We start from the raw sequence: 144,179 nt of genomic DNA, 5'->3' as shown, positions 1-144,179 counted from the left end.
TGTTGTAGGATGTGCTGGAGAAAGGGACCTTCATTTCAGCCTCGTGATATTATTGCTCAGGTACACCCTTGAGCAACCAGTTGCAACTGAAAAAATGAATCTTTTGAAGAGGCTTTGGTAATGAAGTTTTTACAGTGAATTCAGTAACCTTAACATTTAAGTTGCAGTACAGTCATTAAAGATCTAATTACTTATCTTCTGATTTCAAAAACAGACTCGTAAAACACTCTGACTATAATGTCATTCTATGGGTGATTCTAGTGAGTAAGTAGGCTATAATATGATACTGGGCAAAAAGTGTGTGGACTAATAGTTCACTGCTTTGGAAATGTCATAGTATCTTCAGTGAATGCAAGAGAACATTAAAAAGCTGGAGCCTCATCAATTTATGAAGGATTATAAATTATGATAACAGATGAGGGGGACTTGATAACCAAGGAAATCTTTCAGTTCCAAGTCCTAATGAAGGTCATGACACAGGGAAAATCTTTCAAAAGCCAAAGTAATTGAAGTATTTATCTTCTGAAAACAACTTAGAAACTTCAGCATAACTTTTTGCAATTTATGAATGGCAAGACAGAAACTTTATTTTGCTGGGATTAAGGAAGTAATGGTAGGCATCATCCCAGGAGCAAGTCAGAAAAGTATTATGCCTTAGAGGGACAACTTACTTTCCTGTTCCTCTCCTTATTTTAAGACTGCAATATTAGCAGTCTGTTTTCCTTTTCAAAACTGTGTCACCTCTACACCAAAGTGCATTTTAAGGTGGGAACTAGTCTATTTACTGGTGCCGTAGTAGATGCATTTTGGAATTGATTCCCTCCGTGCCAAGAATCTTTGAGGGTGGAATAGAATAGATGAGAAGTTGCTGTCTCCATGGTTATTTTTCTTTTTGGCCAGGTAGGGAGAGGCACAGTCCTACTTTTAGCTGTGTGAGATGCAAGATGATCTGCTGGCCTCCAAGGGTCGTGCTTAGCTTGGAATTGGCTAAATGCAGAATTGAAGGTTTAATTTTGGAGAAATAAAACAGTAGAGCAATCTTTGAGAAACCAGATGACTTTCAGTTCCAGAGGAAAGGATGTGAAAAGTTTACTCTAGAAAAATAATGATTTTTTAATTAATTTATTTGCAAAAAGAGATTAATCTCTGGAAATGTTTTCCCTAGTGGTCATATTCAGTATACCTAATGAATTTTTGTCCCATTCTGCAAGTGTTTCATATAGTATTTCTTTACATCTCTTTTATCAGTTTGTGTCCCTTACCAGAGGTACAGTGGCTGCTAGGGCAGAGAATATTGTTCTTACATTAGTCAGTTCAGAATTAGGTGAGACCTGGAATCTGGTGTTTCTGGTGATATTTTGAACATGTTTGCTGCTAGTAAGTTTGAGTTATTCTAAGATTATTGCTGAAGAACTAACACAGCATTAATTACTGTCTCTAAATCTTCAGAAACTGGCTTGTTGACTCTAAATATGCAGTTATGGTAATAAAAATCAGGGAATAATTCTAGGAGCAGCAGAGCTGATGGAGTCTCTGTTCAGGGTGGACGCTGCACAGCCTTCCCAGGCTCTGTTCCCAGTTTGCAGTGACATGGGCTTACTCCCTTCTGTTTTACTCTTCCTGGAGCTGCGGCTGAGCTGACTTGCTTGTGAACTGAGCAGTAAGTGCTGTGTAAGTGTGCCAGGGATGTGGGACATGGGATAGGACCTCGTTCCTGTGGGAGCCGTGAACTGTTCTGCTCCTTCACCGCATCTTTTGGAGCAATGCTTTTAGTAAAAAACCTATCAGGGATTCTCTAGGTAACTGTTTTGTCCTAGAAGGATACAGCTGAAACGAAGATGAATTGCTAATCTTTGGGTATTAAAATTCATAGCCTAGAAAGCTTTGTTGCATCTTAAACTTTAAGACAATGCAACTGCATTCTGTTTTCCTTTTATTGGTGTAAATCTACCTTCATTTCACTGAAAGTCAGCCTAGCATGCAGCTGGAAAGAAAAATTCAGGCTATTTAATGAGATGCAGTTGAAGAAATCCAGTGAGACAAACTAAGATGAATGAACATGTGGGAAGCAACTACAGTCAAAGTGAATCATATCTTGCATTTTAAGAAATACAAACTAGTAGGAGGGTAGGAATAAAGGGCTTGCAGCGAGTAAGCCAATTGCCTAGAGCTGGGTATCTAACAATAGTTAATTTGGGAGATGAAGTTATTGTCCCATTGCATTGCTTTCCTAAAAGAAATGAGGTAAAACTGGTCTGGCACTTTTGAAAGGCAATACAGCAGCTGAATCAGTATTGTGAATGAGCCTGTTCAGAACTTGTGGCTTTTCCTGGAACCCTTCCTGAGTGTGGAGGGGGAAACAAAACAAAAAAACCCTCAACCAAATGATAAAAAACCACCTCAAACAAACAAAAAGCAAAACTAAACCAAAACCAAAAAAATATGGAGCAGAGTTACTTATTCTCTTTTATGAATACTTTGGTTTTTCCTATTATTATGGATTTTTTTTTAGTGTTTGCATGATTATCTTACAAATATGTACTCCAGAAAAACATCTGAACTGTTATTGGGCAGTGTCTTATATCTGTATCTTCTAAAATGCAAAGTGGGGAGGTCATGTAGGTGCAGTTTTTAGATGTATGTGTTCTTCTTTTTGTATTGCCTAGCATGTTACGAATAGTAAGACAACGTGCTCTGTCATCATGTTTCATTTACCATGTCACTATTAGCTTCCACAGAAGTTCTTAAATATTCTGAAACAATATGGGCTTTGAATCTAATTGAGACAAGCCTGGTGCTGGATACTTTTGGAGGACAAAGATCCCATTCCCCTTCTCCTATCAAGTTAGAGAATTTGTGTTGGGTGATACTTTTTTACATCTTACATTTTAAACCTGTATGGTATATTATCTTAGTTGAGCCTCTTAACAAAATTCTCTGTAGCAGCATACAAAAGCCGTAAGCATCTCATGATGTAGAATAATTGTCTTTAAATTGTCTATAGGGGATTTGTTGGAACAACTGATCTCTGCAAGTGGGATTCCCACTTACGTTCATCAGGAGTGAGAAGATGCCACCATCTTCCCTCCCCTTAGCATGCTTGCAGCCTGAGCAGAGAATGCAAAGATAGGGTCTTATTTGTGGAAGTGGCCAGGTGGCAGCCTCTGTGCCTCTAAATTGCTGCCCAGGTGGAGTAGCCCAATCTGTGATCTTCCAATCACATCCTTTTGAAAGGAGATCAGTGTGTGTACATTTTCCATCTTCTAGACTGCTTAAGTCCTAAGAGGTTTTCAGAGACCTTTTTTGTGTGAGTCAGGAGAGCAGTGGTTAGGTAAATGCACATCTCGTGTGGTTAAATATTTTAGTTGTCACAAGTTGACTCTACATCCTTTCCTGACTCCTGCACAACTAGCATGAGGGTGTTCACAGAAAAGGAATCTATCCCCGGGGATGTGCTGTGTTTGTCTGTGGAGTACAGGTAGTTATTTTCTTGCTCATACACTTATGTTTATACTCAAAGTACTCTTTAAGCTGCTTGTACTCCTAAGTGGGACTGTTTTTCATCTATCACCATTCTATTTCCATTCTCTTATCACCATTTATCTTTGTGATGCATAGCATGGATAGATGACAAAAAGGTTGAAAGTGTATCTTGGGTTTCTAGAAAGAAGAAATTATTTTTTCATTTTGATAAAAATACCACTGACTTACTATGCTTATACTAGTATCTGTGTATATTTCAATTTTTATTTTGGTTTCTTGCTTATTAGCTTCGGTGAGAATCACTCACAGCTCATCCCATCTGTATCTGGTATTCAAGGACTTATGCACTTTTCATTAAACTGCATACATGATTTTGACTGGTGGATGATAGAAAATGAAAGGTGAAAATGGAATGGCTACAGAGTTTTTAGAACTGAATAATTCCCCAACCAAGTTATGCAGTTACTTCAAGTGAAAAATTAACAACCTACTGTGCTTGGCATTTTAATAATGTATAGTAAGCTGGTCCCATGTCTGGGGGTTTTGTTTCTTTATTTGCTTTTTATTCTATGGGGGATTTGTTTTATTTTATTTTTTTTAATGTTTTGGCACATAAAGAATCAAGGACATTTATGGCATAAGGCTTATTTAATGCATATGTAATTGTTCAATTTTTTTTTTTTAACAGAAAGATGTCTGCATCTCAAACTCTAGTTTTTATGTTCAAGGTGTAGATATCGAGGACTTGATATACTTTAGGTATGGCACTTATGGGATTTGACCATAAATTTAGAAATTCATGTTCAGTAAGTCTGCTTCCATATTAAGTATGCAGCAGCTCAACTGCTGACAGCAACGTGTATTGGCTTGGATGTGTATTGCTGTGTATGTGCAGGGTGATGGTAGGCATTTTAACACTCAGGTACAGTACAGAAGAGGCTGATTAGTGTTTTAAGCACTGTAAATCATATAACTCTATCTTTTGTTTTCCATTTTTGTTTTTCTTTACTTCTTCCCATCACTTTTTGCCTGTTTAAAAAAAAAAGTTGGTTTTGTTTTCTTCATTAATCCTGTTTGCTGAGTCTGGGTGGGAAGTTTCTGTCAGAGGATGTGACAATGATACTTCTTTATTGTTGAGGCAGAAGGGAAGGGGAAAGGACACGGTTCACTGCACTAGGGAGTTGTTTGAGTTGTTGTGGTGTGCAGAGTGGGAAAGACTGTATTCCTTTTAAAGTCCTGAGCTTGAGGCAGTAATACTAAGCTTTGTTCTACCTCTTCAGTCTCCCTGCTATGTATAAAAGTAGTTTCCAGTGTGCGAGAGGGCACTGTCTGAGCTAACCCTGGCAAAGGTTTCTATTCCCATCCTGACTGAGAAGGAGAGGAGAATGTGGAAGTAGTTTTTTTGGGCTTCTAGTAAAAATAAAAGCAGGTCTCAATCCGCAGCTATAGCTAGGGAGTCTGCTGGGGTTGTTTCCTGTGGATTTTGATGAGTCATTTGAACACATAGGATGTTCTTGCAAGTTGTATTTACCCAAATACTGCAACACCTCGAAAACAAACAAAACCTCAGCATCAGCTCTTAACTCTGATTTGTATGAAGTTATTTGGCTCTTTGACAAAGTGCTGTGCAGATCTAGGATTTTTGTACTGTGCTGGTTTTGGACTCAGGTAGAGTTAGTTTTCTTCACAGTGACGAATATGAGGCTGTGTTCTGGATTTGTGCAGAACACACTAATGATAATAGAGATGTTTTAGTTAGTGCTGAGCAGGACTTACACAGAGCCAGGGCCTTTTCTGCCTTTTGTACTGCCACGTTGGTAAGGAGACATAATCTAGCAACCTGCAGAATCGTAGACTTGGTTTGTGAATGGTACCACATCTGATACATGAAGGACTCCTGTGGAGATGAGTGCTTTGTGTTGCTGCTACTTGAATTGTTCTGTAGAAAACAGTTTGGATTCAGTGGTAGTGATGCTGAGCCAAACCTAATGAAATTCAGCCACTGTGGGCTGCTGTTGCTTTCTGGTTCATCTACTCACTGTTGGCTTGAAAACAAAACACAGAGTTTGTGTTTAGAATTAATTGTGGTTTATGTAGCAGGACTGACCTTCCTAGTGCTCTCAGTTATAAGCTTGAAAGATACAAGTTGTGAGAGAAAATTCAACCTAAGTGGATTTAAAGGTTAGTGTTTGGATACCTCTATTAATTGCTTAGTGTTTCTTATCTAGAATTGTCAAGGCTTATCTCAGCCACTTTAGTTGGGTGCTCAATTGTCATAGAATCATTTTGAGTATTAGTGCACATTTTAAATAATTCCAACAACTAAGCAGATATCCCCCTGGCTCCATTACAAATATGCCTTAAGGTGCAGAATACTTGAAGGTGACTTCCTATTTCCAGCTTGCACTTCATCAGCAAGGTGATTTGTAACATGTAAATGTAATTGATAGCTCTGCCTGGAATCTGGAGGCTTTGCATAATTCTATTCCTTACTGCTAATTAGTCCACTAGTCAGTTGCTTCTCATATGATCCTTTATATTTTGACAGTCCTAAGAGCAGTATTCATCTTTCACAGACATTTCTCTAAAACCAGCAGACATTCTGTTAAACTCAGAGTCTCAAGTGGGATACTGAGTGAAGGCTCCAAACAGAGGTTCACAACCGAAATATTTTAGGGAGGTGACCTGACCTCTGTCAGCACTAAACTTTTTGGTGTTCTTCACCACACCTGTGCCCTCGAGCACCAATATTTGAGGTGCCCTCACTGGTCTGGCTATTGGGTTCCATGAGGCTGCTTTCTAAAACTGCTTTCAAAGCAAGGTGCCGTTCTCTATACTTTCCAGACATTCTGTGGAGGATCAAGTCAGTTCTTGATAAGTCTTAGTTAAATTGCTTAAGAAAAGCAGACTCTTGTTATTTAAGCAGTATTCTCTCTGGAGAACCGCATGTTCCAAACACTTCGTTATTTTGAAAATTCTGTTTCTGAAGATTAAATTCTACATGAGTCTCTGTTACAGTAATCTATTGGTTTGAGATTGGATTTGCTTGTTGCTAGTGCCATGAAAATGTATTTAAGTAGGACTTTGTGGCATTTCAGTGCAAATGAATAATAAGAGATGGGTGTATGCCAGACTTATTTTCATAAAAATGTAGTAGAAGAAATTATTTAAAGCTTTCTCTTGCATTGACATACTGAAAATTAAGCCTATGAAGCACTAAAAAAATCAGAGAGAACAGGAGTTGGTTGGAGCTGGGTTGGATTAATTTTGTGCCTGGATCTTTGTGCTGTGCTTCTTAGGTGGTGGTTTTTTTTTTTTTTTTTTTTTTTTTTTGTTATTTTGAATTCAAAGAGAAATGTGAACAAAACGTGATTTGTGTCCAACAAAAGAAGGGGCTATAGCTGATAAAAATTATTAAGAAATTCATCTGGTTGCAAGAGTTGACCTGAAGTCTCCCTTTGTTTTCTCCACCTGTCATTGATTCTGCCACTGCATATGATGAGGATATGCATACATATTCGTAGTGCAGGAAGTGCTTGAGGTTTCCAACAGCGTTAACTCAGGATGAGGATAGTGGCTTACACAAACCACTCAGATCCCTGCCATCATCTACTGCTTGGAGGAAGTGGCAGACCATCATCCAAAGTACTGCACCTCTCTCCTCACTATAAATCTGTCAACTGTTGAAGATCAACCATGTTCTGAGGGTGTGTCATAGTTATTTCTATTTTCTATGCACTAGCTCTTGGAACCCAACAATGTAGAATAATATTTTGGCAATATAAGATGCAAATTAAACAAATTTATTGACTATCCCAAAAATGTAGTTTGGGAAGTAACTCAAATCTCAGTTTGTTCTGGTCACAGTGGGTCAGCCTTATATCCCGTAAGTGAGATTATTGTTTGTGTTGCTTTGCACAGGGGTGCAGATGTGAACATGTTTTTAGATGACGATTTTCAAGGTGTGTTATTCTGCTACAGGCTGGAACCTTCCTCTATACCTCTTTGGGGTTTTTTTTGGTGTGTTTTTTTTGTTGTTGTTGTTTTGGTTTTTTTTTTTGTTTTGTTTTTGTTTTTTTGTATTTTGTTTTTTTTTCTAAATACTGGTGCTGGTTTTTTTGTTTTTTTTTTTTTTTTTTTTTCCTGGCAGTAAATATGGCTGTCTAACATTCAGTTTTTCAGCACATACTCTGCTCTTAATGAATGTGATCATTTACACAGTGTCACTGTAGTATTGGCATGCTAAATAATTTAGAGAGCTGTGGCAGGTAGATAGCTCTGTGGTGTCTATGTTACTATGGCAATACATTTGCTTAATGTAAATATTAGTCATTCTGACCGTATGAATCTCAGAGCTTCTGACATTATTAGCTGTGTCTGGGAGGTGGGAGTCTGTGTATCTGAAAGAAAAGTTGTTCTAGCAATATTAATAGTTTAAAGATTACTTTCTTTTTCATAATTCCTTCTGCTTTGTGACCGAGCTACATAATCTATTGATTAGAATGAACAGAGCAGAACATTTCTCTCATTTTTTTATCATGGTTGTAATGCAGCTCCATTATAAAGAAATAGATAACTGTATTCTGATCCTCTAAAAATTCAGCTGACTGAAATGATAGGAAATAGGATCTTGAGGGCCATCAACTTATGCTCCTGAACACAGTCAAGGCAGTTTAGATGCACAAGAAATAAAATCAAACTTGGAAGAAAAATTTCTGGGGTATTAGATTCAGTTCCCTGACTTGAAGAGGAAGCTAAGCCTAAGGGACTTTTCCATCCCCTCTATGGGTACCAGCAGGTAGAGAATTACTTTAGAAACACCTAATTTGTCAGAAAATTAATGCATGAACAATATGTTAATGAAGTTTGTTTCTGAAATAGTTTTTTAGATTTTTTTTTAGTCCATTTTTATGGACCATTTCCAGGGAAAATGAACTACCTTCTGCAAAATCTTCTCTTTATTGCCAACTTATTCATGATTGTATGAACTATTCTTTGTTATGATCTGCTAGCACCTTTGAGGCAACAAATAGAAGCAGCAGAAGAATTAGATCACAGTTGATAGTGTATATAAAAGTTTGGTCACTTCAAGCAATGAATACTGAATGTACTCCACTAGTATTTGTAACATTTTATGTACTTTTTGAAACCTCAGTGTGTTAAACTGCTAAGCTTAAGATCAGTTTTAAAAAGATGATTTGTCTGGAATGTTCTGCCTTTTCCCTGTATTGAGAATTGTCCCCACCCTTCGTGCCAAACATCTGTAATGCAGAAAAGGAAAGCATGGTATGCAGTGAACGATGTCTTTAATTATTTGTAGGGTAGATTATACTGGAGATTTCTGTGTGCTGCAGTCTGACATCAGTGCTCAGCATCTATCTCTGTTTGGCCCATTATCTGTCAAAGAAGGAAATAATTCAAAAAACAGTAGTAGCAAGCAAAGACTTCTGGTTTCTTTGAATTTCACAGAAGAGATTTTGCTGGACTTGTATAAGTGTTCCTTACCTTTTCTCTCTCTGAGATGATAAAACTTTTGCTGTCAGTGCTTGCACGTAAGGCAAAGCTCCTTACTGGACAAGAATACAAACTAGAGTTGTTGCCTTTCCATGGCACTGATGCTCACAGATGCTAGTCTGGAACTCAAGTTAACCTAGGAAAATTAATTATTTACCACATCTTTTCCCGACAAGCCTGCCTGTGGGAATACTGTGCTGTTGGCTGTCTCCTCTTTAAAAATACAGTATGCTTTAGGTGTCTCTGTTGATTTTAGATGCAGAGAAGTATCGAAACATTTAGATTCAGAATGCCTACCTAGTATTAGCATAGTTGAAATAGCAATTGGAGGGGCTTCTCTGTTTATGCTTTTAGTAAACAAACCATACTCATAAAATGGCTTGGGAAAAGCCACATCCAGCGTAATGTATTACAGGAAAAAGACTGCAGAGGCACTTTCTACTCTGTGGGAAGAACCTGTGTAGAGAGACTTGCTCCTGTGGAATCAGGCTGGCAGAGTTTTCCCTTAGGGAAAGAGACTTGATGCCTCTGCTGTTCCGAAGTCACAAGTATCCATTTTCAAGACAGATTTCTGTGAGGGGTACTTTGAGCTCTCAACAGTCTTTTCTAGGTTTGGCTGCTGGAACTGCTGTGCGCCACAGGAACGTGGCAGAGTGGGAGGGAGGGGATAAGGGTGTGTGTTCCCTTGGCATAACTCATACCGAAGGGGTCTGGTGGAGGCTTAGCTATCTTGGTGAGCTTGTGGCACTAGAATCTACCACTGAAGTAGACTGCTCTCTTTTTTTTTTCCCCCATCTGCAGCACAGGTTTGGGGATGCCAGGCAGTGATGCCATGGCCTCCTACAAGCAGGGGTGCAGTGGAATGCTCCACAGAAAGCTGAGTACCAAATCTTCTCTTTCTGACCTCCACAGCATTTCTTTGCTTCTACTGCTGAAACATGGCATGCCCGTATTTTAAAGCTGGGCTGAAGAAAGTGGAATGGGTTGTGTTACAAGCCGAATGTTTAATTCGGGTGATAAATTGAAAGGAACAAAAGTGTGTTCAAAAAAGCAGTTGCATTTAATGTTTCACACATGATTTGCTCTGCTAGTTTCTTTTACTGTCACAGTGCAAATGCCTTTTCACTTTTCCCCACAGAAGAAAAAAATCTAATTGTTCTGCAGTGCCTTTTTTTATGTGTGTAATGAATGTCTGCTTTTGAGCATTACCTTACAAATAAAAAGTGGAGATTTTATCTGTAGTGTTTTTATGCTTTGTGTTGTCATTCTTTATATTCTCCTTTGAAAAGATAATGATGGCAGTTGTGCAGTCCTGTGTATGACTCTCCTAGAGGAGCGAGAACTAGCACCACTCTTGTGTCGGGATGGAGAGATCCCAGAGGAGCTGTGTTTCTCAAGCTTGTGCTGTGACTGTAAGTTGTTTTTGGACTGGCACATATGAGTCCTCACACTGGGTACTGTTGATCCATGGATAGCTGGCACTTAGTTATCCCATCTCGCCTTCTTTTCACTGCTGTCACAGGACAAATACATTGCGGAGATTAAAATGGAAATAATATTATGGCCCTTGTCCTCTTACGTTATCCTTAAAAATGATTTTTGTCTGTTTAAGTGCTTACATAGATGCGGCATAAAAATATATAGGCTAGTTTAAGGTCTAAAGTATATTTCCAGTATCCTTTTCAGTAAATGGAGGTGCTTTTATAGTTGTAGTTTTGACAGAAGATGGTGAAAAAGGTGATAAAAACCCAACAGCTATGGTTTCCAGGGTTTTGTTGTTAATTTTGTTAGTATCTCGGTGCTTTCTTTTTCTGTTAAGGATTAGAAAGTATATGTCAAGTGTAACTTAATATATTGTAGATACAAAAATATTTGTCACGTAGTCCTTATTGTTACTGCAGTAAGAGAGACACTGTTGAAATCATAGTAACATGCGATGTTTACCTGCCTGTTGCATTGTTAGAACATGGCTTTGGGTTCTCAGAAGGATCAGGAAAAAGGCACAGAAGGCTTGCGCTCCCTCACAGCATGAGCTCAACAGGTGCTTATTTCCAGGTGCAGAAGACTTAACTTCAGAGCTACAGTAATACTAAAGGATGTGATTCTAACATCCTGCTTGGTTATTACAGTTTAATGCCACTCAGCATTATAATTAGCTTTACTAGACATTAATAAGTGGGTTTAATATTCAAACCATGGTGTTGGAGTTAAGTGTGCCAATGAACCTTATCAGTGGAGCAAAATGTAAATTTTAACTCATTTATCTCATTAGTCGTTAATAAGGCTGTGCTTCGCAAATCATGGCTGCATCATCTGCTGATTATACCCTCTGATCTTCTAAGCAAAATAGCAATCTAATAATAGCCCTACGTTGCTTGAAATTCTTCCACTGGTGTTCTGAAACACTACATGTATTTATTTTTTTTCATTTAGGGAGCCTTGATTGTGTCTTACCTCTTCTGCACAATGCCAAAATATAGAAATGAAGGTAAGATGAGAATTCATTGCCCGTAGGCTCTGGGTTTAGAAGTGTTTTGCCAAATAGGAGTTTGTGATGCAGGCTGTAAGTCTAAGTATGTAGTCTGTGAGTCTAAGAGTGTGGTGCATAGGGATTCTGAGAGTTTTTGGGACAGGTAAATGGCCAGACAATCAACTGAACAATGTTGACTTGCTCCCTTAATAATAATCAGCGCTCTCCAAAAGTCTGTGGCCCTTGTATTAAGGGAGAAACTGAGCTGAGTGATTTGCCTCAGGCCCGTGTACAAAGGAAGAGAATTGGAGGAGAAAGTAAAGTCTAGTGGCTTGAACTCTTGTATGCAAGCAGTTACCGTTGCAGCTTGTGATGATGATCACTGTGTGCCCTGCATGTTATTCAGACCAAGTAAGAGGAAATTGAACGCATTTGAATTCTTCTAGCAAGTCCAGTTTTGATGTTTTTTCCCAGCAAGTTGCTCATACAGTGTTGTCTAAGTCTAAAGAAATTTGTTCACTTCTTCTAGAAATTTTTAAGCTTTGAAGGTTTCCCAGTAAATGTTGGTAAGATTCACTGACTGGGAGTGAACAGGGTTGATTCTGGTGTCTGAGGCAACAAAACTCAGTCATTCCACTTGAAAGCTAATTTGATTCAGGTTTGCTTCCATGTGGTCTTTTATTTTGAAAAATTTATTCATTCTCAGGTTGAATTTTTTAATGTTTGCATCTCTTTCTAGAGCAACATTAAAGCAGTATTTCAGATACATATGGTCTGTCATGAGAGAATCTGTTTAAATGGTTGCTAGAGGTGCAAGGGGAATCTCTTGTCTTACCATACTGTGTTAAATTGATACTCAAATCCGTTTGTAGTTGCTGAGGAATGTGAGATGGGACAGCTGCTAGCAGTGTATTTTAATAGCAATAGCTACTGCCTGCACAGATGCACAGAGCCTGTTGACTACTTTTGGGGGTAGATGGACTATGCTAGTAGTCATCCATCACAGTACTGTGTTGTATTTTCTGCATTGATCTTAGTGATGGTCAAGTCTGTTGGTAGATACATTGTCACAGAGAAAAGTCAGTTTTTTCCCTATTTAGAGAAAACCGTGGATTTGGCTCCCAGTCCTGCTGAGTTTGATGATGGAGAGGCATTCCATCTGTACATGTGGAATCCAGTGGTTTTCATTTTAAAGTGTTGGCAACTTTGGGGACTGATTCTTTCCGGTTAGGCTGTTTGTTGTGGTATCCATAATTGCAGCTGTATGTGCCTTTGGTACTGGCACTCCTGAAGAGAGGCTTTCATAGTATCATAGAATGGCTTGGGTTGGAAGGAACCTGAAAGATTATCCAGTTTCAGTCCTGCCACCATGGGCAGGGACACCTTTCACTAGATGAGGTTGCTTGGGACCTCATCTAACTTGGCCTTGAATACTTCGGGGATTGGGCATCCACAACTTCTCTGGGCAACCTGTTCCACTGTCTCACTACCCTTTGAGTAAAGAACTTCTTCCTATTGCCTAATCCAAACCCCTCCTCTTGTAGTTCAAAAACATTTCCCCTTGTCCTACCACTGTCTGTAAAAAATTGCTCTCCCTCCTTTTTGTAAGCCCCCTTAAAGTACTGGAAGGCAGCAGTGAGATCTCCCTGGAGCCTTCTCCATGCTGAACAACCCTAGCGCTCTCAGCCTGTCTTTGTAGGAGAGGTGCTCCAGCCTTCAGGTCATCTTTGTGGCCCTCCTCTGGATCTGCCCTAACAGGTCTGCATCTTTCTTGTGCTGAGGATTGTGGACCTGGGTGCAGTATTCGAGGTGCGGTCTCACAAGGGCAGGGTTTTCTTCTGTCCTTCATTAGTTTGTCATTAGTCATATATATTTGGTTTTGTGCTGACTTACTAAAAACTCAGTTTATTTTCAGGCAGTTTTTTCAGCACAGACACTTGGTTGTATGCAAATGCTTCATAAAGTCACTGAAGGGCTTCCTGAGACATTCCGTGACGCTCAGGACTGAGGGTGATGTAAAAGTAAAAGAGTAAAAGTCTGCTTGAGAACAGCAGGGATGTCTGAACTGCCTAACAGTTCTGAAACAGCAGGGAAGGACTTTATGATTGCAGTGGCTGTGGCATGAATTACTGTGCAAGTGTAATGTTATCTGTGGGGCAAGGTGAAGATAAAACAGAGAATGGAGATGGCAGTATATGTGGTGACAGTAGAAATACTGTAAGTTTTGTTTTAACAGAGGGATAGCTGGTGAACAATATAACAGTTCTGCATATTCTGGAGTACTTTCATAACTGATGCATCAAAACAAAAAATTGGTTTGACATACGCTTTCTACAATTCAGAGGCTGGAAAAAGAATCAAATTTTTCAATTCAGTGTCAAGAATCATGTCCTCAGGAATAAAGTAGGAGGTCTCACTTCCAAACATGCTGTGGTTATAGCTGACAGCTGTTCAAGGCCTGTGCATACACAGACTTTCTCATGCTTCTTGGAACTGCTTGTGTCTTCAGCTTGCACTTCTCCTGTGGAGATCTCTGAGGACTGGTGTCAGATCTGACTGTGGGATAGTGTAGCTTCTGCAGCTCTGACAGCCTTACGTGGGAGGACAGAAGTGGAGGTGAGAAGCAGCAGGTTTCCCCAAGATATACACAGACACTCCCCACTTTCAGAACTGTGCAGGCAGGAATGAACAACCTGTTGATGCGTGGAAGCTGTGCTTTCCCACGCCAGGGGAAGCCTCTGTAGGTGTTACAAAATTCGGTGGGAGAGGCTGTGGTTTGACTTTTGGTTATCTGTGCTGAGAGGCATTCCTGCCGGGGCTGACATCCAACTCTTATTTACTAGGCTTTCCGTATTGGTCATTCCAAGTTTATTACTATTTAAAAAGTTTAAATAGTAATTTGATTTTATTTTACTTGAATCTGATATTTGCTCCACCTTTTATATTTGTGAGGCTCTGTGTTGTGCAGAACACTCCCTTTGTAAGATGAATAGTCTTCATTTGCAATTTGTTAGGTTATTTGCCTTCTTTTACTCTCCAGGGTGTGAGGGGTGCTAGTTTATCTGCATTCCTTTCTGGACTAGAAAGACACATGTATTTCTGTTCATGTTTTCTCAAAGGTTCAAAGGCAAGACTGAAAAAAATTATACAGAATTGTTATCAAAGTGTCAGATTATCTCAACCTTTTTTTTTTTTTAAATTGTTCCTTTGATTGTTTATCAGTTTTTGTTTTTGCATGGTGGCAATATGTCCGAGACAGGTGTTGTATAGACTATATATGTTTCATTTTTGGCCAATGCATTCATATATTTCATTATCCAGGGAAAGGCATTCACAGGAATGGGAGATGCCATAATGATACTCAGTTTTCAGTTGCAGAAGACTAGGTGGTGTAAGAGTTTAAAATATTTTCATAGTAGACTAGCCTTATGTTACGAGATCAGAGATGAAGAAGTAATTTGCACTCTGCATAATGGACAACTTAACACTGTTTACATGGCACAAATAATTTTATTCCTAGGAAAGCTGGAGAAGCTTCAAGGGAAAGACACCTACCACCTGTATAAAATGCAATGTAACTAAATAGAAATGGAAATATAAACAACATGTAGATTTTTCTTTGATCTGGCTTTTTATGCGCTAAACATCATAAAAATGCCAACAATCAATTGTTTATTACCATATGTAATATGGTAATATTACATATGTAATTTATTACCATATGTATTAAAAGCAAAAAATTTAATTTACATATAGAAGACTCTAGTCTGCCGAAGTCCACCCAACATGCAAATCTGTACTAATATTATTAAAATCTGTACTGCAGGGGGTGAGGTTGTTTTTTCATTGAACTGTGCTCACAGATGTGTTATTTTATTGGGGTTCTTGACTTGGTTGTAGGAATTAATATAACATGTATCTTCAACTTCTGTTTGTCTGCTCTGGGTTGGAATAGAAAGGGAGAGGGAGAGCAGTGCAGTGTCCTATGAGACAAATACCTGGGATTTTGTGCTTTGGGGATGGGGAGCTGGAGGAGTAGGGTAGGATTTTGTAAGGAGTGTTCATTTTGCCATTTCCCCCCTGCTTTTTATTCTTCCACCCATTTGTTCTTCAGTGTACAGTAAGATATAATGATTTTTGTGTCTCATTTTAAACACTTCAGTGGTTTTGCCCAAATTTGACAATTGAAAATCATAAGAAGAATTTTGCAAGTACTTTCCTCTTTGTCAAACTTGAGCATAATTTAGGACAAAGGAAGTTCACTAGCTTCTGGAGCTTTCTCCGAGCTAAATTGGAAATGTGTGATGCAAACAATATTGGTTCACAGTGTTCTGTTGTTCCTATCCTTCTTTTAATTCTTTTAAAGTAGGGAAGAAAGCTGACAAAAATACATTTATATTTAAAAGTATCAATCCACTAAATAGAACATTTTGCCACAAGGCCCTACCTAGTATGAGGCGATAGATGTACACAGGGCAAGATAAGAAAATAACCTTTCAGATTTTAGTAGCTCATTAAATTGAGTAGGTTTGAGGAGTAATTTGTGATAGGCATCTGCCATCCTACAGTGCACTGAGACGGTTATCCTGAAGCTCTGTAACAATATGCTTTTGCTCAGTCCATTTGTTCATTAGTTCATCATGTCACTAACATGCTATAATTTCAGAGTGTAGGAAATAATGTTGACTTGGTGGATAAGTAGCTTGGGGTGATAATTCTCCCTAAAATGAGTAGTTTCAGTAACTGTGTACAGAAGATAAATGACAGATTCGAGTTATCTAGTCAATTATTATAGTCCATCTACTATAATGAACATATTGAGAGGTATAAAAGGGTTTTACTGTGTGATAGCTACTTAAATTTAGATAGAGTTATAAACTGATTTTTTCTAGGAAAAAGAGAACTTTGTATTGTGACTGAAGTTTTGGAAGGAGAAATAAATATCCTTATAGATTAAGTATTATGTTAGCAACTATGCAGTAACCATTCTATACATAACAGTTTTGATTCTGTGGAATATTTTGTCCTTTTCTGGTACTTTTAGTTTTAAAGAGAAAAATAAAGAAAAGTATCATGTGCATGTGAACAAGAGAGCAATTCCATCTGCAGAATGGAAGCTCTTAGTGAAAACTTGGCAACAATCCTCATGGGAAGCTTGTTGTTAGGTTTGTTTCTTTATTGATCAAATAATCGTGATAGTCTTAATGGTGTTTTACTGCTGATTCTTGTGTTTGAACTATATCTAGAACCTGCAGAATAAACTCAGTGTGGAAATTAAAAAAAAAGTTTATGGCTTCTTTATCATGAAACATGGAATATTTCATATATATATGAAATATTAGAATATGTGTGTATTTGCATTTTATTGTGATTAGTGTTGAAAGCACACACATCTGTAGTGTCACTTTGTAGGCTTGAGAACATTATTCTTGGACTTCTTGTGCTTATTATAATGAGTAATTTGACATGTTGTACAAATCACTTGAAAAATTGTCTTACAAATTATTATAAAACATATAGCTTAATCTTGTTTTCTGTAATCTACATATGATATTTACAGGTATATTGATAACATTTTTCTAGACCATCTTTCTCTTGGGAAGGTAGTATTTCCTGTTCTGTATGCTAGTGTTCTGAAAATAGTTTTAAATCTTCAGGTTATAGAGTCTTCTATTGCTTTGCTGGTCTCATTCATCTTCCTGTCAGGAAGGCTTTCTAGAAAGGCAACTTAATAATTTCCTATGAATTTATTCTATACTTTTAGCTTCAGAAACAGTTTTACCTTTCTCAAAAACAATCTAAACAAGAAAAAATGTTCCATCACTCCAACATCACAACTTCAGGAAACATGTGGTTTTTCTAAATTATGAGCATGTTGGGGCCAGGTTTGTGTGTCACAAAGGTGTCAGAATTATCTTGGAAAGCAAAATTGATGCACAGAATGCATGGATCATTTTGATTTCTTTCTTCCACTAGCATTATCAGAACACAAAGTAGGTTTTGTCAAATGTCTGCTTTCTGATGTGTTGTTCCCTCCCACTCCTGGATAGTGATGAATTTGGAAATAAACCCTCTACAGATCCTCGGTAAAGATGAGGACTTTGGCAACAACTGTTTTTTAGCAATAATTCACTTCAATTATGACAAAAAATTACTAGTCTAGGCATAGCATGTGATATTTGTAATTCACCTATAAATGAAGTAATGAAAGGTAGATTCTTTCACTCAGTGACATGTGCTGTGCCCTTTGGGATTGTTTTGTTTCTCTTTGAAACGTGGTGTGAAAACACACTTGCAGTACGAAATTTTAAACTGAGGTTTATTGTGGTTGTTATGTCTGTCTCACACAGTACACCACCAAATGCTTTGATCTGTGGGCCCTGGACATTTTTGTGACTTGGTTTTCTATGGAAGCAGTCTTTTCTGCGATCATCAATTTTGGTGGTGATGTGGAAATGAACAGCAAAGCAAAGCCTTTAAACTGATTTCAGTTCAATGACATCTGCATTCTTTAGTATGTAGGTAGAAAAGAACTTTTCTAAACTGCTATTTTTAAGGCATTTTTTTAAAGTTTAGTTTTAATATCCCTTTTGCACCACCTGTCTGCTACTAGCAGACTAGGCACCTCAGTCATACTGTGCCAGAATGCTATTGGGAATAGAGAGGTATCTATCTTGGATTTTAAGAACCCTAGCTGCTATTTTATTATTAAGTTTTTAACCAATGTTATCTGTGTTTTGAGCTACTAATTGTTACTGAATTGTTGGCTTTCTGTACTAGGTTAAAAGTGAGGACATCAAATACAACAGAGAAACCGGTTTATTATATTCCTTATCTCTCATAAAAAGGATCAAGTCATACAATTAGAATAACAACCATATTTTTCTGTCTATCTTCAGAATTGTGACCTAGGGATATGATTATGTAGTTCATTCCTCCTGGGACAATGTGTGTGTTAGATGAAGATACCCTGTGGTGTAACAGGTAAATCGAGCCTTTCCTGAGCACGTCAAGGTCTCTGTGAAGTTTTCTATGTTGTTTAATTCCTGTTTTCTTGAACAATCAGTGCCATTTCTCTACTTTGGTAATGTGACCTTTGATGAACTGTATTTGCTGGGTAGCTGTTTACCGTCCGAGATACACTGTGTGTAATTTTAGCCTAACCCATCAATGCATTTTGGACCATACTACCTAACTGGCATCTCTGTTCTTTCATTTTGGCTGACCCATGCAGCAGGAGTCTCTGAGGGCTTGGGATGTGGCTTAGCCTGTGTCCCAGTGGATAGGCTGCCACCAGGAGTTGATGCTGTTACTTGCCCTTGAAGCAAGCCTGTTTATGCCAGTGTAGCACTGCTGGGCTGGGGCTGTCAGCTGGGCCCTGGGGTGTCACTGCTGCTTGCTTGCTGTGGGGGAATTGCCTGTTCATGTGTCTGAAAAACCATGTAGTTACTTAGTGCTGGAACCCGGACCTCCTAATGTTATCATACCATAGGATTATACAGATCACATGAAGAGCTTAGTGGTAGCCCAACTGAGCTAATGTGAATCTACAATAAATATGTGAGTAGTGTGGCTCCCCAGACATTTGATAAAAGATGAATTGTGGTTTTTAACTGAAGCAGGCTGACTGTAGATGGGACAGGAAGATTTTTTTCTCATTATAAAATATGTGTGTGTAGTTGCTCTCATGAGAGGGATCGTTAGGCAGTCTCTGTGGGGACAAGGCACAAGACATTCTTACTTTCATGTTAGCAGGTTGGATTAAATTGTGCTTGATGAGAACAGATTGATACTTTGATTAACTACATTGCTTTACAATTTGTGGTGACTTGTTCTCTGTTAGGCTTTTAAGCAGATAGCTTTATCAGTGTAAAACATATCTTGTCCCACCTACACATGGAAGGCTTAGCATCTTTGCAAATACTGGGTAGAAAAGCTGGATTGAGGAAAGCTGCCTAAATGTGAAATGCTTGCTTGAGGTGGACAAAAGATGGGACAAATTGGGACTGCAGCACTGAAACATCAAAGGACAAGTGAAGAAGGAAGATAATTGTTCATGTAGTTTAAATGGTTCCTCTAGTAATCTTCTTCAGTTTTCTTGCTAGTAGATCTTCTGAAGGATAGTAGGACTTAATGAAAATGAGGATTCCTTGATGCAGTGACTTTTAACCACTGACAGTTTCTCAGTTGCCCAGAACAGTCCACCTGCTCTCCAGTAAAGAACCTGTAAGCCTTCTGCACCCTTGTGGTGATTGTATAGGATCATTAAGGCTGGGGACGTGGCTGTTCTTCACAGGCTTTGCTTTTGCAGCAAAACTTTGCCACAGCAGGATGAATCCTTTTTTTTGAAAGGATTGATGTCTTCCTTTGAAACAGTATTGTTAATAAGATTTAAACCCTCTCCCTGATCATAGTCCCTAAAGAAAATCCAACAAATTCATGCAGAAGGCTTTCTTTTCAATCAGAAGTAAACAAATCCTGAACAAGGTCCCTTTTAAGTTGAAACTAAGTTGAGGCATGCTAAAATTTGCCACTCATTTTTCTCCTACCTTCCCTCATTCACTTATCAGAGACTTGCATAGCTAAGAGCAAGACCATATAATTTTCCTCTGCTTCTTTGAAGTGGTGTAATTTCAAGCCCCTTTATGCTACACTGATCCATGAAAAGGTTTTGGTATAAGCTGTTTCTTTCACGGCCATCGAGGTTTCTCTGTTGCCTCTTGTGTACCTGAACTGACAGGGTGGAAAGCTTTGGGTGTGTAGTATCTGACAACAGAGGTTCATTTGTGTTTGCGAATTGTTGAGCATGGCATCTTAATGTCTCAACAGAAGACAACCTTGATAAATTGCACAGCCTTGCAGCATGTTTTATGCCTTCTTTACTGTATTACTGTATTAGGCTGTGTATCTTTTGTCTTTGTTATACATTGCCTGGGAAATCCCAATCCTGCCAACTTCTGTTCTGGTTTAGTTTTTTTTTTTAATTCAAAAGTGAAACTTTTGAGAAGAGACACTCCAGTGTGAGAAGGCTCCACAAGGGATTCTCTGCTAGGCTGTTCTTCCAGTGTACTTCACAGTAAAATAAATACTTCTTTTGATTGGGGTGTTCAGTCCTGTAAAAAGAGCTGATGGTTTCTAGGCTTCTGAAGGAAAACTGAATGCAGATATCCTCCCGTGAGTCCAATGACGGGGTCTCATCTCATCTAAAGCTGCCCCGTGCAGTTCTGGACTGCTGCTTTTCTTCACCGGGAAATAGGCCGAGTTGCACTAAGGCTTTCTGAAATAGCTCTAGAAGGCATATGTAAGTGGACTTGACCTTCTGATAGGGTTAAGCAACTGATAGATAAGATACAAAAGATTTACCTGCTAAGAAGGTTCTGTTACTGTATGGCAAAGTATTAAACTGAGTAGTGACTTTTGGAAGTAGAATTTTGAATAGACTGCATGAGAGGTATATTCACACTTGTCAGGTTATCAAATGGTGGAGTAATAACTTCATCAGGATTTAGCAAAGACAAAAGGCTAAATTACTGTAAAATTTTAATAATGAACTGATTAAAATAATGGTTACTTTTGTTCTTAGTGGCCCCTGAGTTCACTTCTACTTTTTCCTCCATGAATTTGTGTTTTATTAATTAATTTACTTTGTCACCTTTGGACTCATTATGGTCGGGTTATTTGTCTTGTTTAATTGGAGTGAGATTTAATTCACAGGGAATGATGTGATGTTACAGTTACTGTTCCACATGCAATAAAATCAAGAAAACCTAATCCAGTAACAAAATCTGCTTACAATGAATGTAGTCTGTCTGCTACTGCTGTAACTACAGCATGCTGTTAGATTGAAATGTATCTTACAAGATAGTCTCTCTTCCAATTCAGTTACCTTTTTTAAATAGGGATGCTGTTTTTAGGATCTACTCTGTGACCACTTAAGTTGTCAAAAGCTTTTTGAAACACTATTACAGAGTTTGAAGTCTTTGAAGCCTACACAGTCTATTAGTGTTTTGTATTAGTAAGGAAATCCCAGCATCCCAAGACGCTTTTGAAATTGGAAATATTTGCTTCCTTAGGGGAATTGATTTGAACTTAGAAATATTGTTGCACATTGCAGTCTGCAATGCTGTCTTGTTACTTTCAGATTAGAGATGATTAAAAAGCCATAGTTGGGCTGCTGTGAGGATAATGTCTGCATTCTTCAACTGCTCTCAGATTTCTGATCCAATAGCTGGGCCAGAGGCAAGTGAACTAAGCCCTTGTCAACGTTTGCTGCAGGCAAGTTGTTTTCCACTAGTAATTTAAATTTGCCATTTTTATTCTTCATTTGATTCTCTGTATAGTCTGTTTATGATGACTTTTCTGAAGTAGGAGTAAACATTCAGAGTGAAACATTAGAGATGTTGTTGTTTGTCACCACAGGACAAATTATCTTTTTAGTGATTATTTCTTATTAAAGAGGTAAGCAGCTTTAATGTTGGTATTGTATGTATGTGCAGTATTCTGCTAGGTGCAGGTTTTAGTTATAGGACATAAATTCTGGAGATGAATTTGCTGTTTTACAGTTTGTTGGTCGCATACTCCTTAAGATCTTTACCAAGCAACAGGGTAGTGTTTGTGTCTGTAATAACAAACACAATCGGTGGACCAGGCAGGATTCATGAAACATCAGCTTGAAGGGACCTTCCTAAAAGGTTTCTGTGATCGGTAGCATAGACATTTCTAGAGTTGGCAACACTGAAAACCCTTGCTCTTCTGATCTAACTCTGACAAAGATGCAATTTGAATCAAAATGTTTTTGGTGACTTGTGTATCTGAGAATTCACTGTGTTGCTATTTGAGTGTGCCCAAATTGGGACTTGGAAATAACAAGAAGCTCTTAAGTATCTTGGATAAATAGGACCTTAGGGGTTGTTACGCTGAAGATGAGGGGGCACCTACTTGTCTTGAAGGCGTCTTTCACCGGGACTGTGTCTGTTCTTTGTATGTGGCGGCTGGACTTAGAATATCCTTGTGTGGGAAAAGATGTCCATTCTCCAAGCGCAGGCTGTAGCAGTCATCTGCCTAGGCAGTAAGCTATTAACAAGGGCAGGACTTGAATGTTCAGTGCCACAGTGATGGCTATAAATTCTTATGTAAACATCAACTAAATAGCACTGTTGTGGAAAGTGAGCTTTCCTACTGGACACAGAAACATAACAGTGGCTCTGTCACTGGACCTCTTGGCATCTTGGTGTATTTTGAATGGGTGGCAAGGTATGTACCATTTCTATTCACTTGAGGTCTTTTCCTAGCTGCAGAGAAGCAGGCAGTATTTCAGGAATCTGAACTCCAGTATGGAACTTCCACCCCCAAGCAGTCTGTTTAGGGAGCGAAAAGATAGGGTAGGGCCTGTCTGGCGGTGAGGGAAAGAATCCTGTCTTGATGTTTGTGGAGTAGCATCTGAGGCTGGGATAGGAAAGATGCACGAAGAAAAGAAGAAAAAAGATGAAGAAGACAGAAAATTGCAAAGGCTACGAAAGACAGAGAATTAAAACAGATTAGAGGAGAAGGGAGGGTAGTGGGTTAAATAGCTTTGGGTTGCCTGTGTGTGGTAACATCCTAGAACTTTGCATGCATCTGGAGAGTCTTACATCACTGATTTCTATCAGAATTTGTGAAGAAAGCCATAGTCTCCCTTATTGTTGTTTATTATCTTAAGTACTGGAGGCTGATCTGAAGTTTCTGATTCTATGCTGCTAACAGAATTTGTCATATGATAGGTATATGTGTATTATCAGTTTCTTTTATTTAAATTCTCAAACAATGTGCAAAGGCTACATTGAAACAACCTCTAAGTTGTCAAGTGAAGGAACTCATAAATTCCAGAATGGAGCTTGCCTCTGCTTTGTTAATTAAGTTCTCTTGTTGCACCTTCTGATACCATCTTTAATTACATGATCATATTAGTTTTTCCAAAGCTGCTTGCTTCGTGCGCAGGGCAGATCTGCTAAAATGGTGAATTAGGGCTGTAAAGTGAAGGACACATTTGCCCAGAGGAGTCTGCTGGACTTTTACTGACATGGAAAGATTTCTGTTCGAAGGAGAGTGCTGGCAAAGAGGAAACTGGCAGGAAGTGGGCAGGTGATCTGAAGTATACCTCAGTTAAATATTCCTTGGATTATTAGCTATGGTATTAGATAAAGTGCTTAGAGCAGGCTTTTTCTAAATAGTGTGTAAGCATGCATCATGTTTTCCCAGTGTTTCTCGGTAGAAATGCTGAGCACGCAGAGCTGCAAGCACGTTGCCAGGAGTTGTGCATTATAGTGGTATCTGCTTAAGTCAGTAATGATAAAAGCACCCAGATCCCGGGTCTCTCAAGTTGGGTTCTCAAATCTACTTGCTACTTTGATTATTTTGGTGTGTGGGTTGTGGGTTTTTGTTTTTGTTTTGTTTTGCTTTGTTTTTTCTGCGCAGGAACATTAGTAATGTAGAAATAGTACAATTCACTTTCACAGGACTTTTTAAGAAGTAGCAGTGTACTGGTAGTTGCCTTCAAGTAAATGAGGACATGAAACAAGCTGTTGGGAGGAAGAATGCTTGGAAGTGTAAGGTCTGTATAAGCATGGAGGAGATAGACAGGGGAGAAGTGTAGTTGGAGCAGGGGGACAAGGAGTATAGACTTCGATGATATTTTGTAAGTGATTCCCTCTATTTCCAGCATTGGCTGATTGTTGTGAGCTAATTCTTACTGGTTGTGCACAGTCCTCTCCAGTGGATCTGATTCCAGGTAGCTCATAATCTGGAGAGTAGTTTGTATGGAGTGCGTGCTTCATTCTGGAAGTGGTGTTACCCAAACAGATAAAGTGTATAGGATTTATGCTGTTATGCTGGCTTCTCCACACATGGGATGTGTTACCTGCAAAAAGGATGGGGTAGATTGTGTTAATTGTATTGTGTGAGAGTGCTTAGCAAATGCACAGGAAATGCATTGTAAGTGCTTAAAGAAGCAGGATTAGGATGGAGGGGAGAGGCTGATCATGCAATTGAATCTTGAACTTATGAATATATGTATGTATATACACAGGGGAGTGCATAACGAGTTTTTGCTCTTTGCTTGCCTCAGAAATCTTAAAAAGTGGTACGCTGTATGTTTTTGAACTCTTTTAAAATGGTGTAGTGGTTTGGTCCAAAATACTCATTACTGTTTATCTGCTGTGAGATAAGAATTAGGAGAAATGCAAAGCAGGCACCAAACTTGAAAGAATATAAAGAAGTTTATTAACAGACCTAAAAGAGGAAAAAAAATTATACCACCTTCAGAACTCTCCTCCTCCCCCCACCTTCCTCCCTTCTCCCACTGACAATGTAAAAAGACAACCCTTAAGATGTTCAGTCTGTTTACCACTTCCATAATAACCTTGTTCAGTCCATTTAGAAAGAGAAGTCTCTTCTTGCTCATGCTATGAAAACATTATCACAACGAGACAGCCGCCCACTTCCAAATAACTTTGTTCAGTCCATTTAGGAAGAGGAGTCTCTCTGCTCACATGTGAGTCCCTTCCCCCGACTTGCAGCTTTTCCCGCAACTGCTTTTGAGGGTCCACTCTTGAAGGTTTTTGGGGTACAATTTTAAGGTTGAGCCATTCAGAAACAAAAACAGAGGCCCTTCTCCTTCCCTGGGAGCAAAGGGTCTTCATCATCTTCATCGTTAGGACTATCTCTGGGAACATCTCTAGGGACTGAGGTTTTCTCCTTTCCCGTTTGGAGCAAAAGTCCTCATCTGGTTCATCTCTCCCTGTCCAAACTTCTCATGAAATTACGGCTGCGTCAGCATCTGCCTATCTCAGCGCAGGTGCTTTTGCTTACGAGTTGAACACTCCACCCCCCATATCTTCATGGAATTACAACAGGATACTCTGATATATCATAGCTTCACAACAGAATTTCAGCTTTAAGCATCTCCTCTCTCTCTCTTCCCTCAGCTTTTCAGCTCTTCACAGCAGTAAAAGGGTTAATCTCACCTCGGCCTTGCAGCTTTGCAGCTGGAATGTTGAATTTTTCTTATCGAAGTGGAGAGGGGGGAGAGCCGAGCCGCTCCGGCTGCCCACGGCAAGGCAGTGGGGGGGGTTCCACGGCTGGAACAGGTCCATGGCTCCAGGATGGCCGTGGCCCGGCCCGGCCTGGCCCAAGCAGGGCCTGGCTGGGCCCGCTGGCCCCCACACGGGGCCCGCAGCCACCTGTGCCAGCGCCGGAAACGAGAGAGAGCTTGGAGGGGGAGTTTGCCTATTCTTAAATGTGGATCACAGAGGTGGTCACAACTTTAAGTGGCTTAGAGAATTGTCCATATTCAAACTGGCCAGCTGATAGGTTCTATCAGTTCCCAGAGGAAGCTGTAAGCACCCCTTAGCAAGGACGTCCCTTCCGGGACTATGCTTGCTAACCTATGACAAATGGCAAAAGTTGCTGCTACTTTTGAGACAGGCTGGATGTTTTCTGTGGTCGAAGTTTCAAGAATATAGACAGAGCACACATACAGGGAGCAGAAATGTCCACTACAGAGAAAAGACTTTCATATTTTAAGATATGCATAGAGAAATCCCTTCTATACTGGCAAAGAATTGCTGATGGGATTTGGCAGCTTATGGTACAAAAAAATTCTGTTTGTTGTTGGGCGCTTTTGGTTGGGCTTTTTTTGCTATGGTCCCAAACTGAAATAAATGCCTAGTTGGTTTGCAAAAAGGAGAATAAAAATGTAAACTTTATAAAAAGAAAAAAAAAAAAGGGGGGGGGGGGGAGAGCTGTGTGGCTTAGGTACTGGTGCGTGAGGGAATATGTTGTCCTAAACCTATCAAAAATCTGTGAGATATCAATCTCTGTTTCATTTTAACTTTCCCCTGCAGGTCTGCAACTACTTTGATACTCAGATATCTAGGATATTAAATAATGGATGAAAAGAATGTTTCAATGTTTGATCCCATTCTCATAGTCTTTATTATGACATCTCAATTTATTTGTCTTTGGATACACAAAGGTTTTATCTTTTATGTTGTTTGGTTTTGCTTACTTTGACATGGATACAGATGCACCCTTCTACGTGAATATGGTGCTCTACAAATGTTTCCAACTGTTTATGATATGGTTTCTGGCAGAACACTTCTAAGTACTTGTAATTATATCTATTATTGGAAGATACTTTTTTAAAAAAATAGAGAAATAACCTGTACTTTTTTTTTTTTACCTATACAGTCTATGCAGCATTAGTTACTAAGCAACTCTGAAGAGACATGGTCAGATGGCAAAAATGTCATCACGAGAAACTAAAAATGCAGTGACATGCACAAAATGTTTATTGCATAAGCTTCTGCTGTGCTTGTTTAAGTAGCACCTTATTCTTATTTCAGTCACTGATCTCAAAAGTTTGAGCATTATAAGCCATTATCATGAGCAAAAGTCTGAGAAGATGGTCCTATGTAACATGCTTTAACAAATTCTGTACTCAAACTGAATTAAAAGAAGAAAAGTTTGTGTTTTCTATAAAGATGTTCTTTTTTGTTAGACACTATATTTTGATGTGCACTGGTATATGTGTGGGGTTTTTTTGTTTTGTTTTCTTTTTAACAGGTTTCTGTGGGCGCCAGAGCTCAGGACACAGTATCAATCTCATCATGATTCTTCAACATCTGTAGCTCACCAGAGGATTTGAAAAAGAAATTCAGCATGGCCTAATTGGCTTGACCTTTGGAAATTTTATAATGTCCTCTGGAACAAGTATCAGCAGAAATAGGCAGGCTCCCAGCCTGCAGGGTGTTGACCCAGAAACATGCATGATAGTGTTTAGAACACACTGGGCACAGGTAATGTTAATTAGTTTTATTGATTGAAGTAAGCTGCGTTAATACAAATTTGCTTCGTTCTTTCTTTTGGGATAATCCTCAGTTGCTCAGGAACAAATGTCTTTCATGCAGAATGTAGTAGATGACACTGAACTATTTTTAAAATGCAAAGATAATTGACCTTTCAAGGTAAGGTTAGCCTTTACTAATAGCACTTTGAACTCCATATTTGCATCTAAATGGGAAGTGGTAGGACATGGTAATATCTTACTGAAGGCCTAGATCTTCTTACTGGCTCTGCTGTTGATTTGTTGTGACTTGCACCCTGTTGCAAACCTCTGTGCTTCCTTTCCTTGTGCTGGGTAAGTCCTGCCTGTCCTTTGTAAAGTAAATTAGATGCACAGTGCAAAACTATATGCACTCTTGTTTATTTTGGATAGATGTAGATTATACACTTCAGCATATTCTAAAAACTGTTTGCATGTCATCAGCATTGTAATTGCTTTTAGGCAAAGGTGTTTTACTCTGAGCACCATAGTATAAGGTCTTACTTGCTGCAGTAATATGAATAACAATTTAGATAAAATTTATTTCTATGCTGCTGTTTTTGTTGTTCTCTGGCTATCCCAAGAAACCAGCCAGACAAGTGGTGGTGTTTCTGAGATGTTTCCAGAGTCAGGGGAGCTGTTGTTCAAGTGTCACCTTTTCTCACCTAACTAGTGATGCTGTCATGTTAGGAGAGCCACTGTTCCTTTACGTTTTTGTGGCAATTATCTTCCACAAAAAGTCTAAAGACAATGGGTTTTTTGCAGACAATCAGCTTTATTGTTTGCATGCCCAACAGAATGTAATTCAGGGTTAGAAGTGCTGGGATGACTATCACTACTTTATTGAAAGTTGTAAGAGTATGTGGGTATCAGTGGCCATTTGGTGTCATATAAAAGGTGCCAAGCAAAGAACAGCACTGTGGGCTGCTACTACACTTACAGCTGCAAATCATCCCATGATATTGATACTCCTGGGCACAGTTACTCTGGCTGGAGAGATTTTAATTTCAATCCTCTGTGACAAACTTGTTTCAAACGTCATTGAAATTCAATTTCTGAACACTTAAGGAAACCTGGTTTATCCCTATTTCAGAGAACCCTTGGTTTTCAGGAATAGGGTAAATAACAAATTTAGGTGCTTATTACAAAAAAGTGAACAAAAGCATTAAAATTTTGCCTTGTACATGCCAAATGTGAAACTTTCAGGTTTTGTCTGTCAAACTTTCTGAGTTTGAAAACATAAGACGTAATGCTTTTTGTGTTAAAGAATTTTGATTAATTTTTTTCCTTGTAGTGATAAGTGCATGCTTTTTGTGATGCATTCAAGTGCATTAAAACTAATCTGCCTTTGTTTCTCTTTAGGTTCTGAAAATCTTAGAGAAGCATGATCCTTTGAAAAACACTCAGGCAAAGTATGGGGCAATCTCACCTGATGAGGCCAGCACTGTCCAGAATTATGTGGAGCACATGCTTTTCTTATTAATTGAGGAGCAAGCAAAGGATGCCTCAATGGGGCCTATTCTGGAGTTCGTGGTCTCAGAGAACATCATGGAGAAGCTTTTCCTTTGGAGCCTACGGCGAGAGTTCACCGATGAGACAAAAATTGAGCAGCTCAAAATGTATGAAATGCTCGTAACGCAGTCTCATCAGCCTTTGCTGCATCACAAGCCCATTTTGAAGCCTTTGATGATGTTGCTGAGTTCCTGCTCAGGAACAACCACTCCAACAGTGGAAACAGAGTTGGTTGTCCTCTTGAACCAGCTCTGCTCTATAATAGCCAAAGATCCCTCCATTTTAGAACTGTTTTTCCACACTAGTGAGGACCAAGGAGCTGCCAATTTCCTCATATTTTCCCTGCTGATCCCCTTCATCCATCGAGAAGGAACAGTAGGCCAGCAGGCCCGGGATGCACTGCTTTTCATAATGTCTCTGTCTGCAGAAAACAACCTTGTTGCAAACCACATAGCAGAAAACACCTATTTTTGCCCAGTAAGTTGTGCTATTTTGCAAGGTCTTAAGTGCCAAACTAACTGTCTTTCCTGCATTCTTTCATCCTTTTCTGTCATTTTTGGTAAAGAAGTGTTGTAACACATTTGTTTCTGCTAACAGCTACTTCACAAATGGTGATGCTGTTTGAAGCATCCCTAATGCCAGACACGGTCTTGCTTCTTGTTTCCATACCAGTGTCTTGTGCTTTTGGGCCAGTGATTTTGCAGTCACACAGTGAATTGGATCAGGAAACTGATGGAAGTTATTGCAGAACTTAGTGGGAGGGAAATCTGTTCTGTGTCACTGTGAGGCCCCTTTGAGATGCTGGGGCTGAAGGGAGTGAGAAAGGGGATTGAGGTGTCCTGAGGTGCTTGTTTCTGGTGGCAGCACAAGCTTAAGCTGGCTGTGCTTCCCACACCGACATCAGTTCAACAGTTCAAAAACAAGTTCGAGAATAGTGAGAGTGTTACAGAAGTGTAATAATTTTTGCAACATAAAAGGGAGATTTTCTCATTAAAAAATTGGATGTTTCTATGGCTGACTCAGGGTAGCCGCCATCTTGCTATGTTGTTCTATGTTATAAAACTTGGTAACACTGTTGCATTGTTACACCTGGCAAATTGATCTTGCTACATGAATAGAAAACCTTTACTTACCTTGCTCTTAAGTAAGTAATCTGATTTAGCTAGCAAAGCCGTCCAACTGCAGTTTTAAAGCTAAAGCAGACTGGAATAACAACACCTGCTTCTTCAGGTCTTACCACAGTCTGAGATCTGCAATGGATGTGTTCAAACCCAAATATCATTCTGTACAAAAGTTGCTCTTTTGGGTCAGTTTTTGGATGGATTCTTTTATATTCTGCATGGCTTGCAGTTTAATTTAAAAATGGCAGAAAAATGAAGTGAAGGACAGTCTTACATAGCTACTAAAGCAGAGAGCTGTGGAAGAGAGAACTCTAGAATCCCTGCCACTGCTTGACAGCTGCTCCAGCCTTAGGTTTCCATTTATTCTGAGATTGCTTTGAGCAGTAGGGCAGGCTAGGTGAGACCTACAAATTCCAAAACAAAACTTATAAATGGTTTCTTTTGTCAGTTGTAAATATTGCAGCAATTTGAGACTCCAGTTGACCTTGTTTAATAGATACTGCCAGAGAATATGATATTGATTCTCAAACTGTCCCCAAGACAGATACCATTACTGGATCCATGCTATAACTTCCGTAATTACATTTTCCAATTCATTAAAAAATTAAAAAAAGAACCAGCTTTATTACACTGAAGATTAAAGCCAGCTTTCAACAGCAGGGAGCCGTGATTGACAATCATTCCAATTAGGAAGGCTTGTTGTCAAAATGTGCTAAAATCAGACTTTTCTGAACAGTAATGAGGTTGGCCCTAAGTCTATAATAAGACTTTAATGTAATGTCATAGATTTAGCTTATTAGCACGATATCATTTTTTTGAATTTAAGTTGTGATGAGCTGAAAACCAGATTTTGTTCTGATGGAGGATTTTGTAGGTGTCAGTGACATTGCTGTATATCACTGAAATCAGTGCAAATGTTGCCTCAGGTACTCTGCAAAACAGTTAATGCAGTCCTGTGTTGATAGCAGAGACATTTGGGTGGCACTGTGTTGATGTTATCTCTATTTCTGGGGGCAGGTTGGCATGTAGGGTTTTCTTTACCATGCCTTGTTGCATGCTATAAGCATCCCCTGGGATGGGGTCTGGCCATAAATTTCTGCTGCCTTATGTACCCAGATCAGTGTTAGATCTGTGCCAAAGTGAACCTGAAGGTTTTCATGGTACTGTTATTTGACATTGGTTAAGAGCTTTTTAAAACCTGGATTGTCCGTAGATCCACGCTATTCAAAACTGTAGGTGCAAAAACTATAAAGAAGGAAGGAGACAGGTTGCAGTGGGATACATCACTAACAAATGTTTTTAACATGGAATGTGTGAGCAAACTGTTGGGTAAAGTTTTCTGATTTTACACCAAATAATTATCATGTTTTGACCTGGAAGTTTTTTGGACATGACTGAAGATATTATCTATTCAGTATTATAATAATAAAAAAAAACGTTTCCAAAGAATTTTGAGCAGGATAACCACTGAAAGTCCCTCACAAAACTTTGTAAATACTTGCAGCTTAGGAAAGCAACTATTAAAGCAGGAGGAGGGACGGCTCTGCAGTGCTCTTGAAAAGTCGAGGCTGTATATAGAAAAACTATGGATGTGGGAGGAAAGAGAATTATTAAAAGGAAATAATTGTCCAGGTAGCAACTGACTATGCGTTAACAACACATTATGATCACATAATGTGCCTGGGATTACAAATCGTGTAGTCAGTGTCTTCTGTGAGTCAAGACAAAGTGAATAGATCAAGGAAACTGGTTTGTAGAGAGACTCATGACTCAATGGAAAGAAAGAAACTGCTGGAGATGATTGTAAAAGTAGGGCATGTAGGGCTGAGATGACAAATGTTGGAAGTATTTTAAAAGGACACTGCTTTGCATAAAACAAAAAATAAAACAGTCGTGCACATCTTTCATGATGTGAATGCATTCATTTCCTTCCCTTCCAGATTATTTTTTTTCATTAATGTTTCATTACCAGCAGAACAGAGTTTTAATCAGTAATTTCAAATGGTAACCCTATTTATACCATATACTTCTGTGAACATTTAAAAATATTTTTTATCTAAAGAGATGAAATTGCTTCCAGTGGTTTCTCTCTCAGTGCTTAAGAAACATAATTTTATAGAGCCATTTGTGTTGTACTTCATAGCAAAAATAAGTGTTTCCTAAACCTTACAGGTTTTAGCAGCTACATCTATCACTTTTTACTTCAGTAAGTCTGAAAAACGAAAGAATTCACGACACTGACGGATTGTGCATTCACTGCTCCATTTAGTGGAGATCAGTATGTCTTGTTCAAGGTCAGCTTCTTGCACTTAAGGGCTAATACCCATATGAAAGAGAAACGTGGATGGGACACAGCTTTGAGAATCAGATTGTGTACTGAGAAGGTGCATTTGTGTTTATGAATAGCAATTAAATTTTAAGCCAACAATGGAAGATCAAGTGTGCATTAATTAAAAGTTCATGAGACAAACGAATCTCAGATTCTCTCATCGTCTGAAGCCTGGGTTTGTGAGAGTAAATGCTTGTGTGGGTTAGGTCTAGGTAGTTCTAGAAGAGCTTTTTTCTGAGCTCTTCTACTGTGAGAAAGAAAAACGCCGAAAGAGATTCTGGTTACAGAAGAATGGGATTGTAAAAATAATGCTTTGCTCAATAGTTCTAGCTTCTTAATGTATGTCCAGCTTTGTCCTTTATCTATCTGCGTATATAGAACTGTGTATATGTCACTGTACTAAAGCAGTGAGTTTCCACAGTATTCTTCCCTCTCCTTTAATATTTGACTTCCTTACCTGTGACAGAATAAATCCATCTTCAAAATTATGGGAATTAGGAATAAAAAGTATTCAGAAAGACGCCCTTTGTCTGACTGTATGGATTAACAGTTACAATTGCTTGTGCATGTGTATGATCAAAACCTGATCACCTTGTGTGAGCCCTTGGTCTTTGATCTGGACATTGTCAGCTGTTTGTTTTCTAGTGTTTTCTACTACACAAGAGCTGTATTTCATCTGAGCTTAGACAGTCTAGCTCTGTAGATGCGAAGTAGCCGTTTGTAAGAGGAAATATTCTTAGAAGAGTCTGTTGAATGAAAATTAAAAAGATTTCCATCAGGCCAAATTGTAATGTTCCCGTTAAAATGAGAATCATCTTAAAAAATTATCGTGAAGTTGTATGAAATCATCTCAGAAGGATGAGTCCTGAGTAATATTTAGAAAGATTCCAGCTTCAAATAACTTTAATAATTAACAGCTGCATGTGAAAATACCATACTCCAGATGCATTCAGCAAAATCTAAGAACTTTTCTGGAAGTTTGCTTTTTAAATTGTAACTAAAAATGCTCTCTTGTTGTTAAGTGATACATTCTATGTAAATCACCTGTAAGGCTTACTATTACTGGAAACATTGTTTAAATAATAACCAATTTCAGACTTTTTAATTTTTTTCGCTTCCCTCTTCCAAATAAATAAGAAAGGAAAAAGAAATTCTGAACAGTTAAATTTAAGTGGATTCAGCTGACTTGAAGCGCCTGGCAGTCGAAGTCAACATGTATCTGTGATCTAAGTGGGGCTGAACTTCATTTTTGTTGATGGGGCACTTTCCCCCTCCATTTCTGATGTTTCATGTTTCCGAGTCAAATGACTTCATACATGTGTGAGCAGTAACGTTTGAATCACCAACAAAAGACAAGCTGTAGATATGTAGTACCGGTGGCTGTTTTTAAAAGGGACTGAAGGAAAGTGCAAAGTAAGCTTAGAAAAATTTAAAAAGAAATTATAACTTTGGATTAAAATAAAAAGAAGACAACCTGATTTTCTCCATCACTTTCTCCTAAATACCAGATCTTGAAAGAAACATATTATATGGAAGGCTCTTTAAAATATTTGTCTTTCTGCCACAGGACTTTTTTGAAAGGAAATTAAATTAATCTTAACACTCTATTATGTTACTAAAACTAATAGGAGAAACCATTTATGGTATGGCCATTCAAGCAGATGGACAGGTGGAAAGCTAACTTACTTCCTCTTCTGTTTCTGAAATGCAGGTGCTGGCAACAGGACTAAGTGGCCTCTATTCATCTTTGCCTACAAAGCTGGAAGAAAAAGGAGAAGAGTGGCACTGTCTGATGAAAGACGACTGGCTTTTGTCACCAGCCCTTGTACAATTCATGAATTCCCTTGAATTTTGCAATGCTGTGATACAGGTAATTGAACTGAGTTAGCCTATTCGTTAGAAGTAGTGGTGAATTATATCTCCTGAAGAAGTTTGTTAGTTACAGAGTTTATTTACTTTTAATAATGGCATGAACTATTAGACTAAAACAACCTGCTTGTAAAATGAATGCCTTGTGCTGTCTCTCCTGGTTATAAGGATTAACTAATATACTTGTGGTTTTCGGGTGCCACATGTTTCAAATGAGAGCTTCATATTATCTTATGTAATGGGGAGACTTTTCTGTTAAAAGAAGAAATGTTTATTGCATTTTAATACTGCTGTTGATCCTAGAAGTAAATTGAATGCCTTTACATGTGGGAAAATGTAGGGTTTATATCTGTGTTTGTTCAAGCTCTCATAATGGTGTGCAAAAGAAAATAGTGAAAACAGTCCGTTTTTCCTGTTGGTGAATACAACATAAAGAAAGCCTTCCAAGCAGAATTATTTAGGTCTTCTCCTAGAAATATAAATTCATTTTAGATTGGCCTGTTTTGAATCTATTTTGTCCTTCCAGGATTTTTTTTTCAGTGCTTTGCTCCCTTACTGTTTTTTCCAATTTAAATGTTAAATGAAATTTTTGTCTTTACATATTGTTTTTAAGGCTTGAATATTCTATAGAACCCAAATCCAGTATTTCATTAAAACATGATAAAAATTCTGCAGATACTGGGGATTTGTGTTATTTGAAGAAATGTGCTGGGTAGAATTGAAAATTTAGTCACATTTTCTGTTAAATAAAAGATATGTTTCAATTCAATGTGTGCAAAGTACAGTAAAGGAACTGATTGACTATTAAAGCATTGAACAAGCAAAAATAATAGTAGCTGTCATTGTTCAAATGCACTATACAAGATTTTTAGCATGCATGTTTAAACATGAAGAGGAGACAATATTCATTTTGGTGTCTAACCAGTTATTCTACAGATCTGCAGGAGATCATAATTGATACCTTTATTTAAAAAAAAAAAATATAAAGGGCACTGCAGAAAAATTAAAGAATGAATTATTCTAAAACCCCTGTTCGAATAGATGCAGAATGGTTGAGGATTTCAGCTGAAATGCAGAATGAGCAGTTTCTGACTGCTGCTTGATTGTGTCTGTATAGTCTTCAGCTGACTTGAAAGCTCAGTTATTGTAGGAGTTTTTGCTCTGTGCGTGGACTGGTCTGTGTTGACCCAAAAACTTTGGCCAGAGATTAAAAAGGAACTGTGTAGCCAAGACTTCTTGCCATTTACTACTTTTTCCCTGGACCACAGCATAGGAAGGGCCACCCTTTTTCTTCCTCTTACCAAATTAAGGGTTACAAGTTAGAGGAAGTCTGGTAAGAATTGCAGGTGGGAAACTCTATTTGAGGCCACGAGTAGGCTATGACACTCCAGTCTCAGTGAACTTCAAACATAATATATTGGCTTTGAAAGCTTCTGAATGGAATTCTATTTTGCTTTTATATACATGTTTTCATTGCAAAGACAAAATGAATGCTTCATTATAAAAGTAAATTTTTTGGCTTCTAGTAGCAGTTTGGGGGTTTTTGTTTGGTTGGTTGGTTTTTTTTAAAGCTCTCAACCATCCCATTGAGTGAATTATGCAGGTTTTGTTGTAATTTCTGTTTGTTTTACAGTGGCTGGGAGAAGGGCATGTGAACAGTATGTTCTTACCGCATAGCTAGAGTGCTTTGGTTTACCTACTCTTGAAATAAAGGAAAGTGGCTGCTCTGCTTTTCTTTAATGTAGGAGGACAAGTTAACAATGGCAAATCCACCTTCAAGTGACCCTGACAAGGTTGCGGGAGCTAAGTGTAGACTTTCAGCTCTTGCTTTGATACATGGCTATACACACTTCTCTGTCCATCCATTCATCTTTGTCAGCATGCAGGAAGATTGAAAAGCCGTGTCTCTAAGTTTGGCAGACTTACTGTAATTAAACATGGTGTGTGTATTTCTCTGTAGAAGGAACAGTCGTTAAGAACCTGAATCATATCAAATGCTGGTGAGAAGGACAAACGAATGTGTCTTATTAAATGGGAAAGGGTTTTGGTAGTGAGTAATAGCATTCTGTGCCCTGTCTTGTTTTAAATCTCACTGGAACTGTTCTGTGTCTTTCTCTCCTCCACCCTCTTAGGTGGCACATCCCTTGATACGTAACCAGCTTGTGAATTACATTTACAATGGATTTTTGGTGCCAGTAATGGCTCCTGCGCTCCATAAGGTCAGTGACGTATGCAAGCATGGCACAAAATAATAACGGGCAAAAGTATTATGGGAGATCTCTGTGTAAGGATACTATCAAATGTACTGTCAGACTTCCATGCAATTCAGTAAGTTTCTAGACTAACTTTCCATTTTTTCATTCTATATACTTTCTTAAGCAACATACAGGTATTTCTGAAAACATTTAAAATTCTTAAGTGTAATGAAGAACCAAAATATTTGTGTTGTTCCAGACTCACATATCGTCCACAAAGCAGTGATGTTTTAGACATTTTATCATGGCAGACATGTTTCCATGAGCATTTTTTTCCTAAATGAATATTTTTCTAAAGGAAGATGCCCACAAGGAAAATATTTAGTCAAGAAATATTATGCTAGTCTTAGCAAAGGTGTTATTGTTTTGTAGTTCCTTGCCATATTTGGTAGAGCTATTTTCCTAAAGTAGAGTTTGGTATCAGTTTTATAATATATTAGTGTGCAATTTATGTTATTTTGAATAAAAAAATTCAATTTTTCTTTGAAGTTTAGGGTGTATCCTTTGAAAAATATGTCACCAATGTTAGTGAATTATTTATTTACTTTTTTTTTTTGGTTAGGCTACAAGAAACTACATTTCCAGCTGTTGCAGAATATGTCACTTATGTCAGTTTCCCATCCCTGAAACAAGGCCAGGTTGGATGGGACTTTGAGCCATTGGGAGGGGAGTTGGAAATAGACGGTCTTTAAGGTCCCTTCCAACCAGGTCATTGTATGGTTCTGTGATTCTATGAATTAAAAGCCTTCATTACCCTGTGAAAGAACACCTCTTTTGAGGAGAAAATGTAGGAACTGCTGAGGGTAAAAATTCACAAAGAACTTCCAGAAGAGAACTAATAAATTCTGTTTGTAAGATCTCCTAATTTTCACTAAGCCTACCAAGCAGAAAACATTGCAGCTGTTCCATTTTCTGGGAGGACAGGGAAACACCATACCCTGCTTCCTTGTTCACAACTTGTTTTGGTAGCACACAAAATTGTTCATGGTAAGTAGTCACCAAGAAAGTCATAAGCAATGTAAAGTCTTTTTTAATGATTTGGCAGACCTCAAACACTTGGGAATTGGGTGAGAGTTGAAGTAAAATTTGGCTGTGATCCAGATCAAGGCTGTAGTCTGTCCTGAGGTAGTTCACCTCCTTACCTGGCAGTAATTTTTTCTATTTCTGTATCTGGACTTAATCCCTTACCAAGACTGGGAATTAGAAGTGAAAAGCCTAACCGGTTTTAGGTCAAGGTTATGGACAAGGGAGATATTAGAATGGATTCTAGTCTTAGTGAGTACTATTTTATCGCTGAAGTATTCAAGACTAATCTTAGATTGTTTTGAATACTACCATGCCTCTGAAAGCCATTCTAATTGGTCAGTAAATCTGCTAACCTGATATTGGGTTGATTACTTCCCTGTTGGTGTTACTTAATTTAAAAATTGCTGTTCTGATTCCTCTTTTCCTTTGATGAAAATTCTGTTTATGTACTCTGAAATTGGGTGACATCATATTTCTCTTGAAAATGGGGATGTTAGCTGCTACCATAGGTGACTTTCAAAGCCTAGATCATTCTCAAACCCTCATATTCTGTTTGGTGCCTTGTTCTTCCAGTAATAAACTTTTCCTTGATTAGCATTAAAATTGGCTTCTTCTTCATTAAAAATTAACTTCTTGTGTATAAACTTCAAATGCTTTTACTGGAGAAGATGGATTGCACCATCTAGTGGATCTGATACAAGGCTCTCACATCTGTGAGACCAAAACTCCATAGCAAAAGGAATTACGTAAGTTGAGGCACATTTGTCCTCTTCAGTCTTTCTGTCCTGTGCTTCATGTTAATTTAACAAAAAATAAATATTTTACCTTCTTGCTTTTGGGACAGATGTCTGTGCACTCTGATAATTATGCTGCAACAGCTCTTTTATACATTAAAATAATTTCTAGTTGCCATTGAAAACATTAATGCTATGTGGAGGAGTGGGCTTTGAAAACTGTATCTCCCATTTGAGGACTTAATGTTGTAATTAGCCTTGAGGTTAATAAAAAATTGGAAAGGGCCAAAATGAGAGGCCAGACATATAATGCTTTTAAAACAGAAGTTCTTTCATTTAACACAATACTAAATGGATTTTGATTTTTTCTTTTAAACTCACTTAAGTAGGTTTGGTGTCATAAAGTCTGCTTGTGGCTGAAGATTTTAGTTTTAATTCAGTCATTGAGTTTGGATTATTCTGATTCATTCTGGCTTGAGTTCAAATACAGTGTGTAATGGAGTATGGTATAAATACCTAATTAGGAAGACAGATCAGTGAAAGGTTAAGGGGTGGTAAGAAGAGATGATGATGATTACTGGTACATCTTCCTAAGGTGTTTCTATACATCTTATTTCTAGAATTTAACTGGTGTGGAACAGCTGCTTCTGATAATTCTTGGTGATAGGGTGGGAAACAAGGGAAGGAAGGAAAGAAGAAAGTGAGTAAGGATGGAAGTCAGTCTAGACCTTGTGGGGCATACAAGTCTTAACATCCCATATTCAATCTGGCACTCATGCTTCAATCTTAATGTAAAAATTGGAAGGGAGATGAGCTTCTGGCTCTGCTCTTGAATGGCTTGGGTAGGCAGACTACTACAAACCTGGTCTTTCTGTACTAAATTCTAGTTTTTCTTCAAGAAGTATGTTCTGAGGAAAAATACTGCTTTGCAGTAAGACACAGACTCACATTAATTGTTTTTGCAAAGACAGTTCCATTCAAGAATGGGATTGGACTAGGTATCTCCAAAAGTTCCTTCCAACCCTAGCTATTCTGTGATTCTGTGATTGAATACTGTGACATTTTTAATCTATTTTGTCACCAGCTCCCCATCCCCATTCAGCAGTGAGCATGCATTTTTCATGATCTTTCTTCTACTGTTGAAGCTCTTCTTTAGCTCCAACTGGACTTTGGCTTTCCTAATCCCTTCTCTGCATACTCAGGCACTTTTTCCATATTCCTCTTGGGTCACCTTCCCGTGCTCCTGTCTCTTCATGTTTTGGACTTTTTAGGAGCTCCTAATTCATCCACACAGACCTCTTATCTCCTTTCCTTGATTTCCTTTTCTTTTCCCAACTTAAAACATCTGACTATCAAACAAGACTTTTGGTAAAAGTAGCATAAAAATTTCAGTAAGTAAAATTTCATTAAAAATAGTTCAGAGTTTCAGTATGTGGTTCAAAACTTTGAGATATGCTTATGTGTGATCTTGAAATGTTTGTAACATTTATGGAACCATGTAGTAAGCTCTGCCTTTTAAAAATTTTTGCAGATTGTCTCCCTATAAATACTTGCTATGTACACAGTTCACTGTGTGAATGAAACAGTACAGGACTGTTGGGGATGGGGATGTGTTTCTATGAAAAAGTCAGGGGGTGGGGAGACCAATATATTTTTCTTGATGTGATATTTTTTGGTTTTATCTTGGGAAACTAGTATGGAGTTGATAATAAGAGTTCTGTAGTTCAGGTTTTTTTCAGTTAAGGAAGTTTCAAATGGATTGGGCAAGCTAACTAGCTTGAAATAACCTGTTTTTCACAGTGAGCTCTGCGAAGGTTATTTATGTAGCAGATTAACTGTGATGTGCTTAAATCACCCAAACATTCTGAAGCTTATGACTCCCTAACTTCATTTCTCAAAGATAAGTATCCTAAATATAGCATGTTCTTGTAGCCTAATTTATACCTTGTCTGTCCTAGTCTTGTCACTTTGTGTGGGTTATCCCACCTACACACATAATGAGCGATTGACAAGTATGTTCCTATCTCCAAAGCTGCACGTTGCTGAATGGGTAGTCAGCACCCAGATTTGTATTATGTAGCTGGGGATATGCATTAACTAGCTGTGCTGGAGAGCCCTGCCTTGTCCTTTGTTTGTCTGGATGTTACTGTACTTTTTACAGAAGAGTTACCTCCCTTACTTCTGGCATACAAGTTGCTTGAGACATCAAAAAAAGTGATTCAGTGAAATTGTTTATGGAGGGGGGAGGAAGGCATGTCTTTGTGCAAGGTCACAAATTCATTTGAAAACAGAGGGTGTAAAATGGTTTGTCTGTAAAGATACAGAACTAAAGAAAATGTTAATTTGGTAGGTTTTCTCCATTATTAAAATTTTTGCCCTGTCTTTTATTCTTTCTGGTGTGTTTGGCTTTTAGGAAAATTAAGACTATCTGACAGAAACTGTTCTTAAATTAAGACTGATCACTTTTGATGGCACATCAGTTACAACTTGAAATTATGCATCTCTGTATAGTCTTCCCTGTATTTTGATACTTAGGAAGAAAATATTTGTGAGAAGGTATAACTCTGTTCAGAGAATGGTACCATTAAATTCTGTGACATATTTCCTTGGCTATTTCCTGCTGCACTTTCAAAACTAACATTGAGCTCTATCAATAAAATACGAGGTCTTCTGGGGCCAGGTTATACACGGGTCTAAATAATCGAATAAAGCTAATTTTCTCCTCAGTTGAAATCTAACTGAAATCCCAGAGTGAATCCAGAATAACCCTATTGAAGTAATTTTTACTGATTCTGCTAGAGGCTCTATTGCCTTATTTTGGTCTTTATATATTTGTTAGTAGACAGTGTTTATTTACCTTATTCTTTTAGGTGGCTACAGCAATTCTGTAGAAATAGAAGTGAAATCCTTTTCAGAAGGTCTTGAATATGTATATATTTTGCAGTCAAGCCCATGTACTAGATAATTAGGAGCCACACTTTGGTATTTGTAAATACTATGTTTTCTTTGATACAATTCAGATTGGTTATATACGTCCTTCCACTGTCAAGGCACATGATTTCATTTTAGTTTGGCATTCAGAGAATTTGGTTGACAAAGGCAGCTATTCAGAACATCTTGAATGTTTATGTAATTTGTGGCACTTCAATTTATTAAAGAAAGCACTAAAATTTGACAAATTATATGATAAAAGCAAATTTTTAATGTCAGCATTTACTGCTCTACTACATGGCATTTAATTGCTAACTATGATCTAATTATTTTTATACTTGGAAGGCTTGTTTCAGTCTGAATGGGCTTGGTTTAGTCTGAATAATGGAAAATTATACCATCTTTTTAGTGTAAAACATTGCTGTTGGCCAAGTGAACAGAATTGCTCAGTAGAGGTGCTGGCATGTCCTGTCAAATAAGCTTTGTCAAATGGACTTCAAGTCAACTGCACACATAACCCATCCAAACAAAAGCCTCTGACATAGTGTGCTACTGTGATAATGCAATAACATTTGCTTGATGATTACACAGCTCAGCTAGGGGGAAATGACCTGTAAATTATACTGTACAGATTAGAAGGAGCATCTTTATAAATATCCTACAAGACTGTCAGTTCCCATTTAGGATAATGCCATCCTTCACCTTACTGAAAAGTGTTTGGACAGCTGCTGTAAAAACGTGTAAACCAAGTGTCACTGCACAACTTTGAATAGTCTTGTGCTTTGCAGAAGCCCATTAATAGCTACAAAATTTAATTTTACCAGCTGTGGTGTGGATATATGTAAAATGCCTTTCACCTCTTGCTTCAGACATAAAGTTCAATTGAATTTTAACCTGGTATAAACTGAGGCAGTTTGTAAACATAAGCTGAAGGAAGCTGGAACAGCTTGGCTTTTCTGGTTCCCCAAGTGGGCAAATGTCCTCTGTCCCTGGTCCTGCTTGTCCCTCTCTTTTGCCAGGACAGCTGTTCATACTTGAAACTAATTGAGGTTAAAACTCACCTTTACTTCTGGATAGTTTTAATCTGAATCAATTCCCTGATCCAATTCATTGTGCACCAAAGTGAGGCATGAACCCTTCTGCCTGTATAAGCAGGGGGAAAGAAGTTGAAAATTAACAGAAGAGACTGGAAATGGTTGGATTTCTTTTATCAATGAGGTGAACTTATTCAGGTTAAAACTGCTTGTAGATGGATCTAGAGGATAAATTCAAGTAAGAACATTTGTGGTCTTTTTGTGGGCAATATGAAGTCCTTGTAAGAAGGGATATGTGATGGAAAGGAGGAACCATGTAGGCAAATTCCTGTAAGTGGGCATGAAGCTGTAAATTTAGAAAATATATTATGTGATTCCCAAGGGAAAATGGCCAGTAGTAAAGAATCCATGCAATTGGTCTAACACAGTGAGTGTAATGTATTAAACTGAACTCACAATGACAGTAATTTCTAGCTCTTTGCTATTACTCGGCAGAGTAATTTGTGAAAGCTGGATCTCTTTACAGTGTTCTCCCTCACCATCTAATCACTCATCAGAGGAGGAGAGAAAAGATTTCCTAAAAATTATTACGTAATTATAGAAGGGTATTACATGGCTAAAAGTGGCCTTCTCTTTTCAATGATCTCCAGTCAAGTATCTGTCTGGCTATGAAGACTCTCAGCTAGTCCTTTTCATTGCAGTTTATGTCTCAAAAGAGATCTGTAACAGCTGATTTTGTATAGAAAAACGTGGATGAGGCTTTTTTAATGGTGTTTTTAGATAGACACTTCATATGCATACTGAAAAAGAAATCCAGCAACTTCTAATTGTTAAATTTTTGGATAGTCAGAAATGGTAGAGTAGTGATCTGATTATTGCAATCGATGTGAATTTTTTTTTATTATTTATTTTATTTTTAATCCCATAATTTTATTTTAACAGCAGAGATAACTCTGGTCTCTGCCATTAGCAGAAAGATTCTAATGCAAGGGATGCTACTGATGGGTTTCTATTTTTGCTGTTGGGGAAGTGGTGGATTTTAGTATTGCTGAAATATCTTTATCAAAAAGGTATTATCATAACATAGCTTGAAATTTAATTACTTAACAAAGGGCTTTTCTAGAAAACTACCATGTCTGGATTTTATTAGTCTCCCTTTGTTTTGGTATTTTTCTTGACATCTGAATTATCAAAGGTGAAGAATTTTTAAATTAAATATCAGATTTGTTTAAGTTTTGGCTTACTATTTATCATCTTTTCAAAGATGTTCAATTCTGAGAGCTAGTAGCTGAAAGCTTACTTGGACAAATGATACTGTAATCAATGTTTACAATAACAGATTTTGTAAAACTGCCTCAGGATTTGACTGTAGTGGACATACTTGACATGGGTAGTACCTGTTTAGTTCTCTGGGAGCATTTGTTCTTTTGTTGTTTATCTGAGTACTGATTTGAATTTATTAGAAATGATTTCCCTCTTCCCCCAAATCTGTCTCACGAGACATTTGTTTAAGAGGAGACAGCCAGCAGGTAGTCTGAATGAAGCTTAATAGCATGGCTTTGGTATCATAGAAAACAGATATCTTCAATAATAACTGCACAAATTGAACCAGTCTCACTTTCAACACTCCATGTTTTATGTATGATGCAGTCTGTAGAGAAGGTATGCAGAGTTAAAAGGATTTTTGCCAGGGTTGGGTTTAACCTCATCTAACTGATTTCTCCAGCGTCCTTCTCTAGTTAATTGCAAAAAGAGTCAGTTCTCCAGAGGTTCAATCAGAGCAGACTAATGTATCCCACAGAGTAAAAAGAAGATGAGCCTCGTGGAGTTCAAATTGGCTTTCTTGAATACTTCTCTAGGTGCCTTGAATCTTCAGAAGTTACGCTCACCGTCAGATACGCTAAAAGGGAGAAGTAAACCCAGAATGCAAGGTGGCAAAATAAGATATAATTGTAAAAGCACAGACATCTGCTTGCCAGGTTAACCGATCTTTCTCCTAAGCTGCATACCTGGCATTTAAGTGCCCCAAAGCAATATTTTTGTTTGATTTGCCCTGGCAAGGAAGCAGAAGGTTGGTCTCCTTGCTGGTTTATAGGGACAAGTTGCACACAAAGGCACGCTGAGAGAACACTAGAACTTCTAGAACACTATAGCATTGAAGTTGCTTGTGCAACTTTAACTTGCCTGCTTTGAGTGTTGCACAGTGACCCTGCAAAATAGATCCTAGCTTCATTTATTGAGGAAATTTGAAGGAGTGTTGTGGATAAGGCAATGCATTTTCACTGAAAATTGAAAAAGATTCTGACAAATCCATTTAAATCTTGACAAAACTTAATCATCTTTTCTCTTTCTTGGAAAACGGTTACTCAGATGCACCAACTTTTTTCCCAAGAAGGAATAAAAATTAAGCATAATGTGATACCCTTCACAAAACCCCTCATTTCAAAAAAACTAAGATTTAACAATATTTTAAGTAACTCATTTGTGAACTGTTAGGGCTTCATTAATCATTGGTTGGTTCTTCTAGCTCTGCTTAGTGGTATCAGTGAAATGTTGGCTATTAAACATGATTTTGTTTTTGTCTAGTGCCCAAGCTGTTAGGAGCACTGAACATGCTCTCAAAACGTAACATTTCTTTTCTAAACTGCTCTCCAGCTGGCTTTCTTCTGCTGCTGCTCTTTGTTTCATTCATGATACGCACTTTGAAAAGCTTGTGGGTTTCTCTCACTGATAGAAATGTAGGATGAGTTGCCCAAAGAGTGTGGGTTTTGGAAAAGGGTCACTGCCCTTGTGAATCTGCTGGCTTTTCTTGCTTTCATGTACAGCTGCAGTATTTGATACAAGTACATTCTGTCAGCAAACTTGGGTGAAACTTGCAGCCAAGAATGTGCTTACTTTACCCCATAAAGGATGAAGAAGTGACGTGAAGACATAACGATGTATTACTTCTGTCTGGCCTTTCCTTGGCAGAGAGTTTAAACTTGTCCATGAACTGTATGATGTCATAATGATGTCACATGATGGATTTCTTGGGCTTTGCTTTTTACCACTCACTGCTATAAAAAAAAGGGAAAATAAAAAAAAAAAGGCAAAAAAAGAAAAGCCAGCTCTTAGGACAACAGACACTAACTTTCCCCAGAAAGCTATTCCTTTTTACACCACAAGTCCCCAAACCTATTGCAAGAAAAGAAAATTTTCTGATTGGAGCTGGGCTGCTTCTGTTTCCTGATGAAAAATTTGACTTTTGCTACTTCACTGGTGCTTTGTTTCTAATGCTAAAATGAGCTAGTATCCCACTGTATTAATGATGGTGTAGCTGAGTATTAGAACAAAGCCTCAGACTGAGAGTGATTCAATGACCTTAGCTTTAGAGCTTCTCTCTCCATAAGGTCTGCAGGCTGCATACCCCATTCCTATGTTCTGTGTAACCACCCAGAAGCAGCTTGTGATCTTAAATGCTTTAAAGAGAATGTTTGCATCATGACATTGCTGTGTACATGGCTAACATGCAGCATAATGGAACAGGGATTTTAATATTTACAGCATGTTACGTAAATGTTGCCCTTCTGAGTATTTTCTAAATCCTCTTAGGTCTTAAGTGACAGCATTGATTTATTTTTTTTTTAATAAAATCAGTCTTTTCATTTATCCAGCTAAGTTTGGTAAACAAAAGATGTTTAATACTTCCTTTCATATAGACAGATTCTTGTATTTAAGGGTTTATCTTTGTGCACCTAAGCTTATTAGATTCCTGGGTAACTATTTGAAAAATGCTGACTTTGCAAGAGCAGTACATGGTGCAGAGGTGGGCTTTGGAATTTTCTGTGCTTTGCCAGTGTGTTCTGTGAATAGATAATCTCCAAGGGATTGCAATAAGCAGAGCAGCGTGCGTTATGGTATGCAAATGTCACATGGATCATGAATTCTATTTTGATCTACTAATAGTCAGTAGTGAAGATTCTGGGTTGGACTTTATGTGTGAATATATTTGTACATATATACCTCTTAAAAATTGAGTAAAATGAGAAATTCTGCTGTGGCAAATTAAAAAGAAGGAAAATTATGACAAAATTCTGGAAATCTATGGGAATTTTCTCTTTAAAGCTTCATGACCACGACTTTGTACTGTGCTTTGATTCTGCTCTGACATTTATTTTTAATTAAGTGGTAGATGCAGACATTCACAACATCTGAAAATGCTTCTAAGGGACAAAAGAAGCATGATGCAAAGGAGGACACGGGCAGAAAGGTGGTGGGGATTTTCTAGCATGATTTGGTCTTTGATTTTCACTGTGAGATCTGGGGCATCGCTTAGAGGGAGGATGTTTTTTCCTGGGGTTGCAAGACAGGTAAGAAATGGGTTCAAAATGCTAGAGAGGCAAATTCAGCAGTGAAGACTCAATGTTTTTGTGGCAGCTTAATGGATGGAGAGCTTTGCCAGATACACAGTCACAGAGGATGGATGGATGGACGGACGGACGGACGGATGGATGGATATTTTGTGTGTGCAGTATGTTTGCATTTCCATTACTTTTGCTTACAGGTGACTGTGGAGGAAGTGATGACTACTACTGCATACCTGGATCTCTTCTTGCGCAGCGTTTCGGAACCAGCCCTTCTCAAGATTTTCCTCCGCTTTATTTTGCTGCACCGACATGAGAATGTGCATATCCTGGATACACTTACCAGCAGGATCAACACACCATTCCGGGTAAGACAAGCAGAAAGGAAGTTCAGGTACTCAGCGCAGATGTAGGTTCAATAGTTAAATGGGAGGTTTCATATATTACAGTTGGGTACTTGTTTAACTAGGAGTTTTACCCCCTCCACCCAATGGTGTGACTTCTCCATCCTTACAATTTTTTGTGTGTGTTACAATATTTAGCAACCACTATACAAAGCTGATAAACCTGTGAGGTGGTTTCACACATTTAGGAAATTGATAGAGGTAATGAGAGCCTCTGGAAGTCTGAATCCTGTTAGAAGATAACAGGTAAATTTGGAAGCACTTTTATTCTGAGCAGTGTTGGATTAATACTATCATAGATAACTCTCCCTAGGACTTATAAATATACTTGTGGTGAGGAGTGTTTTTGATCTTTGGAGTTTTGCCAAGCAACAAGCATTTTCCAATAGTCCATCTGGGGAAACAATGGGAGCCCCTCTAAAGATGTCTCCAAATATATCCCAGTTGTTAATTCTGATTTCACTGATGTATTTCTCAGGAATCTATAGTCTGTATTACTGTAGCATGCTTGCTTACCTATGATGTTGCCTGCTTTATTTGATTAAAAGAACACACTTCCTTGCTCAAATGATGAGGCTGCTGCTTCCTTCTCTTTGCCTTCACTCCCTCATGCAGTAGGGTTTATCCCAGATTTGTGCTGAGCCCCTTCTCAGCCTAGGCACAGTCCACCACAGTGGCTGGAGAGCTGCCTGCCAGGGACAGTTGGATCTTCTGGATGAGAAAATGACTACTTGTTGCACTGGACTACCCTTCTGAGTCTTGGCTGGCAGCCTTGGCTGACTCTTGGGTGATGCACAGCTTCATGGATGAAATTAACAATACTGTTTTAGTGCAAGTGAATGCCTAGAATGTGCAGTAATGTTTTAGAGAAGCCAGAACACCAGCATATGCATTAAGTTTGTGTATTAGAGACAGTAGCTTCATCTGAAAATTGTTTTGAAGTGTAAGTGCATGCAAATATCGATACATGCTGCTGTTAGTGCATCTCTAAGATGGATTAACTCTGAAAACTGAAAGTTCTGTCAACAAAAATGCAAATGCTGTTGTCTCTGCTAATCATTAATTACTGTTCCATAGGCAAACGAGATGGGAATTGTAAAGAATTCTGCAGCCCTGAGCAACTCAGGATCTCAGCCAAAATGGTTCTGTGATGCTAAAGGAGTTTTCTGCAGTATAGCTCAGCCAAGTGCAAACATAGCACAAAATCTGTGTACATTACTATTGATGAAAATACTGATTAATAATTCACAGAGTTAAACTTATTTACAGACAGGTGCCTGAAAGGACTTGTAGAAATACTATCCTTTTTGTTTCTTGAGTGTATTTTAAATCTTATCTTTTTTTCACAATATAAAAATAGACTTAGATTTGTTTGTTCAGAAGATTGTGGATTTGCAAATGGTTGCAAAGACTAATGATTACTGTTTTCTTGTAAACTGAAATTTCTTAAATACAGGATAATTTGAGGCAGCAGCAGGTGTTTTTGAACTTCCATGGCATGAAGAAAAGTTATACTTGACTCCCTGTAAATTTCACTGAGGAAAAGAGATTTCCTATTTTTCTCCTATGTCCCTTCCCCAGTTGAAACACACCTTTCATGCAAGAATCTGACTTCTTCCAAAGTTGTTGTGAAGCTCTTCAGCCATTCAGCTTCTTAAAGTGCAGAACACTAGTCATTCCTTAACCCTAAAGCAACAGAAACCTGAGGTGATTTATGGCTTTTCTTTCAGAAAAGACCTTTAGTTGGTTCAAATTCTGTGTCAGAGGTAAAAACTAAAACACTATATTGGAAGTTAAAAAGTTCAGTTCATGATAAATCAAATTAATAAATTTGAATAATATTTAATACTGCTTTTTTAAAAATAGCTTACTTGAAGGAAAATTCTGGATTGTGTTTTGTTAAAATATAACATATTACGTGTATAGCTCTAGACATCTTGAAAAAAGGATCTCATGGGGTGCTGACGAAATGAAATATCATTCTAAGAGTGTCTTATAAATCATAATGTTCTGGCAGAGCCATTTTGTAATGTAGGATGCAGGGAAGATTGGAAAGATACAATTTCTAGATCAAAATCTGACAATGTTTATCATTTTCCAGCTCTGTGTAGTCTCCTTGGCATTGTTCAGAACACTTATTGGCTTGCATTGTGAAGATGTGATGTTACAGCTAGTTTTAAGGTAAAGCCCAAACTCCTTTTCCCATTCTTCATAATAATTCTGGGACGTATGGTCTCTCTCTGTGGATGCAGAGCTGGGTGGGCGTTCTCCAAGAGAGCAGAAATCCAAGTAACTACAGAGATAAAAGTATTTATGGTCCTCACAAAAGTCTACCAGACCTGACAAAGTTTGATTTACATCCTGAGATCTCCAGAGCAAGAGATTTTTCTTGTGATTTATTTCTATAAAAGTGAGAGAAGCTAAGAATATATTTATCACCTCCAAACTCCTTATTCCCTGCTTCTAAATGCAAAATTTTTCTCTCCAGCATGTTTTCTCTAGTGTATTATGCACTGTGATACAGACCTGTATACTATTTGCAGCTTCCACCCTTCTTGTTGTTTTCCACCTCTTTGATTCCTCTCTCAAAGAGAATACTTCAGGTTCCTGAACTGTTTTAGGTAGATTAAGTGATATACTAAATGCAGTGATTATTTTTGTTTTAACTTGTGATTCTGTACATTGCTTCAAAATACTTACAATTTGGGTGTGTTTATTAGATGAGAACTGGTTATTTATTTGGAAATATTGGCGTAACTGACTTGGGCGTTTAGCATTGAAGATCACATGAATGTTCCAGATGCTGTCTGTCCCTCTACACACAGGCACTAAGGTGAAATTCCCTATAGATCTGGCAGTTGTGCCTGGAAATACGGCTAGGATCTCTGTGAACACTAGTACATCACTGCTCTAGCATTAGAGTGCTGTGGATGCTCTTTTTGTTTATTTAGGGAATCCTTTAGAATTTATTTGCATTTTAAATGGCAAATCATTTGTCCAGTTAACACTGGGGCTCTTACAAAAGTGCTTTTAAAAAGTAAAACAAAAGTGCTCTGAAGAAGTTCAACACGAGACTGTGCTTTCTCTGTTCCTTAGCCTCCTCTAGCTTCTTCTCTCCTCTGCCTAAGAGCTTAGTCTTGATCTACTGCAGGAAAACACTTGGATGACCTTCCCTCCTTTTTTTCTGGCTGCTTGCATGACAAACTGCCTCTCTCTGGATTTCCCAGGAAAACAAATAAACGGAGGATTCTGAGAAGGAATGCATTCATAGTTGGACCAAACCGTTCTGCTGGCCTTTGGCATCTGCCCATGCCACACTCCCTCCATACCTTCTTAAAAAAGGTCTGCTCTGACCTGCAAAGGATTCCCTGTTCTGATGCAACTGGTTTCCTATCTCTACTTGTCTTGACAGCTCCTCATCAAACCAAGCATCACAATATAAAGAGTCATGGTTTCATGCTCTTGAGAGGTTTAGAAAATGGATCACTGTAAATATTATTATTGCTGTTTCTTTCATTTGAGAAAGCAGGAAGGTGGGAAGGGAATTTTGTATGTTGTTGCTTTCTCTAACATGAAAGGACGATCAGTAATGCTGTGGGCACTGCTGTTTCAGGTATCTGATCCCATGCAACCACATGATGCTGAGCCAGCGACGCGCTGTGAAAGAGAGAGACTGTTACTCTGTATCTGCTGCAAAACTGCTGGCCCTGACACCTCTCTGCTGCTCCACTGGAATCACTCTGACACTTGAAAGCCAAGGAAAAGATTATATTCTCTGGACAAAACCAGCACAAACTAAAGGTAATTGGTGCTCAGGGGAAGACCAAATCATTAACTGAGTTTGATCTGGTAGCACCCTGTCGGAGGAATGGGGAAAGAATAGGAGGGGAAGGAAACGTGGTGGGCAACAACAAACTGGGCAAACCTGGACTAGAAAGTTTAATTCCTTCCATATATCCAGGTCTGTCAAAACCTTATTTTAACAGCTATCCAGCTTGAATATACGTTCATGAAAATAGTGTACAGGTGCATGGCCGCAGCTCTGGCTGCTTCAGAGTGGTTTTCTGCTGCTTCATTGAGGTTTGAATGCAGGCTGCTCTCTAAGAAATCTTGAGTTACAGCTCTGTCTTCGCAATAGGAAGAAATTGTGTGTTTATGAGCAAATCTCAATCATTATGCTTTGGTCTTCTTGCCTTATTGGATGGTTAGGGTTAAAGACTCTACCTGCACTGTTTTAGTGGATTCCTTGCTGGAGAAAATTTGATACAATGCTCATGATATGAGTCATCTTCTTTACTTCCAGATCCTGGTAGGCGCTCTTCTGAATCTGCTTGCATTGTGGAATATGGAAGGTCTGTGGACATCAGCTACTTGCAGTACCTGGGGGAAGCTCAAGAAGCCATCATCCAGTGCTTGAAAGATTGTAAGGTTTGGTCTGCCTTGTATGATGGAGTAAATCCTGATCCAGACACCTTTATCCAGACGCTTGCAGAGGAGAACAGTACAGATGTGGAACACCCCATGTTTCGGCTCCAGCAAAGGACACCTAGCACATGTAGCTCTGCTCAAGCAACTCCATTCAGTGAGAAGATGCAGCTGGATCTAGAATGGGATGATAGCTATGACACAGGGATTTCTCCTGGATCTAATGTGAGCTCACCACAGACGTATGATGACCTGGGAAGCATAGAAATGCAGCCACCTGCAGAGCCACCAAAACACATTCAAGAAATGAAAAAAAATGCCATTATGCTCATCAAAGGCTCTTACATAGAGGAGTCAGACTTTCAGGATGATGTTATGGTTTACAGGTTATGTGCCCAGAAGGATACTCAAGATGATGACAGCTCCAAGGAGAAAGCTTTAAATGTAGCCAGAGAACACAAGGTCCAGAGCCAGACAGTAGTCAATGGGTCTCTTGCAAAGACCCAGCTGGAAATGGACTTGGATGAGCACAGTAAGAGAAATTCAAGCTCAACTAAAGGTGTAATGAGAGAACAAATAAACCAGAAAATGACTGAGATTGATCCACAGCCAGACTTAGAGTTGAAGACTTCTTCTCAGGAGGCAGATTGTAACTTAAGTGTAAAACTGCTGAGCACAGATGGTGAGGATTTCATTGCACAGTATGACAGAATTATTAAGGAACTGGATCCAAACAGTACAAGCTTGGAGGAGCAGAAGTTGGATACTCCTGACCCTGTCTCTCCAGTAGAAGAAGAGGAGGACTTTGAAAATTTCTCAGCAGATACCCCTTCTGCAGAGAGTATATCATCTCCCTTTGGACCAAAGGAGGATGTCTCTCCAAAGCACTCTCCAAGGAGCCAGAGTGCTCCATTTACAGGTGGAATGTCCTGTTAATTACATACATAACAAATATAGGAAGGCATGGGGATTAAAGGTGGCCAAATGAGATCACCCTGTGTGGCACACAACACAAGCATAGACCAAGGAAGAGTCCTGGCACTAAACAGGGTATAGCCCAAATAGCTGAAACCACTCCAAGCAGAGTGAGAGATCCAGTGTGAAAATACAGCAGAGTCATCAGTGTTTCAGGCTGCTTTTTCTTGGTAATTGTTTAAAACATTGAGCAGGGGTTAAGTTGTTTGTATGTGAGAGTTCTGTCACTCCAGAGGAAGCTTTTGCAGTTGGAAGGTTTTCAGAGTAGCTGTTTTGATATACAGAGCCCAGGTAAATAATTTGTTTTTCTGGTGTCTTTTATCTCTGATGGGATGAATGCAGCATCACAGTGCCATTTTTCCTCTCTCTGCTATTCCACATCGTAGCACGAGGTGTCAGCACTGTTGCCATGTCTGTACGTGCCTGTCTCCATGCTCTGCCCTGGCATCCTGTTCTCCAGTGTCAGGTCTGCCCTCGTTGTTGGCATGCTTTTCTGTCTAGTGCCAGGCAGCAATTTAAGATTGGTCTCTGCTGACTGTCCAGACTATTCAGGAATGACATTACTACTGGAGGTCAGAGTGGGCTTTTGATCTGTATTTGTACAGCTCCTTGCACTGCAGGCTCCTGGTCTTTAATTAGGTCTCCTAGATACCGGAGTAATGCAAATAATAAAAAATAGTCATGTACTAGGTTTCCTCACCCAACACAAAACCTCTATAAGATGGCTTCTTGTTCATTTGGAGGGGGAAAACATGTGTGTTCATTGAAAAGCAGCCCTAGGTCAGCTGTGGCCAAAATACTTGGCACTGTTCCCTAATTGAAAAATTCACTCTGTTTTTCAACTAATTTTCTATTTTTGCTGTGGTGGCAATTTCCTTGTACCAGAAACTAATTGCATCCCCATTTCTGTTTGCCATTATTTGCTGTCAAATGTAGCTCAAAAATGTTCTCTCTGGCTCTCATTCTTCATCTGGTCCCTCTCTCCATTTGTTCTTTTTCAAAAACCCATCCCTCGCCCAAACCCACAAAAACCCCAAAACTGAGGAAAATTAAGACAAAAAGCTAAACACAATAAACCTTGATGTTTGCTACCCATTTACAGTACCCATCTAGACTCCTTACCTTGCTTTAATGGAGATCTTAGTGATTGCATGTAAGGAAGTACTCATAACAACACCTTGGAAATGTTGAAATTGCAGGCTCTTTCAAAGACAGGAACCTGGTCTACTGGAAGGTGTTCCTGCCCAGGGCAGGGAGCTTGGAACTAGATGGTCTTTGAGGTCTCTTCCAACCCACACCATTCTATGATTCTTTTTCTAATTTGGGGTGCTGTATTATGTTTGTAGATGTGTTTGATAAAGGTTTTAGGTTGCTTTTACTGTTTTGGGATGGGGCCTCTCTCTGCCGAATCAAATAACCTGACAGTAGTTTCCTACAGCCAGTAAGTGTCAGCAATGCAAAGATGCTCTTCAGGCCTATGTATCTGTGAAGAAAATGTTCTCTCAGTGTCTTATATCCACTGTAAAAACATTAAACACTCTCCTCCCTATTTTTACCTGTGGTGTTCAGGAACAGGAATTTATTTTACTCCCTTCCTCTCCATGTATCAATGCTTGACTTCATGGCCCTGAAAGGAGTAATTTTTTGACTTCTCATCTAGTTAATCTGTTTCTTACAAGGCTTCTAAACTCTGCTTTCAATAAATTCTTGGGGGGTAGAAGTCATGCTATTACTGAGAATTTTTTTTATGTATTTGGTAACCTCTCTTGCAGTGCCAAGCAGCAGTTGTTGCAAGTACCTAGCTTCAGCTTTACCTACTCAGCTTTGAAGTGTTACCTAGAGAAGAGAAACAGTGACACATCTCAGCTCCTTCTACCATCCCTTTTGATACAGTAGGGCTCCTCTCAGGAGCTGTGTGAAAATGTCACCATGAACAGGATAGCTTATGCTGGGACAGAAGAAACTGTATCTCAACAAAAGGGTTTGGGGCTGCTCCACTGGGTACCTGGGCTGTGATGGCTGTTGTTGTGGCATGACAGATTCCAGCCTTTAGTGGAGCTCTGTTAAGTGGAATGGCAACAGGCGCACTCCTGATTTGATCCTTCCTTTTGCACTGGCCCAGAACTGCCTTAGCCTCTGCTGCAGTTTCCTGCAGGCACTGGGCTGCACTGTGCCCTGCTCAGATGGTAGCTATGTGCAAGCTGAGGGGAGCTGGAACGGGGTTGGATTATGGCCACCTACTTGACCCTAGAATTGCCTATGGCATGCATCTTTTGCCAGGTTCGAGAGTGGGATATTCAAAGTTAGCAGTGCTAATCGTCCAGGGATTCTTCTGCATGGTTTTCCTAGCTCTTATGGAACTGGAATAGCGTGGTGGGATTATGGGTGGGACAAGGCACATTTCTAAGACTTCACTTGTGATAGGTCACTCGTACTGGCTGCCTCAAGCATCTCCCCAGCTGTGTGGTCTAACAGCCTAGTATTTGGGTGAAGTTGTTCTCAGCCTTGCAAAGGTTTCTTAAGCTGGAGTCCTAAGGGTTTATGTACTTCATGGTAAATGCTTGTGTATTTCAGTGGCTGTCCTTCAGCATGAATACACAAACTAAAGCTATTATTTATTGGTGATATTTATATGGTAAAGCCTATGTCTACCAGCAATTATGCTTATAAATCTATTTTAATGTCTTCCCTGCTTTGTGTGACTGTTGCTGTGCTGAAAATGCCTTTTCTTGTGATGGGAACTATCACAGCTTGGATTTTACGGTTAGAATAGCATTTTCCTATTTTCTTTTTACCACCAGTTTTTTGGTAAGACAAGAAAGCTAATGATAATTTACTTTGCCCAGTCCTTACATAAAAATAAGGCACAGGAAGAAGAAAAAGAGCAGATTCTATTTGCATTAGAACAAGTAGTACCATTCCAATTTATTCAAGGGGAATAGAGTGGTAGACTGTAATGTCCTAGGCTAAATCCTTATTGGCACATGCAAAGTGGAATAGTCACACGTGTTACATATGTGGTTAATGTAAACTGATTGGCTAGGTAGCAAATGTGCTGCTAACCACAAAAGCTTTTAACACCTCTGTTAAGTCTGTTTTTCTGTTCAGCTACCGTTTGAGTTTTCTCCCTGTTGTCTTTAATTAGTGTGTGGGAGGGATAATTTGGTTGGTTGTGGTGGTCAAAATTCCCTTTAAATGCCTTTTTCCTGGATCCTAGGGTTTTTCTTCTGTGAAAACAAAAACATTGGTTCCTTCTTATTTTCTTGCAGGACCATTCATCAGCGTGGTGTTGTCGAAGCTGGAGAACATGCTGGAGAATTCCTTGCACGTAAATTTGCTGCTTATTGGGATTATTACTCAGCTGGCAAGTTATCCACAGCCTCTTCTTCGCTCCTTTCTGCTCAACACCAACATGGTGTTTCAGCCTAGTGTGCGCTCACTCTATCAGGTATTTACCACAGGTGTTAGCCATGCCTACTGGAGCAGTGTCTTTAGTGTCTCCTTAAACCTTGCATTAGCTCCTTTCAGTTTCTCATGTAGTTTCCCTACCTGTCTGAGAGCTTCTTATTTCATTTCCATGTTTTAATTACATTTGTGCAAAGAACTGGAAACTCTGTATGACCATAGCTTTTGTCAGAACTCTTGTTTTTTAATGCAGGTAGAGAAAGCCTGAATATTCAGTCTGTGGCTGTACTGGGAGCAAAGGAGGAAGAAGTAATTGTTACTGTTGTTTTGGCAGGTGCTGGCATCTGTGAAAAATAAGATTGAACATTTTGCTTCTGTTGAAAAAGACTTTCCAGGTCTTCTCTTGGAGGCCCAACAGTACCTGCTTTTTCGTGTGGACATGTCTGATGCTGCAGAAGAATTGCTCACCAAAGGTAAGTGTTAACCACACTCAGAGGAGGGCTGGATGGAATGACTTTCCAGCTACCACTCTCCTTTTCTTCAGATGATTAAAAGAAGGTGTGGTGCATTGTGAATATTACCAGCCAGATGTATCCTTTTGACTTTAAACTGATGATGCCCAGTAGACCACAGCGTATGGATCTATTTGGATATTCTTTGCTTTTTAGAAGCTTTTACTTGTTACATAAAATATCTATTTAAAGAAGTAACAAAGTCAGTTCTTGGCTTGCTGTCAGTAAACAAACTCGCTTTCAAAGCTTGAGGTGAGGTGGCATATGTGCAGGATTTCATTTTATTTTTAGCTTGACCTTCAGCTAGTCATTGGTTCTTTTTTGATAAATGTTAGAGAGGACAGAAGTCCAGGATGAATTGGTTTCTGCAACAATTGAATAAGGCTTGGTATCATGGTTTGGGCTACTACTGAAGGAGATAAGACACTGAAAGTTTTCTGGCTAGTGTCTTTCTTGTGTGACAGACAAAGCAAAGCAAACAGAAGAAACCAAAAGTTGTGTGTCTAAGAGCAGTGGGGAATTAGACATCCCACCAAGCCAGCTTTGCAGGGGGCTCTGTAACATCTGCTGCTTCTCAAGCACAGTACACACTGCACCTGTCTTTCCAGTTACCTGTATTTATTTATACCACTGTGGGGCAAGCTAGTAAAAATAAACAAAATGAAGTCTTAGCTGCTAACTAAGAACCTTTCAGACACAGCCAGGCAATGGGTAGAGCTGAAGCCCTGCTGTGAGGACGTGCTTGCTCTCAGCTTGCTGCTGGGTGGGCAGTGTTGGATGCAGGCTTCCCTTAAAAGCCAACTTCCCACATGATGGGAATGTGTCGAATTTGGTGAGTCATTAAGAGCTGACTCTGCAAGAGGGTTCAAGAGAGGCTGCATTTACAGGTGTGTGCTTACTCATCATTGGGAATCATTAATAATCACCCACTCTGCCCACACTTCTGTGAAGATGTTGATCCTTTTCTTGGATTTCCAGAGGTGTGGAAATCAGGATTCTTTATGTACCATTTTAATTGTGTTTTCATTTTTCAAGGCTCTGAAGAATAATCTACCTAGTTTATAGTCAGCATAGTATGTCTTTCTAAGGTTTGCAGTACATCTGGTCTGTAAAATTACGATCTTGCTAAGGCTGCTTCTTGAAGAATTAGTCTGTGGAAGATGCCTGCTGTAAAAAGGCTGTGTACTGCAAGTGTCAGTAGTGTTTTAGGCTCTGCATTCTGGTCCATAGATATGAGACACAATTAGACGGTATTGTAGCTACCATGTGGGAGATGAGATTAGGAGGCAACATTCAGAATCCTTTTTTTCTCAGGTGCTGGCAATAAGAACTTTTACATAATGCATTCCTGATGACATTTATTTAAACTTCCTGTTTTACATCAGTTTTTTTCTGTGGGCTTCAGGATTTTCCAGGTTGACTCATGCTGGTCATTATTTAGGAATTTGGAACAAGGCTGCTTAGTCACCCTGTCTTCTGTATAGTGGCAACTCCTGCAACGAAAGCTTCTCTTGACAAATAAGTGGAGGGTAAATTAATGTCTGGATAACTGCAGACTTGGTTCCCTACAGGACTGGTGATGCAAGTCATCAAACTATAATCCTGGGGGAGAGTTGACTCAGTAGCCCATCAACAAGTAGTTCATTATATTGATTAAGAAGTGCAAGGTAAGAACTGCTGCAATAACAGTAAATGAAAAAAAAAAACCCAAACCAAACAACAAATTAGGAACTCACCATGGGTGTCTTCGCATTAGCTTGAAAACCACCTCTGGCTGTCACACAAACTGGTTGCTCTCTGAGTGATTTTTCCCCTGAACAGAAGTGGTGAATAACCCCAGTGTTCTCTGCAGGTGTGAGCATAGCTGGCCTCCTACAGAATTCACATATGAAAACCTGAAGCCAGAGATAGTGGGGAAGACAAAAGTAAAACCAAAACATTCTAGAGCATTTTCTTTCTCATTTGGGGGTTGGTCTCTAAAGGTGTTTGAGCAGAAATGGTAAAATTTGTTCTTTTTTGCTTGCAGTAGCATGTGGTTCTTCCACAACAGCTTGGGCTCTGGTTACACATGTAGAGCTGTCGTGATGCAGATCTCATGTACAAGCTGCCCCTCTTTCAATGTGTTGGTAACGATCTTCAGAGTACTCATTTGCTCAATTTTCAATTGTATGACTCAGATTGCATCCTGACCCTAGAAAGAAGGGAACAATCCTGATCAAAGGAAAAAACCCAAATCTCTAGTTCCTATATCGGCTTTCTGTGCTTTTCTGGTGTTTTGGGGGTTTTTTTCCAAACAAGCAGTTAAATCTAAACCAAAATTATTTTTAGAAATGTATCAATTTTGAGGCTTTTTTAAAGGAAGAGTAAAAACAAAAGCAAAGCTTTGACAGTAGACTAGCATTCTGGTTATATTGCCTAAACTATTTTAAAAACTTAAAATTTTAATTATGAAATGTTTTGACATTAGAAAATCTGGAAAAAAAATCTTCAGGGGAAGCTTAAAACTTATCTTTTCATTGTAATCTATAATTTAAGTTGTTTTTCCTCCCACAGTCAGATTTTCCCACAGAATTGAAATTCCTGTACTCTGTCTCTAGTAGATAGAAATTTGTAGAATAACAACATGAATGATTGATAAGTCTGGAGTTGGAAAGGTGTTTTAAACTCAAGAAAAGTACAAATCTGTTAAATGATTAAGATGATTTTTTTTTTCAAGTGTTTGGAAGAGTAGCGTAATTCCACAGTGCCTTGGGTGAAGTACAGGCAAGGAACAAAAGTGCAGAGCTGTTGAACAGAGGGATTGCTGTGCAGCGTGAGTGAGGCCTTCATCTACAGCTCCCCGTTTGCTGCTTGGAGAGGTTTCAGAGCGAGGCTGGCGTCACCTGAGGCTTACTTTAATATAAACTGTGTGCACTTTAAGGGAAGCCCCTTCTGAAGGCAGCAGTGCAGTGTTGGGCTTGTCTGCAGTATGTGAGTTAGCATAATAGTCCTTTTATTTCTTTTTAATGATTTACTTACATATCTCAGGAGAACATCCACTTGTTAGTTAGACAGGATCTGTCTCCACTGTTGGCTTCAGTGATACCTTGTAGCAGTGAGTTCTATCTTGTAGCAGTGAGTTCTACAGGTTATTTTTTCTTTGTAGAGTATTTATTTCCATCAGTGTTAAATTTTGTCACCTTTTTAGTTTCACTAAATTAATTATCATCTAATTAAAGGGCAGTTCTGCTTCAGGTTGAAACAAGGAGCAATTGATTAAAATTTAAGTGTTGCTGTCACTGTAATTCCATGCATTCTGATACTTGAGCTCTGATCCTTTGAACTCTGGCAGCAGAGATCATATAGCAGAGCACACAGTGGCTTTCACTTGCTCTCTTTTTAATGTTTACTTGCTTTACAGGGAAGTAAATGTAGTTAGTGGGGCCTGTAGTTACAGAAAAATCCAAATTTTAAATGGTTTTTTTTCCCTTAGTTTCTAGCTTGCTTCAAACTCGTGGTGATATGACAGCTCGGCCTCAAACCCATTGACATGGTGATTCACAGGGTGAGGATAGAGAAAGAGAAGTAAAATCAAAACAACAGTTTGATCTGGGGGAGGGATAGAGCACAGTATTGTTGAAATGGAGACAACCATGCTGGCTCTAGATGCGTAGATATTACCTACTGTTTCAGAAGGTAAATCCATATTACTCTGCCCCTTGACTCCTCTTCTGCCCACATATTTCTCTCATCAGAGCTGGAACTGAATAATATATAACCTGGGGAAAGATAGGTAATAAAAAATGCAATAGAACTGGGGCACGTAGAACTTTAAAATGCTGGGTTAGTGAAGTATCTCTCTGCACAGTCTGGGTACTGTGAATCACAGCTCTGACCACAATCCTTGTAAACTGGCTTTGGACACTGTACAGATACTCTGTGTGCTTAATATACAGAGTCTTTTTTCTTTCCTCTCCCTCTCTTCCTGTCTCTAGGTAATGTCCAGCACATCAGCAATGCGGGGAAAGGAAGGAATCTTTCCGAAGCTTACCCGGCTGTACTGCAGCCTTTCTTGGGACAGAAAGGAAAGAAAGGCCTGGCTCATCCCAGCCTTCCTGCGCACGTGAGGAACGCCGTACTTGCAGCTGCCCTTTTCCCAGAGTTCCTGAAGGAGCTGGCAGCTCTAGCCCAGGAACATTCCATTTTATGTTACAAAATACTGGGGGATTTTGAAGATTATTATTAGTGGGTTTTTTAAATGTGTTTTAAAAAAGCTCTTGGAGTTTAAACAGATTTTTAATGCAAAGCTGCTTTCAAAAGAAGGTTGTACTTCAATATTTCCTGAAAATACTTGATTTGGAGGACGAAGAAGGAGGCAAAATATTATTCCAGTTAGGCCTTATAATTTCCCTTTGTGCTATATAACTTACTTGAGATTTCTGATACTGCTCTTACTGCAACTTCCTTCTTCATCCCTTCCTCTTTACAGAGCCACCCTTCTTTAGTGTCAGTAATTCCTGTTGAATTTCTGCAATAGACACTTGTAGGCTGGCTAAGAGACACAAACATGTTATCTTTTTCTGTTCCAGAAATACTCTTTTGGATAACTTGTTAGGAGACAAGTTTGCTTCAAAAAACATTGCCCCACGGGGAAGGTTCACAGTATAAAAAGACATGCAAAATCTGCACAAAACCCCTTTATGTGAAGGGCTGTGCATCTCGGTGTCATTGTCCTCTTTGCCTCTTCCCTTGCTTCACCCTGAAGCTGGGTTCTTACCAATCCACATCCGAAACCCCCTTTTTAACTACTGGCTCAGGTTTTCTGAATTCAAGTGATCTTATGTGTAGTAAACCCATGAGTAGCTAAAAGCAGGTGCTGGGCCCTACACATACCATATTGCCTTATGTTGCAGACAGATCTGCAGCTATCAGCTGTTGGGCTTTGAAGTCCAATGAACTGTATAAGTGGATGTGGATTGCAGACTGCCTGGAATTTTCCTTGCGGTTTCTCGGCATTCCTTGATAACTCCTGCATTGCTACCTAAGCCCGCGAGCATGCCTTATTTAGTAAGATTTGCACAAAGTACAAAACAAAATGTTTCTATGCAAGCTGTTATTAGTGTCTAGTTTATTTGTATGCTTGTTTTAATAAGCTCAAGAAAGATACTCAGTATCTTTCTGCAGTGTTAAATGGACAGCAGGCTGTTTTTGTCTTTTTGTGGTCTTTTTTTATTAAATGAAAAAGGTTTGCTTGCTCATGAAAGGTGTACTGTCTTATTGTTAATTTTTTTTGGTTAAAGGAAAGTTAAGTACTGTTTGTTTACTTTTAATTTAGGTGTTTTAGGTGACTTTTCCTAATATTGCACTTCTGGGATAGTGAGGGGAGGACCAGGATGTTCACCAGCTGCAGAAAAGGAAGGAGTAATGGGGAAAGCTGTCTGCTGGTGACTAACTGCTTGAGAAAATTCTCTTCTGTGAGTAATGGGCATCATTAGGAGAACCCAAACATGATGAATTGGTGCATCACCACTGCATTTTGTCTTATCTTAGCCGCATAATTGTGCTTCCAGGGTGTTGTAGTTGGCTACATAAAGAGAGGCTTAATTCATGAAAGCCATAAGCCCTTTTGTCCAAGATACAAACTAACAGTAACTCCAAAAAATGTGAAGAAACAGAAATCAGAAATAAGACTTGCATACATTAGTTCTCCTGCTCATTGTAATTCCATAATGTGAAATTCCAGTTAGTCACATAGTGGTTTTGAAGCACACTTTCTCAGAGATTTCAAGGAAAAAAACAGCAAACCTTTAAAAACAAAGGCATTCCAGAAGAGTCTTAATTAATTGCAGGTCAAATTCCTCTGGAATGTGCAGTGCAGTTTAAGCTCCTAAATCCTTTAGATAGTTCTGAAAAGTTCTGCCTTTAATCTACAAGGTATAGTTTAAATTGTCTGCATTCATTGTGCCAGCCTGCTGTAGGCTATTCCAAGGGAAAAAAAAAAAAAATCTCAAAGTCTACCTCCAACAAAATCACCTCCAGAACTTCTCTGGGTCCATCTTTACTTTTTGCTGCACAGTCTTCACTTCCATGATGGCTGGGGGTCATGTTGCTTCCTAGCTGACTCTCTCTGGTTTGCTTTCACTTATAACTTGTTTAGTTTTTTAGGTGCCACTGCATCACCATTCTGTAAACCACCTGCTGATCTCCACATGGCCCTCTTTTACCTCAGGCTTTCTTGGAAGCTGAAGTAAAAGCTGTGGGTTTTTTCTTAAGTTTTAAGTTATCCAGTTTGAAGAGAGCTCTTTCGTTTTCAGTTCCTCTCACCCTTGCATTGTTGTTGTAAATGGGTAATGAGATTGATTGATTTTTTTGTTTTTATTGATTATATTTTTTAAGCTTGCCCTAGGGCAAGCTTAAGTGGGTCCTTTCCCCACTCCCCCATTACTGCTGCCTTCCATGCTGTACTCACAGGCCTGGCCTGAGGGGGTTCAGTGTGTGTGTTGGAAGTGTTTTAGCATTATGGATGTGGAGTCAGTGCTTGCTCTGCTTCTCACCTCTTCTGCAGGAACTGCATTTGAGCAAAAGGAAAGTGTGATCAACTGGCTTCTAGTTGTTCAGAAACAAGTGCTAAAATGCAGAAGCAATCTAATCCTTTTTTTGAAGGACGTCTTAAAAAGAAATTGTAAAGAATTATTTCACTTATTTAAAAATAAAGAACTCTGCAGACCAGTGCTTAAGGCAGTAAGTTCCTACTTGAACACTCCCTTCCTTTGTTTGTATTCTTAACTAAGAATTCTTATTTCCTGGGTGGAAGGGATTTTTTTTTGAGATTTGGTGTTTTCAGCAAATATCACTGCAGTTTCATCCCAGCAGGTCTGTTAAGCTACATGAGTATTTTAAAATGTGGACTGCTCAAAAAAGCACCTGTAAATTTGAGGAAGGAGAGGATTTTCCTCATAAACTGTAGTAGAGCTTATGCTCTACATCTAGTAGGGTAAAGTCAGCCTTTGAAATCTGGAGTTGTGTGGAAGGCTTCTTGCTGAAAGGTCAGAGCTGTGTTAGTGCACAGTGTCCCCTCACAAACAGGAAATGTTTGTCAGCTCCCCATAAGGAAGAGGTGGATGAGTGCAGTGACCCTGACCTAAAATGTAAACATGGAGATCACCTTTGCATTGCTTGGTTCTGAGTGGAATCAGACTTGCAGCTGTGTCTCAGTTGTGATAGCAGCATGATGTCTGGCAGCCAGCACAAAAACTATTGGTGGGAATTGCCTCTTCCTGCCTTCAAAATGCAGAACCTGTGATTTAGCTTGAAAATGTTGATCTTTTGAGATGAATCATATCTGTGTGCGTAAACTCTTCAGCCAAATGCTTGTTTAATAAGCTTCTTCCCTCCTGTTAGATAATGTGTTATCCTGTCTCTCACCAGTGACACATCCTTTCCCCAAAAAAACCTGTGCCTGTGGTCCAAGCTTTAGTCCAGCCTCTAGGGTCCCTGGAGGACAACAGCCTTATGCTGCTCTTTCCAAGAACAAGGAGGTGCTCTGTGATTTGGTTTTCCCCACATTCAGGTGGGTGTGTGAGTGGTGCAGTCCCTCTGGCACACTGGCTCAGCATCAGTCCCAAATGAAGTGCCTTGGCAGATCTGTTCCAAAGAGCGCAGGTGGTGGCTTAGTGATACCAAAGTGAATTTCCAGTCTCCTACTAGATGTTTCAAACTGTGAATGCCACATTTCCAATGGTGTAGCCTTGGAGTGTGTTTTTAAGCTGCTCTGCTATAGCAAGGAATCTTTCCAGCAATTTCAACCTGCTTTTTTGTGCATGTGTGTGTTTTTGGTTTGGTTTTTGTTTGTTTGTTTTGTTTTTGCAACCTACCTATAAAGTGAACACTTTGTCTTCAAAAAGTTGTAGTCATTCTCTTTTACTGGCCTCTTACTTAACCTCTTTACTTTGGATGCTTTCTGGGTTAGTCTCAGTAAACATACATATGGTTTGTATTAATTGGACTAAAGCACTGAGCAATTTCAGTCATGCTTGTGCTGATCTTTGGGCATGTATAGTCAGGTGCAGTTCATGTGTTGTGTTGCTGGCTGTGCTCACTACCTTTATTATTGTATTCTAGGCATTTTTCTTTAATTTGATCTTTTCCATGTGTGCCCTAAAGAATATTATGATATTTCAAATGAGATCAAGTTGTTGGTGTTACAGTTCTGGGTGTGAAAAATGCATTGTCTTTTTTTGTCCTGGTAACTTCTGACCTTGGTTTGGAAGAACAGAAATGAGAACTTCTGTTTTCAGCTGTATTCTGTAGACATGAGAAAATTCCAATATCAAGCACGGACTGTCCCTCCCACCAGCACGCCCAGGTACATCCTTCCCAGCATCCAGTTCATAAATTACTTCCTTCCTCTTTCTTTGGGATTTGTCACTTTGTAAAAAGTCTGAATTCAATGGTGTCATGCTGTGGTACAAAGCATTTGCCTTTCAGGTGTGATTTGGTATTTTTAGTAAGATCGGTAAATTTCCTAGAATGGGAGAAAACAAAGTGTGATTGAGGTGGACCTCGGACATCAGCAGGGGTCCGTGCTTTGGAATGGGAATAGGACTGGATAGACAATAAACCTGAGCAGAATTCCTGCCACTGATGGCCACTCTTTGGCCTGTGCACAAAGCCCAAGTGGTCTGTTCAGACCTTCAGAGAAAAACATTTGCAAACAAACTTGCAGCATCCTGCAGAGTCCAAGGTTTTAAGTTCAACAGGTTAAGTTCTGTTTACCAAGAGAAGTTCACCATCCAGCACAGCATGTGCACACTCACTACCCTTTTGTGCACTCTGCTTAAGCCTCTCAGAAGGTTTTGTGCTTCAGGAAGGTTTTTTAGCTCCCCTAAGACGCTCTAAAACCTCAGGGCTGGAAAGAAAAGGATGGGAACAGTGTGATTTGTTGCAGTTAAATTATGTCATTGTATCATTTGAATTTGTAGCCACAGCTCCTGTTTGAGGATGGCTTGATTTAATAAGCAATTTACTCTGCTGTATTTACTGAAATTGCTATGTCATGCCTGCAGTTCTTATGACAGCTCCCATTACATTTGTAACATTTAACTTGCGTCTGTTTATGAGTAGAATACTGGGATTTTCCTCTTTCTTTTAACTCAGATAGCTCTGGCACTGTAGAGTAACGATGCTGCTGTGTCCAGATCTGATTTAGTTAATTAGAGTATGTTCCTCCTTGCACTCTTTGAGCATTATCAGCAGAAATGGAGGGTACGTGGCACCTGGGCTGCTTACATTAATGAGCAAACCTAAGGGAAAACACCACAGATTAGCAGGGGGCACTTCCCTCTGTGTGAAATGCAGAATTTACGTTTGTGTTGCTCTGATTTATCAGGGACTAGAAAGAAAAAGCTCAAACTTGAAAAGTGAATATGACCATGTCCTACAGTACCTGTCCATGTCCTACAGTACCTGTCCAAGTGGATAGCACTGCTGTGTGATGTTTTGGGACAGGAATGTGCAAAGGAGCGTAAAAATTGCACCTTGTGAAGGTGGTGTCAGACTTGTATAAATAGGTACTTGGATAAGATGATGGTGGTGCCAGCTGTCTGACAGCAGATAGCCACAAAATGCAGTGCTTTTTCTGTGACTTTGTTGGCGGTCAAAGCCCTGCTCTGAATAAATGCACTTTATTTTTTAGTGGCCCCCAGCTTTCTAAACATGTTGTGGCCCAGCATCAATGTACTTCATTTGTTAAATGCTCAGTTGGAAGCCTCTTATTTATGAAAAGGAGCATTACTTGGATTCTCAAATATGTAGGTGCTTAAAGTGGCGTTTTGTTGCTGACTGTGCAAATTTTCTTTTTGTTCATTGATTATAATGGTTCTTGTGTGGCAGCTGGATTAAATTAAGACTGAAGTCTCTGGGCTAAAAGCCCTGATGGAACTTTTGTGCAAAGGCTGCATTTCTCAACTTTGGCACTTCAGCAGACTGCCCGCATCCAATTATGTACTGTGGACTAAATACCTGCAAACCTACGTCTCTGATGAAGCCAATTCCACAGCAGCTGTGTTTTATTGCAGTCTTCTTTAAAAATAACTAGCTTGGATTTAGACCAAAAAATAACATGGATGAGTCAAATCCAAGACAACTAAACTGTGTCCAGCTCAGTGCTGCTGTGTCAGTTTGGCCAGAGCTCAGACGAAATGCCAGCTCGTACTCAAAGGAGAGGGAGTGGCCCTGGGTCTCAGTGTCCCTTGCTGCAGCTTGAGCCAACGACTTATGTCTCTTGGTGTCCAAGCACAGCTTGCTGTTTAGAAACACTGATCAGTGTCTTTTGTAAATCTCCAGGGTCATGACATTGGTTCCTGAGCTTCAGTGTGAAAAAATCTAGCAGCCTCTAAGACCAGCCTGAAAGTGTGGCCTCTTGAGCAGCTGAAATACAGCTTACTGATGGTTATGCCTGCTTACTGGGTTAGACAATTACAGCTGTGGCTGATGCAACCACATGTTGGGAGACCTTTTGCTTTGTGCTTACACAAAATGGCTGTGCATGGAGGGAGCATTCCCTACAGTGAAGCTGTTGGCTCTTGTGAGGATCATGGCAGTACAACTCTGCAGCTCCAAGTACTGGACTCAGATGGAGGCCTTTCTCCAGCGGCTGCAATGACAAGGCAGGGAATGTTGCACGGATTACTTTGCTGCCTGTGTATGAGGTGGGATAACATGGGGTCTGCCACAGCTGTCACCAGTCTTTTTCTCGGGCAAAGCCAGCAGGCAAGATGGGAATTATTCAAAGGGTCATGAATTGGACCTTCCCCCCACACAGATAAAGGGGAGGAACCAAAGGTCAGGGTCCCTGACCACTTATATCTGCAGCTGGTCAGCAAATGCTGCAGACAGTTGTGAAATGCCTGTACGCCCTACAGGAGATCTTAAGGATCTGGGACTAGGATGCTTTGCTCCCTCATGGTGGCACCTGAGCATTTCTGCAGTTTGCTTTATTGCAGTTAAGATTCAGGCTGTACAGCCTAATGTGGGATGTGTGCTGGAGTACAGTCAGGAGAGGAGGAGCATTCCTGGTGGTTTTGTGTTTCCACTGCAGTCATCCCTAGTTATTGATGTGGCTTGGCCCAGGGGCTGTTGAAGATGGAGTCTAAATTTGCCATCACAATGGGCAGAAAAAGGCACAGCAAATTACAGGTCATGACAACCTAGGAGTTTGCATTTTGTTGCATTCCTCACACTGTTCAGCAATAGAATCCTCTCTGTCTGTGTATTACCTGCATATTTGAGGCTTCTGAGGGGACAGAGGACAACTTGCACTTGAAGCCAACCCAATGCAGGGAAGCTTCTGAGCCTTTGGGTTGATAAATGTAGACCTCCTGTTGCTGTAACTTGGTTTCAAGCGGCCACTACCTGATTCAGAACCCAATGTATTTGTGTATGAGTATGTGTAAATAGCATTTTAAGGAAGATGCTGGCAATGAGGGCAAACCAACCAGCAGTGTGCTATTCCTTCTTGTCCTTCGTGCAGTTTGAGAAAAGACCTGACTGTAAACCCAGTTTGTTTTTCTTCATGTGTGAAAAAACAAGCGCTCTCTATGTTGAGCATGCACCCAAGGCCATAAATCCCTGGGAAGGTGCTGCTGAGGTCAGTGGTTGTGAAAGTGTAGGTAGAGAGAGGGTGCTCAGAAGAGAAACGAGCACATCTCAGAACCCCTACGCCACACCAAAAAGCAGGGTGGAAAGGGGCTGCACTGAAATCGCAGCTGAATGCTCTGCTAGAATCTTTTAGTTAAGGTTCCTCTCGGATGCTTCTATTTTTAACACAGTTAAAATTAAACTCTGCAGCCAAGGCTGAGCGCTAGAAATTCTTTCTTCACTACTTACAGCATTGCCAGCATCTTTTTAGACAACTTCAATCTCCTCTTCTGCAGCCTCAGATACAGGATACTTCAGCTATAGGGGATAGTAAGTATCAGCTCTCCACCCTCAGGCCTGACCTCCTAGAAGACTTCCAGCAATGAGTAGATGAGATGGTCACAGTGTCTGGTGTCAGCTTTTAATTTGTGAGCATTTTCCTTGGTCCTCTGTTCGTGGATGGTTACTGCTGAAAATCTGCATGAAACTGTCCTTAATTCACCCTGCCTGATGTTGTTGCACAGATGGCATCTGCAATCATTAGATCAGAGAGCACTGGAGTAGCTAAATGAGACTTCCAAGTTGGGGTCAAAGCCTCAATCTTCATTCCGGACTTCCAGCCTCGGTACAATGACACTTGGAACAGCTTCCTGGTCTGCAGAATGTTCTACATCCAACACTTCACAGTCAGGCTCTTGCCTTCTTTCCTGCAGACCCACCTGTCCTGTAGGGTTGTTTTATTTGTCTTTACAGTAGCAGACACTAAATTCCTTGAGGCTGTTGCTTCTGCTTTTTTTAGGTGCTCAGGAACTACTGCTAAGCAGATATAAACCAAAGCTGTTTGTTTTGCTCAGTAGCGTGTTCACTTGTTGAGTATTTCAAATTTGCCTTGAGCTCCATTTAGGGGAATGGGAAGGAGGTGGTTGTATTTAGGTTGCTGTATCAGGCCCTTGGCAGCCAAAAAGGATCCCATGTTTTGGTTGTATTGGTTCAGTCAAAAGGGTGTGAAGTGACTGATGAGCCCCTTAATGCAGGCTGGGATAGTGGCAGCAACATGAGCTGGCCCTACTGAGCCTTCCCATCACTAGGTCTGAGCATTGCCAGCTACCACTGCTTTGAAGTTTGTACCTGGTATCTCCACAAATGTTAAAAAGCTTCATTATCTTGATCTCAATTGACTCAAACCACTTTTTTTCCTATCAAAAGGAAATTTCCATTTTGTGTGTGTCTGCAAAAGAGTTCTTAAAAAATTTCAGAAGTGACTGCTTCATAATACAGTGCAAAATTTATAGACTATGGCTGCTCTTTCCCTTCCCTGGAAGGGAAGAATATTACAATTATCCCTTTTTCATCTTTCTTGTTATCCATCGTGTCTGGCAGGTGGAGGTGAAAACAGATTGAGACTTACAGTGAACCACAGAATGCTTTGGGTTGGAAGGGACCTTAATCTAGTTCTAACCCCCCCCCCCCTCCACCATGGGCAGGGACACCTCCCACTAGACCAGGGTGCCCAAAGCCCCATCCAACCTGGCCTTGAACACTTATAATGATGAGGCATCTACAGCTTTTAAGGGCAACCTGTTCCAGTGCTTCACAGTAGAGACTTTTTTCCTAATATCTGATCTAAACCTGCCCTCTCTTATCTTAAAGCCGTTCCTGCTCATCTTATCACTACATGCCCTTGTCCTTCTTCAGCTCTCTTGTTGGCCCATTTTAGGTACTGGAAGGTGCTCTAAGGTCTCTCCAGAGCCTTCTCCTCCCAATGCCGAACAGCCCCAACTGTCTGAGCCTCTCCTCACAGGTGAGATGTTTCAGCCCTCTGATCACCTTCATGGCCTCTGGACTCACTCCAACAGGTCTGTATCCTTCCTGTGCTGGGAACCCAGAGCTTGATGCAGCACTGCAGGTGGGGTCCCACCACAGTGGAACAGAGGGGCAGAATCCCCTCCCTCATCCTGCTGCCCACAGCGCTTTGGATGCAGCCCCGGACACAACTGGCTTGCTGGGTTGCGAGTGCACATGGCCAGGTCATGCCGAGTTTGTCATCCCCCAGCACCCCCAAGTTCCACTTCTTTGCACAGCCGCACTTCTCAAGCCTGTCCAGATCCCTCTGGATGGTATCCCTGTCCTCCAGTGTGTCAACCACACCACACAGCTTGGTGTCATCAGAGAACGTGCTGATGAGGGAACACTCAATCCCACTGTCCTTGTCACCAGCAAAGATGTTAAATAGGGCCAGGTCCAGTGATGACCACTGGAGGACTCCACTCATCATTGGCCTCCACCTGGACATCAAGATACTGACTCTTTGAGTGCAACTCTTTGAGTGCAACCAGACAGCCAGTTCCTTATCCCCTGAGTGGTCCACCCATCAAATCCATGTCTTTCCAGTTTAGAGATAGGATGCTATGCAGGACAGTGTCAAGTACTTTGCATATGCCCAGCTGCATGATATACTGACACAGACTCTACTCAGAGAGAACCTGACTGGTGACTTTTAACAGGTTTTGCACCGTACTAGCGAAGTGTAATTCTACAGTAAAAGATTGGCTAAGAAAAAGTAGCCCATAGAGAGAATTATCAGCAGTAGCCTTGCTACACTGGTTGAGAGCCTTCCTTCTTTTAAATCAGTTTAGCTGATTTACTCTCCCAAATACATTGTTGTTTTGATTTCTCTTTTTTAAAAGGTACCCACTATAGCAGTGGGGAACTCAGCACAGCAGCATCCAGCCATGCCACAACAAGCACTAACCTTGGGAAACACTTCTGGGAAACAGCTGTGTTTTTCTAAACTGAGGGAGTATTTTTAATATTCAAGATTTCATGCAGAAACCCTTGTGCCTTCTTGTTTCTTGCTGCCATGGCAAGAGTTGAACAGAATTCCAATACTTAGTTTCTTGTATAATCTAAACCTTTATTGACTGAACACTTACCTGAAAATTCACACCACTCTTAAGCAAAAATGGTACTTTTTGCTCATGATGTGAAAAGTGATAGTAGAAGTCTTAGTGTGAAGGTCAAATTACATGAAAATCCTGGGCGGGGTGTGATTTGGGGGGAGTTTTTGGAGGTTTAGGCTTTTTGTTTGGTTGACTGGTTTTTGAAGGGTCACAGTTTTTGACTGCAGTCATGTTACTGCTTTTTGTGAGCTGTGTGTTGATGCTTGAATTGTAAAGGTACATTTTGTGAATAATGGGTATACATTTTATTCATTAAATGTATTGAAAACCAAAGGGTTTTTTCCTTCTAATGAAAGAGTTCGTACTTGAACCTCAGCCAGTTTGTATAGCAATGTCCTCCTCAAGACATAACATCAGCACTGGCACTCAGGAGGAGGAACTGCCATCAACCTACTTTGAACCAGTGCTTCAAGCATCACATTTGCCAAAGGTGACTGAAGTCCCAGGGCCACACCTGCTGCACTCCTGTGACAATGTCTGCCCTGCAGGCACATCCTAAAGAACAATTCTGAAGCAGCAGCTATGAGGCCTGAGGTAGATGTGATCTTTAAAAAGTATGGCTTAGCAGTCTCCAGGAGGGATTTAAGAACTTCAAGCACCTGGAACTAAATGGGATTTATCTCCCAAATGTAAATTTGACAGGCTCCTTCTTGTTGCATTTCCTGTTAATGGCTTGATCAGCTAAAGTTGGTTGGGATGGGGAAGTTTATTCCACATCCCTGTGTTTCAGTGAGTATTGAAAGCCAGAACTGAAAAAAAAAGATATAAAAAACCCAAAATAAAAACCACCAGCATAAAACACCTCTTTGGATTAAGTAGTGGAGCAGGACTGAACCCCAGCTGAATCCAGCTCAGTTTTGGTAAGCCAACTGCATGTTCCATTCCTTCCCCAAAGCAGTGCAGTTCCAGGTGACAGCAGAAGACCATGTGCCAGAGAAGCAGCAGCCCTGGGCATTTGTAACACAGGGCCAAATTCTTGCCTGCAGAGAAAAAAAACCAAACTGGAGCAAGCAGTTCCTTTACTGAGCTACTGCATTAGAAAAAGACACCACTTTCTCAGGCACATGGTGTGAGTCCTGGGGCTGTTCTGTGCAGGGCCAGGGGCTGGACTTCAGTGATCCTTGTGGGTCCCTTCCAACTCCAGCTGTTCTACGATTCTACTTGTTCTGCTGTAGATTGTGCAGGGCTGGCAGAAGCACATCTGCTGTTCTGAACCTCTGAGGCCAAAGTGGGATGTGGCCCTCAGAAGGGCTCAGGCACACATCCCTCAGGCACTCCTCAGAACTGAAAGCTGGCAAAGCAGGTATGTGGATGCATAACTGGGAGAAGGAGCAAAAAATCCGACATGGCGAGATGCTGGCACTTCTGTCTATGGCACTACCCTCAGGAACACACTTAAGCAGCTCATTACTTCATCCTTTCCTCAGAAACCAGGAAGAATGATAGCAGTGAACTTTATCTTGTGTTAGGCATTGAGGCACATGTGGTCTCCTCAATTACTGCTGGGTGTTTTAGTCATTGTTACTGCTGTGCTCAAACTGACAGTGAGCTATGGTGTGCATCCCCAGACTGAGTATTTGAGATTGTGAATCTCCCTTCTCACAAACACACAGCCAAGAAAAGCTAAGTTTGTACCTGCTTTATTAGAAAACTAACGCATGTAGTTTCAGCTCTGCATACTCACAGACACCTCTGGGAGCTTGTTTCCCAGGGCTGTGTGGCAATCACATTTCCAAGTGCCACATCAAAGCGAGGGCGATGCAAATGGCTGTATCCTGCTTTTCTGTGGCCCATCTGCCTTTGGCTGACGCATCTAGGGAAGGCTGGGACGTCAGGCTGCTTGAAGTACAACCAACAAGCCCGATGCTGCACGAGGAGACACCAAAGTTCATTTGCAGACAGAACGAAGCACGTATTTCTGTAGTTGCTTGTGTGTTTTTTTTTCTTGTGGCTACTCTGATAGCTTCTTCTCTAATAACTGCTTCACTAGAACAGGATTGGACCGTCCTTGTGTCTTCCTTTGTACCAGACCAATTAACTTATTTAGAACTTTTTGATTTCCTGCCTTTATCGCCATAACCTTTAAAGAAAAAAAATCCAACAGATAGCATTGTTACAAGAAAAGTGAACGTCTTCACTCATTCCCAACACCAAGGTATGAATATCTTTGTCCATTAGACTATTGTGATAGAATACTGCATTTGGGGCTAAGGTGTTATTTATAAAAACTGCCTTCAGCCTTGCAATAAGCTCCTCCTCTGCTCCCATGAGAGAACAGCAAGTCTGTACAGCAGCAGGGCCTTACAACTAATAGAAAGAGCTCCTCTTATTTGAAGAGTCACAAAACGCTTTTGGATTTTAACAGCGTTTGCAACTTGAATGGCAACTTCCTGGAAAGAGCCAGAGATGGACTTTCCTTGCTAATAGGATCTACCATTTTACTGAATATAATGTCCTGTTATAACAAGTAATTTGCATCAAATCAAAATCTATTTGATAATATTGGTGAGGTCCTTCAAGCACAGACATAGGTGTTTTTTATTTCCTTCAAGCACGTAATCTAATTTGCAACATGACAATTAATTAAACTGGTCAAATATGACCTCCTATCAGCCAGCCTTTGATGCACAATCACCTGCTGCACCACAAGGGCCATATCTAAAAGCTGGAAGGATCTGAAATTTCACCTTTGGGCCTTCCTAAAGGAGATGCTACTGCTGAAAGACAAGCATCTGGCCTTCCTACTGTTTTGTGTGGCAGGGAAGCCATTCTCGACATTGTTGGAGTTCCTGGGCATAACACAATTGCTGCGAAGAAACAGGATGATATATGTGCAGGGATGAGTTGTAAACACAGGAACCATGCACTGTGCCAATACTAAATTCAGATACAAATAATGCTTTTCATTACAGTGTCTGAATTATTGTCAGTCAAAAGTCTTCTCTGTTGAGTTGCACTGTGGAAAGGACTCATTACTCTGGATCTGCTAGAAATTACTATGCAGGGCAGAGTGTGGTACAGTCCTGATCCTTCACTGTCATAAAGTGCTCAGTATTGGTTTGAGCAGCTGTTTAGAAGCTATTTCGTTCTGAAAAAAGTTACTCTCAAAACACATTGAAATGGGAGTGTGGTTATGGACCTTCAGCTCCTGCACTTCCCAGTCAGTTCTAATGTTCTCTCCCTCCCATCCTGTGCTTTCATACCAGCCTAGAAATACAGCAGCACTTTTATCAGGCTCTGCAAATGAGTCAAGTTGGATGGAGGTCATGCCGACCTACTGCAAGCTCATTTTATCTAAAGCTCTTGCAGAGCTGTTAGCATCCCCCAGTGAGATCTGGAGGGGGTGGTATTGTTCTCAAAAGATATTAATGTTTTTTTCCAAATGGCAAATGTAGCTAGACCCTGTTTGTATTAGAAGCTATTCACTTCTGCTTTTACATTTTTGCTCCAGAGAACATATAAGCACTTGTTTTCTTTTTGCTTTTTATAAAACAGATTATATAGACTCTGTCAAGATCCCTTCCCACTCCTCCCCTTCATGATCAACAAGGGTTTTTTCCCTTTTTTTCCAGCTCAGACCTTGTTAGACTGAGCCACAGTGGCTGCTGTGTGTCTTTCCAAGGAGATGGGGAAGAGCCCATCATCCCCACAGGGGAGCATTTGTGTGGCTGCCACTGCAGAGTGGGCAGAACAGCAGAGTGGGCAGCAGCTCTAGAGCCACTGCTGCTGCTGCCACAAAGCTCTGGCTCCTCCCCACCCCAGAGCCACTGTCAGGCAGGAGAGCCAGCTAGGCTCCTCTCTTTGGCAGTGGACAGAGACATGGACATGGCAGAAAGTCAGATTCAAGTAAAATTTTTGCCTTGCCAGCACTGATACAGTCTCTAATTCCATAACTAATATATGTCTTGCTGGCAGCTAACTTCCATCTCCAACACAGTTTAACAGTGTTGACCCAATATCACAACAGATGTCATAAAAATCAGAGTTATGTGGCTGGGTGGCAGGGTCAGGTTAATGGCAGTACAGCTGGAGAGGGACAGGGCCCTGCAGTTTTGTTTCCTGCATTAAAGTTTTATGGGCTCTCAGAATGACTTAGCACATTAGCCAGACTGGTAATTTCTTTTGCTGATCATTTTGTGTAAGCTTCAGTTTCAAAAAACCCACTTAGTAAAATAAGAAAGGAGAAGAAAAGCCTGATAATATCTTGGCAGCAGCTTTACTGCTCTGGCTCTAGAGCTCAAATGCCATCAAAAGGGGAAAAAAGAGAGGCTATTTTAACCCCCTTTCAGTGCCACACACTGCCACTGTGCAGAAAGGTTCCTGGCACCATCATAATCACCTCATTTTCTTGTCCATCAATCACTGCCTGGCAGATCTGTTCAAGCTCTTTTTGATCCTGTAACAGTCCAAGTTTCTGTACTTTAACAATTTCAAGAGGAGTCTTCCCTTCTCCCTTCCACAATTCTGCAAGCACCTGAAAATCACAATAAAAGCAGCAAAGGTCAGTGGCTTGACTTACCAACATTGTTTACATGCAGTATTTCAGTTATGGATCCAAGAAGCCCTGTTTTTGCTAAGAGCAGATTGTCTAAATGTGAACAAGCCCAAGATTTAATCCTGTGCCTCTCTGAAAGAGCCCTTGTACCCCCCTCCTTTTCTGCCTCCTGGACTGAGACAAAGCATTGCCACCTCCTGCAGAGTCCAGGGTAATGGTTCACAGCTGGGGCTGTGCAGCCCCTGAAGCCCGGGCCCTGCCTGCTCCCCCAGGGCCGGGCTCTCTCCAGAGGGGTTTGCTGAGCACAGCCCCCTGCTCCTCATGCACGGAGAGGAGCCACCACAGCAGGGATGGCAGGGCTGCAAGGCTGCCCTTTGCCAGTATTCCTGCTCTTCTCACATCATTCACAGAATTGCCTGGGAGCAGCAGGGAAATGCATCTCCATGAGCAATGGCTCTGCCCGGGAACTGATGATTAGTTGACTATTGTACTAAGTCCAATCCCAGGTAACTCATCCCATTACCAGTCCTCGCCAGCAGGCTGTAATGAGGATATGTATGACAAAGCAGAAGAAAAATGCTGCCAAGTAGAATGAATGCAGCAGCTCCAGCCCACCTATGCATCATTTCCAAGTACTGGACTGCTGGGCAAACCCAGGCTTGTGGAATAATCACTTGTTAATGCTAGTGTTTTCCTACACTGCAGCAGGGCTATTGCCCTGGAATACACTTGAGAGGAGAGAACATTTATAAAAAACCAATTTCCTTGGGCAGTCATTTTCTGTATTCCCTTTGCTTTTATTTCAGGGCTGTGGGAGGAGAGTAAGAAAACCCTTATTAAAACAGCTCATTGTGCTCCATCCTGAGCTGAAGATATAATTGTAGGTTTGGGCCATTGCTGTGCCCCAATATGGAAATGAATGTCCTGTCAAAATTTCAGAATTAAATATTCCCTGTAGGATGAAGAAGAGGCCAAGATGGGGAGACAAGGAGGGGCATTCAAACTGCATGTTGAGTAATTCGCAGGGCAGCAAGAGAACTCTGGTAAAATGAAGCACATGGGATGCTATCTTAACTACCCCAGCAATTTTTTTCAGCATGACAAATTTTCAGGTACAAAAGACCTTTGGTTAAAGAGTTCTATATCCACAGCAAGTATTTTAAGAACCATGCATTCATAGAATTGCTGCAAGAGGATATTTGTTTGCCAGTGGCACTCTGAAGCTTTTTATGGCATCTTATCACTCTTCTCAAGACCTTGTGAGAGGGTGATGATACACAGCTGTATTGTGGCAGCTACATCTTAATTTTTCCTTGTGAGAGGGCCAAAGGCAGATCACAATACTGAAGTTACTGATAAGCAGCCAGAGTTACAACAGCTATAGGTAAAGATCTTTATACTGAATCTTTATACTGAATAAATCAGTGCTCTATATAATGTCTTCTATAAGATCTTCCTTCTAGTGTGAAATTTAAAAATCATCATGCCAGTGCTACCTGGAATACCCCTAGAAATAAATACATAATATCCAACAGAGATTCAGCCTGTATGCAGCTGCCTGCCTTTTTTGTGGTGGTGTTTTTTTGTGTTTTGGGGATTTGTTGTTGTTGCACTCCACTGCTACTCCAGGAAGCCCTTCTGCTTCTTCCCTGAGGGATGAAGCAGGAAGGTTTCTCTCCTGGAGGCCTCCCAAGGTACCCATACTGCATGTCACCTCTTAGAATCAGCTCTGTCCTCGCCACACAACACCTGGCCTCTAGCAAAACACCCTGGAGAGTCTAAAGTGCTGCACTAATCAGGGTGGACAATGAATAAGCCCTTTCACTCTCCTGGAAAAAGGCAGATGGGATTTTTAGGACTGGTATGTATTCAAACAGGATGCCATGGGCTGCAGGAAGGGGAGATCTGCAAAGAACAAAATCTACGGAGCCAATCATGGCAGAGTCATGCAGGAGCAACTCGTACATCAGGCTGACTTAGATCAGGGGCAGGACAGCTTGACAGTCAGAGATCCAGCTCTGATTCCCTGTTATGCCTGTGCCAAATATTTCCTGGCACTGAGGAAAGCTTGCCCATTAGAAGCCTTGAAGGCACCAGATTTTCCCTGTGACAGCTGCATCATGTGTCCCTTCCCATTTGGTAACAAGCACCTCCACTTAGTTAGTAGAGCAACAATGTTATCAAGGCCCTTGCTTGTTTACAGGTATGTAGGAAAGCAGAAAGAGTTGTGGCCAAGGCCTGTCAAAAGATGCACTTTTTAAAAATGTGTTTCTCCACTTGGCAAGGAGTACAAACCTAAAGAAAGCAGTTTTAAAAATGATTTCAACTCATTTACACAAACTGCCTGCACCAGCACAGGAGGATCAAATTATGAAGTCTCCAGAGCCAAAATGTGAATCTCAGGCCTCATTTCCATCACTGAAATCTCAGTGGCTTCTTCTATTGATTCTTGCCTGAGCGTGATTAGATTTTAATGATGTTCTGTGGTCTCCACCTATGCAGGCATAGCAGCATTGGTCAAGATGAATTAATTAGGACTTACATGTCTGGCTGCCATGGGCATCATATCAAACATTTTGCAACTGGTGACCGTGCCAGCTGACTGTTGTGCCTAAGAATGCTCCAACTGGAAACTCTATCTGCAGTGATTTGCTGCCAAGAGCGGGAGGAAAGCAGCAGGCAGCACCATTCCAGCAAGTCCTGTGGGCACCTCTCCTTTCCAGTGACGGAAGCCTTCATGTCTGGCAGGTGTCCCTCAGCCTCTCAAGAGAAGCAGGGGGCAGGTTGGGTCCAGTCCTCCAGATGGTGTAGTCGTAATTGTCAAAGCAGATGGTTCTGTTTAGATATGTGTACTGTACTCATTTCCCTGCTATCTACTTTAAAGTAGGGGTGCAAAGGAGGTCTGTTGAAGTTACTCTTATGTGAGTACCTATGCAACTGCAGAACCCAGCAAAACCCAAGGTCTGCTCTGCTCCATGGCCTGCTGGGCATGGATCCCCCATGAACTAGTGACAAGGGTGTCCACACGGTGTTGCTCCAGCATGGCTCTTGGCAGTAGGGACAAGTTTCCACTTCCCTGGCCCAGGAACCAGCCTCCTCCCACAATGCCATAACTCACAGGCAGGTCTGTTATGCCAGACATGGATCTGCTGCCTGTCTGGCAACTTGAGGAGCAAGGCCCCATCACAGGCACACTCCCCATTGGACTGGTTTCAGCCCTGTGTGAGCAGCAGTGACACCTCCCACTGTGGGCTTCAAAATGGTGCCTCTGGGCTGGGCCACAAGCAGCGTGTATCCATCTGATCCAGGACACGCTCACCCCACAGCCCTACACGCCAGTGCAGCTGGAAGCTGCTCCCCCCCTTTGCACAGGCACACCAGCCTGGAACTGCTTCGGAGACCTCTGGAGTGGGACGCTGTGTTTGATGGCACGTTGGGCATGAGCTCTGTAATTACCTACATGGTAATTACGTGAGCACACAGTGCCCTTAGCTTGGCACTGCATCCCACCACACAATGCTCTGTGTGTACAGCCAGTGCTCACGGCTTTTATCTGCCTGTTTTACTGCCTTAGACAGCAGAGCCCAAACACAGAACCTTTTCAATAATTGAAGTGGTTAACAGCTTCCTGCAGCGAGCACATATGTGTACACGTCTGCGTGCTCACCCCATCGAACTTCTTCCATCCCTTCCCATTGGATCGGTGTCTGCCACTGCAGATCATGCTCCCCTCCCCAAGAGCTGCAATTCATCTGCTGGTGTGTATATATAGCCCTTTCTGCCCTCAGGCCATCCAGCGTCTCTGCCTACTGCTGAGGATTGTTATAAACATTTGTTACTCTTCTGACATCCAGGCAACCAAAATACTTTTCTAAATGTGGCAAGGTTTCTGCAGTTTGATAGCATCATCACTCGGTGAGGGCAAACAGTACTGCGATTTCTGGGTCCAGTTTCAGAACACTGAGGACAACATGCACATTACAAGGAGCTGGTAATTAAACAACAAATGCATTTCTGTAATTCTTGACATTTCACAACCTGTCAGAAGTGCCTGTCACACAAATATATCACAAAGCAGAAAATCCCTTAGATGAGCATTAGTACCCTGTCCATACCGCCACAAGGAAGAGACTTAAGACTGGAGTTCTGAAGCTTCCCTTTCAAATGCAGACACCAAACTGATGGGTGTGCCACAACCCCGCAGGCACAGAACTGCTCTGCATTCCAGTGCTTTTCCTATTAATACTTATCTCCTTTTTGAAGCTTTTACTTTTCCAATACAAAATTTCCAAACACACATGCCTGAAGCCAGGCACTTAAATCCCTATTTATGATGCCCGTCTTACGCAGCTGGCTATCCACAGACACAGACCAACTTAATTAAGAACCACAAGCATCTCCAAAAAGAGAAAACAAACCAGAAAGTTCATTCACAGTTCATGAACGGTTTCACTGATAAACACTGAAACAGTCACCTAATGCACTTATCTAGAGTACAATAATTAATCTGAAAAGACAAATCATTCCATATAAATGAGCTTGCAGCAATTTAAGGTGAATGACTGATTATGGCCCATCACATAAAAGCCTCTAAATTTTGTCTACAGACACAGCAGTACCATACCCATCATAACCAGTTCACAATTTTAGATATAAATCATCAAGAGCTGATTTTTCAGACTGTCCTAAGGAAGATGATATTTAAAAAAACCCCAGCTTTACTTGCTTGAGGGCTTCATGACAGCACTTGCTCAAAGAAGCAAGGATAAAAGAAAGGCCAAACCTCTCCCACTTTTGACTCAGGTACACCAAAGCAGAACTCTTTTTGTGACTACACTTGGATGAATTCTATCCTTTCCCATGTGCTAATGCTTGGGAACGTAGACCTTACTGTCCCTAAGAATCTAGTAACTGATACTCTCATCTTAACTGCAAGCCATGGATTAGCTCCCACTGACCTTTCACACAGGCCTGACTGGAACAGTGAAATTGAGATCTACTGTCTGCTCTGTTCAGAAGCAGGATTTATTTGAGTTCAGTTCACATCATTTAAGTCTACTATTTGGCTTCTGCCCCCTTCTAACAGTGAATATGCAGATATATCTCTAAGATTATATACACACATAAGGCATTTGCATGTATTATATGTATAGAATATAGATACAGAAGCTATCCTTTATCAACACTCTAAGTAATTTCCCTTTAAAGCAACCATTGTACTGGTACACAATGATTATAAAATTGCTACACAACCAAAGTAAGCAGCCACAGATTCAGAGTAAAGCAAAATCAAAAAGGTACTTACCTGCTTTGCTGCTGTAGAAGAAATTTCTTTTTTTTCTAGAAGGTTCAAGAGGTCAGCCAGGACAAAAGAACTGACTGGGCTACGGAAAAAGTGGGCAGAAGTTACCTCAGAGAATAAGGTGTTGTAATGTATCTATGCTACTGCTGCTTGCCTAAAGATCACAGCATTCAGGATGACAAGCTGTTTTTCCTCATGTTTGGTACTAATGGCCTGACTATGCCTTACCATCATCACACTCTAAAGACTGAAGACTGGTTGCTACTCTTAACTACATGATCCTCGTCTCTGCCACTTATTTGTCTAATTCCATTTAGCAGGACAGAGGCAAGGCCTGTGCCAGGACTGCCTGGAGTAACAAACTTAACAGGTAGCAACTAAAGCAGGCACGAGCAATGGAGTGACATGGTACCATTCATGAGAAAAGGATCACTTTGTCTCTAAGAAGACTGACCTTTCCTTTACTGTAAGGGAATGTTGTTTCAAGTAACTGAGCAGGTCATTTAGAATCCAGCCAATCACTTTCTTTGGCTTCATTTGGGTCTGTTTTACCACACTTTCAAAGAATTCTGCCAGTCCATCTTCATTCTGTTTAAGAAAAATTAAATGTGTCAAAGGGATACTGGAGTGCAAACATGATTACAGAATCAAAGAATCACCACGGTTGGAAGGGACCTGTGGAGATCATCCGGTCCAACCCCTCTGCCAAGGCACGGTCACCTGGAGCAGGTGACAAAGGTTACAGGTTGCAATTAATTATACAATTACACTCAGCATATAAATGCTCGGTCCTAAAGTAAACTTCAGTTGTGAATTCACTGCAAAGTCACAAAACTTTGGAGTAATTTTATTAACAGCAGACAATCTTATGCCTAGAACAGGAACATGCAGTTTATGTGTCAGCCTGTCTGTTTCAGTGGAACTTCCAACAAATGAGCGATCATTTTTCTCTTAATGCCTCCCTAAAATTAGCATTTGGGGAGAAGCTTTCTCATCTTTGCAAGTGTTTTATGTATAATACTAGAAAATACAATGCTGCCATCTCACAGGCTGTCATGCTACCTTTTACCAAGAAGAGCCTTTTTCTGAAACTGTCTACAGATAATTCACTTGATCTTGCAATCACTTCTATTTATTTTGGATTGAGTGAGTAAGTTTAGCTTGCATTTACCCTTCAGTGATATGGAAAGGTCATATGTAAGAAGCAGGGTTTTATTTTTCCATTTTTTTTCAGAGAAGCTATGGTAAGCTTTTACACAGCACACTAAACGCTCAGAAGATATGACAGTGGGGGATTCAATTTATAGCCTAAGTGAAATCTGAGATTGTTTTTAGAAAAACAGATACTGCACAGTCTGTTGAATGCTGTGGTGTTTGTCATCAAGGCATTGATGGACCTTTAAATGCAGCACAGAACTCACTGGGTTTACTGAAGGCTGAAGAGGTCTGAAGTGGCAGCTCCACCTTTTCAATGAGGAATTCAAATCCAGCATGCCACTGGACTTCTGCAGTATGTAGCATAAACACACAGGAGGACAAGCCAGCTCTCAGAAGTCAGGAGATAACGGCTTAGAGATAGCCAAGGAGCTATTCTAAGAATACAGTCATCACAGCAAAAAACATTTCTCAAAAACATACTGACTGCAGCCAGATCTCTGAACAGTTATGAGCAAAAAGACTGCAGGGTAACCAAAAAACAAAGCCTGTGTTCTCCACTCACATTCCATCAAAACAATCTCATTTGCCCTTGTTTCTAAAGGCCATTTACTGCCATAGCAATACAGAATTTTAGACTTTCCTTCTCCAAACTTTGACAAGACAAACTTCCAAAAGTTCTGGATACCACATTTTTTGTTGGTAATTATGTATGGCTTTTGAGAAGACTGCGAGCTACTGATCTCTGTTCTGTGAAACAGAACAAAATTTATCTAGATTAATGTCTGATGTGCTGTAAAACTAGTGTGACAAGAATCAGACCCATCCCCTTCATCTTGAGACCATGACCAAAGAAACCAAGTTCTGGAAACCACTGAGGTCTTTTGTGAACCAAGATAAACCTTCTAACTCCCACTAGCTATCTATTGAATACACAGACATAATTCTCTTCTTCTCCAGTGTTCTGCTTTAACTAACAGTTACTCTCTAATCAAACTATGCAAAACTAAGGCTAAATAGACTAGAGGAACACATTTAACTTAAAAAAAACAGTAAAGGAATTACATGATTACCAAAGCACAGTAAACTTAATTAAAAACTGTATGTGTTAAGCAGAATTCCTACAATGATGCACTGCCAAGTACTGTACTCTTTCTAATTCACCTCAGGATTCAATAGCACAAACAAACACTCATTATTTAAACAGTGGGTTCCTTTACACAGAAACAATTGCCCATTCTAGGTAGGGAAAAGTGAGCGTGCCTGAATGCTGGTTTCTTTACACATGCTGCAGAAGGTTTATGAACATTCCAGGCAGAGTAGGTCTAGCTACAACATTATGCACAGGCAAATAATGTCTGCAGATGCCACATGTCTGAATGCAGCTACAGAGCTCAGACGCAGCACGTCCAGTGCTTCCATCATGTACAGGCTACAGAGTGTATCCCTCGCAGTGGGCACATCCAGATTTCTGGATACTTACAGCCTGGCTGGAGTTACAGTTCTGATCCTGCTGCCAGACCTTTGAAAAATCAAGGACAAACGTATGCAGCCTTTGCATTTTAATCAGATGATTTCCAGGCAACAAGTGCAGAAAAGCCCAGGAAAACTCAGGGAGACAGACTTACATATGCAAGTCTCTGAACCCCATACTCACTACTTGTGCACACATAACCAGACACATGCCCCAAAATTCACTTGCATTTCGTTTTGGGTTTTTTAAAGTGACTGTCATTTTTTGTAGCCAAAGAGAAGAAAAAACCCAGTAATGCTAGACTGAAATGAGTAAGGCAGAATGTCAAAACATCAGAATGACTGACAGAAATGAAACATTTTCCTTATTTTCTTGTCATATTAAAAAAAATGTAGGCATAACTTGATTAGCTTCAATTTCTACATACTGCAGTACTTGACTTTAATTTGGTTTACGTTTTGGTAAACTTTCTTCCTGCCAAATTCCCTCCAACTACCAACACACAGACCTGTCCCTTGCGGCAAATCTGAGCTGAAAACCACTGCATGCTCCAACATGCTGGATTTACAGGAATGCTGACTGCCTGTTCTCTCTTCATTCTGAATACTCTATTCTAAACGTCATTAACAGAAAACCAGAAATCTGGAATAGCAGCAGCATGTTTGTGATCCAGGCCACTCAGTGCTCCCATCAGAGACCAAATATGCTGTGATTTATTCATGTGAGTTTCACTGGCATGAAACCTGACATACCAACATTTCAATCAAATGCAAATTTCTTTCTTAAACATGGTTTAAAATGATCATTTCATAACACTGAGATGTAAAAACTCCTAGTGGTGTAGTGATTTCAGGTACCTTTTAAACAAGTTTAAAACAATACTTTGCAGAACACCATGGGTACAATCTTTAGAGACACTGGGACTGTAATGTAAACTTACTCTTTTAAAAACCAGTAATGTTTCCCAAAGAACTAAAGAAGAAAACTACTTCAATGTTCACAAATAAAATGTCATTTGCGGCTTTGTTATTCCCATTTTCGCCATCACAGTTCCTACAATAACCAACTGTGAGGAAACAACTGCTGCAAAAATGTACAAGACTGTCGGGGGAAAAAACCCCAAAGCATCCAGGAGACAAGCAGACCAGTCAAAGAAAGTTCAAACTTTTTCCTAAAGCTTCTTATAAAATGATCTGAATTCTAAAAATAAGCATAAGTTTACCTGCACACTAACATGTATGAGAATGGCACGGCATAAAACAAAATGGTCAAAACCAATTTCTCCAGAGACCCACTTCTGACTGTTTGAAGGAGTCACCAATGTGATTGTTCCACCAGGGCAATCAGCCCAAGTGAACAGCCACTTCTATCAGAGTAAGCAGAGGAACAGTAGATGCACAGGAAGACTTGGAATTCACATGACAAAGGAACTGATCAGACTGTTTTTTTTCTTGTGCTGTACTGTGACAATTGATGTATTTTCTGGTTGGACCTCCCTGGACCTCAGCACACATTTTGAAAACAAAATGTCACATTAACACATTAATACATTAATGTCTATGCCAGTATATCTTATTTTTTTACTCAATAGATAGCAAGATGAAAATACTATAGTACTGTAACTGGCAAAGTTGTCAGAGATCCTTCTCACTGATGTATTTACCAGATTATCAGTTTGCAGAGCAAAGCAGAAATTGCATGCAGAAGTTGAGTACCCAAATACCATGGAGTCTACATGGCTCAAAGAATAACATCTTTATGAGTAAGAATAGTTCTGCATGAAGAAAAATCAGAAACATCATTTATTTCTGCAATTTATATAAAACTGCCAAAAATGTAGCTGTTTACACTTAAAGGAATTTCAGTTATGAAGATACTAATAGGGTACTCCTTCCCTTTGAGTACATCTGTCATTAGCAGGAATCTCAGTTTCTCAGCACCACAGTATGTACAGGCGGCTCCTGTGTACGAGGACAAAGCTCTGGAAGCAAGCTCAGAAGCTAGCCTGCATGCTGGAGTATGTATGTTTTATTGTAACTTGGGCACAAAATGCTTTCTCTAACATGCTGGTGCAGAACAGACTTGGCATTTTAGAGCCATGCCTCTACAACTGCCATTTATTTAATGAGCACTCCTGGGCGCTCTAACCTGAGAGAATGCTCGTTAGATGTGTGCAGCTGGCCCTATCAGCAATGCCGTGCAGCTTCTGATGCAAGCGCAGCGCAGCGACAGACACAGCGCTTCCCGATGAACTAAGGGGAACGGGTCTCCCCGTGCCCAGGCAGGCAGCTCTGGTGGGGAGTGCACAGGCTGACATTCTAATGCACAGTAAAGGGAGACCCGCAACGAAGAACGTGCTCACTTCATGCATTCAAATGGATGCATTAGCTTATTACAAGCCAAATCCCAAACTTCCGGTTGGAGCTCATTAATTGTCTTACACATTGCAAAAACGATTAAAAGCAGAAAGGGGAAAAGCAAAGGCAATAAAGGATTTCAGAGAACAGCTGAAAGAAAGGACAGTTGATGAGGCAAATATATAGGGCTAGTTGGCAGAGATGACAGAAGCCACCCATACCAGCAACTTGATATGCACAAAAGGTGGGCTGATGCCAAGTGAAAGGAGTGGGTGCCCTGGGTGTGGCTGCCATGGAGTTCATGTTCTAAAGAGGGTGCTGTGTTTTGATTTGTGACCACAGCAACACTGACAACACACAGGTGTTTTGGCTACTGCTGAGCAGCACTTTCTTTCTCTGCTCTGTTCCCCATAGCAAATAGGCCAAGGATGGGCACAAAGCTTGGTGGGGACATGGTCCAACAGAAAACCCAAACTGGTTATATTCCACACCCTGCTCAACAAGGAAAACTGAGGGGAGGGGATTTTGGGGGATGTAGTCAGTGTCATTGGCTGCAGACTGGCAGCACATCAGTCTACTTGTGGGAGTGATGAGTGATTGTATTTGCATCATTTTTAGGTTTCCCCCTACTCCATTCCTTCACTGAAGTGTTTCTCTCAAACTGCGAGTCTTACTTGCTTTTCCTAATTTCTTCCCTGTACTGCTGACATGGAAAATGAGCAAGCAGTTGTGGTACTCAGCAGCTGGCAGGGCCAACCCACCACAGAGAGGGAGAAGTAGAAAAATTCAGAGAAAAATTATGCAGGACCTATCTACCCTTTCTACTCCTATGTTTATTCTAATATGTGAGAAATATGTTAATGTGAAAAAATGCATGCATGAACAGGAATACTGGCTGCAAAACATGATTTTGCAGCTTATGCAATGAAATAGAAAGGTAAGAACTGCTAACACCTCTCAATACTATGACTGCAGTCTTATGACTTTGATGAGACTTATGAATCACCTACCCACCAAACAATCTGCAACTCACTAAAAAGGCACAGCAGCACAAAAGCAGTTTTCCTAATAGCTTTCCTCAGAACACAGAATCGCCTTCTTCCTGTAGAATCAGCCTCTGTACAAGTGTATTAAATTACAGAGATACAAAGAAGGGATATGAGGTAGTTATGTGCACTACTTTCCCTTCATTTATAGTCAAGGGAAAGGATCTCCTCCAGAGGACAATTTAAAGTACTTACAGTTCTGCTCTGAATCTCACTCTGAAAAAATCCTTTGCCTTCTGTCTCCACTAATGACAGTGGTAACCAAAGCAGGACATTCTCCTAGATTCGCTGGGTATGTGAAATGTCTAATCTAGGGTGAGTACACTAACTCCCTCCCCAGAGTCACCACTGGCAAAGAGAGATGAGAGTTTGCACTTAAGAAGCTCAAAGTCCTCTAGAATATTGGGAGTTACAAGATTTTGCCCTCACTTCCTTATTTATAACTGTATTTGCCACATCTTTTCCCTTCTCATCTCCTCTTCTGAACCTACCCCTGGTAAACTGCACTGTGAGGTCAAAGTTGATACTATGCAACCATGTGGTATAATTCCCTAAGAGTAACGGAGGGGAGGGGGCGTTGCTTCCAATAATGTGGAAGGTAGGTCAGGGAGCACACGAAGCTGAAACATTTAGACTTTGGATTTTGATTCGTGTTCATTAAATATGGTCAATGTGCCCAGCCTTGCAGCAGGCCCAAAGCTGAAGAGCAGGCACTTGCAGCCAAGGGTCTGTATCCAGAAGCTGTACATCTGTAGCAGTCAGTCACGTGCATCAATGTGTAGACAGACAAGATCAATACTAAATAGCAGTCATTTGACTGCACTTTGCATGAGAAACGCTTCCTGGCGCACTGAGGTCGTTTTTCCCCACCATTCTGTGCGTATGGCTCCATGGCATGGCACAAAGTATGCACTGGACACACTTCCAAATAAGACTATTCATAAGGACTGACAGCTGGTTAATACAACAGTTGTAAATCTTTTCAAGAACCATGCAACTTTGAAGCTTCTAGGCTTATTCTAGCACTTGATCAATAGACCTACCAATAAGGTGAAGCTGTGTTCAGGAAGAATCCCATACTGTTCAACAAGCTTTTCTCTCTTCACACTGGGGAGGTCAGGAAGTCTCTCATGAATCCAATCAATATTTATCACTTGCTGATGGTTCATATTAGCTGGCAAAGACTTTGCATCGTACAGAACCAATGGGGGAAGGTTTGGCTCTGGCATGAACCTAGCAAAAACAAAGAAAAATTCCTTTATAATTATTTTCCCTCAGAAGCTAAACAACAAGGAATAAAATTGATACCACAATTTTATACTTCCTGAAAGTTTTATCACCCTTTCAACTAAACAAAATATTAAAAATTAATGACTTGGTATATCACTGGTAAGTAGAAAGAGACCAGGCCCCAAACTGTTGCAAAGTCTCTATTTTTTTTCTTCAGGTATTTTCCACGAATTGTCAAAGAGTTCATAATACAAAAGGGATAATTCAAACACTTCTGCACCAAAAAGAGTAATAAAAAGTCCCAATAGCACCAGTAATAAAAGACATGGAAACAGCCCACTCTTTTTGGCATCAAGCATGAATTACAGACCTGGACAAAAATGGGCCCGCGCTGGCAGGGAAGGACTCAGATTGACAGCCAGCTGCCAGGAGTGATCTGGGCAGGTTGTAACCTTTTCCAGACAAACTTCAAAAATCTTGATGAAATCTCATGCTGTGCTAAAAGCAAAGTTACTGTGCTCAGCAGGGTGCCATCACAGAACAAAAGGCTCCCTTAAAGAGAAGGCCAATTCAAACTACTCAAATATCTGCGATTGAAGCAGAAACTTCACTCTTACATGATCAAATGAGGGGTTCAAAACCACCAGAAAAAAGGGCTTGGGGCTATAATGATTTCTATTTAAAATCTGCCTAAACAAAGATTTTAAATTTAATGTATAATGTGCAGCATTAAGTTACACAAAACCCTAAAAAACATAGTTTACAGTTCAGTACTGTTCATAATCTTAGTACTAGTAATAATTTTTATGGTCTTTATTTGAAATATCTTAGACTCATCAGTTTTGTCTAGTTTTCATGAATTTTCGTTTGCATTTTTTCAAATTAGTCTTTTTAGATAAGCCTCATGCCTGCCCCTACCATAACAAGGAATTCATAAAATGATCAGTGCTGCATTTCTACAAAAACATAATCTAAAAAGCAGATTTAAATTAAAAGTTTGTGGGATGCTTTCAAAATTGTTGCTTTGCTGTAACAAGATCAGTGCTAGAATATAAAATCTAACAGGAACACAGAGAGCTGACAAAGCTAAGAGGCTCTGAAAGTTCTCCAACTGGAAAGTGAACTCTGGGAGTAACAGGAAGCTCTCTCTGGGATGCAAAGCTAGGGAACTACTAGGAGGATCAGCTTGAAGATGGCTCTGAGCAGCTGTGCTGCTGCCTTGCAGTGTTGCCTCAGAACTTGTTCCCAGCAGAACTGCTTTCCAACAGGAGTCGTGCCTTGTCCCCTCAGCCCCACAGCTAAATCCTTCCTGGGTGACTGTATGGTTCAGTGGCCATCATCTCACTCTTAGGGAAGGCAAAGTACTCAGCAAGGTAACACCTTCATTAGGTCTACAAAGAACTTCAAAGTAGAAACCAGCCCATGAATGCTGACACCTTTCAACAGCAGTTAGGATTTTCAAACAGTGTTTGTGACCTGTGATCAGAGAATCTAAGCATGGAGGAGCAGGGCCTGCTAGCTGAAAACCATTTCCTTTTGTATTTACTTAAAGCAGGAGCAATGTTGAACTCAGAATATTCTGATGTTTTATGTCAGGCATTCTTAAGAATGCACTTATACTGGCCATACAGTAAACCTTCAACTTTCCCACTTTGAGCTGAAGTATTCCCAGCCTAGTCTCTGGGAAAGCTTCCGGGGTTTTACCAGAAATGAGACACAAATCCAGATCTAAACTGCTCAGACTAGCACTGATTTTGATAGGTCTCTGCCCCTTCCAGTGGAAGGTAAACTTCCAACACATACTCACTGCACTGACTAACTTTACATCCTTATTACACTGGCTACACTTCAGAAATTGAATAAATCCTCAGTTCGTGAAATGTTAAGTCTATTAAAAAAAGTACCGATAATCCTGTTTTCCTTCTTTGTCTCTCATTGGTACTGTGCACCTAAAATAAAAACAAAACAAGATGTGAAAAGAGGTACACCACAGAATTAGTTTTATGGCAAATACACAAACCAAAACCTCTGCCTCATGAAGATTAGGAGAGCCTCTTAAAACCACTTCAAAGAATAAGGGCATGTAAGAGGGCAGTCATTTTCACACAGACACTGCTTGATGCAGCACACAATCTGCTGTGAAAAAGCCTCAGCCTTAAATTACTCCCTATGAGGAGACTATACTTGTGAACATTAGCTCTAGAAGACACAAGTTGAGCAGTACTGTATTACATCTCCTGATCATGTCACTAGGTATATGTGGGCACTCTAAAGTGGCTATTCTGTGTTCCTCCAAAATAAAAACTCACCCAAGCTTGGAATCAAAGGCTCTTGTTTCATTCAGAATTGTCCCTCCATTTTCAAGTTCTTCAATTTGCCTCTGTATTTCATAGTCTGACAGTAATAAAAGAAAAAAGAGTAAGCTTGTTAGACTACACTATTAGCTTTAGTGCACTCCACTATTTCATTTTTCACTGCTATGCAATAATGCAATACTTTGTTGTTTTAACCTTAATGAAATCACCAGCAGTAGTTATGGGCAGAATTATCAGTCACTGTCTCTCTCTCCAGCACTGTTTCTTTCTTTGTGTGTTTTCCTCATCTTCTTTCATTTCCTTTAAATGGAAACCATTTTCTCCCAGGGACTGCAGTCAAGTCATACGTTCCTGGTGACCTTGCAGTCACCCATTTCAGTTTTCTTTTGGAGATGTAGCAATCAGCTTTTTTTGCTCATACCCAAGCTGCATCTGAACTTCACACACATCATGTACCATACTCAGTGGAAAGCAATCATCTCCACTGGAGGACACAAAGCCATCGCTACCATATTTCTGTACATGGTAGGGACCAAACCACCTGCTTCATTCTTCTTGTAGGCAGAGATATTACTGCAAAAAACCTGCAGACTAACATGCCTGTTCTTCCCAGAGTATCCCATACTAAGATTTATTCTGTCAGGGAGCAGCAAGAGCTGCTCCATAAAGAGGGATAAGCCAGGAGTGAAGGGTGACCAGAGCCCAGGCCATGCCCTCATGGTCTGATGCAGTCCCACCAGTCTGGACAGCGTGAGCAGGGGCAAGTGCTACTAAGAGAGTCCATTCAGGGAGCTCAGGGAGAAGCAGAAGGAGCTAGGTCCTGAGACAGGACTGGAAACAAGACTACAGAACAGGTCCAAGGTCCTTCAGGAGAGAGGACTGAGAGGACTGTGACACAACCACTCAGGCAAGGTCTGAAGGCCCCAGCCTGAGCCTAAACGGAACTCCTGTATCCATAGGCAAGGAACATGAAAGAGACCCCCAGGCAAAGCTAGTCAGGGCATTTAAGGCCAATTACTGCACTCAGAAGCCTGACATATTTTATCTCAGACCACATAAAATATCTACAATGCTCTTGTAATGAAACAACCACCATTTACCTACTGCTTTTGCCAGAAATCGTATGCTATTGATATTCTTCACTTCAGTCCTCACTCCATAAGGTTCTCCAGGGTGATGTACAGAAACATTGGCATCCACTCTCAGCTGACCCTCTGGAAAAGGAAATTTTATTAACAGAACAGTCTGCCCTGAACAGTAGAGTTAAAAACCGTGGCATGCATTAATAAACTGCATGTTATGTGCAGAGCATTAGTAGCAGATTTCTCTATGTTCAGAAAGGAGTAATGACCACTTCATCATAGCTTTCTGTTTGTCATTCCATCTCAAGCCACTGCCTTGTATCATTCAAAATAGTTTTAAATCATTGCTCGTAATTCCTCTCAGAAAACTGCATGATGCAGTGCAGCACAGATCCTCTAAGCCATACAGTAAAAAGAGCTTCTGATTCACAGCTCTTAAATAAAGGGCAGAATTAGACAAGCAAAGTGGTGGATTGTGAGCCTCCATTCCTCTCAAAGCAGCACAAAAATACCTTTTGGAATTACAATTTGATGGATATATACTACCCTAGCATGGAACACAAGAACTTAAGGTTATGTTGAACAGATTTACTAAGGTGGTTCTTGGAAATTTACAGCTCAAGGACAAATGTGAGAAGCAGTGGATTTTTTTGTAATTTTCTTCTTCTCCTTCAGGAAATTGCAATCTTACCCCCTGAAATGTCCCTGGCTGCCAAAAACAGTACAAAGTTTTATATAAAAGCATCATGCACCCTCAGCCCAAAATGGACCAATGTCCTTAAACATTTTTAATGACTCAACCACAAGCAAATCGTAATTGTATCTTTCTAAGTATTGTCCCTCTAAAGAAATCTCTTCTGAGAAGAAAAGGCTTGCCACAGTTATCAACTGCTGGGAATACACCAACAGGAGAGGCTGTTATTACATCCTGGAATGTTAAGAAACATTATTGTCCCCATATTACACAGTGAACATCTGTAGCCTTTCCCTGTGGGGTTTTTTTTTTAATTCATTTTTAAATTTCAAATACAGATAAAAAGAAACAAATGCCTACTGATTGGATACAGCAGCATTATAAATGAGAGTGCAAAATGGCTCACAGTTAACACTGTGAAGATGCTACGGCTTCAGAAGCCATTCCGGTCAATAGATTTAAATTGACCGGCAAGGCCTTGGTACAATTTGTAAAAGCAGGCTGGATGACAGCACACTAATTTCCTCTGCCTTCACAGAGCCCTGCCAGACATGCAAATGAGACAAAGATGCTGGAATGACCCAACATCTCTTTCAAGGGAAGTATTTTGCATGTGCTCCCTCTTTGGGGTAAAACTTGTACTTGTTCCAAAGGAGGAATAGTCTTGTCCTGCTCTTGCTTCATTTGAGATGTGACCTGTTTCTACTTGGATGTAGGTGTCAGTGTGACCAGACAATGAACTTAATCAGGCATAAGCAAAAGGAGACCCAGGCTGAAAATGTTCTTAAAAAAACAAAACAAAACACTTTTTTTCTTTAAGACCAGCTTATTTTTCTTTCACTTTACAATGAAATCATCTTTTCATTTGTTTGTTGGTAATGAAATAACACCTGATAAAATTGGGCACTTGTCTTCACTGTACATGCAAAAGCCCCTAAAACCTTCACACAGAAAGAAAAAAAAAAATCTAAATACTGTTATAACTAACTATCCTGGAAGAAACATATTTCCAATACTGGGATTCTCCTATAAAGTCAGAAATCTCCCTACGACAAAAGGTATCATAAAGCAATTCCAATGGCAATCTCAGGACCAAATTCAGTAGTTAAATACTGTATATATTGTACATATGTATGCCCACAAAGGCCCTTGAAGAAGCATCCAAACTGGCTGCTTAATACTGACAACTGTGCCTTATTTGATATGTACGACATTTGTGTGAGAAAAGATTCAGAAAAATAGATAATGTCTAGCTATTATTATTTCCCACTACATTAAATTATATTGCATCAGTAGCCAACATTTATTGGATCCCATTTATTGTGCAATGCATGGACCACTCTGACTCAGTTTTTCAGGAGACATCCACTTGTATAATGGACTGAATTTGTTGCCAGACAGTGAGGCCAACTGTCACAGGCAAAAATATAGCTTACACTATGAACACTAATAAGCAGCTGCTAATTGTGGGTATGTGTGGAGAGGATGAATGCCTGAAACCACTTTTAAATTCTTTGGCAGATGTCTGCTATGTGCTACCTGTAACCGTGGGCTGGTTGTAAATTTTGGTAACATTAAGACTGAGGAAAATGGCATGACCTGAATCTTCCAATTAATGAGACAGAATCACCTGCCTGAATGCAGGCTATGCTTCTGCACATCACCTATTACGAAAATTGGGGCCTTAAAATTACAGAAAGAAGAGCTGGTGCCAGAAGCAATGTTTCCTACAAAAGGAAGTGGTCTCAGAAAGATAGGCAATCTTGGCTAAAGTTAAACCCCACCACCCATTTCTGTACATGCTGTTGTTTACTCCATCTAATCCATGACACCGGCACAAGTTTACTGCCTACATCAATTTTATGACTAGCTGAGACCTGACACTTAGAAGATGATCCTTGCTCACACTACTTTGTCCCTTTGTCCTTCCCATACTCTACAATTAAACCTTACTACAGATCTTCTGTGCTGCAGTGCTGTGGCAAGCAAGATGGAGAGAGACTGGGAGAAGCACCACAAGAGCCCTGGGGACATTTCTTCCTGCCTAGCTTTACCCCGTAAAATTACTTTGTGAGGAAACAGAACATCTAGCATGGCAAAGCTCTGCAGACAAAGGCAGGCCTATAGGCATGGCAGACACTAGGACAGACTCTGAGGATTGTAAAAACAACAGCTAGAAAAGGCTATACATTATAAGCAACTGCTGAGCAAAATAACCAGAAGCTGCAAAACCCCTGCAAATGCAGAGAATTACTGGTGACAAGGGAACATGCCTTTCTCCCCTCAGTACCTGCCATGACTGCCTGGCTGCTCCCCAGTGTTTGCAGAATGAGCTGAAGCTCTCTGACTGCTGCAGCTGCTTCTTCCCCACAGCACATATCAGGCTCCATGACAACCTCCATGAGACCGACTCCTATCAGGGGAAGAGACAGGAAATTTCAACAACAGCTTTTGATCTTGGCATATGAGAGTGCAACTGGCTAAACACATGAAAGAACCTGGGCTTTTTTAAAGAAAATACTAAAAATACATAAACCCCCATGTATTATTTAGTAACTGTCACAATGGGCCTAGCTGCGGACTGCTAAAAAACTTTTCCTTCTATTTTTTTAAAGAAACAGACAAACTGCAGACAGCCCTCCACCCTTTGATGACATGCAGATCATAAGGACCCATTCCTCTGAGAACTCTGATTTAAAGCCAATCGGGTTCCACATAAATTTATTTATTTTAAACTAATTTTGGAGCAGGCAGAACTGTAAACAGATGTAGTCTAGTTTTTAGCTTCAGGACCTAACTTTCAAGGAAGCAGAGCAGCCACAGCCCTCAGCTTCAATAGACACCAGAGTGCTTTGCCCCAGTTAGGCTAGGCCAGTTAGGTTGCTGCCCATGTTGTGTGCTCCTTTGGACCACTCCACTTACCATTTCCAAGTTAAAAGAGAAAATCTACATTTCTTCAAAGCTAATAATTAAAAGAAATGTCTGACTCATGCACCAACAAATTCCAACAGCTGCTCTTTCTATACACAAAGTTGATTCACTAGGTCTGTTATATTTTACTTTTTTTAACAACACATACAGTGCAGAGCTTAAATAGCTGAGTGGCTCTATGTGACTGACACAGTTTTGAGCAAACTTGAGCCAAGAGATTTCTAACTTGCTACTGCCAATTGCCATCAACCAACAGCAAATGGGAAAGTTTACTGGCCATTAAAAAAATCAAGTATTCATCTGTTTCAAGCGTAGCAGTCATTTTTACGAATTATTTTTTCAAGGAGAGAGACATAAAGCTGTTGTTATTTTTTGTCTGTCTCCTGTCACCCATTTACCTTTAAAGACTCATCTTACCCCAAAAGGAGGAGAAAAATAGGAAAATAATCCAAGCCTACCAGCCCTATTCAAGTCCACAAGAGTCTGGCTCCTTGTGTCATCATGGAGACTTTTTCCACTGTCTTGCTCCAACTGAATTTGTTTGATCCTCACAGTTTTGGTGACCATCTGGCTCATCTTCTTGTCTATGCAGAGATTGTATGACAGACTTCCATTCACTGCAATAGGAACTCTTTGCTGAGTGATTTGATAGCCAGCCTGTCAACAAAATTAGCTTTATACTCAAATGAAACATTCACTTTTCAGACAGCAGACCAAGTGCAAGTATTATTGACTAAGAACAAAACTGAAAATGCAACATCTTTTATAGTGACCTATATAAGAGGAGAGAATACAAGGACATGTAAATTCAAAAGTTATTTTGGTCAGATGAAGAGGAGGCAAGCTAGAAGATGAGCCTAGAATTCAAGATAACAGTAAGAAGCTGGAAGTCTGGAAAAAATACGAGGACTCCTCAATACAGACAAATATATGATACCCTACTAATGCTGAAGTTATCAATAATCAACTGCACAATCTCTTGCCAAGGATGACAAACTTCACTGATACTGCCCTGGTGCAGGATATGGACTGGAGGAGGTTCTTCCATGCCTGTGGTTCCATGATGATGTTAGATCTTGTTTGAAGCCAGTTACTGTACTTCCATTCCCAAGCTGGGGCTATCCCTCATCCTCCCAACAGGCTGAATAACCCTCTCTGTCTATTCCAAACTGTACTCATTAGAGGGGAGGAGAGGGAAGGGGTGCAGGTGTGGAAATCAAAAAAATGAGAAAACTCCATTTCATTAATGCAGCAATTTAAAAGACAAGACACTGCAACCCCACTTAAGGCACACAGCTGATAAATGCCACCTCATGCCTGGGACTCCACTCAAAGGGAAACTGCTGGCCAAAAAAGTGGCTACCAGTAACAAGGTATTGGAGTAATTGCAATGATGTAAAAATACAGAAGCAAATCAATGACAGCTGAGGTGGGGTCCCTGTTGTTTCCCCCTTCCTCACCTGCCTATGGCACTAGTGGTGAAAATTAAAAAAAAACATCTGCCAGATGCAAATGATTTGGGAGGATTATCTGCATATTTTGCAGGGATGACGAGCTTACTCTGAAATGCAGAGATGGTGAATCCCAGGGCACTGGAATGGAGAACAACAGTCTGGCCCTGTCAACACCCCAATTTATATATGCAGTGAAGTGCATGACCTTTTAGACATAATCACTGTAAGAAAAATAAAATAACTGACTCTCTGCAGCCTATGCTAATAACACAGCTCTTCTCATCTCCTAAAACTTAGCATTAAAATGATTTTTTTAAAGCCTGAAATATTGAGTGACAATAAATAATATGAATCCCATTTCCCATCCAAAGCCCCATTTTCAAGAGTAACAATAATCCCATTGTCAAATGACCCTAAGAGCTGGATTTATCTGTTCTATTCAGCTCATTAGCCTAAACTCTGCATCTTATTACAGGGTTCCTCACTAGACTGTTCACTATGAAACGCAGGTCAGGCAGTTTATTGTCAGTGCTTAAACTGCAGAAGTCAGTCAGTAAAAAGCCAGAATTACATGTTTCAAGCTAATAAAATGTGTCAGCATTTCCCTGACCAAATTTCCTTGCTTATGTGACCAGAGGATCCTGTAACTCATGTCTGCAGAGTCCCACAGTTTCTTCCACCTCAACTGTTCTCTTGGACACACAGATGTGGATTCTTTCCCATGACAACATTCATCCATATAGCTGCTATGCAGCAACTGATAGCAGCAGACATCACAAGAATATGAGAGTGATTTCAATTTAGTAGAGTAAGCACTAAAGGTAATTTGCAAACAAGTCTGTGATGTTTTTGATGTTTCTTCAAGAAAAGGAATTTTGAAAATCATGTTTATTTCCTGCTATTTCATCTTTTTCCCTTCAGGTCTTGAAATGGGCTTTAAGATAGTTCTACAAGTTTAAGAAAAACTACTGACAATTCAAACTCCTAAGTTTGCTTTTCACATTCCCAGCAGGTCACTACAGAGCTCCCAATAAAAGGGCCTCTTAATGGCTTACAAATATTTGCAAAGTTATCCCCAGAAACCAAATCAAAATTATAGCAACTTCACAGAAGAGCCACAAGTTCCCAACCTAGAAGAAAATAAACCAGAAATCTCTTCTGAGATCCAGGTCTCCAGTGGACAACTATAATATAATTCTAAGGTGGGAGCAATTGTATTTGAAAATGTTTTGTGTAACTTCAAAATACTTTCAATGTCTGAACAAGAGTGGGAAAGAAAGTGATTTGGTTAATAAGACAGCACCTCTACAGATTCATCTGGGATCTGAGAGGTCTCCCACTCTGCTTCTCTGGATGTCTGAGACTCCTCACCCACAGAGAGGATAAGCTAACATGCCTGATCTTTCCCAGATAAAATAAACCCACATACTTTTATTGTAATGTCACCAGATCTTCACCCCCAAAACCACAGAAACTAAAAATAGCTTCCTCCCTTTGACAGATTAGTGTTAAACTGAAACATTCAGTACAAATAAGCTGATGCAAAAATAAGTTAAAAATTAGAAGCGTTTAATGTCATTAGAAAGAAAAAGAGGCTCAAACACTGCTGCATCCTGTTGCAAGGACAGAAGTCATGTTCTTAAATTATTTCAGTATTTCAACATCCATATCAAGTGCAGCAAAATGCATTTGACTTCCAGTGGCACCTTCTACCCAATATGAAATCCACCGAAAAACCATACTGCAAAGACTCCATTTCTCAGTTGTTTTGGTTTTTTCATTTATTAGAACTATGACTGAGAAAGTTTTGAAGGGAAATTAAATATTTTTAGGTCCCTAAGCACACACAAAGAAGCCACTACTGTGTTTATTCCACTGGAACCTGTGTTTGTTATACATTCACTTTAAATGAAGGACTATTACCAGACTGCTTTTACCCTAACAGACGATTGGTACAAAACACCATGCACGGACAACTTAAGGGACAAAGCAGCTCCAGCTCCCAATTCAATTACATTAGGCTACTGGAATTGTGCAGCTAAGCAAGGAGTCAGCAATCAGAGCAATCATATTCAATCAGCAAGCACCAGGGTACAGCTGCCTATTCCATCAGGGCACAGTGCAGCATCCTGTTGGGGTGAGCAGAGCACTGACTGAAAACAGAAAAAGCATCTCTTCACTCCTCCCCTGCTGCCATCCGTACTCCAGACTTGTCCTTCCTACAGCCCAGGAGGGACCAGCCATACTGCATACTTACAGGCAGATCTGCATAGAAGTAGTGTTTTCTGTCAAACAAGGACTTCTTGTTTATGCTGCAGTTGAGTGCCAGGCCTGTCATCACTGCTGCTTCTACACATCTCCTGTTGAGAACCTAAGGAAACATGACACATGGTTTTGCTCAGATACTCAGTATGTTACAAATGTGTCTCCCACACACTGCCTTATAAGGAGCATATATTCAATTTCTCTTGTCTTCAGTCACCATTAGATCTCTTTCTTTGCGTGGGTAGCTCTTATTCATCATTAAAGTTGTGGTAGCTATAAATCTGCAAAGCTTTAAGATGAAAAAACAAGCTATTCAGTCATTTTGTCATACCACATATGGAGGTGTGCACTGTTCTGGCTTGCTACTTTTGCAAAAATTCAGTGCTTTTGAATCTTTGAGGGTACAAGAGACAAATCACAGCACATGATAACTGACTTGTAACCAGCTGTCAGCTCATACTGGGAATTTGAAGCACAGGGGATTTGCATTAGGGACTGCAGTGCTGTTACAGTAGAACACTTCAGAACACCTGTAACCACAGAGCCACAGTGAATTTAGGAGTATCTACACATACCACAGATTTTAATACTTTGCTTAACCAGGATGAAATGATGCACACTTACGTCTTGGCTAAAACAGAACCCAAAAGACAGCAATTGATCCCATGGCTACAAGTATACACGTTTCCAGTACCCAAGAAACCCATGTGATTAAGGTTTTTGCAGAATGCCATGTGGTCTGAAGACCCAGAAAGGCCTTCACAAAGAAATAAAGGAGTTAAATGCAATTCTTCACCATGGACCCATCACTCTCCACACTACACCCTTCCATCTCCCCAGAAGGGTCAGGATCCAGAGGAGAAAGAAAATTTCACTCCAAAAAGTACTGACAAATGATGGTTTTTTCAGATGTGCTCTCATTAATTTAACAGTTCGTTTAACTAACATCAAATGGATGAAACTGAAAAGGAAAAAAGACTGAATTTGTCTTAGTACAATTCTGACATGCTCACACTTACAGCATTTTGAAACAGGAACAGAACTTTATCCATCTTGTTCTGCACTGTACAGCTGCCAAGAAGTCTATTTCCAGAAGGACCATTAAAGGAGCACATTATGTAAAAGAATGTACATGACTTCATCTGCATTGACCAGAACATAAAAGGCTTAAATAATGTTTTCTTCCATGTTTCTGACACTATTTACTTTTTATATTCTCCAGCCTGATTTCTGAAAACATATTAAGCAGCTGTACATTTCCCATCATCCCACATCTTCAGCCAGAAAACGAATATCTTTATTTTACTAATTTAGTTTTTAAAAATCAAAATAGTAAGAGAGGATATGGGCAACTCTTCATGTAACCAAAACTTAAAAATTGCTTATACAGAAAAGAAATTAAATATTTAAGACATTTAACAAGGGAACTTTCAGATCTTTAGTGTAGCTATATATGGCTAACTAGAACACATCATCTGTTCAGGCATATTTTACTTATTAAAAAATTTAAGAGATACATAAAGCAAATTCTAGACAAAAAAAAAGGAAGAACAATCTCCCTTTGAAATACTGATTCACAGAAAAATGAATACAATTAGTCCTGACTCTAATCTAAAGAAAATTGGTAACTACAAAATATTAATTTATTTTAGTAGCATAACTGCAATTCATTATATAGTAGATGCTTCCGTTTTCAATAATTAAATGCCTCCAGACAGTACAGACACTTTTTTTTTACTGTTTAAGGAATTCTGTAACAGTGCTAGTCAAACTGTTCAATGTTTAAAATATCATCCTATTTCTAAATATGCAGGCAAATTTCCTCCTACTAAAGCCTTATGGCATAATCCTGTTCAGCTTTACAAATTAGTGAGGACCATGCCAGTCAGTCCTTTACAAACTGGCCACCAGAAACCCATTAAGCCTCCATAGGGACTGGTGGACTCAAAACACCACTGCTTCAAAGCAGTGAACCAGTATCCTGCTACAATTCCTGATGGTGCAGGGGCTGTGACTGACAGCAACCAGTGAACAAGACAAAACCCAGCTCCTGGGTCACAACCAGTGAAAGCTTCATAGCACTTCACTGCCCTTCAATTTTTACTTCAAACAGGTTAGTGTGTATCTTACTCATTGTCCTAAGGGATAACACTGTTTTGAGGTGAAAAAAATAATCCCCATGTACATACTACTTATACCAGAGAGAACCTTTTGCTCGACTGCTGATGAAACATTTTGGTGGCTCTGGGGAAAAACTGGCATAAAAACATGAAGTATTGATTATTTTTTATGTAGTATTACTAAGCATTTAGATGACTCTGATGTGTATGTATCCCCAGTGTACTGGATCATAGTAGCCAAATTGTTGTATATGCACCATTACTCATTCAACTTCCCGTGCTATTCCTTCACCGATCTCAGTGGGGAGAGAAGGCCTTGCAAAGCAGATCTTTCCTGCTATGGCATACTCAGATGGCTGCCATGCCAATCTGCTTCCTCTGCCCTGTGTGCCTTTAAAAAAAAACAACCCAAAACCAACCAGATGACCCTTTTCTTCTTCAAAAATCAAAACTTATCTAATACTGCTTCATTTCTGAAGTGACTTTTACTACCCATTCCCATGACCAAGGTTGTAAACACAAAGCAGAATTGTTTAAGCAAACTACTACCTTTCCTTCAAACAAGCCTTGCTTTTCAAATAATCTGCAGTGATAAACATCAATTCAGTGTGTGAAACTTCCCATACTAATGACCTAGAGTAAGTCCTCCAGCTTGTTTATGCAGTAAGCTGTTATTAAGTTGACAGCTTTGACTAGCACCAAAGATTTAAATTACTGGCTTGAACTGACAAGCTGCCTGTCTGGTGTGTTAGCAAAGTGCTGGCCTTGAAAGCAAGCTGTGTAGTTCCTGCAGTAGCTATGGACAAAATACAGTAGTCTATAAAGACTTCTTCAATATTTCTGGTCTTCTAAATTGGAAGCATCCCTCCTAGTATTTAAAGAAAATCCTAGAGAGCTGTTACAAAAGGAAATATAAGTTGTTTGTATTGGAAACTCATGAAAAACCTTAACAATGGCATCACAACACCAGCACCATTTCCCTTGTAGCTATGGTCTCCTGCTACAGCACCATGGTAACTGAGCACTAAAGGAATGAAATAACAGTCCAACCAAGATCTCTCTTTTTCTGCTACTTGTCTATTCTTCACATCTAGTCCACAAGTGGAAAGACTCCTTTAAAAAATTTATCTTTATTTGCAAGTTCAGTTTAGTCAAGATCTTAGTTTCAAATACAATATTCAATAGCTATACAAAACTATATACAGTACCTTCAATGGCACGAATTCCCACCAGAAGCAATTTTCTAACAGCTTTTTCTTTAACAACAGGTTTACTCCTTATATTAATATATTAAAGAGACTTGGCACCCTTTTAAGTAAAGGTATAGGCTTCTATATTTAGTAAATTACCATGTTTACATTTTAAAGAGGGTAGGTATGCAGCTTCTTGTTTTGCTAATGAGTATTATATAGGATAATTGGGGAGAAAAAAAGAAGAAACATCTAGATAACTCTCCTGGAAAAAGTTTATTTTTTCTACCTTTTACAAAAAACCAGTAATCTCTGAAATAACATTTGTACCCAGGAAGCCTATCTTACAGAAGAAAATATTCCTTGTACTAAAACCAGTAAAATCAAAATAATTCCCCAGAAATTTTTAAAGTTTTTGATTCTAGGTCACGCATTTCAATAAAGTAGATTTAATATTCATTGGCTATCTTAAGACTTTCAGTCCTACTTACAATCATGAAAAAATCAGCATTAATCAGATTAACTGCAGGACTGTTTATCTAAGAAACATTTAATTTTAGCTCCTTTTCATTCAAAATAATATCTGAAAGAAGGAAGTAGTACAAGGTACTCAGCCAGCTCTCTGTAGACCAGACACTAATCTTCAGAAACCTCAGCAGATATATCTAATCACATTTTCAAGTACTCCTATTTCATCTCACTCTGATTTTTATTTGCTTCTACTAATGGATATATACTCAGTCTTACTATTCTAGCTGTGTTAAAAGTACCAAATTGCTGCAATATATGGTTCTTTGAAGTGCAATCATAAGTTAAACTTCAAAATAAAATACCCTTATACGTATTTAGTCCCAGTGTAATTGTGGCTGTTCAGTCTGACACTGTAGATGAGTACTTACTGCTCTGCAGCATTCTGCCTTGGCATCCTCCCACACACAGAGAAGGGACCAACTGTAGCTATGCATGTACACAATGTACATACAATACATCAAGAGCTGACCATTCCCAAATGAGCCATTTATTTCAATAGGTTACAATCAGACTCCATCCCCAGAAGAATACAGTAAAAATTTAAAAAAACAAGACAACCTAAGTCCTGTCATTTCTTGGCTATTCAAAGAACCTCTGTTCCAAAACTTAGGTCTCAAATTTCAGGGAAAATTTTAAAAGCCCCAGTTTAGTGTCCTGTGCACTTAGTCCAGCACCTACTTCACGGCATGTTTGCTGCCCCAGTATGAGCATTATGTTCTTATCCCTAAGGAAATGGACAAGACAGAAGGGGAAGAAGCACCAGACATTTTAAATTGAGATCTTAGCTTTATCAAAAGAGATTCCAGCTTAAGAGAACAAAATGGCAACTCAGAAGCTGAAACAGCAAAGGCAATGAGGGCCATTAAACATACCTAATGCACTTTGTAACTTTACCTTTCCACAGTCTGGGACCAAAGCTATACACTGCTATACAAAACATATTACTGCTAACCTTGTCTAATGGCAAAGCTGGCTTATGGTGATGCAGCACGCATTGATTCCAGTCATATCTTAAAACCAGGCAGTTGTGACATCAAGAAGTACCCAGCTCCCAAGCACACTACTTGAGGTGTACTCAAAACAGTAAGAGGGCACACTTTCTCAAAGCTGAAGAGCTAGCCTGAAAGCTTGTATCACAAGGCTTAGGATGGAGGAAGCATCTTCCAGTGTCAGTGATTATGAGAAAAATGCAGCAGCAGTAGGGGAGAAATGCTGACCCCTAGGAGCAAGAAAAACAGAAGGTAATACCAGATGCAAAGATACTTCAATAATGACAGACTTTAAGGTTTCTCAGCCCAACAGGAGTTGCTAAAAGAAATGCAGAAGGAAAAATGCATTCAGACCGCTGTGTGGGCAAACCACAGAATAAATCTGTTTTCTGGGAAGCAGCCAATCCAGATCATATCTCTGATCCCATCAGCAGTATCTAAAACCAAATGAAGTTCCACCCTGCAGAACCAGTTCCAAACAGGAGAGCCCACAGGGAAGACAGGACAATACAACGGTGATACAGTGGTTCATGATATCCATAAGCAAAGGCTGTGCTTGTGTGGTGTTCCCATAAAGAAGTCCAGTACCTCTCTAATATCCATGCTCTCCTCGTTGACATCAGTCTTCTGCATCTGCCACATGGTGTTTTTTGACCTGTCATAAGGATGCTCCCTCTCTTATGCCAGCTGAAATTTAAATCACTGCTAATACTCTCTGATCCAGGGCACGTTTAGTACAGGAAGATCCAGTGATAACATTTGATTGCTGCTGGAGGCAGGAGACTGAGCAACGGCTAAAACTTAAGTTACAGACCATGATCAAATCCAAAGGCACAAGAGGTTTAAGGAGAATTGTCTCAGACCTTTCTTCTTACACTGAGTTCCAGAAAAAAAAGGCTTTTCAACATGAATATCATCTGCCTTCTTCAACATAACATAGATTGTTTGATTTCTTAAACGGAGACACTTCAGAGCATTTAGGACAAAATAGTTTGTAAACCAACCCCTGCCCTGTTTCTCCTTGCAGATGGTCCTTTGCTTGTAGCCTTGGTGAAAGCCAGCTCTGTGGTTTTCTGAGTTGTAACAAATTCTGACCTTTGATACCCATTTACTGTCATTTTCTATTATTTCTAAGTCTTGGCTATCTGCCATCTACTCCTTCTTGCAATCTTTGTGTATATGAGAGCCCCCACTAAACACACACTAAACACTCAGCCCTTTACTCCAACTCCCTCATTCCTTTTTTCTCCAACTGCTGTCTCCCAAAACATGGTTATTTGTTCCTCAGCCATCTTTTCCCTGCAGAAAGAGATCCTGCCCCAGATCTCTTAAGAGAGCAAAATACACAAATTGGGAGTAAACCAGAAGTGGTCTTTTACACATAGATAAAAGATGATACTAATTCAGGAAAACATTAGGTGACATAATGCAACAAGTCTTGCAAAGAGCTATTAGGAAATCATTTGAGAGAAATTTTAAGAGAGCAAACTGAAATTATTTGCTTTTAACAAAGTTGTTCTGGAACAGCAGAACCAACAGAGACTAATTTCCTTTAAATAATATCCCTAGTTTGTTTTACCTAAGCATTGACCCCAAAACTCTCTCCCCTGTGACTCCGCCATCTTCTCATTTCACCAAACATCCCAAAATGAGTATAAAGTGTCACAAGTATCTGAAGAGCAGAAGCCCAAATAAAGCTGAGATCAGCAGGGAGACTAAATTGATAATTTCCTCTTCATATGCTTGCTAATACATTCATAAAAACCCTCTACAAGCCTAAAACTTTTTTGAGGGAAATTTAGCTGAACTTGGCAGCAAGTGGCAAAACCAGCATTTCTGTATAGAAAACAATGGTCCTTGTGGCAAAATCTGCTTATGTAACTAATAAACATTAATTGCAGAAGTTTACATAATCCTCTCAGAATCAGTCATATTTAAGGTGACAAGGTGACTGATAATCAGAGAGACCACAAAGAAATTAATTTTACCCCAGTAACCAATTACAGCCTAACTGCACCAAGATAAGTTTCAAACAAAATACATAAACCTGACAGTTATGCAACATTACACACCAGACAGCTAACCATAAAGAGAACAAAGATCCAGTCGAAAATTATTGGTCATTACTGTTGGACAATGCTTCCCTAAACACCTTTTAAAGAAAAACTCTTCAAAGAAACAATTGTTAAGAAGAAGAATGATAGCAAGATCATCATTTGCAAAGTTAAAATGCTAAGAAATTGGTAGAACCATGAAACTTTTGCTTTAGAGAGCACTGCTTACATACACATATATACAACACACCACCTTGGATTTCCTCAGATGGAGGCACCTGGAACCAGACTGTCTACATACTGTGAGAAAACTAAATCAAATCAAATGCTTAAGGATAGCAGAGCACCGATAGTGACTGATAACAGAGGTAATAGAAATTTGCAACAATAAATCTCCTCTCAGGTCCAACTTAAAGAAATTCCCAGCCCACTCAGAAAAGCTATTGCAAAAAGCTAATGTGCATTTCAGCAGCAATTTCTACCTGAATTCAGAAAGGGGGGACACCAACATGTCATGTAGTGGTTGTGCTGTCCAAAAGAGTCAAAGATGGCACAATAACTGCAGTAACAGGACTGTGTGAAAGAAAGGAAACAAGATACTATCAATTCCTGCCCCCCCCCAAGAAGTAGAAAAATACCTGTGCAAAGCAAAACGTAAAGTGATTAAAAAGAAACAACACAAAATGAGGAAAGAGAAAACACATAGACAACATCATTGGTACATTGAAGGATCTACTGAAATAGGTGATAACAAGATGTTTAATCAACTCAATGTCATTCTAACTGGCAAGTTTACATCAGCCAGAGGGACTTGTTAAGGATGAACAATAAAGCCAACAAGAAAAGAGAGCTCAACAGTTACTGAGGTGCTAAGGAGACAGCCCTACCTGAATTGTTAACATTGACAAAAAGATTAAAACACCCAGAATGCGTGTCAGAAATACCCACACATATATGAGACATAACAAAAACTGAGAGAAAATGTTACAAGGGACTCCTTCAAAGCTTGAGAGAGGAGCAACAAATGTCACCAAATACTTCAATACACAAGAACAGAGACTTCTCCAGAAGAAATGGCTTAAGTATGATATAAAGTCAACCTAAGCAACTGCAGTAATGGAGGAACTATTACATTTCTCAGAGCCCAATGAAGGAGTTTGGTTCCACAGGTAACCCCGGGGCTGCGAATGATCCTATGGAATGCAAAGAAATAGAATGAGAAACAACCTGTACCATAACCCAGTCCTGAAAGTCACCCAAAGCCAGCATCACTCATCTTTCAAAGGCCTCTTCTGACCAGTACAACAGCTTTGAACTGATTAATAGTTTGAAATTCTGTAGGCAGGCTTTAATTCACCATGAACTTGGACATTTAAGGGTCTATGAACCACAACAGCATCCTCAGGGAGCAATGGTTTAAAAGGCTAATTCACTCCTCTACTCTTTTTCTAAATTATGTGAGATTTTCTCTATAGAAGCTTTCTGGACTGCAAGCCCAGCAAGCTGGGACTATGTGAGCAAGAAAAGACTCTTAAGCACTGACCATACAATGCATGTCACAAACCCAAATATTATCAGGAAAGAAAGGACTGCAACAGAAAGGTACCGTCAAATTCTAAAGTCTTTTTTCTCCTAAGTACAATTACTACAGTTTTAGTGAAATAAGTAATGAGGAGTATAAGTGAACCTAGACATTCAATTCTTTCATCAGGCATTGCCACTGATTTTAGAAGAAAGCTCATGGATACAAAACCTAGCCATCATATGGTTTCAAAGAAAAGAAGAAAAATTATGTAATGGAAGCTAAAAAAACATCCATACAATGATCAGAAGATTGTTCAGTTCCCCATGAAATGTGCATGCAATTAAAACTGTAGTTATCAAAAGTCAAGCTGAGAAGCAGGCTTTTTTTCAAAACAAAGTAGTACAAGAAGGGAGTAAATTCACATGCATGCCGGCAGGAATGTCAAAACAAAACTGAAATCACAAGTTGGTAAAGCAGCTGTTGCAATCTCCAGATTTAACAGGCACAGGATATCAAAAAAATCTAGTTTCAAGCTGTAAAGTATAAATTCTGGTCTCAAATGCTGTCTCTGTTCCAGTACGAATAGCTGACAGACAGATCCACCAAAATCTCACACAAACCTCTCAGAGCCTTTGAAAGAAAACGCATCAGATAAAGCCTGTATATTCTGATGAACTGTAGATGTTATTTAAGTCTGATAATCCATCACCCAAAACATCTAGAAGAACACTGGGTACCTGCCACTGCCAAGAACAGATGGAAACACCCTCTCTAATCCCAAACTGGGTATTAGCCCTGTCACATGCCTGGGCAGCCCAGCACTGCAAGGCAACAGCCTGACAGACACGCTCTCAGCGACTGCGCAGTGCTGCGCCGGCATCTGCTAGCTCCGGACAAGCCCGAGCTTGGAGCTGAAGGTGCCAGAGCTGCACTGCCAGAAGAGACAAGGGCTAAAGCTGCTCTAGCATTGCACTCTCCCATGAAAAGGAGTGATCTGGTTGCCCAACTGTCACTACACAAGTGAGAGAAGATAAAGCAGAACTAAAACATGCCCCTCTATACTGTTTACAGATGGAAAAGGAAAAAATGATTTGTTCAGATAAAACCATGCATCTCACATGACATTCTACAGCTCTTACTCTGTTTCTTCTGAGGTCAGAAGGTATTCAACTTTTCTTCATTGGAAAAAGAGCTTGATCATTACCAAGTGTTTCTGAAAAGTCTGTTGTAAAAAAAAGATAAAACAGATGCTGTTCACACTACAAGGAGAATGAAATTCAAATGCATGAGAAGATACCAAGAAGTTCAAAATATTTAAGACTGTAGGGCTAATATTCATTCAAATCTTATTAATTTAAACCTTGGTTATGTAAATCCTAGATTATTTCTTTATATACTTGCCTACAAACGACTGCTTACAAGAGGATCATGGTTTCACTTCACTCATGCAGGAGACAAACGTAAAATGTGCGACAAAGACTAAGCACCGACAAAAAGGTTTCAGCCTTTAGCTGCTAGATCTACTATCTTATTTCTGTGGCTGAGCTATAATTAACTTTTAGTCAGCCACCTCCATCATGAAAATAATCATGGATTCTTTTTCTGTGAGCATGGTTTTAGCTTTAAAAACCTTTATAAAGCCTCTCAGAATTTTCAGAGGCTAAATTGGATTGGGAGGGCAACCACCTTTATGGATCCTCAGAAGAATTTTAGTCCAGTCTGCAGGTATAATGCACTATTTGCTACCATGTATAGAGTAATACTTCCTTTATAATAGGTCTTCTGAAGATACCAAGCCAAGATCATTGCCAAGTCCATTCAGAAGGTAAAAACCCCAGGCTTTTGCAAATTGCATTACATGAAATGAAATGTATATAGTCAGATGCAGTCCCAAAGAAAGGAGAGCACTGTAGTAATTTGAGTAAGATGCTATCACAGCTGGTGGTGAGGGGCTTCATCATCACAGTGCACAAAAAGTGTGCCGATTAGCATGGGATGTGCCATGTAGTCCTGCTATTTCCAAACCCCCTTTATTAATCAAAGGTTTGACACATCAGTCAGTCTCAGCTGGCCCATCTTAGTTTAGTGCCTGGCGAGATTATGGAGCAGAAGAGAACTATGCCAAGACACATGTAAAATAATTAGGTGGTTACTGACAGCCAAAAAACTTCACAAAGGCAAATCACACCTGATGAATTTGGTGGCCTTCTACAAAAGGGTTATAGAGTTGGTGGATAAGAAGAGCAACTGACATTGTCTACTCAGACTTGTGCAAAGCATTTGACACTGTCCCACAAGACATCACTGTCTCTAAACTGGAGAGACATGGATTTGGCAGATGGACAACTGAGTGGACAAGGAATTGGCTGGATGGTGGCACTAAAAGAGCTGTGGTTAACAGTTCAATGTCCAGGTGGAGACCAGTGATGAGTGGTGTTCAGGGGTTGCTATTGGGACTGGAGCTGTTTGATATCTTTGTCAGTGACAGGGACAGTGGGATCAGGTGCATTCTCAGCAAGTCCACAGATGACAACAAGCTGTGTGGTGTGGTCAGCATGCTGGAGGGCAGGGATGCAATCCAGAGCGATCTGGACAGGCCTGAGAGGTGGGCGTGTGCAAACCTCATGAAGTTCAACAAGGTCAAGTGTGAAGTCCTGCACCTGAATCAGGGCAATCCCATGCACCAATATAGGCTGGGCAGAGAATGGATTGAGAACAGCCCCAAGGAGAAGGACTTGGGGGTGTTGGTTGAGAAGATGCTCAGCATGAGCCAGGAAAGCACACTTGTAATCCAGAAAGCCAATTGTGTTCTGGGCTACATCCAAAGTCCCATGAGCAGCAGGTCAAGGGAGGTGATTCTGCCCCTCTACTCCACTCTTGTGAGTTCCCACCTCGTGTGCTGCATCCAGCTCTGGGACCCCCAACATAAGAGGGACACCTATTGGAGAGGGTCCAAGGAGGGCCATGAAGACGACCAGAAGGCTGGAACACCTCTTCTATGAAGACAGGCTGAGAGAGTTGGAGTTGTTCAGCATTGAGAAAGCTCTGGAGAGACCTTACAGCACTTTCCAGTACCTAAACAGGGCCTACAAGAGAGCCACAGGGACATTTTACAAGGACCTGGAATGATAGGACATGGTTTTAAATTGACACACGTCAGGTTTAGATTAGATGTTACAAAGAAATTCTTGACTGTGAGGGTGGTGAGGCCCTGGCACAGGCTGCCCAGAGAAGCTATGTGTACCCCATCCCTGGAAGTGTTCAAGGCCAGGCTGGATGGAGCTGTAAGCAACCTGGTCTAGTGGAAGGTGTGCCCATGGCAGCGGGGCTGGAACCAGATGCTCTTTAAGGTCCCATGCACTCAAACCATCTCATAATTCTATTACTCTATAATAATTTTTTTCCATCTCATGCCAAATAGAAGGGCACCTGCATAGCTCTTCTCACCTGTAGCTGTCTCTCAGAGGCACTTTATGAGAACAACACAGTGAAATGGCTATGCCACTTCCACTGTGATGACCCTCCCAAGGCCTACTTGCAGCAGAAGCATAAAATAAGCTGTATTAACCTTACAGGAAGCAAATATAAAGAGGAAAGATGGAGGGCTTAAACACATTCTTCTAGTTTCAACCTCTCCTGTGCAGAGCACAGCAAAGGCTCACACCAACACTTACTGGTGACCCAGAAATGCACAGCAACCTGAAAAGCTCCCTTTAGCACCATCATTTCTGGTCCCATTGTGAAGGAACAAATACTAGCATGGCTCTCTATCACAACCACCTCGTAGTCACACAGTAAATTTAAATCCCTGTGACACTGAAAGCTGTCCCTATAGTTCTCAGTTTAAAACAGCAGTCGTTCTCTTCTAGAGACAGCACAACTATTGTATAAAAACTTTGCTGCTGTTTTTTTCGTTTCTCAACAAAACGGCGCCCAAAGGAAAGGCAGAATATTTACCTTCTAAGTAGTCTTATCATGCAATAACCAAATATTTGTTAAAATGGCTTTTTTTTTTTTGTTTGGGTTTATTCTACAAATATTTCCAATTTTCAAAAATGACCTTCCATCTTTCAAAATTTACCAAAATCCAATTCTGCTTCAGATACTATTGCCATGTACAAACTTACATACAGAAAACAAGCCCAACTGATTCCAGAACAAATGCTGGTCTCTCACATTAATTTCTGTGCAGCAAGTACAATGGGAAAGTAAAGCTATGACTACTGACTGGATTTTGCATCACATTCTAACATGCACAAACATGTATTTTGTAACATCCACTTTCAACTCTATTTTCACCACTACTACAGTAAGAAAAAATCTTTCTTCTCTTTGTATAGATAAAAGCAGCTGGTAGAACCTAACATAGCATTGCTACTTTAAAATTAACCTAACGATTCTGGATTTTTTCTTCTCAGGTGCAGTTATATTCTCCATCAAAGCCCACATGTACTGAGGTCTTCTCACAAAGGTCATACCAAGCCTTGTTTTAAAGCCTCATTAATAAAGAGAAAAGACACACACACACACACACAGAGCACCCTTGATAAACAGTAACATACAGAAAAATTAAATTCCTCATAAATATTCATTTTTGTTCTACTTGACTGAATATAAGCAGTAGACAATTTAAGAGAATTTCTGTGCATTAACAGAAGATTAAGTAGAAGGTCTAAAACCAGAATCTTCAACTGTTTGGATTTTGTGACTACCTAACCTAGGCCTGCTCCCAAATGAAAGGAACTAATTTTCTGTCTTTAAGTCTAGCTAGACTCGTCTAAAACCAAATGATTGCATAAGATTCCCATTATCTCCATGAAGTTTTCAAAATTTCCATATAGTCAGATCTGAAACTCAGCTCTAAATTGCCGCTGCAACCAGAGTGAAATCCCAATTTTATTAGCATCTAAACTTCACTTCCTTAGTTTTCAGTACCTTTGCAAACACAGAAATAAAAATAAAATAATAATTAAAAAATTTCTCTTTTTAATGATAATGACATACATCAAGACCCTAGAAATCCAGCCACAAGTTAGTTCCAATTTTAGAAGATTATCTGAGGCTGTTTTATGGTGATGAAAAGTTTCAACTAGATTTAAAAATACATTTCTGTAACTGGAATTCAAACCTGCACTTTAATGAATACAGTCAGTGAAACACTTCTGCATTAAATAATTGGACCCCATTACAGTCTCTGCACACTTGTTGCATGTGGCAATGCTAAGCCTATTCAATATTTATTTTCACTGTATTGTAAGAGCTTATGTTATAATTTTTTTAATTTTTATTTTTATGTTAAACTTGTTAGATTCTCAGAGAATTTTACAGCGGTACTGTCATAGCCATCACAGTTATAATTAAGCTGTGAATTCAAACACTTATTATGTTTTCACTAATAAACCTCATTGCTAAGTGCTAGCTAGTTATTCTGACCTATTAATCCACAGTGTTTCACACAGATTACTTTTTTAAAAATAATTGCTTTGCTCTGGAAATAGGAATGGTTGACACTTTCCTAAATTGGAGACTTTCTACTCAGGAAGCAAAGTAACTCCACAGTGAGACATTCCAAATGGCAAATGACAGCTACATAAACAAACATATGGCAAAATAACATCAAATGGCCACTCAGAAATCTAAGATGTTCTTCTCTCACTGGGCTTTAAGCATCTCTCATATTTAAGGAATTTCCTGTGTGGCATACTAACCAAACACACCCACTCTGGCCTCAAAGAAATACCACAATCCATTCACTGTGTCGAAGAGACACTCCTGATTTTTTTCCTTTGCAGGGGATGTAAAGTATCTGAGGCAATAACTAGGGAGTGATGAAATTGAAAAGAAACAGTACTAGGCATCTCGTGTTATGAAACAAACAGAAATCAGAACGGTAAGGAAAAGTAGTCATATATATGACTATTGTCAAATCCTAAGAAGAATAAAATATCAGAAACATACACAAAGTCATCTGACATTAATCCTGATATAAATGAAATTGTAGCTTAACTTACTGGTAAAGTTCCTGGTAAAGAGGCATCAAAGAAAGATACCAAAGAGTTGGGAGGTGCTGCAAACTGGACTTGGGAACCAGAGAAGAGTTTTGATTTGGAACTGATTTGTGCATGAATTTCCAGACCCACAACTGGTATCCACGGAGCAAGGCTGAAAAGGAAAGAGAAGGGGGAAACAATTTAAATACAGATGACATTAAAAACCATGAACACCCAGAAACAGAAGAATTAAGAATGCTTAATTTATTAACAAAAATTAAATTGTGATTGTAAAGACATTGTAAACAATGTTGCAAATGCACCTACACTGTAATGGAAAAAGTTGTGCTGCGATACTGGAGAACAGAGGCTACAAAGACTATATGGCAGTGTTGTACACAAAAAAGAATGTCATAAAAAAATTTAATGATTTGAAACTTTTAACTTTTCCTTACACGAGAAATCTCTGAGAAATTAATGAGGCACACTTGCATGCTGGATGAACCCTAATTTGCTGCCTCGTGAAAATCCCCAAATCATCATAAATATGAATTACTTCTCAGGTAGTTTGAAAAATCTCCAACAGACAGGTGGCATAATAAATTATGTATTCTTTGTCAGATAGACACTTGCATGCTGGGAAAGGTGGCTCTCCAGAGCAGCATTAGTAGAATATTAGCATAAACATTAGTAATCTGGTAATAGAGAAATCATCATTTCAACTAGAGAGCTAATGTTCTCTGAATGTATTCCGCAGAATAAAGCTTCTCCATATCATCTAAAAAGTAATTGCAATTCTCACATCCATAACCTTTATATGGACAAGAGAAAAAGGTCATCTTTAAAGTATGAATTGCCTGACAGTTTCTGTAAGTAATTATCTGGCCTTGAACAAATGAAGTGGCACAAATAATATTTCATTGATGGAATCACATTTCTATGGCAGAATCCTTCAGCAGTATGAGTACCCAGATAGCTATAGGAGATAGCAAGCTGTGGAAAAACATCAAACAAATATATCAAGTACAGTGTTCCTTCCAAAGGTGAACTTTCTCCATTGCCAAGGTTTTAGCTCTCCATCGGCCCTCCAACAGCGGAGGACATCCCTACTAACAGCAAACTAGTGATGCGGATGCCACTTATATTGATGCTTTAGGAAGAAGAATATTATCGTAAAAGATTTAGGTTCAGATGTTTAAAGAAGTTAGTAATTTTTCTTTTACTGAAATAGTATTATTCTTTGGTATTTTCAACTAATCATACAGATGCCTCAAGTTTTAAGAAATAATGTGGGCTTTCTTTTACATCTTAGAGGCAAATTTATTCTTTTGTTTCCTGCATTCTTCAGAAATTCCTTTCTGTCATAACATGGTATTAAAAATTACACCAGGTGCTTTGCTGAATCGGTGCCTTGGCTTACACTCAGAGAAAAAGGTACATGCGCCAGTCAGTCCTTCAATCCTCCTAACAACACTGATGAGGCACCTGGAACTTCTCGCCGTGTTTGTTCAAGGACTGTGTTTATCTGTGTCTCTAAAGAATCAGCAGCCACTTCCCTGCGCAACTTTCTTGAAGTAATAAGTTGTGTAGAGAGAAACTCCCAGCACACCAGAGAACAGGAGAACTTGTTCAGGTCTTGACTTTCAGTTGCAGCAGAAATAAAATGCTGTTTCAGGCACACTGCCCAAATCTCACAATACTCCACTGAAGAAAAAGCCTCTTTTGGACTAGAATAACCCTTGAAAACACGCTCATGAAAGCTCGCTGTCCATTTTCGGCACACGTGAACGCTCAGGCCTCCTGAGCTGCACGCTCTTATCGCAGCCAAGCGTGTCAGGGGGTCACGGCCCCACTGCCGCAGCAATTACCGTGTGCGCTTTGGGGAAGGTGCGAGATAAACGCGTGCTGAGCAGCCGCTGCCAGTAAGCTGTGCATGCCTTACACCGCTCAGAACCCGGAATTTACACCGGACCCCGCTGCCGTCACCGCCGCTCCCGTGCCCAAGCCCGGGGCCCCAGAGCCGGCCCCACGGCTCCGCCCCGACGGCGGGATGCCCCACGTCAGAACCAGCTCCACCGACCCTTCTACCCGCGCCGTTCCGGCACCGTACCCGCTCTTCCCCGCCGGCACCTCCCCGCCTTTCGCGTTACAGGCGACAGCCCTCTGCCCGCGGGGGGAAGGACCGTGCCCGGCCCCCGGCCTCCCCGTGCCGCGCTGCCACGCCCGGCGCCAGACCCCTCCGCACCCCCGCGCCGCCACGGCCGCCATTGCCCGGCCGGCGGCTGCCAGGCGCCCGCAGCACCCCCTGGGAAATGCAGTCCGGGATGGCTGCGCGGAGCGCGGGCTCTGCGGGCGGACTACAACTCCCGTCAGGCCGCTCGCGGTGGCACCGCCCCCGCCCCGCCCCGCCGGCGGGAACTGGGTCCGCCGGTCCCCTGACTATCCCGGGAATGCGGGAGCGAGGAGCTGGGATTGCTTTTTGGCTGTTGTTTAAAACGCCTTAGGTGGTTCAGGCCCCCAAAATGGGTTGTATGTGGTTTTCTTCTGGGCTCACGCTGACATAAAACCAGCTGCTGTTTTATCGGCGGCCCTTTGCAGGCCTTGGGCATCAAATGATGCTGTCCCACGCGGCTGAGGTATTGGAGCTTAACTTCTCATATGTAGAGCAGCCAGGTTAAGTCTCAGCAAGGCCTGGGGATGGTATGTGGTAATAAAGAGTCTTGTCCAGGGCACACGCAAACATCTTTAATGTTTACGCAGCTACATTGCACAAATGATAGAATTGACGACCTTCTATCCCAAGCCCCAGGCCTGTGGAGCTTAAATGGGAATGAACATGAGCTGCTGCTTATGTCATCTTTGTGCTATGTCAGCGACCGCCAAGAGAAGCTGATCAGTCACAAACCCGTCAGTGAGACCGGTTTCTTCCAGCAGGGGACAGTGGTGCACACGAGCACTTGAAAGTGTCTTGGAAGCTTTATGACCTCTTGTCTTCCCAAGCTCTAATATGAGATGCTGACTGGTTCTGAGTCGTGCAGAAAATAATTTACCCAAGTAAGAAAATGTCTTATAACCGATGTTTCATAGCACTAATTTTCTGATGTGTTTATATTTTAAATAAGTTAAATTAACTGGAAGTGCTTTATAAGAAGAACCAGTTGAGAGATCCCTTCCATAGACACTGATCTGTAGGTACTTGTGCAATATATCTTGTTTTAATTAGTCTGTCACGTTCCTTTTCTTGGGAAATATCCTTCCCTTGTACAACAAAAAGTGACCAAGTAAAAGTTCCTTTCCAATAGAGAAGAACTGACCACAGGTCATCTTTTATGTGTTGTGGAGATGGAAAGAACATTGGAGTGGCCTTTTTCCTTCTCTTCTGTTGGAAACTTCTTCACATATGAGGTAAACTAATATAAAGCCAGTGTAGCAGTCTTTAAACCAATGAAATATTTAAGAACTTTTGATAATTCTGATTTGAGGAAAACCCCATTTTCATTTGGACTTAGCAGGGGCCTTTGCAATGTATTGTGATGAAAAATTCATTTCAGACTGAAGCTTTAGTATGTGGTTTTTATTTCTGTGACAAATTCCTTGTCTTTACAATTGTCCTCCATGAACTCTGGATTCAGTTATTATTCGCTACTAGGTAGGGATTGGCAGGTCATTTCAACCCAGCTATCAGGATAGATTCTAAATATAGTTCTGAAGTGTTTCTGCTGATGTAAAAGTGGTAAGTTTCAGATTATTTGACTTTCTTTTAAACCTGTTATCCTGATGTAATAGAAGATTTCACAAATAGTCACCAAGAAGTTAAAACCTAATGAATATTAAAATCATGTTACTTAAAGCCTTACTGTGCCTTGATTGCACAGACTTCTGCCCTTTGGTCATATTGTTTAGAGGGGAGTAGACAACACAAAAGGGTTGAAATCCATCCCAGACAATTCGTCTGGAACTTTTAGCTGTATTAGGTGTTGTCTTACTTAGAGAGGAAGACTGGGAAGTGCCATTGTTTGTGATTTAAATTGTGTCGATGTTATTTTAATTCCTTTCTCAGAAAAAAATCCCATTAGAAGAACCTTTTCCTTTGCAGCCTTTTGCCAGTAACCACGTAGGTAATAAATGAAAGCTCACACATCCAGATACAGGAAGCTGCTCAATCACAGGGAATAATTGCCTTTCCCAGCAGCTTACTTTGAGGTGGAAGAGGCTACATATTTGTTCCTTATTGCAGTGTGTTTGTAGATCATGCTGTGGCTTGGAATAGGAAAATAGCACTGCATAAAGATTTGTGCTATGATAGTTCAGTACTATGTAGACTCATATCTTAGAGAGGGTGGACCCAGGGGACAGTTTGCTCTGAGTCTCTTGTTACTGTAAGAATTTAACCAATGTTTGAGAGGAAATTGGAATTCTGTAGAGAACAAAAACCCAACAGCATATCATCTAAGCCGTAAACAAGCAGTGTCTCCCATTTATTTGAAAGAAGATCCCATTGAATTTTAGTTTCTAGGGTGTGAGCTCTAAAATCTGTTTTCTTGCAAGTCATACTTGGCACGCATACTTACTCCTTTTGTGGACTGTGAGCTCTCCTTTTGGTATAGCAGGGAATGGGATATTCAGACTGGGGTGTTTGTTAGATACTTCACAGGCTGCCTGCAGTGTCTTATTTCAGCCTGTGAAATGAGGAACAGACAGGAACCTCTGTTAGATTTTGAAGCAGAGGTTGTGACTTTTGGAAGAGTAGATGCATAGTCTATCAAAAAATCAGACATTGCCCAACAGGGAAGGGTAATGAAGCAGATTGCTAAATTTGGAAGCAAACTATGTTAAGGGATGTTTTCAAACTTTTAGGCCGCTAGGATCACTTCTATACCTTGAAAGCCTTTTTTTTTTTTTTCCTCTACAGGTATAAAGAAAGAAATTTTCTTTTTGTCCTGCAACTTTGAGCTAATAGTGACAATGATTTTCAGTCTGGAATATGGATTCAACTTGTCTATCTACCAGTAATAGGACATGGCAAATACAAAAATGTGTACTTGATCCTGAGGATTGGGAAAGGATATTTCTATTGACCATAGGAAAGAGTATATAGGGAGCTAATAGAGCTGCCTGTATGATCTGCTGACCATGTGTGTATGCATGCATGCAGTGATAGATTGGGTAACATGAACAGCCTCGTGATTTGAGGGGGTCTTGTATCAAAGTGTATTATTGTACAAAGTGTCATCAATTTCCTAATTGGGACATAGTGCCATTTTATTTTATTTAACAAAATTTTATAACTCATGAGTTGAAAATAAGGACCAGACTTGGCTAGGAAAAAAAAAAAAAACCACAAAAATTATGTATGCACAAGCAATTTCTATAAACAGTAATGAAAACATGTAAGTTACATATAGGAGTTGATGTAGAAGGTGAATTCACTGTTCCTCAGAGGCTGTGTTGCTGAAGAGAACTGGTATCCTTGGCACAGCCATGAGGAGCCTGTGTATCACCACCTTTCTGTACTGGTTTTCACCTGGTTGTGTCTTGCCTGGGAGCACTGCACTGAATATTGGCTACACCTGTGATTTGAATGTTGCTGGCAATCCTGAAAACTCTCACTTAGGTGCACAGTACACTTCTTTGTCTCGGGACCCTGAGCTGGAATTGAAGTGGTTACTGACCTTGAGGTAGCTGAGTTCCACGAAAACCCATTTGGCAGAGGCAGTGTTTGAGGAAGTCCGGTGCCACTAACCTTGTCTGAGGGTGAGTACTATCCTAATCTTCTTGTTTAATAAATTAAACTCTTATTTTTCCTGTGTGAAATTCCACTATTGTAGGCATAAGAGGATTCCTAGCATATCACTGTGGTCTTGGTATTGCATCTTGATTAAGTTGTTGAAAAATCCACATTATGAGCCTATGCTACCTTTGGTATGATTCCTTGTTGCCTACAGATTCATCTCTTTTAGTTGAAAATCAGTATGATTTACCTCCAGGGTGATTGCTCCATTTGATTTGGACCTGCTATAATGCACAATGTTTTCTAAATGTTTGAGCTGTAATTCAGGAACCATGTCAGGTTTATACTTAGATATAGTTCAGTCTACAAGGAATATGTTATAGTGGTTTGCTTTCATTGTTTATTTTTCAAGCAATGGAAACTGCATTTGGAAACAGCAGAGACTAGGCTAAAGTGTCTATATTAAACTCGAATAAACTTATTGGATGAATCTTATGTGTGGGCTGTCTGTGATGATTATGCAGAAGTGATGGCTAATATTTCAGCTGATCTAAAATTTACTAGTATGTTCTCTCTAATTGTATTGGTATCTGCAAAAAAACCTTTAAAATGTCTTTCTCGATTTTGGTTTTTTACTTTGGTCCATTCAGAACAAGGGAGAATAGAGGAAAAAGCATGTAGAAGTGAGACTAATTTATTCTTGTGTTTCATTTGCATTGCATTTTTGTGTAGTGTTCTTCTGCTTATAATTTTCAAATGAAGTTTTCAAAGAGCTGTGTTGTATCTGAGACCTGTTACTTCTTAAATTAACAGCTGTAACTCTTGTTGCAAGCAGTCTATGACTTTATATATATAAACGTCATGGGTCTAACATTTCAGCAGCATATAGCTTCACATAACTGATACTCAAACAGGAACTTTCATATACTCTGTTGTAAGATTCCAGCTGACAGCCCAACCTAGGAAAAAATAGACACAAAGATCTATGCTAAATTTGTTAAAGAAGAAAAATTTTAGCTGAACAGTCAAATTGGGAATACACATCAAAGTGTTTCCCCTAAGAGATGGTATTAAAAATCAACAAAGCCTTCAATTATTATTGATTTCTCTGTCATGAATAAAGCGAAGGAATAGTTTGAAGGAGTTGTCAAGCAACATAATGCTGGGAGTAAGCTGGTTATAATAATGTCATTAGTTTAGTGTAAAATTAATTTTTTTAATCAAAACCAATCTAAAGATAGTCTGAAATGTTAAATCCTGTCAAGCTGCTGCTTATAAGAGAAGGATTTCTTTAAGACATGAGATTACTAGTAGTTGAAGCCAATTTCAAAAAGTGATTATTTAAAAAAAAATTTATTCCACAACTTAGCACGGTGCTTCTAAGGGCTAAGGATTGATTTTAATTGTCTAAAGCAATAAGGATGTAAACTAAAACTGTTTTCCAGATGGAACTTTGTGATGTATTACTTCCCTAAAAGAACAGCAGAAATATAAATGCAGGAAAATACTGCAGAGAAATGTTCAAAAGCTTTGAATAAAGTTGCAGATCCTGAAGTGAGACAGCCCTATCTTTTCCCTATGCAGCAACACAGACTTTTCTTTTACTAGTTTACGATTGATTTAGTAGTTAGCTAGTTATTTTCAAAACTTTTTGTATTCCTTGTCTTCAAGTGTATACATTTATACTTTGTGTTATGTATGACCCAGATGGGCTTGAAGAACGCATATTGAAGCCTTTGTCCGGCTGGATGTGATGTTTTTACTCTGGAATACAAATTTTTCTTTTTTTAATTACATAGTTGCACTGCTGTCTTCATCTTCCCACAGTGCCTGTGGCATTCGAAGCAAAATCTGGTTTATGTTCTGCTTTTTAGTAATGAGTGACAAGAATGTTTATGATGTGTGTTTGGCTTTTTTTTCCCCTCTGCACTGTATTTATGCCATACCTATGTGCTTGGTACCTTTTCTTATAGTGAAATAAAAAATGTAAACATTGCTTCTCCTGAGAATGAAAAGAGAATGCTAGTGCCCTTGAAATCAAACATCCATCTCACAATGTGATGTAGTTTTGGGGTTTTGTTTTTTTTTTTTCCTTTCCTGCAGACTCACTACTTTTGCATCTAGATTATGATTTCTCCATGGACCTGGTAAAGATGGTGTGTTAGTCACAGGCATAACTGAGAGCTTGTAAGTGGAGACAGATTGTGACAACCTGGAGAAATGAGAGCCTTTGGGTACAAAACAGGCCAGAACACACAGAAGCAGTACAAACACATTTCCTGTTTTGTTACTTGTGTATCTAGTGTCCTAATGGAAAGTACTGCCAACAGATTTCAATCAAGGGTTTCCTCTTGAGTCATTTATTCTCTCCTTGGGCTTTCTGTGGTGCCATCAGTTCATGGTGACTGGTGTGAACTGCTACCCACTAGAAGTCACAGCTGATGTGAAATAGGCTGATAACTAACTACAGCCTTTTTATTCCGTTATGAACTTCACCTGGGAGTTATCCCTTCTGTTGAGCTTGACCTGAGTTACCCCTTGCTCATGGAATAACGTGGCCCATTGAAGGCTCTTGGAGTGGTGTTTCGTACATATTATATCACAGAGTTTGTTTTCCAACTTGTTTTTTGAAAAAAGTATGAATAATTATGCAGTCTTGTGGACAATAGACATTTTAAAGTCATATGCCAGTATATAAAATACATTGATAGTAGAATACCTATTTTAACAATATTTTAAAGGTAAGGAAAATAATTAAGTGCTGATATTTGGTTTGGTTTTGTTGGTCAAGAGGTATTTTTTGGAGGGAGAAGTTGGGGCTTAGGGTCTTTTGATTTTGTCTGAAGTTTGTCCTGTATGTTGGATTGTTTTTTGTTTGGGGGATGGGGAGGAAGTTGAGGCGTTTTTTGTGTGTGTGGGTTTTTTTTTTTTTTTTTATCTATCACCTCAGATTAGATGAGATTAGATTCTTCCATTGCAGAAGTGACATTTTCTCTATAGAAACTTTTATTAACTGGTCAATCACTTTAGGACTGAAGTGCTTCAGCAAGTGATTTCATCATCTCAGATTAGATGAAATTCTTCCATTATGGAAGTGAAATTCTCTCTGTAGAAATTTTTATTAACCAATCAGTCAGTAACTGCTTTGGGACCGAGGTGCTTCAGCTTCAGTAGCTGATTAGTAAATTGCAGTCTGAAGCCAGAATGTAAGAGGTGTTGTGCGCTGTGCACATATTGGGGCAATGGCTCATTAAGTTTTAATACATTGGATAATCTTTGAAGTTTATATTTCCTCCTTGCCTTGTCCAGCATAGCAGCATGTGCAGGGAATTCACAGCAGCACACGATACTTAGACTGTGTCAAAGGGCTGCTTCTACAGGCCTTGTTCAAACAAAACTCTGGGGGATTTGAGTAAGGGTTTGGGTTTGGCTCCCCAAACCATTGCTAAAGCAAACCCAAAGGAGGTAGCATGTGTTAGATAATTGCAATAACAACTTTGCCAAAGCGACTTTGGAGACCAACCTTTCCAGCTTTGCCATATGTCCTTCTCTTTCCTCTCTAGGTGTTAGCATTTATTGTATGGTAGCACAGCTTTCTCTCTAGAAATTTTTTCTTTCTGCTGATGCTCATTGTTGTGGCCAAAAGTAGGGGTAATGGCATAAAAATACATTGCTGGCTTTTGTTCCAACAATGCTTTTGATCTCCTGTCTTTTTCTGCTACTGTGTAGATTAAGGGAATCCATGAGTGCTGACATAGGAAGCCTTTTTCATCAGGGTGGTATGTGTACGAGGAGAAGGGCTACTCTGCTAAGTCACTAGACAATTCTTGTGTTTTTACAGCATGTACAGAAGAACCTTTCTGCTAGGCCAGGCCTGGAGTGGCGACTGTGTATCTGAAGGTTACGTGACGTACCTGGCCTCAAAGACACACTTTGGATTACTGCTTCCTGCGTTACTGAGAGGGAAATTCAATGGCAAAATGGTTATTTTGAATAGATATGCAGCTGCCTTATGCATGGCTGGAAGAAATATGTCTGTGTATCAACACATTCTATTTTTCCAATTATGATCTCCTGTCTCATGGTACTAGATGGGAACTGTGTAGTTCAGGAAGCATTTTATTACTTCTATATGGGTTATGCAAAGCTTGCTGTTTCTTTTAGGTCCTGAGAGGGAGAGATTTTTACTTCCTCTTGGACTCTTCTTCCTCAAAGCATGTGTGGTTTTGTGGGGTTTTTTTCTCTTACAGTCTTTTGAAATATGGACACTTGCTTGTGTGTCTTAACTTTTCATTATATTTTCTTGGTCTTTCCCAATATCCAGCTGTTTAATTTTAAATCCATTTTTATTGTTACACACAGAAAACAAACATATCCCTTTAGCCAGGATGATTTTACTCTAACAAGGAGAAGAAAGAATTAGAATTTTCATAAAAAATATAGTCTGTGTATCTGCTGACCTCTTTGGAACGGGACAAAAATGAATTTGTTGTCTCTTTTTACCAGAATGCTTGAAAGGTTTGCAAATACATGATAGTAGCTTAGTAAATAATCAGCATATTGTAAATGTATCTTTTAAAGGCCAAGGAATAGCATAAATACTCTTTCAAATTGTGGTTGATATAAAACATTTCCAGTTGGATCATGTATAGAGTAATTACTTTTGACAAGTTAATTTTGCAAGTGCCCAATTAAGCTATTCATTCACAGCTTATCTCTTCACAGTGTGGCTGTATTCACTTAGCTGTTCAGGCTTGAATTTCTATTGTACATTTAAATATGGATCCAAATTCATGGGATGTGGATTCATTGAAAGGGCAGTTCTTAGCGTTGAGAGTTTGAACCACCCCCCATTCACATCACAAGACTAACTTTAAATCAAGAGGGATGTGAGACTGTATTTTTTCTTTTCTTTTTTAAATAGTAGCAAATGTTTATTACTTGGCTTCTATTTTTTTCAAAAGTGTTAAGATTTATATTCTCAGTGTTTCTTTAAACTCACTTTAATTCACAATATAAAGTCACATTTAGGGGTGTGATTTCTCATGAAGCTACCAGACTCCTAAAGCCTGGACTTGACAATGAAATACCAAATATCAAAAGGTAGCTGAGAATTACAAGATACTGAACTAACTCTTATGAATGTTGTAAAGTAAGGATAATGAGAGTATAGAGAATTGAATCTTTGAGATCCCAGGATGACAGGAGGTATTTTCAGTTGATAATGGAAACTGTTGATTTACTGCTCTTGATAGAAGTGGAAATAAACCAAGTCAGGAGCATAATGTGCTTATTCAAAGGGTTCAAGGGCATCTGTAACCTGCTTCAATGGGTCAGGTGTTTGGATTTTAGCAATGAACTAATAAAGTGCATTAAAGATGGACTTGGGCCTCTAGAAGCTTTTAAATAAAGAACCTTAAAAATTTAGTATCTAGTGCTTATCCTCTGAGTGAACAGAGCAGGATTAGGAAACTGCTACATGATTAATCAAGCTAGTGTTTATACCAAACTATAAACTCAAGGGATCAAATTTACTAGGCCCTGGGCAGGTAATTTACATGATCTGCCCTGGTATTAGTGAGACACATTCAACAAGATGTATGATAGTGGTGGTAGACAGTGTTTCTTCTCTGCCAGCCATCCTGTTTTTCACTTGCACAGAAATGTATGTCTCTAGTAGTAATGGGATTAGGTCAGAACAAAGCTGAACCTTTATAGTTCTTTGCTGCTACACAGAAGTTTGTAGGTTGCTGTTCTAAATCCATCTGAGGGGTGAGAGGGAGAAGCATGATCATCGTAGTAATGATGAAAAGCTGGCATAATTGCACTGGACTTCCTGCCTCTTCCATCCATTCTTGCAAGTCAACTGCCCCAAGTTGAGAGCATTGATCGAGCAATACATGCACACACATCCCCACAAATTCCCTTGGCTTAAATTCATGGACACTGAGTACCTGCATGACTCTTTCCAGTCCATACTGTAGTGCTTCTGTGTTCTTTCAATTCCTTTGTCTGTTTTGACACTTAAGCTGTAAATGGATCTTGACAATGGGTTTCTCACAGGGGTCTTGATATCAGGCTGTATCGTCCCACACATATTTGGATTAATTACATATCTATTCTACACCTCTCACATTGATGCCTGTTTGAACATGAAAAAGTCTAACTTTCCCTTGCAAGGGCTGGAAGCCGCTAACATGAGGTGGAGGGCAGGCCAAGCTAGGCCAGAAAAGTACATGCTGGGATAGATAATGGAAGGCTTTTAATATTACTTGAATTTTTTGGATTGATGGGTGAGCCCAGCAGACTGCAATCACCAAGCTTCATTACTGCCACCCAACAATGCAGTCTGCAAGCAGCAGCAATTTTTTTTCCTCAAAATCTGTGTAGCTTTACTTTCTCAGAAGCTCTGCAGTTTGGAGGAGACCGTCCACTATAACTTCCCAAGTGGTTCAGGATGCCAAGAAATGCTGTCTCCTCTAAGACTTCTGAGTCTATCTATTCAACACACTGCTACTTAAGTACTGTTGGCCTACGTTTCCTAAACAAGGATTGTCTAATGCTATTTATCTACCTGCTTATTTAACAACAACAAAAAATTGACCTTCAGTATTTGTCCATTGGGCTATTTCTCTGAGATTAATTCTGTAAGAGATAGCTGAAAATCTCTTTATATATTGACTTTCATTTCCCACAGTGGAATTATCTAGAGGATAATAGTAATGTAAATCTTCCACCCAGATGTTATGGAATTGTTTCTACTTTTTTTTTTTTTCGGCATAGTTACACTAGGTCCGGGTTCAGGCTCACATTGTTTCCTCTTGCATCATTGCCTGTATGTGAAAAAATAACTGCAAAAGGCACAGTGTTGTAGGGTACTTGGCCTTTACTCTTGGCCTCTGTTTTGGTGCAGATAATGTAATAACTGCTGACCAGTAATGCAAACACATACCAGTTTTAGAGTAATTTTTCTTAGCTGAGGCAAGAAAGCTTCCCTAAGCTCCTTTCCAAGGAGAGCAAAGCATCAAACAAACAAAACTCCAGTGGCCTTAATTTCAGAGGCAGTAGCCTTAACAATGCAAAAGGAATATATTGGGGGCCTAGAGAGGGGCCTTCAGAAAAACACTAAATCTGTGAGGATTTTCCAGTTAGGAAAGCCTGTTCAGATATTGCAGTTGTAAGCAGTTGTCACAAAGTTAGTGTGAGAAAGCTGAAGAGGTGGTATGGTTTTGACTGAAGAAATAAAGCATTATTGTTGTTCCTTTGAGTGTTGATAATCCTGGACTTCAGAGAAAAACTGGTAACGCAATAATACGTAAAGATGTGATTTAAAATGAAACTGATGCTGCTTCTCAACAGTTCTTTGTGCTAGTGAAGTGGCTAAACGTTTTCTTCCCATAATCAGTGGCAGTAAACAGGACTGTGGTGCAGCTGAAGCCAGGTGAATGTAGTCAAGGTTGGAATTCAGACCGGAAAGTTTGTTCATTGGGAAGAGGATTTTATGAATGGACTGCATCTGCTCTGCTGCCTGGAAGTAAACTGTTGAATGCAGTGCCTGATGTCCTATGGCTTGGGCTGATACTGCTTGGACTACAGACTTGCCTCAACAATTACTACTGGTGTAGTACACTAATTGTGTACTACATCTTGCATATTTGGTTTTGATTTGATTTTTGTATATTTAGATTTTGGTCAAGATTCAAAGGTGTTTTAACCTTCAGTGTCACAGTTTGTCCACATGTTTCCTACATATATTGTTAGTAAACCTTAGAACTCTGCCTGTACTTCCTATCTCATGTCACTGCACTAGCACTAGTATTTAATTATTTTCATTTCTTTGTTGTATATTTATTAGCATAGGCAAATGCCCAGGTCTGGATTCATTGTGCATGTAATAAGTAGAAAAAATATTTAAACACATGAAAAACACCACTCTAGGGAATTAAAGTAAGGGGGGGAAGTCTAATTTACATGTTGGGACAAGTCAGGGTTAGCCAAACAGTGACTGACAACCCATTCAACTAGGTTGGAATGGAAATAGAGACAAAATACAGTCAGCAGAGGAAATGTGGTTTATTGAAATGTGTATCCATATATATATGTATGTACATGGGCCTTTAGGGATATTCCTTATGAGAAGGGAAGTGAGTGCAAGAGAAAAATAATCAGACCCACTCTAAATACAGTCACCAAATGAGTCTCTGCTAGCCAGCAGAAACATTGTCACCTCTGCTACCAGCTCCTGTGTGCCAGGTGTAAGCACCACCTTTCCTGCAGCAGGGAACGAGGCACGTGTCTGTGCTTTGCTGTATTGGCACAAGCCATGACAGTGGGTAGGTTTGTGCTGGAGGGCTGGCTGAGATACAGTAGTGGTTTTGCCATCCTGTCTAGGATTCCACTTGTGCTGCTTCTACACTTGCTCCAGCAGTAGAATTAAGCTATTCACTTATTCTGTGCCTCACACTCATCCTTTAAATTGGTGAGACTGAGGTGTAAATTGCTACTCTTTCTGAATATGTTATTTGACCCTATCCTACACAAAAGTAGATGAAGTTTCATATGCCGATAACAGTATTGGACTCGAATTGTTACCTCATTCTGCAATTTATCTCTAGAATGGAGGAAAAAATATTTTGGGATCAAACCTTCAGTCTTTTCTGCCCTGGATAATTTCTTGACTGCACAAAGAGGCCCATAAGATTTCACACACCTAGAGACTATTTAATCAAGTGGACACATGTATCTTGAAACATTAAACAAAAATATGCTTAAAATGTAGCAGGATTTTAATGTAAAATAAGTGTAAGTAGCAGTCCAGCTATAACATTGATTCACTTGCCAGGTTTGTTGTGTGTAGTTGCCTGAAACTTTGTAGTGTTCATACTCCTGGAGCCTGTAGGAATCCTATTGTTTTTTAGTTCTTACTGAAAAGCAGATAACATACTGGAAGTAAGAGGTTAATCAGTGCAGTGGTGCAACAGCTATTTTTATAGAGACCCCCAGAGACTTCTTGCCTGTGTGCAAGGCTCCAAATAATTATTATTTATTACCAAAGTATTTGCACCATCTGCCCCCATACTTATCAGTGCTACCTTGCTACCACTGATAAACCTGTTCCTTAACTCCTGCTTCTCTGCCACCTCCTTCTTCCACAACTAAATGCTAGAGCTGCTACCTCATGTGTAAGGGATGAACAAATTCTTAAATGCTTTGAGAAGGGAGTCAGATTATCTGTTTGACGTAGTGATTCATTTGACAAATTAACCCAGAGAAGGATAGGGCATACAAATGTTGCTGTGTTCTTGCTCTGTCACTTTTGAAATTTCTCTTTCTTAACTTCCTTTATTTCAGTCCCTAAGTACGATTAGTAAGTGCATGTAAGTGTCAGGTGCCAGATGCTGTGTATGTCTTTCTAGAATTTACATAGCTTTTCAAATTTTTTGCAAGAGAAATAAAGCGAAGTATACTACATAAGTTGACAAGTCTGATGTATTGCTTCTCAGCCACAGTAATGCATATGTTTGGTTTAGCAAGAATATTCTCAGCCTTTACTAGCCCTCAAGAAATCTCATAGTGAAATGTACTTCCTAAGTTATTACTTCATTCTTTATATTTATATTTTTTCCCCTCACAAATTCAGGTACTTTCTATAGTTTTTTTTCTTAATCCAATAGATTTTATTTCAGCTAAAACTAGACATTGTTTTTTAGTCCTCAAACCTTGCGGTTCACCTTGCTACAGCTTTCAGTGAGTGAATGAACACTTGTACTACCCTAGGCCAAAAAGTGGAGATGGGCTAAAATGTGTAACAGATATTAACATTCTGCAAAACACTTTGAATAGGAAAAAGAGTATGCAGAAAATCGGGAGTTACTGTTGAATCATGTGAAGTCACCTGTGTCTGGGCCTGTACTCCAGTGGTGTTCCTGACAGGTGTTTGTCTAACCTGTTCTCAAGGGCCACGGGCAAAAGTATTTCCTACTTTTTTAGTCCTTCACTATCTTCACTAAATGCAATATTTTGTTTACCACAAGCCTCTCTCTTTTTTTGTTTTTTTTTTCCCCCTGTGATTAAGACAACTTCTTGTTGTCCTGTCCATAGTGGGTAGGCAGAACAAATGAATCTCTTTCTCTTTGCAGCAGTCCTTTTTAATCCAGTAAGACTCTCACTAGTACATTTCCATTGATCTCTTAAAGCTAAATAGTCCTGTGTCTGTCTTTCTTCAAACCTGGTATTTTTTAGGTTCCTGATCTCTGTTCTTCTCTGAATTCTTTCCATGTGGCCTAGGTTTTCCTTGAAATATACCTTGATGGGAATTCTGGCTTAACTGGTGCTGAATAGAGATACCTCACTTATCTTTCAGCTTAAATTTATTCCTATAAGTGGCACATCTACTTTTTTTTATTGTATGGTACTAAAACAAAAAAATATTAAATTAATATTTGTGATCCAATGTAACAACCAGATTCTTCCAACAGAAGTGACATCTAGCAAAATGTCCTCCACTGTGTGCTTTGAGCAATTAGTCATTCCTGCCTAAGTGTATAAACCTGTGGTATAAACACTTTCCAACTGCTGTTAGAAGTTATGCACCTTTTCTGAGTGGACTAACTGTTCTGCTTGAGAGAAGGCAAGTTCTGTTAATTTCCATGTAAGAGAAATATTTGCAACACAGGTATAATTTTAATGATGGCAATTAAAAAAAAATTAGATGGCGAGTCAGCTGTCTCTAAGGAATTTCCCTGGTATTTAAGTCAAATGGACTTTTCAGTAAGACATTAGGATTTCTTTTTTGAGTGGTGCTTTTTTTCTTTTTTTCCCCCCTATATTCTGAAATAGTTGAGAGAGGAGACTTGTTCTGAAAATCTGTGGAAGCTTACAATGGACTCATAGGCAGTGGTAGTGACTGCAAAATTTCCTGGAGCAACCACAACGTGGCTTGTCCTGTCAGGTCTAAAACTGTCTGTTAGAATTTCAGAAGCAAATAGAATTTTAGGGATGTGATGACCTTTTCAACTCATTTTTTCTGCCATTTCATTTTCAGAATGTTCCCTTATAGGATTGAAATATAAGTGTAGATTTGAGTGTTAGAAAATGCATGTATTTGAAGAGCTGGTTTTAGAGAGAATAAATTCTTTTATGGAAAACAAGAGAGGGATGAAAATGATTAGCAAAGAGGATTGTAATGAACCCAAGTTTTTGTAGCCCACCTGGCTGGGGCACTTGAACTCCATATGATAAATAGATTTTAAGGCCTCCTGTGTCCAAAGTGTTTGAGAAACCATTACAGTGCAACCTCGGTTGATTTGATGGAAAGAATATGACCTCCTCTCTGATTATGGCATACTTAGATTTTGTTCAGAGGCTTGATTTTAAAAAGAGCAGCAGCAAGTTTTAAAGTCCTCTAAGCAGGGAATTTTAAAACAAACCAGAAAAATTAATGAAAAAAGACTGAAGTGGTCCCAGTTGTCTCAGGAGTCTAGGAACTGTCAAAAACTTAAAGCACTTTCTCCTCTCTCAGTAACTTGGGTGTTTCCATCAGCATACTTGATCACTAAAAAGATGTTATTTTGAGCCCTCCGTAGAGACCAAGATGTCTGACATCTTGACTTGCACTGTCCAGCTGATCCTCAGATCAAAGGAGGTGATGCAGGAGCAAGAGACAATGATGTGGGTTATTAATCTTTTACGATTATGATTGTGATCCTGTGGATTTTGTGAAAAAGAATTATAGCTGTTGTAACATTCTGTGAGTGATTAGCATATATTGTTGCATAATTGCAAGATTGCAATAAAGATTGAGGTGAGATGCAACAAATTGCCCTAGTAATGATTTTTAAAGCACCATCTGTGGGCTGATAATTCTGGCTCTCTAAAAGTGGTGTTGTTCAGAAATGTGTTGTGTGGCATACAGGTGGCTCATTCTGTGCTTGCCTGCTATAAGCAGTAGCCTGTGTTGGTGGGGGATACCTCCACAATGAAAGACAATGGTATTTATAATATTTTTTGGAGCAGAAGCACTCCCCACAGGCTATAAGTTGGTGTTTTGTTTTGGTTGTCAATTTCCCACAAGACCAAGTTTCCTGAAAAGGACGAACAATAAGCCAAATGCTCATTATTTGGCTTCATGTATTTGAGCACAACACAGCATCTGATATAATTGATTCAATTCCACTAAGTAGCATATGATGATGTTATTTTAGGTGCACTGTACAGGGAAAACAGCGGGAAGAAAAACACTCCAGTGTCATGTCCTTATCTAGTGACCTTCAAAGCTGACTGATCTGTGTTACTGAATCTTAACTCAAAAAAAACAACAACAGAATAATCAGACACAAAGAACACCCCTCTCCACTAAACCCCCCAAAACAAACAACCTTGAAGCTTCAATCCCTTAGGAGTAAGTCTTGAATCCCTGAATACATTAGTGAAAGTTGATGTCAGGTAATCCATATGTAATTTGTATAGCTTTCTCCTCTCAGCTCCTTCTGCTAGCTTTTGCTCCTTTATTGGGCCCAAATCAGCATAAATTATGTTGCCTACTCTGTGCCATTTTTACAAACAGAACCTTATAGGGTGGTAGCAGAGTAGAGGGGGAAATAAGTTCTATTCCAGGGAATTCAGAAGAGTTGTTAGCATTTGGCTGGTTATCTTTAAAGGGCATGGTTTAGCATGAGTTTTGCAGTCAGTAGTTGTCCTTGCTGTGGTAGTGAGAAGTGTATGCTTTGCCATCAGCTAAACCTTCCAGCACCTTAAATTATCACGTGCCCCCACAGGAAATCTGTCACTGGGAAGACAGAGATTACCCCATGGGGAAAGCAAACTAAAAATGTTAATTTTACTGCATTGCTGTGAGGTGGCAGGACATGTCAGTCAAGCTGGCATCCTGTTGTACTTCAATGCATTATTTTACATGCACTGAAGTGCCAGACTGGAAAGTGTGATTAGAAGATGGGGGCACAGTGTGGTCAGAGCAGAACTTGCAATTAGTGTGTGTTACAGTGCGGCACATGACTGTATTATCCCTGATAATCCCAGAACTCAGTATTTTTCAGTTTTGGCATTTTCTGTGGCTTTCACTTAGAAAAGCAATGCTTGCTTCTATTGGTATCTCATTTATTACTGTTGGGCACTAGCTACTCTGCAGTATTAGTTATAACAGTATTTCTGTCACATGGTAATGAGGTGGAATTTTATAGCAATTTACAGAAGATGAGTATTGATATGAGGTTTGAAAAAGCTTCTTCCAGTTTGGATAGGATTTTTTATTCACAAGGAATGCTTTTTTAAAAAACAAAAAAGCTCATGTATTTGTCCTGTGATTCACCCACCACTTGAAAACTACTTTCAAGATGCTTCATTAACCTAGTTAGAATCCATGTTGTGTGGTGCTGGTCAGTTAGAACTTGGTCACTGAAGAACTAGACTCTCTTCCCTTCCCCCAGTAAATTCTGACAATAAATTCTGAAACCTATAAAAAGAAGTATTTTAGTAGAAGGTATTTGTTCACCTATATAATTTGAACTGCATTGTACTACTTGCAACACCTTTCCTTCAGCCACAAAAGCTAACCCTGTATCAGTTTTATTTTGAAAATATTTCAGATTTCACTGCTTTCTGCCCTCAAGTTACACTTTGACTTGTTTATGCTAAAGCTTGTTTCAGTAGTTTCTGAAATTAGTATGCTGTTAAAAAGAATGGATGAGATTGAAGTCTATAACAAAATCTGATGGAAAAGGTTAAGGATTTGCAAAAGCAGGGTGAAATGTCTTAGAGAAATCTTTATTGCTGATAACTTTAGTTCAGTGCAGAATAGAAACTAGAGAAAATAGCATTAAATCCTACAAGGATAAGCAGTAAGTGCTGGAGATTCTTTATCATATAAAAAATTGTCTTTAATCTTAAGAATTGGTATCTTATTTCAAGTGGTTTTGCATTGCTTCACTTCATGCCTTTTGCTATAGGCATGAGTCAAAACCCTTTAAAGTCAATGAGAAGATAATATTTCACCTTGACATCAGTTGGCTTTGTATCCGATACTATGACTCATGAAGCTCTGTGGAGTTGTTATTATACTTGACTGATAATATTGTGACCATTGAAGTAGCCAGGAATTTAAACAGATTTTAAAAAATAAAACTCTTCTCAGCTTGCACACAATAAAAATAAAGCTATATTGTTTTCTGAGTGTTTTGCATTTCTTTATAAAGATGTTCTTTGGGCGTGATTTGTACCATTGTGGATAATAGAAATGTAGTCTTGGGCAGCACTTCAGTAGCTGCCTGTATTATTTTATGTGAAGATCAAATCCTTAGCTCACTTGCCCATGCTTGTTTTTGATTTTGGCTTTTTTTAGCTGTCCATAAGTCAAGCGAAATAAAAAGTGGTTGAAGGAGAAAGAGAAGACTTGGAAATACTCAAATGTAAGAGGCATCTTTTCAGATCGATTCTGTCATGTTCAGGAATGGCTGTATCCTGTGAATAGGTTCTTTCATAGACACCTCCACAGTGCATGGCTCTTGTGCCTGAGAGTGTTCTGACATCCAACATATTCAAGCTTCAAGCTCCTATCAGCTGTGATTCAAGCACTAGCATAATCTTGTTCTTCAGGAGCCAATTTGAAATATGTTAGTGATTGCAGTGATGGATACAGTGGGTCACTGACTCACTGCAGCTGGCACGTGAGGTACACCTGAACAGAATGGAAAGTGAAAGCTCCTCTACTTTCTTACTTCTGTTGGAGAGCTGATGTGACCTACCTTCATGCAGTGTTTTGTATACACTCTAAATCTATGCACCAATTCAGCTTTCAATCTATGGCCCTCAAGTTTAGTACAAATTACACTGGAAATACTGGTTTTTAGAATGCAAAAGGTTATGCTCCATAAGGTAAAAACCTTAAAAAAAACCTTTAAAAAAAATGTTGGGATCTTCTGTGTACTTGTATCTGTTTCGGTAGAAACCCACAAAGCTTGAGGAACACAGAAATCCCCACAAGATAAATCCAGCACCTGCACTGTGATTATATCCATTGCATGCAGTGTGAGCCTGCTCAGACATGCTGCACACCCTGCATGTGGCTACAGTCCTGGCTGTTCCCCTTCTAAGCCACTGTATAATGCTTGCACCAAGCTCTTCCTTGGTTCTTTGAAGAAAAAATTAATTTTACATTGCTTGCTTAAATGAGAAAGTGGTGTTTCAGTCTTATGAAGGAATTTTCCCCACGTGGGTTTATGGTTTAACTTGACCAGCTCTTCAGAAGTAAGAAGAGGTGTTTTGGACAGGTAGATATCAAGATGAGTTTACAATACTGATCACAAAACCATCTCTAGACTGCATCACACCAGCTGCCTAGAAAAGCAATGTTTCTTTTTATGAATACTGTAGTGATTTGAGGGAAACCATTGAATTTTCTTTGTTCCTTTGGCATAAAAGGAACCTGTTGTTGTAAAAGTTGCTTTGTTTAACTAGGAGGAGAGTTGGACTGGAGAGATGCTGAAGTTCCTGCCTGCGTTAGAATTTCATGACAGTATTATGTAAGCAGTTATCTTTCTCCTGAGCTGTCAGTAGCTCAGAGTCTTCTACTTTGATTAGATCCGTGACTAAAAAAATTACCATAATCCACTGACAGGCATGAAGAAAGCCATAATAAGACTGATAACAATGTGTCAGTTAAGTGGCTATTATATTTTACTGCCTTACTACAGCAGACTAAAAAACCATTCAAACGTACTATTGATATAACTAAAGCCTTTTAAAAATCTGCTGTCTGCTCTAGTCTTAATAATACTTATTATGCCTGTGGGAGAAAGAATTAAAATATGTGCCTGTTTACACGAGTGTTTAGATGTTGACAGTTTGACTGCAGGCATAGTGTGTAGCTACAAATAGAGGGCCTTGGGTTTTCCTTCTCTAAGTGGGAAACTTACAGATCTGGCCTGGAAGGGAATCACAGAAAGAAGACTGTGGCTTTGAAATGTTATGCAGTGACAGCTCAAGCCTGCAAATCCCTTTTTGTGGTAACTTCACAAGAATATTATGTATGTAGAAAGGGTGACATGCTCCCTATTTCAATGTCTACTCCTTTTTCTTGTCATCCCCTGCGCAAAAAATTTTCGGAGTAAGTCAGTACAGGTTTTGGAGGCCTTATGCAGATTGAACTTTTGCTGTAATGCCTTTTTTAGAAAGGTATTTCAGTTGGAGATGTTTGGCCTATTGAATCTAACAGGTAGAAGCTCAGTGTTGGTGAGAGGTTGGTGGCACTATTGTCTGCACTTTGGGTACAAGGTGATTGACCAGGACATGTGTTGATCCTCTAGCATAAATTTAGCAGCTCTAGGACACAGATTTGTAATGTGCCTTTCCTCATGGCCAGTTGGAGTCTCCAAAGCTGCAGATTGTGGTCAAGAGAGTTTGTTACTTCGTAGCTAAGGTCAAGGAGAATTTGACTCCACTGGCACTGTATTTCTTCTAGCAATTCTTAGCCTCTTCATTGAACTACAGAAGCTCTCTCAACTGATTCTCATGAATCACGTTCTCTAGGCCATGACCACCTTGGTGATCCTCCTCTGGATGTTCTCGCATTCTCCATATCTACCTGGAATTCAGCAGAGATTCCTGATGCTTTGCCAACACCATGTAGAGGAGGGTAATAACTCCCATTGTTTTGCTGGCCACGCTTCTGATACAGTGAAGTATTCAGTTTGCCTTGGTCATTATGAGTGAGCATTTGTAGCTCGGGTTCAGGTTGGTGTCTGCTTTATCTCACAGATTCTTTTCTACTGGGCTGAAACTTATCCATCTGCTTCCCAGCATGGGTTTACTCTGCCCCAGGTGCAAAACTTTGCACTATTCTGGATGCTCATTGTTACTGCTCAGATGTTATTAAACAATACAGACCTCAGTATCAATCACTGACAAACATTTCTCAGTTTTGACTGCCAACCATTGAGCAGTTGGTGCCCAGCACTATTCTTTGAGCCCAGCAGTCCAGCCTGTTTTCAGCCTACCCAGGAATCTGTTCTTCCAGCCCATACTTGTTCAGTACTAAACTCTAGAGAGATTATTTTCACTACTCTCTCCAGGTAGTTAGTCTGTAGGTTGGCTAAGTGTTGTTTAAGCTCAATAATTCAATGCTGATTTTCCTGTTTGCCTTCTTGGGGGAGTGTGTGTTTAGAATTGTGCTCAAAGAGATGCTCCATGATTTCCAGGACTTCAGGTGAGATTGTTCCTTGGATTCTACTCTTTACTTTTTTTAAGGATCAGCATAGCACACTTTTTTTAAAAAAAATGTTTTATCAGTGGCCTGATCACAATCAATTTTCATAAATTATATTAACAGTGTTGTGATCAGATTGGCTGGCTCAGGTGCTTCAGGGCTCCAAGTTCTGTCTGACTGTATGGACTTGAAAAAATCCTGCTTCTCTAAATAGTCAGTCTGTTATGGAGATATTATATCTTCAGCAGCTCTTGCATTGTCCATTGCTACATTCTAAAGGATTTGTCATGCAAAACCCCAAAAATTGCCTGTGATTCTAAAATATGGTCAATTTAGATTAGATACAATGAAGCAGTTTTTTGCAACGATGGAGGTAAAACATGGAAATAGGTTGCCCAGAGGTGATGAAAGGGCCCATGCCCTTTCATGCAAAGCCATACTGTGATTCTATAAAGCCCATGTAAGAGATACAGGATGTAGGAAACCGGCAAGTGACACTTGAGAATTTTTCTTTTTCTTTTTTTTTTTTTTAATTTTTAATTTCTTTTTTACTACTCTATTTAGAAAACAGTTTCAATATTGATAAGCAGGTTACATTAGCCGTGGTCTGGTTTGTTAAAGTTCTTTTGCTTTCCCTGTGTTGTTTAGTAGGTTCCTTTTGTCAGTCACGAGTTAGCAGTCTGTTAGTTGAGATTCTACTTTCGGTCTGGTTTTTAATGCATGTACACACAAGCATGCAGAGTAATAGTGCAGCTCACAGAGACCGAGTATTAATAAGGATCAACAACTGATATTTCCTTTAAATTTTTAACTGATATTTCCTTTAACTGTATTGTCATGGCTCTTAGGCAGAATGCACTGAATTATTTTCTTGTACTTCCTGAGTCTTCATTTTGTCCTCCTCTCAAAACTATCATAATTCAAATCCATAATCTCCAAAAGCTTCCCTCCTATTAGCCCTCTGTCTTTTAGAATCTCACCTTTTGAAGCTCTGTTTTCAGTATAGAAATGGACGCACTTTACTTCTGTGTCTTGTCAGCATCCAAGTTCTACACCTTCCATGATGAAACTAAAACCTTGTTCTGTCTGATCTTTGCTTGGGCCTGTACATGCACCTTTGAAGCTCAATGTAGCTGAAACAGAGCCCTTAGCCTTTCCAGCCATCCTCACAGCTTTCTTTTGTATGCCTTGATTATGCCAACAGCACTTCTCCTAGCCTTGGCAATGCAGGTTTGATCCACTTCTGTCAGTGGTAATTGCTGCTCTAAAGATAATTTCCTTAGCTCTCAGTTTGACCTCTGTCACTTCTTTCCTTGACTTCATCATCTAGCTCCACCTAACCTGTCACATTGAATGTAGGATGTTTGTCTCTTGTTTTCAGGGCTCTTTATTCTCTCCTACGTATCTCATCTCCTGCATAATTAAAACATTTATTTCTGCCTTCAGTTGCTAATCTCCATAAACCATTTAAGTTTTTAGCATTTTTTTTAATGCTGTCATTCTGTGATTTCATAAACAGATGCAAAACTGCCTGCAAACTCTCATCCAAAGCCTTTCTAAAAAGTTTCTTTATTTGTGGTGCCTGCAAAAGTTACCTACCACGTAAGCAGCTGGGTTATGCCAAGACCACTGTTTTCTTGTGGTTTACCATTTTCCATCTGCTGTCTCTTATTCAAGTTGTGGTAATGGACCTATATTTCCTTCTTCATCTTTGTTCATACAGTGTTTAAGAGAATGGCCTTGGTTGCACACACACCATGGTAATTGTAGCTATAAGGGACAGTATTTATGACTATGGCTTTCTTTTCCATCCATAAACTGCCGCTTTGTATACTGTGTTTGCAAACGTCCTAGAGGACACAGTCTATGGAAGAGAAGTTCACTTGACTGTTTTTTCTCTCTTAGTATTCCAGCAGTAAATGCATGGCTGTAGCAGAGAAGCATCCTGTGCACAAATGGGGCTCCCTGGTCCTGTTAGGAACTTTGCTATAACACTGTCTTCAAACAGGTCAGATTGCTGGAAAAACTTAGAGATTGCTTTTCAAATGATTCTCACTGAGAAGATTACAATTCACTTGTACCTATTGCATTTTGGGCTTTGTCTTTTATTTGCAAGGCAGCACTTTAACATCTCTGTTTCTGTATGAGCCCAAATGAGAAACAGCTAGTGATTTGGTTGCTGTGTGTCAGTCAGCATTATCCCATTTTGCAGTCCATAAGAGAAAGTGCAAGTGTAGCACGTGGGCCACTCAGTGAAACGCTACGAGATGGGCACTTCCAGAAAGCATATTCCTCACTTGTTGTCTTCTCATGCTCTTCTGAAAGCTCAGAATGTTAGATATGTCAGATGCCTTGGTTTCATGGCTATGCATGATGGGATCTCAGACCTACTCAGTAGAGCCTTATTGGAAGCATAGAAAATTTGAGGCAGATCTCATTTCCTCCATACGCAGTTCTTTAAAGGGGGGCACTTGTGAATACATGATAGATTTTCACCAAGCCTGCGATAATGTGAGTTTTGTACCAGATAGGTGTTATTTTTTTGTCTGGATAGATTGCTGGTGGAAGAAGCCGACACTTGCTTGATATGCTTTAATATTTTCCCATTCCTCTTGTGTATGCTGCTTGCTATTTTAGATTCTGAATCCTCTGAAGCACTGATAGAATCTCTGGAAATTATCCCCTAGACAATGGGTGCAATTGTAATTCAAATGAAATAATGGAAATAATAAGAAGACTTGATATATTCTGACTGTATGTAATGCAGCGGACAATAGCTTGATATGTTTGTTACATTTGGATCTTTGTGCAAATTAAAGATTTCATTTTTTCTGTAGTGGGCTGCATTTTGCTTTAGCTGTGTTTGGAATTTCACATGTATCAAAGCCTAATGTGAACAAATTACAGTGTTTTCAATGAAGTGCAATTTGCAATTCTCTTTATTTTTTTCTCCATGGTCTTTTCCTTTGTGCCTCTGAATGAAGGTGTTCTTTCCTTTCTCACTGATTACTTTGGGATGCAAGCATGAAAATACTTTCTTTCTTTTCCTTTTTAAATGAAAGTACCTGAACTTACCTAGGTCTTTTGTACGCCGTCTGTATCCTTCAGTGGACATTATTTGTGTATTGAAATGAAAATAGAATTCAAAACAGAATTCTGTTTTGGCTGGAATGCACAGTCATTATTACATTCTAGTTTTCATTCTTATGAACTTGTGATTTTTAGGAGCTGTGACAAGCTGCATATTAGCTGCAAGAAATTTATACTGCCATTATCATAACTTTTCTGTGCTTTAAGCTACTGCTTTATTCTTCAGATTTTTTCTTGCACCATATGTGCTTCTGGAACAGCTTTTCTTTGTCCTTCTCTCTATCACAGTGTCAAAAAGCTCCCCACATCTTAATATTCTTGACTCTACCATTAGCTAGATCTTGGAAAAGCAGTGGAAATATCTTATACTGTCCCTAACCCCACCAAAATCACTAAGACTAAACTAATTCAAGTCTTGTGTTTTAACTGAACTATGCCATTCGAGACACATGGAGGGAAAGAAGAGATCCTGCAAGCAAAAAACAACCATGAGGAAAAATATTACTGTCTGCAAACAGATTAGGTTTTGTTTTCTTGAGGTAAATCACAGCCCAGGAGGAGCATATATACTGGCTATGGAGCATGGGTATATTTTTCAGAACGAGATAGGAAATGTGAACTCTTTCTGTGCCATCGTATGACCTCTGGGGTACCAGCTGGGCTCAGCAGTCCCTGTGTGTTTTGCCACTGCACATCCTTTCTTGTTAAGTCCCATAAATTTTCCACGTGTTCATTTCTTTGATAGATTCCTTGAGCCAGCCCTTTGGATTCTTGCAGCTGCCCAATAGCATGCTTGCCATGGCAGATGCTCCTGGCTTCATTCTTTAACACATACTCCACATGTTTTCATCTTCTGCTTTGGAGATAAAAATTGTCAAACACCCTACTAAGCTTCAACTTTTATTGACAGTTAATTCAGTTTGATTGAGTACCTATAATGCTTGCAGTCTAGTCTGTAGATAATACCCAAATTAGGAACAGCTATGAGTTTAGCGGTCTGTTTCTGACTTCATTACATTATTTCCTCTGGTCATTTTCAATGACTTCCTCTATACTTTCACAGGGATAACTGATCTTGTGTATTCCTTTGTCTCCTACTTTCTGAGAGACAGTAGGACACCTCAGTTTCCAGTGTTGGTTCCATGGTGGTACATGAAGAGAGTAACATGAGCTACATGAGGGAAGGGGTGGTGGTGGTAGATTTGACTCTTTTTACTTAAGATTTAATTTTTTTTAAAAAATTTCCTTATTTATTTTTGAGATGTTAAGAGGCAGGCATGGTACTAACCTGGGGCATTGAGTGTGATAAATAAGCTTCTGGAATGTGTTTCTGCTGCATTAAGTCAGCTGCCTTCGTGGTGGCCTGCCTGTCAGTACGCTGTCACTTTCCCATTGCATGTGGCTTCCCTGGGTGTTTCAAGCAGACAAATCAAAACTTACTGGCATGTTTTAGTCTCGGAGCTGTGTCTGCAGTGCCCTTCTTTAATGGCTACTTCAGTGTCTGGCGAAGGGTGCATGTTACTGCAAATGGGAATGACATTCCAGACGTGTGTGGTAGCAGCTGGAGCATGCCGCAGCTCTACAGAGGTAAGGTAGCCTGGCATGCACCCGGAGGGAAAAGAGTTTCAAATCCAAGTGCATTTTGAGGTCATTAACTTGTCCCTGGCAGCACAGTAGTTAGGGGGGCTGTTTAATTAACACTGATTGCTCTTTGCTTGTTGTGTGGCTCATAAAGGATTTGATGAAAAGCACCTCATAAGATACATGTGGCTTTGAGGGAAGCGCACCTTCTCTCATGTACTCAAGCTCAATATATGTGCATTTTTCCATGCCTGAGGAGGTGGTATCGATGTTATTTTTATTTGTATAACATTTATGGAATGTTTGAGGTATTTTAAGTACATAGTGTGGCAGAATAAAGAAGAGTCATGGGCAAAAGCCAGGTCTAGCATGCATTGTGTGTTAGTGTTATGGGTTTATTTATTTATTAATTTTAAATGGGAGGAGATTAGAATGTCCTTTGCAGAGAGGGTGAGCAGATTTATCAATCTCTTATCTCTTTCTTTCTTCATCCTCCCTTCTCCTTTGTTCAGGTGCTCCTTTCAGCTCATTTTTGTGTGTGTGGCTTTATTCCCTGACAGAGACTGCATTTTTTTCCCTTCATACAGCTTGTTGGCTACAAAGAGGAAGAACTGACAGGTTTGAAATAAAAGTAATGATAGGTAATGGTTCATATAACTCTGCCAGTGCAATCAGAGAAAAGCACTCAAAGCACTTTTATATGATAGCGCCAGTACAAAATAAAGTTAGCAGGTTCAGATGGAAAAGGAAATTAATGGTGTAAGGGAAGAACTTTGCCATCTTATTACAAGAAATAATGATATTTTGGGATTAGAAATGTGGGGTTTAATATTTATTGAGATCTTAATCCCACCTGTCTGCTTTTACAGCCTTTCTGCTGTTTTTCTATTTTGTTTCCTGTTCTGTAACTTCTGAGTTGAATACTGCTCTAGTTCTGTGGACCTGTGAATATGCCTGATGTCACAAACAAGATTGGCTTTTTTTTTAATTACATATTTTTACCTTTTACTAGTGTGCAAAATTAACAAACAAAAGGTAGTAGTTGTGACAAAGTAGAGATTTTTTTCATATATTCATGCCATCTTTTTCAGTGAAAATGGGCCATGGCTGCCTGTACTTGGCTGCATAAGTTTTGTTGTCCTGAAATGTCAGTGATCATACATAATAGCATCCTTTAAGTGTAGCAGTGCCTATTTGTCAGTGTTCCACAAATCTTTCTTTTTAACTTAGCCTTTCACCTTCACATTTGTATTGTACCCATTTTGAAGAAGACCAGTTTGTACCAGAACTGGCAACCCTGCAATGCTTTTACATTGCTGCAACCCAGATCTGACTACTTTCTGTTGCTGTCATGGCATGCATTTTTAGGACAACACAGTGCTTATAACCAAGGTTTTATTCCTGTGTGAATTATTTTTGTGCTGTTGTGATCCACAATGTTTATAGCTAGAGAAACTGGTCGTAAATTTTCCAGGTTTTGTCAAAAATTAAGCTTACAACCTTTGAAATGAAATTTGTATGAAGAAAAGGGACCTTTGCTTTAGAACGGAATTGGGAAACTCACTCTGAAACAACTGATAATATGGTCATTAGGACTGTGTTTAGAGTCCTTGGTCTGCCTAGCTTAGATGAGGACCCAGCATTTTTGGTGTCATACACAAACACACTCCTAAGTTATTTCTTCCTCGGGATATTGAATATTAATCAGGTAGGTTAGTATTTCTCATTTCATCTTGGCTTGTTTTTGTTTGTGGTTTCAAACTTCAAAAGGTCTTAGTTATATCCTAGTGCACTTGATCTTCAAAGAACTTTACTGACTTTAGATTTAATACTATGTGATGCCAAATATCTCCTGTTAGGTGTTGAACGCTTCTGCTTATACTTGCACTTTCACACTAGTTGGTTCTGTTTCCTAATTAAATAATTTCCTGACTGGATCACTTGATTGTAAAAACTGGTTCACATGTATAATACCTTGTAGTTTCTAATAAATTCCTTAAACCAAATCCTTTTAACTTTTTTTTTTTTTTAATTAGCTAATATATTGATGTCTTGGTTTTGGCTGGGATAAAATTAATTTCTTCTTGGTAGCTGAAGCGGTGCTGTATTTTGGATTCAGTATGAGAATAAAGCTCATGACAAGCTGATGTTTTGGTTGTTGCTGAGTAGTGCTTATCCTAAGACAAGGACTTTTCAGTTTCCCATGCTGTGCTAATGAGGAAGTGGGGGGGCTAGCATGGCCAGGACATCTGACCCAAACTGGCCAAAGGGATATTCCATATTGTTAAATGTCATGCCCATAATCCGGGAGGAGTTGGCTGACAGGGTCAAATTGCTGCTGGGGATGAGCTGGGCATTGTTCAATGGGTGGTGAGCAATTGTATTGTGCATCACTTGTGGGGTTTTGTCCCCTCAGTTTTTGGGTTTTTTGGGGGTGGGGGATATTTTGCTTTGGGTTTGTTTTTTGTTTTGTTTTTTTTTCATTACTATTATTATTATTCCTAGAACAGTTTGGGTTTGAGGTGACCTGTAAAGGTCACCTAGTCCAACGCCCCTGCAATGACCAGGGACATTTTCAACAATATCAGGTTGCTCAGAGCCCTGTCCAACCTAACCTTGGATGTAATTTTGCTACAACCTCCTTTCATGTAGTCTCTCCTTAAGCCTTCTTTTCTCCAGGCTAAACACCCCCAGGTCCTTCAGCTGCTCCTCATGTGATTTAGTCTCTTGAGCAGCTTCCTTGCCTTTCTTTGGACATGCTCCAGCACCATTACCCTTCCTTCCAGGGCAGGTGAGGTGTGGAGTGAGCAAGCGAGTGCATGGGTACTGAGTTCCTGGGTGGGGCTAAACTACAACCGTTCTCCCTCTTTCCCACTTTCTCTGGTTTATTTTTCCCCCCAAAATAATGCTTTTTCTTACGTGATTGTTCTGCTTAGCACATACTCCCACACCAATTATTTTACATTTTTCTACACTCAACTGCATTTGCCATCTGCTGGCCTTATTACCAAAATGGTCCAAATCCTTTGAAATCTGATTGTATTACTCTTCATTATTTAATCTAACTCTAATTTTAGTATCATTTGAAAATCTGGAGATCTTACTGTGATTGCTGTTATGTAAAACCAGTGACATACATGATGATTTGACTAATATTAATAAGTATATATAACACTTCCCTTCTGTACCACTTCCCTTCTAATTTTTGAAGGTAAACTTTGCCTTCAAATAGATTCCATTTGGTCACTATGTATTTGATCTTCAAGGAGCTGCACAGATCCTGCAAGGTGCTAGCACGTATTGCGAGGTGCTGAATGTCTTCCACTTATATTGATACTCTCTAGATTATATGAGGCATAAATTGATTCAGTTTCACAGCATTTTGTGATGTGAGTAGATATTTTCCTTCTGGGGACACTGAGGCAGAGAGATGTTGCATATCACAGGATGTTGTAGAAAGTAGTAGAAAAACAAAGATCTCCTGTCTAGAGCTTGCATTATCAGTTAAAATCATCCATCATAGCATTAACCATAAAATTTTGTAACAGTGCTTTCCCTCTGACTTGTCAATATTGATAGAAAA

General features: G+C 39.8%; 2 protein-coding genes across 2 annotated transcripts; one reads left to right on the top strand and one right to left on the bottom strand.

The window, feature by feature from the left end:
- Positions 1-27,198: 27,198 nt before the first annotated feature.
- On the top strand, positions 27,199-60,426 carry FHIP1A (FHF complex subunit HOOK interacting protein 1A; the record flags this gene model as incomplete). Its single annotated transcript, XM_082281775.1, has 11 exons — positions 27,199-27,300; positions 28,689-29,315; positions 34,000-34,158; positions 36,290-36,376; positions 46,681-46,848; positions 48,986-49,065; positions 50,498-50,685; positions 51,188-52,228; positions 55,554-55,732; positions 56,024-56,162; positions 60,176-60,426. The coding sequence occupies 11 exons, from the start codon at positions 27,199-27,201 to the stop codon at positions 60,424-60,426; spliced, it is 3,021 nt and encodes a 1,006-aa protein (XP_082137901.1).
- An 11,977-nt stretch (positions 60,427-72,403) lies between these two features.
- Positions 72,404-115,246, bottom strand: GATB (glutamyl-tRNA amidotransferase subunit B). Its single transcript, XM_082281765.1, has 13 exons — positions 115,087-115,246; positions 112,998-113,148; positions 98,570-98,683; positions 95,317-95,515; positions 94,218-94,340; positions 91,252-91,365; positions 90,146-90,230; positions 89,741-89,785; positions 87,650-87,839; positions 81,029-81,162; positions 80,578-80,656; positions 75,117-75,251; positions 72,404-72,857 (listed from the first exon to the last, which is right to left on the bottom strand). The coding sequence occupies exons 1-13, from the start codon at positions 115,242-115,244 to the stop codon at positions 72,729-72,731; spliced, it is 1,656 nt and encodes a 551-aa protein (XP_082137891.1). The 5' UTR covers positions 115,245-115,246; the 3' UTR covers positions 72,404-72,728.
- Between the last annotated feature and the right edge of the window lie 28,933 nt (positions 115,247-144,179).

This window comes from Coloeus monedula (genome assembly GCF_965178545.1).
Source record: "Coloeus monedula genome assembly, chromosome: 5".
In the NCBI taxonomy this organism is placed as follows: domain Eukaryota; kingdom Metazoa; phylum Chordata; class Aves; order Passeriformes; family Corvidae; genus Coloeus; species Coloeus monedula.
Note: the sequence above shows the minus strand (reverse complement) of the source record. Positions and strands in the feature narration are given on the sequence as shown.

What these genes read in the sequence shown, in the direction of transcription:
- GATB (XM_082281765.1), bottom strand. Translation starts at nt 115,244, where the DNA reads ATGGCGGCCGTGGCGGCGCGGGGGTGCGGAGGGGTCTGGCGCCGGGCG. An exon ending in CTTTACCAGGAACTTTACCA is followed by an intron (nt 98,684 to 112,997) that starts GTAAGTTAAGCT and finishes ATGTTTCCTTAG; the next exon opens with GTTCTCAACAGGAGATGTGT. An exon ending in ACTTCTATGCAGATCTGCCT is followed by an intron (nt 95,516 to 98,569) that starts GTAAGTATGCAG and finishes TTTTGTTGACAG; the next exon opens with GCTGGCTATCAAATCACTCA.